Genomic DNA, 104,843 nt, shown 5'->3' with positions numbered 1-104,843 from the left:
GCTGCGTGGGGCCCTGACACAAAAATGCATTTTCAACACAAAAGTGATTTCAGGTCATAATAACATTTTTACTTCGATCATCTTATTTTTTGTCTTTCGAAGCCAAAGTCACACGCCTCCCGCCACGTCCTCACTTAGCATACAGCAAAGCACTCTGGGATAATGTAGGGTCTATTGAACACATTAAAAGATTAAATACATTAAAAAATCTCAAGGTTTCGAATGTATCTTAACGGTACTCCCACACGTGAGTGTCACGTAAATTCATCAATAGTAACTGCATCTTCTGTTTCCCAATGTGTTGCATTGAATGTAGCCATGTTTAGGGTGGTTCGAGACTCTCCTGCATTATGAACCATATGTATATATATATATATACACTACTATTTCTACTTCTACTGGAAGCTCATTCCACACAGTTACCACTCTCTGAGTAAAGAAATACCCCCTAGTGTTACCCTTAAACTTTTGTCTCTTAACTCTCAAATCATGTCCTCTTGTTTTAATCTCCCCTACTCTAAGTGGAAAAAGCCTATCCTCGTCAACTCTATCTATCTCCCTCATAATTTTAAATACCTCTATCAAGTCCCCACTCAAACCTCTATGGTCCAAAGAATAAAGACGTAACTTGTTCAACCTTTCCGTGTAAATTAGGTGCTGAAACCCAGGTAACATTCTAGTAAATATTCTCTGTTCTCTGTCTATTTTCTTGATATCTTTCCTATAATTCGGAGACCAGAACTGTACACAATGCTCCAAATTCGGCCTTACTAATGCATTGCACAATTTTAACATTACTCAATGCTCTGATTTATAAAGGCCAGCATACCAACAGCTTTCTTCACCACCCGATCCACATGAGATTCCACCTTCAGCGAACTATGCACCATTATTCCTTGGTTCTACTGCATTCCTCAATGTCCTGCCATTTATCATTTATGTCCTATTTGGATTATTCCTACCCAAATATAGGATCTCACACTTATCAGCATTAAACTCCATCTGCCATCGTTCAGCCCACTCTTCTAACTGACCGAAATCTCTCCGCAAGCTTTGAAGCAAGCTTTCCACAACGCCATCTACCTTATTATCATCTACAAGAAATTTTATGGGGCGGATTCCTACTTTAGTTTCAGCAAGGGGTCCAGCTGCACCATCCAACCATGTGGTGAACGCACATGTAACTTGGAGACCCCCTGGGTAACTCTGGATTCAAGTCGTGGCTTTTCATCAGCACCATGGGCATTATATTATAGGTAACACAGTTGACCTTCTTGGGGCAATAGACCATCGTTACATGCTGACAAGTCCCAACCCACCTGGGTTGTGGGCAATCAATGTCAAAATAAACTTCATGTCCAGAATTGCATCACTTCTTTGTGGATCCAGTATTCATAACAGGGCGAACGTAGATATTCCAACCACGTCGTTGACTACCCAGCCATTAGGTGGCGTTGTTGAGCTCATCCTGATCGGCCACCCCCACCCCCTTCTCCCTTCATTCTGCCACTGCAAACTTTGTTCTGTTATCGGGTCGTTTTCGAACCCTGTTTCCCCTTATCCTCCTCAGTACCTTTCTCCCTCACTCCCTTTCCCTCATTCGCATCATCCTTCTGAGAGCCCATGCTTCACCATGTGTGGGATTTTAATGGATCAATCATTTCACACACCCTTCTGCTTTCCTCGGTACTGCGCGATACCAAGTTTCTCGGCCAGTTCCTACTCTGTCACGGCGTCAAATTCTGCGTATCCAAAGTAGGACCCAAGACACTCTAGAAAACTGGCCACAACCTTGTCACAAATACAGAAGTTTCCTTACCTTTCCACCGGCTGCAGTTATGCAAAACCTCACTGTCACCTCTATTAGTCCAGCAGCTTCTAATGGTGCCTTCTGAACATCACCCCATGTCCCCTGGGAGGGTGCCTGTTCCTCCGGCAGGGCTGAAGGGAAAGCTAAAGTTAGACAGAGAAGGGTTAGCTTCCCTTCCTCCGTTTCATATAAACCGTGAGTTATCCTGTCTGCTGGATGCACTGGGAAAGTTTCCGAGAATCATCTCATTCACCACTCCAGCACTCAATTGGGCCACGTCAAAGGGTCAGAATACCGTGTCACACAAGCCCCACACCCCCGGCTCTGGTGTGTCCTGCAGTCCCTCCATTACTACAGGTACCATTGGGACAATGGGTGTTGAAGGTTCCACCCACTCTCGGAAAAACCTGCTGGGAGGCGGGCCACTTCCCCAGTAATCCTGGCTTTGACACTGTTAGTCCCGGAGTGCAGGGACAAAGGATGGCGGACGTGGCTGTTCCTCATGGAGATCGACTGTAGTGGGTTCCCGTTACGGCCAGCATGGAGGCTACTGTCTGTGCTGGGCTTTGATGAAAAGAACAACAAGGAAGCAGGATGGGGGAGGGAGCAGAAAGAGCCCCATACTGGGTACGGAGCTGGAGAGAGGGGTTGAGCTCGAGGTCAGGAACAGATGGGAGGAATGGACAGGAAAGGAGTGGAGGGTTATGGGCTGAGTGCGGGTAGGTGGGACTAGGTGAGATTAAGGGTTCGGCACGGACTAGGAGGGCCAAGATGGCCTGTTTCCGTGCTGTGATTGTTATATGGTTATATGGGCAGTGACTTGGCCCTGACTTCTGATCCACCAGCTGGACAGTGTAGAGGTTAAGGGTTGAAACACTCTATGAAATTTGGACACTACCTGATCATATCTGACCCACGTCAAAGGCTACGATTACCTCATCAGCGTCTCTTCATACGTTAAATCACCCCAATCTGCATCACCATCATCGTCAGTCCTCGCAGATATCACTCCTCTCCGAGCTGAGAGTTCACTTTGCAGATTTTCCATCTGCTTTAAACACTTGCGATCAGCGCAGCCTTTCCTCTCATCTGCCGATTTCTTCATGACATTCACAACAGCCGTAAATCCCGACCCTGACTTTTCCTTTCTCTAATTCTGTATCCGCCTGTTTATACTCCTCTTCAGTTTTCTCATTTTCTCTTGTTAACGCTTCACACTGAGCCTGAAACTGACTTACGTGGATCAAATTCACCTGATGCTGCTCCGTCAGAATTTCTAACTCTTCCCTACACTTACACAATTCCTCCGCCAGTTTCAGTTTTTTCTCCCTTCACTTCAATTGGATCATCCAACAAACATCACATTACAATATTTTTAATCCCCTGTAATTTCTTTAATTTATTTTCACTAACTACTTTTCACAATTCTTCCTCCACAGTCCCGGACCCTTGGCTGTCAAACTTTTCTAACCACTCCTCATTATCTGACCAGTTCCTTCATAATTAACCATGAAAGTAATCTCTGAAATCCTCTGAATCCTTGGGTTCTGCCTGTCCTTTCCCTTTCACATTTTAATATCCTAACCTACTGTGTGGTTCAACTCGTCACCAGGGTCCCAGACCACTTTTCTTTCTTTTCGAGTTCACCCAGGGCGCGAAAATATGTTCACCGTTCATCAACTGAGATCAGTTTGGAAACTCACCAGGCAACTCGTAATTAATCACAGCTCGCATTTTATTTTTCCTACACAAACAACAAAATAACTACGTTGACCCCAGGCTAACAACTTAAAACATGAATTCCACTGCTCCCTCTGTACTAATACACACCCTGACCACTTCTCAAATTCACAACATTGCAACAGGGGATCCCATTGTATCCAAATGATCGATCATTTCTCCTCCAGCCCCTTCCTTGGGGGTTCTTCCTTGTGATAGTTAGTCTCAGGAGTTATCACACCTTTGCATTTGAAACTCTTTACTTGTTTTGAAACAAGCATGATTTGAAACATTTGAAACAACTCTTATCAGTTCAGAGGACGCATCTCATTCTTGTTGGCTGAAGTCCATCAGGCTGATGACTAACAGATTTCCATTGGATGTAGTCCAAGGGCTACACAACATCATGCCAAAGGTAATTTATTTTGTTCTCCTCCACTATGGTTTCAAACAGACAAACTGTGTCGCTCAGACGCTCAGCAGAAATATCGAGATTCCTTCTGCAGAACTGCCACTGTACGTAATACACACCTTATCTCAGAGTGACTTCAGGTTCAGAGATAACGAGATTCCTTCTGCAGACCTGCCACTGTACATAATCCATACCTTATCTCAGAGAGACTTCAGGTTCAGAGATAAAGAGATTACTTCTGAAAACCTGACAGTGTACATAATAGACAGTTTATGTGAGAGTGATTTCAGGCTTACAATGGGAATACCAGTAACTTCTTGTGTAAAGTTGATCTGATCAGGTTATCCCATAGCAATCAGTTCACAAAATGGGGGTTACAGAGCAGCTTCACAAAATGGCAGCCTCTATTCCTTCGACCTCATGACAAAAACACAGACAATTGATCACTCTACTTCCACTGTCATTGACCCATTCACGTTCGATGTTTTCTTGCATATGTTAATTCATTCAGACAGTGGTGTATTTTGGTGCAGAGCAGTCAGGATGGGATGCTCCTCCAGTCAGATGTGGGAACTCTGGACATCCGACAGTTTTCAGATGACTATTTACAGGAAGTGCACCCAATTACAGCGCCGGACTGACTGGTTCAGGGAGTTGGATGTACTCAGGGTCATTCGGGAGCCTGAAGATACTATCAATGAAACATCTGAAGAGATGGCCACACCCAGAGTACAAGCTTCGGACAGGAGAAGCGTGACCACCAGCAGAGGTAAGGGTCATTAGGAAGACAGTGCAGGGCTGTCCTGTGGGCATTCTCCTCAGCAGAACACCTTGTTGGATACTGCTGAGTGGGTGGCGAGTTGATCCGTTGGGGCATGAAAGTAACAGAAAGGCCGGCAGCACTGCCCACTCTGAAGCTTAATAGGGAAGTGTACATTTTGGCCTTGTGACAGTTATAAGAGATGATATTCTGGGGAGAGAAAGGAGAAATTAGAACTGATTTCTGCGTCACAGATCCAAACCATTAAACTCCAGTCCCATTAAACGTGAACATTAGCCGAGGATTACCTCCCACGCCCAGTGAACAAAGTGCAGAACTGGGTTTGATAAACAGCAGCAGTAATTGCCGAGTTCGGCATCAACATTCACTTTTGAACTTGATTCAGCAACTGTGATGGTGAAATATCCAGCCTGTAGCCTGTCGCCTGTTTAAACAGTTTCCCCAGTGTGAACTCGGTAGTGCGTCACAAGGTGGGATGACTGAGAGAATCTCTTCCCACATTGGGAGCAGGAGAATGGCCTCTCCCCAGTGTGGACTCGTCGGTGTGTCTGTAAGTCGGATGACTGACTGAATCTCTTTCCACAATCAGAACAGGCGTATGGTCTCTCCCCAGTGTGAATACGCTGATGTATCATCAGTTGAGATGACTGAATAAATCCCCTTCCACAGTCTGAGCAGGTGAACGGTCTCTCCCCAGTGTGGACTCGTTGATGCACCTTCAGTTGATATGACCGAATAAACCCTTTCCCACAGTCTGAGCAGATGAACAGCCTCTCCCCAGTGTGAATTCGCTGATGTGTCTTCAGTTCAACTGACCGAGTAAATGCCTTCCCACAGTCTGAGCAGGTGAACGGCCTCTCTCCAGTATGAACTCGCTGGTGAGCCTGTTGCCTGGATGAGTCAGTGAATTTCTTCCCACAGTCTGAGCAGGTGAACGGCCTCTCCCCAGTGTGAATTCTCTGATGCACCTTCAGTACAGATGAATGAGTGAATCCTTTCCCACAGTCTGAGCAGGTGAATGGCCTCTCCCCAGTGTGAATTCGCTGATGTTCCTTCAGTACAGAAGACTGAGTGAATCCTTTCCCACAGACTGAGCAGGTGAACGGCCTCTCCCCATTGTGAACTCGCTGATGTACCTTCAGTTGAGATGACCGAATAAACCCTTTCCCACAGTCTGAACAGGTGAATGGCCTCTCCCCAGTGTGAGTTCGCTGATGTATCTTCAGTTCAGATGACCAAGTGAATCCCTTCCCACAAGTCCGAGCAGGCGAATGGCTTCTCCCCAGTGTGAAGTGACTGGTGTCTCCGCAGTTGCGATGACTGAGTGAATCCCTTCCCACAGTCTGAGCAGGTGAACGGCTTCTCACCAGTGTGAACTCGCTGGTGTGTCAGTAGGCTGGATGACCGAGGGAATCCCTTCCCACAATCAGCGCAGGTGAACGACATCTTATCAGTGTGAACTCGCTGTTGTGCATGCAGGTGAGATGAGTGAGTGAAGAGTGAATCCCTTCCCACAGTTCTTTGTCAATTCATAAATCAAATATCAGATGTAGTAAACCCCTTGCACAATCAATGTAGTTGAAGAACTGATCTCCAGTGAACAAATGCTGGTGTGTTCTCAGCTCCCCGGTTCCAGTGGATTTCAGTGAGTTACAACAGAAAACTTCATTTCAGACACAAAGCACTTTTCCAGCTGTGATGACAAAATTCTTCATCTCCAAGGATCAACAGTGATACATTGTTAAATATCTAGTAACTCCTTAAATATCTGGGCAGAGACAGCAAACTGACATGTTGTTCTGCTTAAAATTCCCGTACACAATTTTTGTCATTTCTAACCTGTAAAAAAGATTTACAAAAGACATCAATAAATGAAAGTCATCATTCAGAGAAGTGTATGGTCATCCACTTTGTTAGAGGCAATAGAGAGGAAATAATGTTGAAGAGTAGGAGAATATAAAAGCAAAGATGTATTGTTGAGTATTTATAAAATGTGGCCTCACTTGGACTGTTGAGAGCAGATTCAGGCCCCTTAAGTAGAACAGATGTACTTACATTGCAGAGCGTTCAAAGGAAATTTACAAAAATATTTCAGGATTTATAGGGCTTGTCTGATGAAGAACATTTGATGGCTCGGGGCCTCTACTCACTGGAGTTCAGAATAATGAAATCTATCGAACATTGAAAAGTCTCTATAGAGTGGATGTGGAGAGTTTGTTGACAAGAGTGGGGGAGTCGAAAACCAGAGGACGCAGCATCAAAATCGAGCTTTGTTCTTTCAGAATGGAGATGAGGAGGAATTTCTTTAACCGGAGCGTGGTGACTCTGTGGGATTTGCTGCTATGAGTTGCTCTGGAGGCCAAGTAATTGGGTCTATTTTCGGGAAGAGGGTGATGGATTCTTGATTAGTCAGGGCAGGAAGGGATATGGGGAGAAGGCAGGAGAGTGCGGCTGAGATGGAAATGGATCAGCTGTAATGAAATGGTGGAGCAGACTCGATGGGCCAAACGACCTCATTCTGCTCCTGTATCTGATTAATTTTCACAGCCGATATATTATGAAATAATTTTAATCTCCTTTCTGAACTCTAACATCACACTGTTACAGCGAGGATCAACCCAAGTTGGGGGAAAAATTCTCCTTCCAACTGCTCATGACGCCGGCAACTGGTCTGTCCATCTAATTCCCCAACAGTTTTCCTGTGTGTGAGAATGGGAATTTCAATCTGTGACTTAGCTTAGGCTGATTCCTTCCATTAGTATTATTCTCTGTCCCATATTATTCCGAGCTGCGCAGTAACTGAAATGTTCCCACACAGACAGCCTTTGCTGCTGCACAGCTGGTGTTTTGTTGATGCCGTGCTGTTTTCATGATGTTTAAACATTTAACTTTCAGACAAATACTCGGTCCATACGTTCTGAGAAAAATAAATTAGAGAAAACATTGGTATTATTTCAAGTTCTGGTCATGTACGACAGCACTACAAAGAGCATGTGATGTTACATGGCAAACCCTGGAGAGTTTCAAATTACTCTGCCCCTCCGCACAGGTGATTGATGGTGGAGAGCCCATCAGAGGCAATGCCAATGAACATGATGGGGAGGGCAGTCCTTGTTCTCATTGGAGTGTGGCATATTTGTGATGAGAACGCTACAGGTCACTTGTTACCCAGGCCAAAGGTAATTGGTATCATTATGTACCCAAAGCGAATGGTACTAAACAAGTTCTCACAGGTAGAAAGGTCCAGATCAAGATGGAACAAAGGTGATTCCCACAAGGACTAAAGCTGTCCATCGTGCGCACGCGCGAAACTCACCGCGACCTTACGCATGCGCATGTGATCGTCTGGTCACGGACGGCGATTTCTGGAACTAACAGGAGAAAGTCTGCAAATGCTGGAAATCCAAAGCGACTCACACAAAACGCTGCAGGAACTCAGCACTTCAGGCAGCATCTATAGAAAATTATAAACAGACGGCGTTTTTTGGCAGAAAGCCTTCTGCAGGGCAGAGAAGCACGGGGGAAGGTGCCAGAAGAGAAATGTGGTGGGGGAGGGGAAGAGGCGAGCTGGAATTTGATGCCGGGTGGGTGGGGAAGGTCAAGAAAGGGTGGGCTGGAGAATAAAGAATCTGATAGGAGGGGAGAGTGGACCAGAGAGAGGGCGTGAGGAGGGTCCCGGGAGGAGTGTAGGAAGGTGAGAAGTACAAGGTCAGAGTGGGGCATAGAGGAGGGTGACGGTAATTTGTTCTCCTGAGTGGAAATCGATGTTCATGCCATCAGATTGGAGGGTACCCAGACAGAATATAATGTGTTGCTCCTCCACGGGGAGAGGAGCTCATCTTGGCACAAGAGGAGTCCACGGATCGACACGGCGGAACAGGACTGGGAATGAAGAATTAAAATGCTTGCTGACTGGTAAGTCAGACTTGTGGAGGATGGTGCGAAGTTGCTCCTAATTGATGACTGCACCCGCAGGGTGGCGGAGCAACAACTTATATTCTGCCTTGGTACGAGTGCACCAGTCTTGTCTGTTTGAATCCAGAGCCCAAGAAAAGCTCTCTTTCGTGTCTCAGTGGTCTTTGACCCCCTGAAGAACTGTTTCTGAGTGACAGCTAAGATCCACCTGCAATTCCTCGGCCCACTTTCCCAACTGGTCTCGATCCCACTGTAACCTTAGACAACCCTCACTTTCTCCACACACCGGTTTAGGTGACATCCACAACCTCACTAATTGTTTGATCTGCATTCTCCAAATAATTAACATACATCATTGTCCAGTTGTAAGCGGATGAATTTACTTTCTCTTTCATCTCCCAGGGGGACGAGACTGCCTGGATCCGGGGTGGGGGGGGGGTGGGATGCAGGGAAACACGGGCTTTCAGTGTCTGAGCCGGTGAGGAAGCCGTAAGTGGCCAGCCCACAAGACAAGACAGCAGATCCCCTTGGCAATCAAACCGACCCTCATCAGGCCTTTCACTCCGTGTCCAATCCCCCTCTCAGTGCGAACTCAATCGCCACTGCGACTCCTTCAATGGGGCGACTGAGTCGTGCAGACGGTGTGAAACCACCTCATTTGCGTCGGGACCATTTCCATTCCACCCATACCCAGGCAAAGGAGCTGGTTTTAAATTTGTTTTTACATTGGTTTATTTCTGATTTTAAAAGTTGTCATTTCTGTGTACTGATGTCTGTTTGTCATCCTGAGCAGTTCTGCCTGAAGTTGTTTGGCCTGATTGTTTCTTGGTGAAATTTGACAATGGCGTCTCCCCGGGTTTGGACCTTCATGTCCGTAACCCAACAGGAACCGTCCCTGCTCCCACTCCAGGCTCAGCTGAGAGTGACTGTACTGGCACTGGAGACGGCCCAGTTCCTGACCTCCCAGACTGCACCGTCGGGTAAACCCCGTTACGACTGATACCAGGACATCCCAGAATAAAGGACGAGCCCTTGTCTGGCATCTGCTGGCTCTGACATATCTCTACCCACCCGTACAAGTACAACACTAACACCCCCCGCCCCCAGCGCCGACACCTACCGTCAGTGGGTCCATCACCAGGGACACACATCATGTTCTCTGGCGGCAACAAACCAGCCCGAAGACCCCGGTCTCCGGTTGGCAGCAGCTCATTTGAGGGACCCGCCATTTGGGCTCCACCTCATTCGGGGGCAGACGTTGTGGGTGGGTGAAGCTCATTTCACACTCCTGTGACCCTCTGAGTGAAGAGGTATCCCCTCATGTGCCCCATAAACTCCCCATCTTTCACCCCTAACCCCCTGTCAAGTATCTCTCTGCTGAGACTCACAGAACACAATCCCAACACTGAGTGTTTCTTCATCAAGCAGCTTTATTCTTTATTACCTGCCGGGGGTAAGTTCACCTCCATTCTCACCAGGGATGGGAGGGGACTTCAAACACAGCGTTTACAAAATATTCCTTCTGTCCCCTCATTTCGGTCACATGGAAGAGTAAAATAATCATAATCTGATTATTATTACTCTAATGGTTATTCCATAATGTAAAACCGTATTCTCTCATCCAGATTCCAAAAATGGCTTCCTGAGGGATTATCATTGCGGAAATGTACAATGTAAACCAGTATCCCACCATCGTCCCAGAGTCCCAAATGGCCACCGGCTTCCTGAGGGGTTATCATTGTGGAACTGTTCAATGTAAATCAGTATCCCACCATCGTCCCAGAGTCCCAAATGGCCAGTGGCTTCCTGAGGGGTTATCATTGTGGAACTGTACAATGTAAACCAGTATCCCACCATCGTCCCAGAGTCCCAAATGGCCACTGACTTACTGAGGGGTTATCATTGTGGAACTGCTCTCCCACTTCTCTCATTCTATCTGCTGCCTCTCAAATATAATCCATCAGGTGAGTTACATTTTCAGATTTGTCTGGTGTGTTGGTGCAACACTCTTGTCCAATTAAAGCACACACATCCCAATTTTTATCTAATATAAAGTCTCGGGTGGCTGGAAAACGATGCTGGAGAGGCAGTGATGGGAAACAAAGAAATGGTAGACAGACTGAATAAGTGTGTTGTGTCTGTCTTCACAGAGGAAGACACCAGCAGAATGGTGGGACTTCCGGGTGTCAGGAGCCAGAAGTGTGCAAAGTTACCAGAACCAGAGTGAAGGTTCTTGAGGAACTGGAAGGCCAAGTTAGATAAGTCACGTGACCCAGATGGTGTACACCCCAGCTTTCTGAAAGAGGTGGCTAAAAAGATTGTGGCCCCATTAGTAATGAACATTCAGGAATCACAATGTTCCAGAATGGTTCCTCAAGAATGTAATATTGCCAATGTCACACCACTTTTCAAGAAGGGAGAGAGGCAGAAGAAAGGAAACTATAGGCCAGTTAGTCTGTCCGCAGTGATTGGGAAGATGTTGGAGTCGATTATTAATGATGAGCTCTGAGAGTACCGTGTCACAAGATAAAATAGACCACAGTCAGCATGGTTTCCTGAAGGGAAAACCTTGCCTGACCAACCTGTAGAAATTATTTTAAGAAATAACAAGCAGGACAGACAAAGGAGAATCGATTGATGTTGTTCACCTGGATTTTCAGACGGCTTCTGACATGATGCCACACACGAAACTGCTTTAACAACCCACGAGCCCATGGTATTACCGGAAAGATTCCAGCATGGACAAAGCCGTGGCTGACTGAGAGGAAGCAAAGAGTGGGTGTAAAGGGAGCCTTTTGATGAGTGGGTTCCACAGTCGTCAGTGTTGGGACTGATACTATTTCTGTTAAATGTCACTGATGTGCATGATGAAATTGATGACCTTGCTGCAAAGTTTACAGGTACTATGAAGATGGTTGAGGGTCAGGTCGTTTTGAGGAAATAGAGAGACTATGGAAGGTCATCAACAGATGAGGAGAATGGGCGAAGAAGTGGGAGATGGAATTCAGTGTCAGCAAAGGGTATCAGCATGCACTTTGGTAGAAGAAATGAAAGGGCTGACTATTTTCCAAATACTTCCTAAAGGTCAATTTGCAAATTGAGTCTGTGGTGAAGAAGGCAAATGTAATGTCAGAATTCATTTCAAGAGGAATTGAATATAAACGCAGGGATGTAATGTTGAAATTTTTGTAAGCACTGGTGAGGCCTCACTGGGAGTACTGTGAGCAGTTTTGGACTCATCTGAGAAAAAGATGTGCTGAAACTGGAGAGTATCCAAAAGAGGTTCACGTAAATGATTCCCAAATTAAATATGTTGTCATATGAGGAGTATTTGATGGCTCTGGGCCTGTGTTGAGTGGAATTCAAAAGAATGAGAGCAGACCTAATTGAAATATATCAAATAGTGAAAGGATTTTAAAGTGAATACGGAGAGGATGTTTCCTATTTTGGGACAGTCTAAGACCAAAGGACACAGCCTCAGAATAGAGGGGTGTCTTTAGAATGGAGATGAGGGGGAATTTCTTTAGCCAGAGAGTAATGAATCTATGGATTCTATGGATAGTGAATCATAGGCAGCTGTGGAGGCCAAATCTTCATGTACATTTAAGGCAGAGGTTGATAGTTTCTTGACTGGTCAGGGCATGATGGGCTACCAGAAGAAGGCAGGGGATTGGGGCCAAGAGGGAAATTGGATCCGCTAAAATGAAATGGCGGAGAAGACTCGATGGGCCAAATGGCCTAGTTCTGCTCCTATATCTGATGGTCTTATGGCAATCATCAGCAAGAGCCAGGAGCTAATTATTGACTTCAGGAGGAGGAACCAGGAGATCTGTGAGCCTGTCCTCATCAGAGATCAAAGGCGGAGAGGGTCAGCAACCTTAAATTCCTCAGTGGCATCACTTTCCAGGATGTGTCTTGAGCCCAGCATGGAAGTGTAATTACGAAGAAAGCACAGCAACATCTCCATTTCCTTAGAAGCTTGCAAAGATTCAGCATGACATCTACAACCTTGACTAACTTCTGCAGGTGTGTGTGGAGAATATGTTCAGTGGTTGCATCATGGCCTGGTATGGAAACACCAAAGCCCTTGAAAGGAAAATCCTGCAGAAAGTAGTGGATACGGCCCAGTACATCACGGGTAAAACCCTCCCCACCACTGCGCACATTTCTCTGGTGTGCTGTCATAGGAAAGCTACAACTATCATCAAGGAACCCACCATGTGAAACATGATCTCTTCTCACTGATGCCATCAGGAAGAAAGTGCAGGAGTCTCTGGACCCACACCACCAGGTTCAGGAACTGTTATCACCCTTCAAACATCAAGTTCTTCAAACAGAGGAGATAATCTTACTCAAATTCAATTGCTCCATCACTGAACTGTTCCTATAACCCATGGACACATTCACAGATTCTTCATCACCTGTTCATGGTAATTATTTATTACTTTTTTTTTTCTTTTGTATTTGCACAGTTTGTTGTCTTTTGCACATTGTATTTTGTCTACAATGTTGGGTTCGGGCTTTCATTGATTCAATCATGATTCTTTGAGTTACTGAGTTTGTCCGAAAAAAAAATATCTCAGGATTGAACATGGTGACATGCGTAAAAATCGATAATAAACTTACTTTGTAAATTTTGAATTCTACATTTAAATTACTCTCTCAAACACACATGTGCTTTGTAATTTCTAAAGGTTCAGCATCGACTGGCTAAATGATTTGGCTCTGATCAGAATGATCGTCCCATCACAATGACCCCTCTTCTGAGGTACCCCAGCTACAGGAAAGATTCCTGAATCAAACTGGGATCACTGTTTCAAGCGTGTACGCACACACACAGACACACAGCTGTGATGAAGAGCTTTGAGGGGGTTGGTCCTGACTGGAATCAACTCCTGTCTGTGCATGGACCTGGACCCACTGCAATTTGCCGATCACCACAATCTGTCTACAGCAAATGCAATCTCACAGGCTCTCTTCTCAGCCTTAGATCACCCGGACAAAAGCAATGCACAAGTCAGGCTGCTGATTACAGCTCAGCGTTCAACACAATCAGACCCTCAATTGTAATCAACAAGCTCCAAAACCTGGGCCTCTGCACCTCCTTCTGCAACTGGATCCTCACCAGGAGACCCCAGTCTGTGTGGATCAGAAATAACATCTCCTCCTTGCTGACAATCAATACCGGCACAACTCAACAATGCGTGCTCAGCCCACTGCTCTACTCTCTCTGCACCACGTCTGTGTGTCTAGACTCATCTACAAACTTGCTGACAACCCAACTATTGTTGGTGGAATTTCAGATGGTGACGAGGAGGAGTACAGGAGTGAGATAGATCAGCAAGTTGAGTGGTGTCACAGCAACAACCTTGCACTCAGCATCATGAAGACAAAGAATTGATTGTGGATTCAGGAATGGGAAGTCAAGGGAGCACACACCAGTCCTCATTGTGGGATCAGAAGTGAAAAGTGTGAGCAGTTTCCATTTCCTGCATGTCATCATCTCTGAGGAACCATCCTGGGCCCAACATATTGATGCAGTTACAATGAAGGCACAACATCCGCTATATTTCATTCGGAGATTGAGGGGAATCGGTCTGTCACTAAAGACACTTGCAAATTTCTACAGATGTACTGTGGAGAGCATTCTAACTGGTTGCATCACTGCCTGGTGTGGAGAGGCCACTGCACCGGATTGGAAAATCCTGCAGAAAGTTGTAAACTCAGCCAGCTCCTTCATGGGCACCACAGCATCCAGGACACATTCAAAAGATGAGGCCACAAAAAGGTGGCATCCATCATTACGGACCCCCATCACCCAGGACATGCCTTCGGCTCATTGCTACAGGACCGTGAAGAGACACTCAATGTCTCAGGAACAGCTTCTTCCCTCCACCGTCAGATTTCTAAAAGGACAATGAACTCTCGAATACTTCCTCAGTATTTTCCCTCACGTTTGCCACTACATTTCAAATTTAATTTTATAAATACTTGTTCTAATTTATAGTTTTTATTACTATGTATTGCAATGTACTGCAGACACAAAGGAACAAATTTCACCACATATGCGGATGATATTAAACCTGATTCTGATACACCAACACACACAGCTGGGCTCAGAATACAACACTCCCACATTCCTCCCTTTGTGACACCCTGCTTGCTCCATGGCCCCCGGTATGAAGCTCAAACTGTTGCAACACCTGCCCTTTAAATTCATGGCTGAGGCTGTGTTGTGTCTGTTCACTGTTTGAGTTCGATATTAAATGAAGAGCATTGAATGGGAAGTAAGGTTTGAATAGAAGAATAACGATCTCCTCTGAAGGTATATGGGGTCCTGGTGAGAGCGTACATGGAACACTGCACAGGTCTGGTCTCCCTCCCGGAGTCAGCTTGTGGGATGAAGGGAATGAAGGGATTTCCCAGATTGATTTAGGAGGTGAGGTAGTGTCCTTGGAGAGATTATACTAACCGGGCCTGTCTCAGAATTAGAGAAATAAAAGGCCGTCTGACTGAGACAGACAGAGTCTCACAGGGTATTGACAGTGTTGAGGGAGAAATGATGTTTCCTTTGGCTGTGGTGAGGAATGGGGGTCACAGAATCCGAGTACACCTCAGCACGACTGAAATGAGGAGGAATTTCCTCATCCAGAGGGCAGTGAAACTTTGGAATTTTCTCCACAAGGTTTCTAAATTTGAAGGTCAAATTTTAGGGCTCTGCGATGCTGGGAACGTTGCGTGAAAGTGGCGCTGAGGTCAAAGATCAGGCATGTTCTGTGTGAAAGGCGGAAAAGAAGGAAAGTCTGTTTATTTGTTCCTAAAGTCCGAGTTTACCTTTGCGCCTGGTTCTCCCTTGACCTTCAGCCTGTCCTTTTGCACAGGGGAGCGCTCACACACCGGAGTTCCATCGGCAGCCGCTGCGGGCCAGCTCCCGGATCCCAGCAGCAGGAGATAGGACCGGGAGGAAACTCCGGACAACAGGCCCCGATCCACGGCGGGTAAAGACCGGGCACCCCCTGTGTGATTGAAACATCTCACGGTGTCTCCGCCCGAATCTTCACCTCCACCATCGGAAGGATTCAAAACTCCGGCCGCTGTTGCAGCCTTTACCCGGGGATCTGCTCCCAATCTCGGGTCTCTCACCGGGTCCACTCGTTCCCGGTTCCAAACTTCGGTCCGCCCAGCATCCCACCCACTGACACTCCTCAGCCAATGGAGGCAAGAGTCTCTCAGGGGTGTTCTCTGATTGGCTGTGAGTGTGTCCGAGGACGGGCTGCTGCCGGTTGCTGGATATGTCAGTCAAGGTTTGATATCAGAAACAAAACAAGTTCCCAAAGGCTCAAAGTTCAAAGTAAAATTAGTAAACCCAGATAAGACATTTTCAAAACAGAAAGTAAAATCCACATTAATATAATGATCTATAAATTGACAAACATCAACCCAAAATGTTTTAACATATTCACAATCCCAAAACAGATGAAAAAAATCCTCTGGTTATAAACCACAAAAATAACAGTTAGTTTCAATATCAGAATTAACCCGTCAGATAAACACTATTTGGATAATATCTATGCATAGTTTTAAATAAGCCCCAAATACTCCTCCACCTCAGATTACCCAAGCGACTGTTCCAAAAACTAACAGTGTACATATAAGTCACCACATACAACACCTACAAACATACAGAGCAAAGCTACAGAACGGTAACTATATCTGGATCACTGAAAGATCAGCCAGAGTGCAGAAGACAACAAACTTCGCCAATGCAAATAAACAACGAGAACATGAAATAACGGCAGCGGCTGCCGATAGATGTCCGGTGCTCTCAGCACTCCCTGTTCAACCTGACAGGACAAGAAATAGTGAGGCGCAAAGGTAAACTCGTGTTTCAGAAAATAAGAAATAGAGAAGGTGTGGCCATTCGGCCCCTTGCGCCTCTTCTGCCCTTCACTCAGAACATGCTTGACTTTTGACCTCAGCACCACTTTCCTGCAACTTCCCATCACCGCTGAGCCCCAGGATATGTCCATTCAATTCCGAAACCTTGTGGAGATAATTGCAGTGATTCACTGCACTCTGGGTGAGGAAATTACTCCTCATCTCAGCCCTGCTGAATTGTTCTCGGATTTTGAGTCTGTGCCCGCTGGTTCCACACCTTATGGGAAACATCATTCCAGCCCTTCCGCTGTAAATATCCTGTGAGATTGTATTTCTCTAATTCTGAGACAGGAATGCGATCTGTCTCTGTCAAACCACCTCCTATTTCACTCATTTTGAGACAGTCCCAGTACGATGATTTGTTGTGGGAGCCTCTCGATGGACAGCAGGTGAGTGCAGTTGTCCTGTGTTGTTCCACACCCTGATGGTTGAGGGGTAGTAACTGTTCCTGACCCTGGTGGGGCGAGTCCTGAGGCTCTTGTACCTTCTACCTGATCACAGCAGTGAGAAAAGAGCCTGCCTGTGTGGTGAGCCTGATCACAGCTGCCTGTATCACCGTCCCCTCTGACCTGTCCTATCCGGGACCAAAGAGATCGTGGAGAGTAAATGTGGTACTCTGTCGAGTATCACTGTGATCCGTCCCCTCGGGCCTGTCCTATCCGGGACCAAAGGGATTGTGGAGAATAAATGTGGTACTCTGTCGAGTATCACTGTGATCCGTCCCCTCGGGCCTGTCCTATCCGGGACCAAAGGTATTGTGGAGAGTAAATGTGGAACTCTGTCGAGTATCAGTGTGACAAGTGTCCTCTTCATCTGCACCATACGCACGATCCTGTTACCCGTTCTGGGTTATTCGTCAGGACCCGAACTCCATCTCCTCTCTACCGGATCTCTGTGCTCACTCTCACTTTTCCCCAGTCCCGTTAAAGAGTCAATTGTGCTCCATATTCATCAGAATTTATGTCACCCGGGGCCAGGTCTGACATGGCGAATTGAGATTAGTTAACTTACAGGAGTGGGCAGGCTTGGGTCTGAGAAGGTTTAGAAAAGTCTGCACTGCCAGCAGGACACACTGATCTGTCCAGGGGTTTGCCGGCATTGGAATCTCACGTATCCTTAAAACGAGCTATAAAGTATGCAAGGGATTCTCCTTTTTTCTGTAGTTATCGGGTAAATTCACCAAAATCCGCTTCCAGTCGTGCTGTCATTCAAATGGGTTCCCTTACCTCAGCGACCCACCGTGCCAGGGCTTGTATTACATCAGCCCCACTGGTGGCTTCCGGTCACCTTCGGGCGTCTGCCTGGGAAAGGGGAACCCACTCCCTGTCCCTGCCCGAGAGTTTCCATATACAACCCTGAGGAGTGGCACAAGTCCCCTGACAGGGTCAGGAAAGGGGAACCCACTCCCTGTCCCTGCCCGAGAGGTTCCATATATAACCCTGAGGAGTGGCAGAGGACCCCGGGCAGGGTCTGGAAAGGGGAACCCACTCCCTGTCCCTGTCCGAGAGGTTCCATATATAACCCTGTGGAGTGGCACAAGTCCCCGGGCAGGGTCTGGAAAGGGGAACCCACTCTCTGTCCCCGTCCGAGAGGTTCCATATATAACCCTGAGGAGTGGCACAAGTCCCCGGGCAGGGTCTGGAAAGGGGAACCCACTCCCTGTCCCTGTCCGAGAGGTTCCAGATATACCCTGAGGAGTGGCACAAGTCCCCGGGCAGGGTCTGGAAAGGGGAACCCACTCCCTGTCCCTGTCTGAGAGGTTCCATATATAACCCTGAGGAGTGGTACAAGTCCCCGGGCAGGGTCTGGAAAGGGGAACCCATTCCATGTCCCTGACCGAGAGGTTCTATATATAACCCTGAGCAGTAACACAAGTCCCCGGGCAGGGTCTGGAAAGGGGAACCCGCTCCCTGTCCCTGTCCGAGAGGTTCCATATACAACCCTGAGGAGTGGCACAAGTCCCCGGGCAGGGTCCGGAAAGGGGAACCCACTCCCTGTCCCTGCCCGAGAGTTTCCATATACAACCCTGAGGAGTGCAGGCAAGTCCCCGGGCAGGGTCTGGAAAGGGGAACCCACTCCCTGTCCCTGTCCGAGAGGTTCCATATATAACCCTGAGGAGTGGCACAAGTCCCCGGGCAGGGTCTGGAAAGGGGAACCCACTCCCTGTCCCTGTCCGAGAAGTTCCATATATAACCCTGAGTAGTGGCACAAGTCCCCGGGCAGGGTCCAGAAAGGGAAACCCACTTCCTGTCCCTGTCCGAGAGGTTCCATATATAACCCTGAGGAGTGGCACAAGTCCCCGGGCAGGGTCTGGAAAGGGGAACCCACTCCGTGTCCCTGTCCGAGAAGTTCCATATATAACCCTGAGTAGTGGCACAAGTCCCCGGGCAGGGTCCGGAAAGGGAAACCCACTTCCTGTCCCTGTCCGACAGTTTCCATATATAACCCTGAGGAGTGGCACAAGACCCCGGGCAGGGTCTGGAAAGGGGAACCCATTCCCTGTCACTGCCCGAGAGTTTCCATATACAACCCTGAGGAGTGGCACAAGTCCCCTGACAGGGTCTGGAAAGGGGAACCCACTCCCTGTCCCTGTCTGAGAGGTTCCATATCTCACCCTGAGGAGTGTTACAAGTCCCCGGGCAGGGTCTGGAAAGGGGAACCCATTCCCTGTCCCTGTCCGAGAGGTTCCATACATAACCCTGAGGAGTGGCACAAGTCCCCGGGCAGGGTCTGGAAAGGGGAACCCACTCCCTGTCCCTGTCCGAGAGGTTCCATACATAACCCTGAGGAGTGGCACAAGTCCCCGGGCAGGGTCTGGAAAGGGGAACCCACTCCCTGTCCCTGTCCGAGAGGTTCTATATATAACCCTGAGCAGTAACACAAGTCCCCGTGCAGGGTCTGCAAAGGGGAACCCACTCCCTGTCCCTGTCCGAGAGGTTCCATATATAACCCTGAGGAGTGGTACAAGTCCCCGGGCGGGGTCTGGAAGGGAGAACTAACTCCCTGTCCCTGCCCGAGTGGTTCTATATGTAACCCTGAGGAGTGCAGGCAAGTCCCCGGTCAGGGTCTGGAAAGGGGAACCCACTCCCTTTTTCAATGAATTCAGGTAATGCCCCTGGTCCGGACGGTTATACTGCCGAATTTTTAAAATCCTTTTCTTCTGTACTTGGTCCTTGGCTTTGTAAAAATTTTAAAGATGCGTTAACTGTAGGTAAATAACCACAAACTTTTTATGATGCCTCCATTTCTCCAATTCTTCAAAAAGATAAAGACCCCACTGAATGTGAATCCTATCGGCCAATATCCTTGCTGAATACGGATTCTAAGATTTTTCCTAAAATTCTTGCCACCAGATTAGAAAATGCATTACCTCAAATTATCTCGGAAGATCAGACCAGATTTATTAAAAACTGTTATTCATCTTTTAACATTAGAAAATTTATTAATATAATTTATAGTTCTTCATCTAAAATACCAGAATGTCATTTTTTTAGATGCTGAAAAAGCGTTTGATAGAGTTGAATGGCTATATTCGTTTTATACATTGCAGAATTTTAATTTTAGCTTGAAATTTATATCATGGATTAATGTATTATAAACCTTTGGCTTTGTTTCTTACCAATAATCAAAGACCTCCTTTTTTTCAGTTGTCCCGTGGGACCAGGCAAGGTTGCCCTTTAAGTCCTCTATTATTTGACATTGCTTTGGAACCTTTAGCCGTTGCCATTCGTGAATCACCTAATATTTTTGGTATTACCCGTGGGTAAGGGACTTATAATTTATTATTATATGCTGATGATTTGTTACTATACATATCTGACCCTGAGAGATCTATTCCTGCTGTTTCATCCTTGCTTGCTCAGTTTAGTAGCTATTCTGGCTACAAACTGAATTTTAATAAGTGTGAATTATTTCCATTAATTATGCAAGTTCCAATTTATAAACACTTACTGTTTTAAGTTGTCACAGATCATTTTACTTATTTGGGTATTAAAATTACCAAGAAACATAAGGGTTTATTTAAAGTTAATTTTTTACCTTTAATTGATCAAATCAAGCAACTTGTTACCAGGTGGTCCCCATTATCTCTGTCATTGGTCAAATTAATACTATCAAGATGATATTATTACCCAAATTTTTATATTTATTCCAAGCATTACCAATTTTTATTCCTAAATCTTTTTTTGATATTATTGACTCCAAAATATCCTCGTATGTATGGCAGAATATAAATCCTAGATTAAGTAAAAAATATTTACAAAGCCTAAGAAGGAAGGTGGTTTTGCTTTGCTAAACCTGAGATTTTACAATTGGGCAGTTAATATTCAATATTTAATATTTTGGACACAAGAATTGGTCGTAGTACCTTGCCCACAATGGGTAAATTTGGAGTGTAAATCTGTACAAGACTTCTCATTGTTTTCTATTTTAGGATCTTCGCTTCCTTTTGCTTTATCTAAACCAAATAAACAAATAGCTAATCCTATAGCTAAACATATATTAAGAATATGGTTTCAGTTTCATAAATTCTTTGGCTTGAATAATCAAGCCCTATTATATCTAAATTCTTTTTCCAGCCCTCTTTTATGGACTAAGCCTTTGTGTTATGGAAAACAAAAGCTACAACATGTTTTCGTGATCTATTTTTAGATAACAGTTTTATGTCCTTTGAACAGCTATCCAGACTAAAACTCTTTTTTTTTCAGATACCAGCAAGTTAGAAATTTCTTGAATGTGAGTATTTTCTGCAATTATGTCCAATGGATATTATAGAAAAAATTCTGGCTCTGAATCCTTGCCAGAAGGGTTAAGTAGCCATCATTTATCATATGATCATGAAAATACAGCCAGGAGTATCAGAAATAATTAAGAAGGAATGGGAAAAAGAACTTCACTCTCTTATACCCACAGTGCAGTGGGAGAAAATTTTACAATTAGTCAACTCTTCTTCTATTTGTGCTAAACATGCCTAATACAATTTAAGGTTGTTCATAGGGGTCACATGTCCAAGGATAAACTCGCTCAATTTTATTCTTATGTTAATCCAACCAGTGACAGTTGTCAGTCTGAAGTCACTTCATTGACCCACATGTTCTGGTCTTGCCCCTATTTTCAAAATTACTGGAAAGATATTTTTGGTATTATTTCAACAGTTCTGAATATCAAATTGCAACCGCATCCTATTACTGCAATTTTAGGTTTACCAATGGTGGATAATAGTCGTTTATCCCCCCCCCCCAGCTTGGCGGATAATTGCATTTGTTACATTAATGGCGAGAAGATCTATCCTACTGAATTGGAAATAAATTAGTCCTCCAACTATATTTCAGTGGTTTTCTCAAACTATTTCTTGTTTGAGTTTAGAAAAAATTACAAGTGTTGTCTTTGACCCTTCAGTTAAATATGAAGAAACTTGGAGACCATTTATTCAACATTTTCATATAAGCTAAACTGACTTTTCCTAAACCTTACTTTTAATATCCTTAATTATTTGGATGGAGGTGCGGAGTTATTGACGCTACTGTGTATAATTGATATAATGCAATGGCCCATGTCGGTTAGGATTTTTTCCTTTTTTTTGGGGGGGGGAGGGTTCCTTATTTTATCCATTTTTTGTAACCACTATGAGTTTGGGAGGTTAATATCATGTATTTATATTTATACCTTAACCTATTATGTATTCTCAAGCTCATGTATTCATGTTTCATTTATGTCTGTTTAAAATCAATAAAAAGATTTAAAAAGAAAGGACTACTCTGAGGAAAAGGTGGAATAGGCGCAACGGGCCGAGTGGCCTGCTCCTGTTTCCTTTTTCTAAAGTCCGAGTTTACCTTTGCGCCTGGTTCTCCCTTGACCTTCAGCCTGTCCTTTTGCACAGGGGAGCGCTCACACACCGGAGCTCCATCGGCAGCCGCTGCGGGCCAGTTCCCGGATCCCAGCAGCAGGAGACAGGACCGGGAGGAAACTCCGGACAACAGGCCCCGATCCACGGCGGGGAAAGGTCTGTGTGGCTGAAACATCTCACGGAATCTCCGCCCGAATCTTCACCTCCGCCATCGGAAGGGTTCAAAACTCCGGCCGCTGTTGCAGCCTTTACCCGGGGAGCTGCTCCCAATCTCGGGTCTCTCACCGGGTCCACTCGTTCCCGGTTCCAAACTTCGGTCCGCCCACTGACACTCCTCAGCCAATGGAGGCAAGAGTCTCCCAGTGGTGTTCGCTGATTGGCTGTGAGTGTGTCCGAGGGCGGACTGCTGCCGGGAACTGGAGATGTCAGTCACCGTTTGTTCTCAGACTCATAGCAAGTTCCCCGAGGCTCAAAGTTCAAAGTAAATTTTATAATTACTTTTTAATATTTTAAATTTTTATTGAACACAAAGACAGAAACACTAAACATATGCTAACAAAGCCAGGGAATCACATAAAAGCAGCAACGAATATATAACCATTAACTTTAAATATACAAATAAACAAGGAAATCCGCTCTAAATACTGTTGGACAGAAGGGACTGTATCTAAGAGGAGTCACAAAACAAGAACGTTTACAGAGATAACACAAAATATTGACAGATTTGTACAGTCTTTACAGGTTTCTGGTTAAGGGAAGTGTTCAGAGTATAAACGTATAGTTTGAAGTCTGAGGTAAAAATCTAAATGAAGGTTTCTTATTGCTGTGTTTGCATTTATGGATACAAAATTTGCTGTAAATTAACAAAAGATTTATGATAGAGAAATGATCCCTGTGAGATTTGGTATTACTAGTAAACCCAATAAGACATTTTCAAAACAAAAAGTAAAATCCACATTAATAAATTAATCTATAAATTGACAAACATCAAACCAAAATGTTTTAACATATTCACAATCCCAAAACAGATGAAATAAATCCTCTGGATATCAACCACAAAAAGAACAGTTAGTCTCAATATCAGAATTAACCCTTGTCAAATAAACATTATTTGGATAATATCTATGTATAATTTAAAATAAGCCCCAAATACTCCTCCACCTCAGATTCCCCAAGTGACGATTCCAAAAACTAACAGAGTACATATAAGTCGCCACAAACAACTCCTGCAAACATGCAGAGCAAAGCTACAGAATGGTAACTATATCTGGATCACTGAAAGATCAACCAGAGTGCAGAAGACAACAAACTTCGCCAATGCAAGTAAACAATGAGAACATGAAATAACCGCAGCGGCTGCCGATAGATGTCCGGTGCTCTCAGCTCTCCCTGTTCAATCTGACAGGACAAGAAACAGTGAGGCACAAAGGTAACCGAGTGTTTCAGAAAACAAGAAATCGAGAAGGCGTGGCCATTCGGCCCTTGCGCTACCACTGTCCTTCAACTCAGAACATGCTTGACTTTTGACCTCAGCACCACTTTCCTGCAACTTTCCATCACCGCTGAGCCCCAGGATATGTCTATTCAATTTCGAAACCTTGTGGAGATAATTGCAATGATTCACTGCACTCTGGGTGAGGACATTTCTCCTAACCTCAGTCCTGCTCAGTTCTCCTCGTATTCTGAGTTTGTGAGTGCTGGTTCCACACCTTCTGGGAAACATCATTCCAGCACATCCACTTTAAATATCTTGTGAGATTATATTTCTCTAATTCTGAGACAGGAATACAATCTGTCTCAGTTAAACCACCTCTTGTTTCACTCATTTTGAGACAGTCCCAGTACGATCATTTGTTGTGGGAGCAACTCTATGGACATCAAGTGAGTGCAGTTATCCTGTGTTGTTCCACAGCCTGATGGTTGAGGGGTAGTAACTGTTCCTGACCCTGGTGGGGCGAGTCCTGAGGCTCTTGTACCTTCTACCTGATTACAGCAGTGAGAAAAGAGCCTGCCTGTATGGTGAGCCTGATCACAGCCGCCTGTATCACCGTCCCCTCTGGCCTGTCCTATCCGGGACCAAAGGGATTGTGGAGAGTAAATGTGGTACTCTGTCGAGTATCACTGTGATCCGTCCCCTCTGGCCTGCACTATCCGGGACCAAAGGGATTGTGGACAGTAAATGTGGTACTCTGTCGAGTATCACTGTGATCTGTCCCCTCTGGCCTGCCCTATCCGGGATCGAAGGAATTGTGGATAGTAAATGTGGTACACTATCGAGTATCACTGTCACCCAGAATCACTTCCTGCCCCTTATTATTCTTGTCTGTGATTCCAGTGCGACAGTCTCCGGCCTAATGTCCCCTCTTTCTACAAACTCCTTTTCTGTCCTTAGCCAAGTGTCCTCTTCATCTGCACCGTCCGCACGATCCTGCCACCCGTTCTGGGTTCTTCGTCGGGACCCGAACTCCATCTCCTCACTACCGGTTCTCTGTGCACACTCTCGCTTTTCCACAGTCCCTTTAAAGAGTCAATTGCGCTCCCTATTCATCAGAATTTATGTCACCCGGGGCCAGGTCTGACACAGCGAATTGAGATTAGTTTACTTAATGGAGTGGGCAGGCTTGGGCCTGAGACAGTTTAAAAAAGTCTGCACTGCCAGCTGGACACACTGATCTGTCCAGGGATTTGCCGGCATTGGACTCTCACGTATCCTTAAAACGAGCTATAAAGTACGCAAGGGATTCTCCTTTTCTCTGCAGTTATCAGATAAATTCTCAAAATCCGCATGCAGTCGGGCTGTCATTCAAATGGGTTCCCTTACCTCAGTGACCCACCGTGCCAGGGCCTGTATTACATCAGCCCCTCTGGTGGCTCCCGGTCACCATCGAGCGTCTGCCTGTGAAAGGGGAACCCACTCCCTGTCCGTGTCCGAGAAGTTCCATATATAACCCTGAGGAGTGGCACAAGTCCCCGGGCAGGGTCTGGAAAGGGGAACCCACTCCCGTTTTCAATGAATTCAGGTAAAGCCCCTCGTCCAGACGGTTATACTGCTGAATATTTTTAAATTCTTTTCTTCTATACTCGCTCCTTGGCTTTGTAAAATTTTTAAAGATGCGTTAACTGTAGGTAAATAACCACAATCTTTTTATGATGCCTCCATTAATCCAATTGTTAAAAAAGATAAAGACCCCTCTGAATTTGCATCCTATTGGCCAATATCCTTGCTGAATACGGATTCTAAGATTTTTACCAAAATTTTGGCCACTACATGAGAAAATGTATTATCTCAAATTATCTCTGAAGATCAGACCGGATTTATTAAAATCTGTTATACATCTTTTAACATTAGAAAATAAATTAAAATAATTTATACTTCTTCATCTAAAATACTAGAATGTCATTTCTTTAGGTGCTGAAAAAGCGTTTGATAGATTTGAATGGCTATATTTAGTTAATACATTGCAGAATTTTAATTTTAGCTTGAAATTTATATCATGGATTAAATTAATGTATTATAAACCTTTGGCTTCACTTCTTACCAATAATCAAAGATCTCCTTTTTTTCAGTTGTCCCGTGGTACGAGGCAAGGCTGCCCTTTAAGTGCTCTATTATTTGACATTGCTTTGGAACCTTTAGCCATTGCCATTCGTGAATCACCTAATATTTTTGGTATTACCCGTGGGTAAGGGACTTATAAGATATTATTATATGCTAATCATTTGCTACTATACATGTCTGACCCTGAGAGATCTATTCCTGCTGTTTCATCCTTGCTTGCTCAGTTTAGTAGCTTTTCTGGCTACAAACTGAATTTTAATAAGTGTGAATTATTTCCATTAAATATGCAAGTTCCAATTTATAAACACTTACTGTTTTAAGTTGTCACAGATCATTTTACTTATTTGGGTATTAAAATTACCAAGAAACATAAGGGTTTATTTAAAGTTAATTTTTTACCTTTAATTGAACAAATCAAGCAACTCGTTACCAGGTGGTCCCCATTATCTCCGTAATTGGTTGGTTGAATTAATACTATCAAGATAATAGTATTACCCAAATTTTTATATTTATTCCAAGCATTAACAATTTTTATTCCTAAATCTTCTTTTGATATTATTGACTCCAAAATACCCTCGTATGTCTGGCAGAATAAAAATCCTAGATTAAGTAAAATATATTTACAGAAGCCTAAGAAGGAAGGTGGTTTTGCTTTGCCAAACCTGAGATTTTACTATTGGACAGTTAATATTCAATATTTAATATTTTGGACACGAGAATTGGTTGTAGTACCTTGCCCACAATGGGTAAATTTGGAGTGTAAATCTGTACAAGACTTCTCATTGTTTTCTATTTTAGGATCTTTGCCTCCTTTTGCTTTATCTAAACCAAATAAACAAATAACTAATCCTGTAGTTAAACATACACTAAGAATATGGTTTCAATTTCGTAAATTCTTCAGCTTGAATAAGTTTATCTTATCAACCCCTATTATATCTAACTTTTTGTCCAGCCCTCTTTTATGGACTAAGCCTTTGTGTTATGGAAAACAAAACGTATAACATGTTTTCGTGATCTATTTTTAGATAACAGTTTTATGTCCTTTGAACAGCTATCCAGCCTAAAACTCATTTTTTTTTTTAGATACTTGCAAGTTAGCAATTTCTTGAATGTTAGTCTTTTCTGAAATTATGTCCAATGGACATTACAGAAAAAAATTCTGGCTCTGAATCCTTGTCAGAAGGGTTTAGTAGCTATTATTTATAATATGATCATGAAAATACAGCCAGGAGTATCAGAAACAATTAAGAAGGAATGGGAAAAAGAACTTCATAGTCTTATACCCACAGGGCAGTGGGAGAACATTTTACAATTAATCAATTCTTCTTTTATTTGTGCTAAACATGCCTAATACAATTTCAGGTTGTTCATAGGGCTCACATGTCCAAGGATAAACTCGCTCGATTTTATTCTTATGTTAATCCAGCCTGTCACAGATGTCATTCTGAAGTCGCTTTATTGACCCACATGTTCTGGTCTTGCCCCTGTTTGCAAAATTATTGGAAAGATATTTTTGGTATTATTTCAACAGTTCTGAATATCAAATTTGCAACCACATCCTATTACTGCAATTTTCGGTTTACCAATGGTGGATAATAGTCGTTTATCACCTCCCCCCCAGCCCGGCAGATGATTGCATTTGTTACATTAATGGCTAGAAGTTCTATCCTATTGAATTGGAAAGAAATTAATCCTCCAACTATATTTCAGTGGTTTTCTCAAACTATTTCTTGTTCAAGTTTAGAAAAAAATTACAAGTGTTGTCTTTGACCCTTCAGTTAAATATGAAGAAACTTGGAGACCATTTATTCAACATTTTCATATAAACTAAACTGACTTTTCCTGAACCTGACTTTTATTGTCCTTAATTATTTGGGTGGAGGTGCGGAGTTATTGACGCTACTGTGTATAATCGATATAATGCAATGGCCCATGTCGGTTAGGATTCTTTTTCATTTTTTTCCTCTTTTTTTGTAACCACTATGAGTTTGGGAGGTTATTATCATCTATTTCTATTTATACCTTAACCTATTAATTACGTACTCTCAAGCTCTTTGTATTCGTGTTTCATTTATGTTTGTTTAAACTCAAAAAAAAGATTTAAAAATAAAGGACTATTCTGAGGAAAGGGTGGAATAGGCGCAACGGGCCGAATGGCCAGACATGCTCCTGTTCGTTATTTTCTAAAGCACGAGTTTACCTTTGCCCCTTGTTCTCCCTTGGTTTTCAGCCGTTCGGATTGCACAGGGGAGCGGTGAGAGCTCCGGAGATCCACCGGCAGCCGCTGCGGGGCAGCTCCCGTCTCCCAGCAGGAAGGGACGGGTCTGGGAGACAACTCCAGACAACAGGCCCCGATCCTCGACGGGGAAAGGCCGGGCGCCCTCCGTGTAGCTGAAACATCTCACGGAATCTCCGCCGGTCGCTTCAGCTCTGCCTTCGAAAGGATTCACGACCCGCCGGTGGTGCAGCCGAAACCCGAGGCGCAGCTCCCGGTCTCCGGCCCACTCGGTCCCGGTCCAAACAGCGTCCCGCCCACTGACACCCCTCAGCCAATGAGAGCATCCCTCTACCAGCGGTGATCGCTGATTGGCTGTGTATGTGTGAGAACGGGCTGCTGCTGGGAGCTGGAGATGTCAGTCACAGTTTGTCCCCAGAATTAAAGGAAAATCCCCGAAACTCAAATTTCAAAGTAAATTTTATTATCAGAGTACAGATAAATCACCACATTCAACCCCGAGAAGCATTTTCCTGCGGACGTACTTAGAAAAAGTATAGAATAGTAACCATAACAGAAGCAGGCAGTGAAAGATCAGCCAGAGTGCTGAAGGTAACAAACTGTGCAAAAACAGAGAAACACCGATAAAATAACGAGAGCATGAAATAACCGCAGCGGCTGCTGATGGATCTCCGGAGCTCTCACCGCTCCCCTGTGCAATCCGACAGGCGGAAGGCCAAGGGAGAACAAGGCGCAAAGGTAAATTCGTGATTTAGAAAATAAGAAACAGGAGCAGGCGTTGCCACTCGGCCCGTTGCACTGTTCTGCCCCTCACTCAGAACATGTTGAACTTTGACCTCAGCGCCACTTTCCTGAAACGTTCCCAACATCGCCGAGCTCCTAAATATGTCCGTTTACTTTAGGAAACTTGTGGAGAAAACTCCAAATATTCACTGCACTGTGTTGGGGAAATTTCTCCTCATCTCAGTCCTGCTGAGGTGGCCTCGGATTTTGAGTCTGCGATCCCTGGTTCCACTGCCCAGCCAGGAAAAACATCATTCCTGCCCCTACCCTGTAAATACCCCATGAGACTGTGTCTGTCTCAGTCGGGAAGCTTCTCCATGTGAACCTTGTGTTAATGAAATTGGTGACAGTTCTTTCAGACCAGCAGCTTTGACCACAAGAACACCAGACAGTGGTCAGCACGGAATGTCCTGCAGTTACTGCAGGAGAAGGACTGGATGGACACAGTGGAGTGGTTCCCTGAGCAGACAGTCCAGACCATCTGGCAGAATGCCTCATCACCAGATCTCTCCAACGGGCAGCACGATTACTGCTGTCCTGATGAAGGGTCTCGGCCCGAAACGTCGACAGTGCTTCTCCCTACAGATGCTGCCTGGCCTGCTGTGTTCCACCAGCATTGTGTGTGTTGTGTGATTCCCCGAGTCTGCAGCGCGCGTAGTGGACAATCCCGGTACTGCAGGGGATCAGCAGCTCCCCGAAAGTGAAAGCATTCTGAATCAGGAAGTGCCGGAGTTAACATGGCTTCGAAAGGAGAGACCGAGAGTTTGAGCGAGGAGGTAATTTGCCCCGTCTGCCTGGATTTCTTCACCGATCCGGTTATACTGGAGTGTGGACACAACTTCTGTCGCTCTTGTATCACACGGTATTGGGAAAGGGAGCAGAGAAACTCCTGCCCGGAATGTAGAGAGGAGTTTGCTGACCGCACCCTCAGGGTGAATCGGGCCTTAGCAAATCTGACACAAAAAGTTCGGAATCTAAGCCTGAATCCGAAAGGGAAGGAAAGTAAACGTCACTGCGAGGAACATGAGGAAGAATTGAAGCTGTTTTGTGAAACGGACAAGACACTGATCTGTCTGATCTGTAGAGACGCGCAGGAGCACAGAGAGCACCGCTTCAGGCCGATTAAAGAAGCTGTTAAAATCTACAAGGTAAAAACTAACGTTAACTTAACATATTTCCTTTGTCCTTTGCTACACCTGACTCCTAACCTCCTCCCTCGTCACCATTCAGGGCCGCAAACAGCCCAGTTCCATGGTCGATTGTCCTCTCGTATTAGATTCCTACTTCTCCAGCCCTTTACCTCTTCCACCTGTCCCCTCCCAGTTTCTCACTTCATCACCCTCCCCCACGTCCCCCTCACGCTATCTCACCCGTCACCTGTCAGCTGGTTCTCATCCCCAACCATTTTATTCTGGCTCCTGTCACATTCCTTCCCAGTCCTAATGAAGGGTCTCATCCCGAAACACCGACTGTTTATTTCCCCTGAATAGATGATGCCTGACTCACTGAGTTCCTCCGGCATTTTGTGTGATAATCGGGTTTGATCACCTGTTTATTTTGATGCATCTTTGTTTCTATTTCCTTCACTCTCTGACTTCCAGGATCAGCTAAAATCTTCCTTAGACTCTCTCACAAAAAAGGAATCAGACTTCCAGGAAAAGGAGCAGCAACAGAAAGAGAAGATTTCCGGAGTTCAGGTGAGGCTTCCTGAGCGGAATTTCTGATTTTACTGTCGAGTTTTGCTCCCTTTAATGCAGAATAGCCGAGTGTCGCAGCTCCAGTGACCTGGGTTCGATCCTGACCTCTGCTGCTGTCTGTGTGGAGTTTGCATGCTCCCCCTGTGACCACGAAAGATTCCGACACGTCCCAAGGACATGCCGAATGAATGGCTAATTACCGTTAACCCTGTGAAGGTGGGGAGGGTGTGTGTGAATCAGATGGGAGTTTATGGGTCAATAAGTGAGAGTAGGTTTCAGGAAAACGTGAGGGAATGGTGTTGACGGGAATGCTCTCAGAATTAGCATAGACTCTAATAGACCGAACTTAACGACAAAAGGAAACAGAGCACAGCAATGCAGTATATTAATCTTCACCTTTCCTTCGACAGGAACAGTCACACAGCCTTCAGTCCCACATCACATCCCAGTTTGCTGAACTGCGCCAGATTATCACTGAGAAAGAGCAGAGCTTACTCAGGGATCTCAGGGAAGAAGAGAAGAGGATTCTCAACCCAATGGAGAAAAATCTTCTAACACTTCAAGAGAATATAAGGAGTATTCAGGAGGAAATCACTAAGTTAAAGGAACAGATGGATCAGAAAGATGGTGTGATATTTCTCAAGGTGAGGGATTATATTTCAATTTGTTTCTGTCAAAGGGCACGAAATAAACAGTGGTATATTTGAAATAAACACAGCACAGCGGCCAATTCTAACAAATCAATTGCCGCTGCTGGCGACCTCACACAAGCTGTTATACCTGCATGATGCACCCTCCCATCACTCCAATAATGACATTTCAAAATGTCCACGATATGCTTTCAGTCCTTCATTAGCAAAATATAATCTTGAAGCGATGAAACTTCAGGGTAATTCATTGTAAAGTAAGCTGCAACACAGCGGTCAAGAACAGAATGACATCCACCCGTCCCCAGCTCAAAACTGTGCAGAACAAAGTACAGATACGGAACTTTTTCCCTTCGCTTTTACCACGTCCCCACTCACGTGACGAGTTACCATAATAAACACGTAACACAGAATACAATGCAGACAGAAAACAGACGTGTTGCTCCTACACACAGCATTTACAAATGGCAGTAAACTGTTTCTCACCAGACCATTGATGTAACTATTCAGGGTTGTTGTTGTCCCATAATAATATTATTAAGGGATTGGACACGCTGGAGGCAGGAAGCATGTTCCCGCTGATGGGTGAGTCCAGAACTAGAGGCCACAGTTTAAGAATAAGGGGTAACCCATTTAGAACAGTGATGCAGAAAAACTTTTTCACGCAGAGAGTGGTGGATACGTGGAATACTCTGCCCCAGAAGGCAGTGGAGGCCAAGTCTCTGGATGCTTTCAAGAGAGAGTTAGATAGAGCTCTTATAGATAGCGGGGTCAAGGGATATGGGGAGAGGGCAGGTACGAGGTACTGATTGTGTATGATCAGCCATGATCACAGTGAATGGCCGTGCTGGCTAGAAGGGCCGAATGGCCTACTGCTGCACCTATTGTCTATTGTCCCAAAACTAGACTTCCACAACTTCTGTACATCCCAGGACAGAATGCAAATCTCTCTGAAATTATTTACTCCGATCATAACACAGAGCTGCTGACTGTTTCCTTAAATACCGCATTAAATATCCTCCAAAACTCCCATTAACACCCGGTTCCAGTCACAGGCTGTGAGTGTGTCTGATGCAGTGGGTGTGAGGGTCTCTCTGTCAATCAGTGAGAACAAAGAATTTGACCCACACATCAGACTTATCTCCTGTATCCGGTTTCCGTCAGATTATGGAAACTTTCACTGTCTCTTTATTTTTTGGATACATTTCACATGGGATTATATCCCATTCTCTATCATAAACAGGCCATTAGGTCCATCTTCTATCAGTATCCCTGCTTCACAAGCCCCCTGCCACCTACTCACCGCACCCAGCAACAGTGCCCCGAACTCCCTAGTCCCTCAACTGTTTATCCAGCCTCCCCATTACAGTCAGTCTCTGCTGTTCCATTTCATCCACTCCTGTGACAGCGAGTTTCACATCCTCCTCACTAAATTTCTTGTGGAATTTGTTAAAATCCATCTGGAATTACATCTCCCCACGAGTCTCCCCATAAATAGAGGTACTTCCTCCACCTGCACACAATCACATACATCACTGATCTTAAATTCCTCCATCCTATCACACTGACGTCATATCCAGATAATAATGCACAGCCTGTCCTGTCCTCCCTGTAAGTTTCTTCCTCTCAGTAATGGTCTGACATTCATAAACTTTCCCTGTCATTTACCCCATGGTTCTGTATTGTCCGTGTGTCTGAGTGATTGTGGGAGTGGGAATTTTCAACACCTTGTAATGATTTGGATGAAATTCAGGATGTGGACAGTAAGTCCAAGTCTAATCAGATTTGTGTTTTATTTATTTCAGGAGGAAGCTCGTCGGAACAGAAGGTAGGACAGGCTCTTTACTGAAACCCTGAATGGATTTGAAAATAGTTCAGAATAGCAATTTATAACCAGCAGTTTAATATTTACAGGATTAATGACGATGTCCAGGAATTGTCAGTGACAGATGAGACCCTACCGGTTGAAAAATTCGATCACCTCTATTTGTTGAACACAGTGCTGAGAGAAATGCTTGATGCTATTAATCGAGGTAAAACTTACAAAGATTCATTTCTCCTTGTTTATGAAGATCAATTTACTTCCAATTTGAGGCAAAGATTGTCTATAATACTGGGGTGCAGGGGAACTGAAGTTTATTCCACATCAACCCCACTGACTGGGAGGCATCACTGTCACATGGTCAGCTGGAGATGTCAGACCCCTGGACACACCAGCACAGGGTCACAATACAACCAATACACGGGACTGGCAGATGAACCACTGTGTTCCAATCCCAGGCGAATGCACTAACACACCAGTACATAAGTTTGGATCTAACCAGAGGAACTGGGAATTTAATACTGACAATAATATTGTAGGGAATAAAAATGAGTATCAGTGTGGTGACCGGGATTGTCAGGAAAATACACAAGTCCTTCATGTGCCCTGTGAGTGCAGACCCTGACTGACACAGGTCTTCCCCCTTCCGGATCAGCAACTCTCACTGTTGTTAGAGGCCGAAGAGGGGAGTGGTCGTGATCGGGGACTGAATCACCAGGGGAACAGACAGGAGAATCTATTGATGTGAACGGGACACCCGAATGGTATGTTGCCTCCTGGGTGCCAGGGTCAGGGATGCCTCGAATCGTGTCCGCAGCATTTTAGAGAGGGAGGCCAAAGAGCCAGATATCTTGGTAAATTTATGACAATGACATTGGAAGTAAAAGCAAAGAGGTCCTGAAAATAGAATTTGGAGAGCTTGGTAGAAAGCTCAGAAGCAGTACCCCCAGTGTTGTAATTTCTGGATTGCTGCCTGTGCCACGTACTGGTGAGGGTAGAAACAGGATAATCTGACAGATAAACATGGCTGAGAAGATGGTGCTGGGGACAGGGATTCAGGTTCTTGGATCATCGGGATCTGTTCTGGTGGAGGAACGAACTGCTCAAAAGGGATAGGTCGCACCTCGACCCGAGGGAGAACAATATTCTCACAGAGAGGTTTGATAGAGCTGTTGGGGAGGGTCTGAACTAATTTGTTGGGGGGGAGGTCGGGAACTGGAGTGAAGGGATAGGACTGATGGTAAAATGCAAAGATAGCGTGCAGTCAGACTGTCAGATATGGCGGACAGATGCGAGGACAAAACGTCAGCCAGCAGGGTGAGTGTCAGTGCATTAGAGATGCAGATTTAAAAAGGGTAGCAGATACAGTACACAAAGTGTTATATCTCAATGCATGGAGTATGAGAAATAAGGTGGATGATCTTGTTGCACTATTACCGATTGTCAGGTGTGATATTGTGGCCATTACAGAATCATGGTTGTAGTTGGGATCTGAATGTCCAAGGTTACACAATGTATCGGTGGTGTAGGAAGGTCGGGTGAGGGGGTGGTGTGGCTCTGCTGGCAAATCAGCAGCTAGATGTGACATAGGATTGGAAGATGTTGAATCCTTGTGGGTTGAGGTAAGGAACTGCAAAAGTAAAAATGACACTGACACCAGTCATATACAGGCCTCCCAACAGTCAGTGGGTTGAGGCCCACAGATTACAACTGGAAATAGAAAAGGCTGATGAAAAGGACAATGTTATGATAATCATGGGAGATTTCAACATGCAGGTCAATTGGGGAAATCAGGTTGGTAAAGGATTTCAAGAGAGTGAGTTTGTTGAATGCAATGTGATGGCTTTCTAGAGCAGTTTGTCGTTGAGCCTACTCGGGGAACAGCTCTGCTGGATTGGGTGTTATGTATTGAACCAGAGGTGAGTAGTTAAAAGAAACCTTAGGAGGCAGAGCTCACAACATGACTGAGTTCAACTTGAAATCTGATAAGGAGACAGTAAAGTCTGACTTTGTAGTATTTCAGAGGAGTAAAAGAAATTACAGTGGTCTGAGAGAGGAGTTGGCCAAAGCAAATTGGAAGGAGATGCTGCCAGGGATGAGAGCAGAGCAGAAATGGTGTCAGTTTCTGGGAAAATGAGGATAGATGTACTCCAAAAATAAATAAATACTCAAATGGCGAAATAGTACAACCATGGCTGACAAGTTAATGTAAAGGCAAAGGAGAGTGCATACAACTAAACAAAAATTATTCGGAAGAGAGAGGATTGGGAAGCTTTTAAATATCTACAGAGAGGAACTAAAAGGTGGGAAAAAATAAACAAGAAATTGATTTGAATTGAACTGGCCTGGTTGAAGAAGCTGTCCCGGAGCCTGTTGCTCCCGGCTTTTATGCTGCGGTACCGTATCCCGGATGGCAGCAACTGGTACAGTTTGTGGTTGGAGTGACTCTGGTATCCAATGATCCTTCTGGCCCTTTTTACACACCTATCTTTGGAAAACAAGATAGCAAACAATATCAAATTATTTTTCAAGTATTGTAAAAAAAATAAAACAGAGATGAGAGTGGATATAGGACAGCTAGAAAATGAGGCTGGATGCATAATAACAGAGGATAAAGAGATGGCAGATAAGCCAAATATTTTGCACCAGTATTCACCGTGGAAGACACCAGCACTGTGCCCGGTGTTGAAGAGTGCGAGGGAAGAGAAGTGAGTGCAGTTACTGTTACAAGGGACAAGCTGCTCAAAAAGCTGAAAGCCCCAAAGATACATAAGTCACCCAGACCAGATGAACTGCACCCCAGTGTTCTGAAAGAGGTCGCAGTAGAAATTATGGAGGCATTCCAAATGATCTTTCAAAATCACTGGACCCTGGCATGGTGCCAGAGGACTGGAAAATGGCAAATGTCACTTGACTCTTTAAGTAAGGAGGAAGGCAGCAGAAAGGAAATTATTGACCAGTTTGCCTCACCTCTGTGGTTGGGAAGAAATTGGAGTCAGTTGTTAAGTATGAGGCTATGGAATACTTGGTGACACTGGACAAGATAGGACAAGTCAGCATGGCTTCGTTAGGGAATATTCTGCCTGACAAACCTGTTGGGATTCTTTGAGGAGATTACAAGCAGGATCGATAAAGGGGATGCAGTGGATGTTGTATACTTGGAATCTCGGAAGGCCTTTGACAAAGTGCCACGCATGAAGGTGGTAACCAGGTTAAGAGGCCATGGTATTACAGAAAAGTTACAGGCATGGTTAGAACATTGGCTGATTGGTAGGAAACAGCGAATGGGAGTAAACGGAACCTTTCCTGGTTGGCTGCCAGTGACTCGTGTTCCTCAGGGACACAGGTGTTAGGACACCTTCATTTTATGCTGTATATCAAGATTTAGCTGATGGAATAGACAATAAGATATAGGAGCAGAAATAGGCCATTCGGCCCATTGAGTTTGCTCCAATATTCAGTCATGGGAAGACCCAATTCTTCCGGACATCCCCACTCCCCTGCTTTCACCCCATACCATTTGATGCCCTGGCTAAATGAGAACCGGTACATCTCTGCCTTAAATATGCCTTGGCCTCCACAGCCACATGTCGCAACAAATTCCACAGATTCTCCACACACACTGACTAAAGTAATTTCTCCGCATCTCAGTTCTAAAAGGACGTCCTTCAATCATGAAGTCATACCCTCTTGTCCTAGAGTAAATGGCTTTGTTTCCAGGCTTTGCAGATGATACGAAGATTGGCGGAGGGGCCGGTAGTGTTGAGGAAACAGTTAGGCTGGACAAGGACTTGGATGAGGAGAATGGGAAAGAAATTGGCAAATTATATACAATGTTGGAAAATACATGGTCCTGCACTTTGGTCGTAGAAATAATGTGCAGATTTTTTTTTCAAATGGGGAGAAAATCAAAAAATCTGAGCCGAAATTGGATTCAGCAGTCATTCTGCAGAACTCCCTAAAGGTTAACTTGAAGGTAGAGTCACTGGTGAGGAAGGCAAATCCAATGTTAGCATTGAATTCAATCGGTTTAAATAGCATTCATTTCAAGAGCAGGGATGTGATGCTGAGGATTTATAAGGCACTGCTGAAGACTCACCTTGAGTATTGTGAACAATTTTGGGCTCCTCGTCTAAGAAAAGATGTGCTGGCATTGCAGAAGGTTCATTTCATAAGGATGATTCCAGGAATGAAAGGGTTATCATACGAGGAACGTTTGATAGCTCTGTGTCTGCACTCGCTGGAATTTAGAAAGATGAGGGGGAATCTCATTGAAACCTTTCAAATGTTGAAATTCCTAGAAACCTTTCGAATGTTGAAAGTCTCAGACAGAGTAGATGTGGAAGGGATGTTTCCCATGGTGGTGGAGTTTAGGACAAGAGGGCACAGCCTCAAGACAGAGGGGGAATCTATTTAAAACATGCGGAGAAATTTGTGCCAGCAGCTAGTGAATTTGTGGAACCTGTTGGGTGTATTTAAGGCAGAGCTTGATAGGTTCTAGATTGGACACAGCATCAAAGGTTACGGGGAGAAGACCAAGTAGTGGGGCTGAGGAGGGAAAAAAAGGATCATCAATTATTGAATGGCGGAGCAGACTCGATAGGAAAATGGCCTAATTCTGCTCCTATGTTTTATGGTGATCAGACCACTTCATTGAAGCATTGTGAGAATCAGCTCGGACACACCAACAAGCATTGACATGAGTCAAGATTTCATCTCGGGAGAAGCACACACAGCATAACCGGCCTGGCAAAGCTCCCTCACACACATACACAGGAAGGACTGGCAGATTGTAGTCAGAGCCTCAGCAATGTACATTGTTATTTCCCTCAGTAACCTGGAAACCAGTCTCTTCAGAGACAGTAATTTATTCATTTAAACAACTCAATCACGTGTGACACATTGTCAACACACACCAGACATGTGATGACACACTGTAACATACAAATTCTTCAATGTGCACACTATCCTTCAATGTGTATACACACCACACGGATATTTACCACAATCAACACACACACACACACACACACACACACACACACACACACACACACACACACACACACACACACACACACACAGATATACTATTAGAGTGTGACACACGGCCACAGTTATAGGCACAAATTCCCATTTAGGATTGAAATCTGCCGTCCTTACCCAGTCTGTCTGTTCTGTGTCACTGAGCTGCCCTCTGACGTGACGTCACATCAACACTTCACAGACAGACTCCAGGGTGAGATTCCTCAGGAGGATGATCTGGGAGGGTTTGATGGATGTTGAACTCACGGCCCACTTCATCAATCTGCAAGACTAAGATGTCTTCTTGAGCATGGCCCATTTGTGTGTTTGCCCCCCCCCCCCCATCCCTCTAACCATTCCCCATCTGTGTATTTATTTTAAAATATGTTATTTTTTACCTGTTTCTACAGCGTCTGAGGGCAAATTCCGTTCAACAACCTCCCTCTCTCTGAGAATGTTACCCGATTTCCCATCTCACTTTCCATCTGAGGCCTCTGGTTCTGTACTCCCATTTCTTGGAAAAAGAACGTTATTTAAGCTCCTTAGAATTATTTACCTTGATAAGGGGTCACACCTGAACATCCTACACTACAGCTGAATAGCCCAAGCTTACCCACTCTCTGATTTTAACCCAAGCCCCCAGTCCTGGTAACATCCTCCTGAAGCCTCCTGTCCAGTGTAATGACATCCTCCCCATATTCGGGAACCGGAAAAGCAGACAATACTCCAAGTATGGTCTGACATCGACATCAAAGGCCTTGCTGAATTTCATGTGGACAGTGTGGAATAAGCTGATGAATACACGACTGAAGGTGTTTTTTTAGATTGGGACAAGAAGGGCGGCGTGGGAGCTAAATTCTGAAGGAAGACAGTGTAAAAAAAAAACTTTGTGTACAAGAACGGCGAGACTGCACAGGACAGCGCGGAGAGTTTAAAAAGATGACCACCCTATACAGCGGGCAGCGGAGTGGGTGGCAGCAGAGTGTAGGGCTTTGGCTCAACGGGCTTAGGCGGTAACGGGAAGAGCTGAGAGCGAGGAACCGACTCTTTTTCTCCCCTTGGCAAATCGGCCTGGACGGACGGGGGAACAGCAGGGCACATTAGTTAACCGTTTAAAAAGTCCGTGTGCTTGGTGAAGTAAGTGGGTGAGTAGACCCATCTTTCTTTGTGTCATTCCTGTAGAATTAGGTAGCATGTCTGCAGGGTCTGTGCTTTGTTCAGGGTGTCAGATGTGGGAATCCTGGGAGACCTCCAGCCTCCCTGATAGCCACATCTGCACCAGGTGAACCGAGATTCAGCTCCTCGGAGACCGTGTTAGGGATCTGGAGCTGCAGCTTGATGACCTACTGCTTATTAGAGAAAATGAAGAGGTGATAGACAGGAGCTACAGGGCGGTAGTTATCCCTAGGCTACAGGGGTCAGAAAACTGGGTGACTGTCAGGAGAGGGAAGGGAAATGCCCAGATAGTGGAGAGCACCCCTGTGGCTGCCCCCCTCAGCAACAAGTATATCGTTTTGGACGCTGTTGAGGGGGGTGACCTGACAGGGGACGGCTACGGTGACCGGGTCTCTGGCACTGAGCCTGGCGCTGTTGTGCAGGAGGGAAGGAGGGAGAAGAGGAATGCGGTAGTCATAGGGGATTCCATAGTCAGTGGAACAGACAGGAGATTCTGTGCGCCTGGCAGAGATACCCACATGGTGTGCTGCCTCCCAGGTGCCAGGGTACAGGATGTCTCGGATCGGGTCCAGAATATCCTGAAGGGAGAGGGCGAGCAGCCAGCTGTCTTGGTACATGTTGGTACCAATGACATAGAGAGGAAAAGGGAGGAGGTCCTGAAGAGAGATTTCCGGGAGTTAGGAAGGAAGCAGGGAAGCAGGACCTCCAGGGTAGTAATCTCAGGATTGCCACCTGTGCCACGTGCTAGCGAGGGCAAGAATAGTAGGATCAGGCTGATGAATGTGTGGCTGAGAGACTGGTGCAGGGGGCAGGGCTTCAGATTCTTGGATCATTGGGATCTCTTCTGGGGGAAGTATTACCTGTTCAAAAAGGACGGGTTACACCTGAACCCGAAGGGGATCAATATCATCGCAGGAATGTTTAATAGAGCTGTTAGGGAGGGTTTAAACTAATTTGGCAGGAAGGTGGTAAACCGGAATGATAGAGTGGAGGAGAGGGAATCTATAAATCTAAGATAGTGAGCAGTAAAGATGTCAGGAAGGACAGGCAGGTGATGGGGCAAATTTGCAGCCACTGGGATGAGTTGCAGTGCAATCAAAGCAAAACTGACCAAATACTGGACTTAAGGTGTTATACTTAAATACACACAGCATAAGGCATAAGGTGGATGATCGTGTCGTACAGCTACAGATTGGCAGGTATAATTTTGTGGCCATCACTGAGACGTGGCTAAAGGATGCATGGCTGTGAGAGCTGAACGTCCAAGGATACACGGTGTATCGGAAGGATAGGCAGGTAGGCAGAGGGGGTGGCGTGGCTTTATTGGTATGAAATGATATTAAATCATTAGAAAGAGGTGACATAGGATCGGAAGTGCAGAATCTTTCTGGGTTGAGCCAAGAAATCGCCGGGGTAAAAGGACCCTGATGGCAGTTATCTACAGGCCTCCTAACAGCTGCAGTGATGTGGATTACAAATTACAACAGAAAATAGAAAAGGCTTGCCAGAAGGGCAGTGTTATGATAATTGTGGGGATTTTAACATGCGAGTGGATTGGGAAAATCAGGTCGACACTGGATCTCAAGAGAGAGAATTTGTAGAATGTCTACGAGATGGCTTTTCAGAACAGCTTGTTGTTGAGCCCACTAGGGGATCAGAGATACTGGATTGGATATTGTGTAATGACCCAGAGGAGATTAAAGAGATTGAGGTGAAGGAACCGTTAGGAGGCAGTGATCGTAACATGATTGAGTTCACTGTGAAATTTGAGAAAGAGAAGCCGAAATCCGATGTGTCGGTATTGCAGTAGAGTAAAGGAAATTACAGTGGCACGAGAGAGGAACTGGCCAAATTTGACTTGAAAGGGACATTAGGGGGAAGGACGGCCTAGCAGCAGTGGCTGGAGTTTATGTGAGGAGTGAGGAATGTGCAAGACAGATATATTCCAAAAAAGAAGAATTTTTCAAATGGAAAAAGAGAAGTCAAAGCCAAAGTAAAAGCAAAGGAGAGGGCATTCAAAGAAGCAAAAATTAGTGGGAAGACAGAGGATTGGGAAGTTTTTAAAAGCTTACAAAAGGAAACTAAGAAGGCCATTAAGAGGGAAAAGATGAACTATGAAAGGAAGCTTGCAAATTATATCAAAGAAGATACGAAAAGCTTTGTCAAGTATATAAAGAATAAAAAACGGGTGAGAGTGGATATTAGACAGATAGAAAATGATGCTGGAGAAATTGTAATGGGAGATAAGGAGATGGCTGAGGAACTGAACGAGTATTTGCATCAGTCCTCACTGAGGAAGACATCAGCAGTATACCGGACACTCAAGGGTGTCAGGGAAGAGAAGTGTGCGCAGTCACAATTACGACAGAGAAAGTACTCAGGACGCTGAATAGTCTCAGGGTAGATAAATCTCCAGGACCAGACGGAATGCACACTTGTGTTTTGAAGGAAGTAGCTGTGGAGATCGCGGAGGCATTAGCAATGATCTTTCAAAAGTCAATAGATTCTGGCATGGTTCCGGAGGAGTGGAAGATTGTACATGCCACTCTGGTATTTAAGAAAGGGGCAAGGAAGCAAAAAGTAAATTATAGACCTGTTAGATTGAGAAATGGTTGTAAAGTTTCTGGAGTCAATTGTCAAGGATGAGGTTACGGAGTACCTGGACGCATATGACAAGATAGGCCAAACTCAGCATGGTTTCCTTAAAGGAAAATCCTGCCTGACAAACCCATTGAAATTATTTGAGGAGATTACAAGTAGGCTAGACAAGGGAGATGCACTGGATGTTGTGTATTTGGATTTTCAGAAGGCTTTTGACAAGGTGCCACACATGAGGCTGCTAAACAAGATAAGAGCCCATGGAATTATGGGAAATTTACATTTGTGGATAGAGCGTTGGCTGATTGGCAGGAAACAGAGAGTGGGAATAAAGGATCCCATTCTGGTTGTCTGCCAGTTACCAGTGGTGTTCCACAGGGGTCCATGTTGGGGCCACTTCTTTTTACATTGTATATCAACGATTTGGATTATGGAATAGATGGCTTTGTGGCTAAGTTTGCTGATGATACAAAGATAGGTACAGGGGACGGTAGTGCTGAGGAAACAGAGAGTCTGCAGAGAGACTTGGATAGATTGGGAGAATGGTCAAAGAAGTGGCAAATGAAATACAATGTTTAAAAGTGTATGGTCATGCACGTTGGTAGAAGAAATAAACGGGCTGACTATTATTGAAATGGAGAGAGAATTCAAAATTCTGAGATGCAATTGTACTTGGAAGTGCTCGTGCAGGATACCCTTAAGGTTAACCTCCAGGTTGAGTCGGTGGTGAAGAAGGTGAATGCAATATTGGCATTCATTTCTAGAGGAATAGAAAATAAGAGCAGGGATGTGATGTTGAGGCACTATAAGGAACTGGTAAGACCTCACTTGGAATACTGTGTGCAGTTTTGGGCTCCTTATTTACGAAAGGATGTTCTGACATTGGAGAGGGTTCAGAGAAGATTCACGAGAATGATTCCTGGAATAAGAGTGTTAACATGTGAGGAATGTTTGACCGCTCTTGGACTGTACTCCGTGGAGTTTAGAATGAGGGGGAACCTCACAGAAGCATTTCGGATGTTAAAAGGCATGGACAGAGTGGATGTGGCAAAGTTGTTTCCCATGGTGGGGGAGTCTAGTACGAGAGCATGACTTAAGGATTGAAGGGCGCCCATTCAGAACGGAGATGCAAAGAAATTTTTTTAGCCAGAGGGTGGGGAATCTCTGAATTTCTTGCAGCAGTGGAAGCCAAGTCATTGGGTGTATTTAAGACAGAGATTGATAGGTATGTGAGTAGACAGGTCATGGTGAGAGGGTGGGAGAGTAGGACTAAATGAGAGAATGGGAAAATGGATCAGCTCATGATAAAATAACTTCTGCTTTAAAAATCAAACACAAGAAAATCTACAGATGCTGGTAATCCAAGCTGCACAGGTCCTGATGAATGGTCTCGCCAGATCTCTCTGACACCTGTCTGGAGAGAGTTGATGTTGGGAGGATGTGGGTGGGTCGAGAACGGTAAGCACAGCCTCCGACTATAGGGATGTCCATTTAGGACAGAGATGAGGAGGAATTCCTTTATCCACAGGATAGTGAATCTGCCACAGGCAGCTTTGGAGTCCAAAAAATGGAGTATATTTAAAGCAGAGTAACACACACAAATTGTTGGGTGAACAGCAGGCCGGTAAGTTTCTATGGAAACGAGTAAACAGTCTCGGGTTCAGACTGAAATAATTCCTCAATACCTGTGTTGCTTAAGGGTTCCTGCAAATTCATCCCCAGTCCTAATGAGGGGCTGTGGGGGATGGGGTTGTGGGAAAGGGGACAAAGTCATCCTCATCTGCCATCTTTGCCCCCTCCAGCTTCTCATTACGTCTACACACACAGTTCACCCACAGGGTTTCCACCCCTCCCCCTCCTGGTCCAATCTGCCATTCATCTCTCCCCCACTGGTTCCCATTGTCACCTCCTTTACTGTCTCAAACCATCACACTGCCCCCTTCACACTCACAGATGAAATTCTCTGCTTCTCCCCCCAGTCTCTGTCACCCTGGATGTGGAAACGGCGAGTCCGTGGCTCGAGGTGTCTGAGGATCGGAAGAGTGTGAGACGGACCCGGACCTGGAGAGATCTCCCTGACACCGGGAAGAGATTCACACACTGGGCTTGTGTGCTGGGATCGGAGGGATTCACATCGGGGAGACATTACTGGGAGGTGGAGGTGACGGGGAATCGGTTCTGGTGTCTGGGAGTCGCCGCAGAGTCTGTGAAGAGGAAGGGACCGGTCAGACTGAGTCCGGAGACCGGATTCTGGGTCATCGGGCGGGTTGGTGACGTGTTACAGCGGTTTGGTGACGTGTTACAGCGGTTTGGTGACGTGTTACATCGGGATTGTGACGTCTCCGGTCGCCCCTCCCCCGGGTCCCGTCTCCCTGCCGGTCCCATCCCCGGGAGGGTGGGAGTTTATCTCAGTTACGAGTCCGGGACAGTTTCATTTTACAACGAGGAGACCAAGTCCCATCTCCACACCTTCACTGGGAATAAATTCACGGGGAAACTTTATCCTTTCTTCCGGACCTGGGGTGTGAACCAGTGGCTGAGAATCTGCTCCGGTTCCGCTCCGGGTCTGTAAACGGGTCGGGTCCCGGGACCGGCGTCAGGAGTAAAGTCCCTGTAAATATAAATGTGCGGAGAGTGCAGCTAAATACGTGGCTAAGGGGATGGTGCAGGAGGGAGGGCTTCATGTTTCTGGACAATTGGGCTTTGTTCCCGGGAAGGTGGGGCCTGTTCCGACGGGACGGTTTGCCCCTAAACTGGAGGGGGGGGGGCAATAACATTCTTGCGGGTAGATTTGCCAGTGCTGCTCCGGGGAATTTAATCCAGATTTGCAGAGGGAGGGGAACCAGAGTGTCAGAGCAGATAGTGAGGTGCAGGAGGATAAGGAACATGAGAGGACTGCATGTATAAACGGAAATGAAAAAAAAGCAGATGATATACATATTCTCAGGTACATCTATTTCAATGCACGGAGTATTGTCGGTAAAACAGATGAGTTTAGGGCTTGGGTTGACACGTGGGATAACGACATTACTGCTATCAGTGAGGGGCAGAACTGGCAGCTTAATGTTCTGGTAAAATTGGAGAACGGCCAATTTTGTGGAAATGAAAAAGGATCTAGGAAGAGTGGATTGGGATAAGTTTTTTTTCTGGCAAGGATGTGTTCAGTAAGTTCACAGGCATAAGAAATTAAATAGAGATTGGGTTGGAAATGTTATAGCAACTTCATTTAATTCAAAATCGAGAGGAGTTGCAATTTCGGTTAATAAATCTTTACCAATTAAAATACAAAATGTAATAATTGATTCTGTGGGGAGATACGAGATTATACATTGTCAAATTTTTTCAGAATTATGGAATTTTATGAACATTTATGCACCAAATGAAAATGATGCAAAATTCATACAAGAAGATTTTTTGAACTTGGCTGACGCAAATGATAAAATATTAATAAGCAGAGATTTTAATTTTTGTTTAGATCCAGTTTTGGAAAGGTCAACTACAGTTGTTACAAAATTAAAAGAAATAAAACTAACTTTATCAAAGAGATTATTCATTTTATTCAAATAGACATAAAGCTTAGATGGAGATTTAATACAATTTTATTAAAACGTCAAGATTTTTGTGATTTTATGAAAAAACAGATTCAATTTTTTTTGGATACAAATTTACATTCAGTTGAGGGTAAAATTGTATTATAGGAAGCGATGAAAGCATATTTAAGGGGTCAGATTATAAGTTATACATCTAAAATTAAGAAGGAAAATTGGGAAAAGATATAAAGTTAGAAAAAGAATCTCAAAGATATATGACAGAACAAAAACAAAGACAACTTGTTAATAAAAAACTACAATATAATATCGTACATATCGTACAGAAAAAGTAATTATGAGAACTAAACAGAAATATTACGAATTAGGTGAAAGATCACATAAAATTCTTGCTTGGCAGTTGAAAACAGAACAGGCTTTTAAAACAATAAATGCAATTAGAACAAGTGTAAATAAGGTTGCTGATAAACCTTTGGAAATTCATGAAACTTTATTTTTTTTTTATATACTGAACTATATCAATCAGAATCACAAAATAAGATTACTGAGATGGATAAATTTTTATCACAAATAACCCTTCCGAAATTTAATTTGGAAGAACAGAAAGGATTAGATATGCCCTTTACATTAAAAGAGGTTGAAGAAGCTGTAGGATCACTTGAGAGTAACAAATCCCCAGAAGAAGATGGTTTTCCTCCTGAATTTTATAAAAAAAATTAAAGATATATTAATTCCTCCCTCTATGGAATTAATATACCAAGTGGAAAGAATGCATAAACTCCCACAATCTTTTTTAACAGCGATCATAACTGTATTGCCAAAAAAAGAGATCCTCTAAAACCAACATCATATAGGCCTATTTCTTTGTTGAATACAGATTATAAGATAATAGCAAAAATTTTATCTAATAGAATATTTAAATATTTACCAAAATTAATGCATATGGATCAAACAGATTTTATTACAATCAATGGATAATCTAACCTGGTTACTTAGTATAATTCATCTGGCACAAAAAAGAGAGGAAATGAGTGTGGCATTTGCTTTGGATGCAGAAAAAGCATTTGATAGATTGGAATGGGATTTTTTTGTTTAAGGTATTGGAAAAATATGAGCGAGGAAAATCTTTTATACAATGGATTAAAACCTTAAATACTAATCCTCAAGCTGAAGTAGTTACAAATGCTCAGATTTCAACACCATTTTGCTTAACGAGGTCAACTGGACAAGGCTGCCCGTTATCACCTGCTTTATTTGTATTGGCAAAAGAACCATTAGCTGAATTAATTAGAACAGATTCAGATATTGGCGGTTTTAGAGTTAATCAAGAAGAATATAAAATTAATTTATTTGCTGATGATGTTTTGATTTATTTTACAAACCTATTACAATCTTTGCAAAGATTATCTTTTAAATTGGAAGAATACGGGAAAGTATCAGGGTATAAATTAAATTGGAATAAAAGTGAAATTTTACCCCTTACAAAAGGAAATTATAATCAATGTCGATTAGTAACTCAATTTCGATGGTCAATAAATGGGATAAAATATTTAGGTATCAGAGTTGACAATGATGTAAAAAATTTATATAAACAAAATTATTTGCCATGATTAAAAAAAAATAAAAGAGGATCTTGATAAATGGATGATGTTACCAATAACATTAATAGGTAGAGTTAATGCTGTAAAAATGAATATATTCCATAGATTGCAATATATATTCCAAACTTTACCAATACAATTACCGCAGAAGTTTTTTCAAGAACTAAATAAATATGTAAGGAAATTTCTTTGGAAAGGAAAGATGTCAAGAATATCATTGGAAAAATTGAGATGTAAATTTGATTTAGGAGGGTTACAACTTCCAAATTTTAACAATTATGATAAAGCAATTCAACTTAGATTTATTGCATCTTTTTTTGATGAAAAAAAAACCCGGCATGGATTAGAATAAAATTAGATAAGATAGGAGAAAACATACCAGAAGATTTTACATATAAATGGGAATCCAAATTGATACGGGAAAAAAAAAAGAATCTCCTATATTAAGACACTTGAATGATTTATGGAATAAGGTAAATATGGACGATAAGATAAAGAAATCTTTATTAGCAAAAATAAACTTTAATTCAAAATAGGCTTATTCCTTTTACAATGGATAATAAACTTTTACATAATTGGTTCCAAAAGGGGATTAAATATATACGTAATTGTTTTGAAGGAGGTATATTGATGTCGTTTGATCAATGAAAAAATAAATATAAAATATCAAACAACACTCTTTTCTCTTATTTTCAATTAAAGGACAATTACGAGAAAAGCTGGGTCAAACAATGTTGATGCCAAAAATAGTGAAATAGAAATATTAATTCAAAAAGGAAAAATTTAAAAAATTACATCTTGTATGTACAATTTGATTCAAAAACAGACTGAATCTGGAATTCATAAATCAAGACAAAAATGGGAAACTGATTTGAATGTTAAAATTGTTGGAAAAAGTTGGTCAAGATTATGTTCTGATAGTATGATAAATACAATAAATGTTCAAATTAGATTAATACAATATAATTTTTACATCAATTATATATAACACCACAGAAAATAAATAGATTAAATTCAAATATGTCTGACCAATGCTTTCGATGTAATCAAGAAATTGGTACTTTTTTACATTCTACTTGGTCTTGTTTTAAAATTCAACCATTTTCGATATATCTGACTTTTATTGGAACAAAGTACTGGAGTTCAACTCCCAAATAGTCCAATATTATTTTTATTAGGAGATATTGAAGGGACAATACCGAAAATTAAATTGAATATGTATCAGAAAAAAATTATAAATATTGATTGGCAGTAGCTAAAAAAGTTATCGCAATTACTTGGAAATCTGAGTTATATTTAACTATGGATTATTGGAATAATGAAATATATAGTTGTATTCCACGTGAAAAAATTACATATAATCTAAGAAATGAATATGATATATTTTTCAAAATTTGGCTCCCATACCTACAAAAGATAGGATTAAATATATAGGTCCTTTGAAGATAAAATTATAATGTAATTGGGGAAAGTAAGAATAAATATTAAAATTATTTTGAACTCCATGGAGCATGTGGGTATCCTCCAATATCGAGGCAATCTTTTTCTTCTTTATTTCTTTCTTTAGATAAGGGTTAAGGTGGGGATGGGGAGGAGGACTAATATTATTTTTCTTTTTCTTACTAATTTTTCATTACATTTATTCTTTGTAATTTTCTAAAAAATTAATAAATAAATAAAAAGAGCATCTCAGTAATCCAACAGCCCACTCACCTTTGCTACCCTTTATGTTATTTCCTTACGTTTAACACAATTATTACGTGCCTTTTCCAGCTCAAACTGTGAATTGATTTAAAGTCAGTCCCATAATTTAATAGCTTTTATTTGAAAACTATCTACCCTCGCAACGATTGTACTGAAGACTGCATTTGATTTTTCTTCAGCCTTGTACGCTTCACATTGAAATAGTATGTGTTTCGACGGTTTCATAATGACAAAATGTACACGACACAGAATGAAGTTTTCCAATTAGTTACAAGGCATAATTAAGCATAGTGTGGATATTTCTGTCATGTGAATATCATTCCTTCCCTTGTTTTAAGCCCTTCTTCTATAAACCCAACAGGTTTATGTATTCTGGAAAGGTGTCTGTCTTTACGTCCATTATCCTACGTCTTGCCGTAAGCCCCTAATTCTTAACACTACCAACCCTTTAGCTTCTAATTTGCTAAGTGGAAGGTCTATATCCACAGCTTAACATTTAACAGCTTTTGGTGCTAAACAGTCAACATCATCATTTCCCTCAACAGTGTGATATGCAGGCCCCATAATGTGCAGACATATAAATCAAACTTTATATATGAAATACCGTTTGTCAAGTTTCCAACAGTCAATCTGACCTACTGCCAGAATGACCTGTTTAAGACTCATCAAAACTGAAATGTATTCTGAGCAAATTATAAGGACCAATTTCCTCCATCCACTGTAAGCCTAAACTGTTGGCAAAGAATTCTGCTTTCTATGCTGATAAATGGCTATAAGTCATTTCTTTATCATTACCTGCTATTCAGGCACACAAAAACAGCCACACCAACATCCCCAATTAAATTATCTTTTGATTCATCTGTAAAAATGGTTACTGTATGATAATAACTTTCATTAATATACTGATGACCAACAGACTCTCAGGCAGAACCGAATCCGATCGTGTAAAAAGTAAAATCACCTGAAGTCAATGGAAAAAACAATGTGGGGTTACAGAGAACGCTACAGTGGGACATACTGTGTCATCAAATACACCCATATTCGCAGCATGGTAAGAACCCAGCCACCCAAAACAAAAAACACTCTTCTAGTGATGTTCCCAACCGTCCTCTAGCACAATTTTAACAGGATGATCATTTCCTTGACCCGCAAATTAATCCAGTATGTTGACATCAACTTGAACCTCTGTTACTTTGAGGGCAATTGTCCCATTGCAATCAGTAAAGCCAAAGCAGGAGACAACATTACCGCACCAGAACACAATTAAAAGTCTGTAATTGTATCACATACAAACACTTTTAATTTGAAGATGAAGGTGATCCACAAGCCACACAGACATAATCATGAACAGATCAAATTAAACAAATATAATTGGTCAACAAAGATTTTCATGTTGCACCCAAGAATACCCACATAGATGTCTGAGGAGATTTAAAGCTCCTTTATATTTATCAATTATTTTACTGACAGGTGCTTCCCCATCAGCTTATTATTCATCCACATACTGAGAAATCTTACCACTGACACTTCCTCGAGACATTAATCCCATAAGTTAAAATCAAGTGCAAGTCTATTAATGCTGTTTGTAAACCACGTAATGTGTTTTAACGACTGAAAGCTTACAATCCTCATCAATCTGCCCACTGTTTGATCTATTAATTGTAAATTGCAGTTAATACCTCAAATCCATAAAGCTAAGTCATCTGTATATTGTGATTTACCCAGGGAATCCCATTTTCCCATCTCACAGAAAATATCATTAATCATAATATTAAATAATGAAGGGCTACAAATACTGCCTTGTGGGATTCCATTCTCTATCTCATAGACACAAACATGCCGACCGTTACTTGGACAGTCCATACAAAAAAAAACTCAGAAAAAAATACAATGACCCCCTTACTCCTAATTTAATCAAAAGTCCTTTCTTCCATATCATTTCCCTTTTCAGTCTCAATACTGCTATTACAACATCTTTATTTAATTGTGCTTTCCGAATATCATCTTCCAAACCTAAAACTGAATCTAATGTCATTTCACACTTCCAAAATCCACTCTAATAAAACACTTTATCACCACTCTTTCCAAAATATAACTCAAGCGCTTGATTACCATACATTCCATAAGTTTACATAAATGAGACTTTCACGATATAGGCCCTTAACTAGAAGGATCAAATGGGGATCTACCAGGTTTTCAGGCACTACTATTTCCATTTTCCATGAGGAAAGTGGATGCACAATTCAAATATTTAATATTTTACAAATGCAAATTATATACAATTACAATTTCAAATATCACTCTTTCCTGGAGACACCTGACCTGCATTATTAATAGACTTCTTAAATTCATACAAAGAAATCTCTCCATCTGTGATACTATCATTGCTGCAGCAGACTTCCAACACATCAGGGTATTCACTGAAAAAACATATCCCTACATTGTTTAACTTCTTCACTTAAATTATCCTGATTATGAATCTCATCAAATGACCCAGCCAGTAACACAACCTTCCCTGTTTCAGTAACAATCATTTTGCCCTCAATAATCAACACAGGAATATTATGATCCCCACAAATCCCCCCATTTTCTAAATCATATCCCAAACAATTCCAAGTTTGATATCCCTTCCAATATTATCTCCATATAACCTCCAGTAAATCACCTCCTTCCTCACCACGGCCTTGGCCCTTTTATTGTTAATAATGTCACTCGGAGACTGATGCACCATCACATAAAAATTCACATTTCTCCCAATTTGCTTCCTGTCCCGTTATAAATCCAAATCCAAACTCATAAAGACAGGAAGGCTGACTGACGTTCACATAAACTAATCACCCTCCGAGTTCCCATTTGAGCGACAGGCACTGCAGCCAATGACAGCAGGCGTCAGTGTTAGGTCTGAGCTGCGATAGGCTGGAGGAAATCGGCCCATGACCAGCCCCTCCTCTTCCGCTCCGTCGCCATGGCGGAGATCAGCGAGTCGCTTCTGTCGGTGTCGCCGGCCTCGGCGCCCACAAGGACGGGTGTGATTCCCCTTCGCGCCTCGGTGGGTCTGTTTCGGTGGCGTCTGTGGTGGCTGACGAAACATGCTTTGTCAGAGAGCGAGGAACAATGACTACAACTCCCAGAAGGCCCCACTGATGACGTTGTGGTGTTGTTTAGGGGTAAGGTATAAAACCAAAATGGAGGAAAATGTAATGCATTACGTTTTCTGGACTGTGTCGTGCCTTCAATAAACAATTAAACTAAAAGAGAGATTCCAGCGAGAAATAGATAGAACATAGAACCCTTCGGCCCACAATGTTGTGCCGACCCTTAAACTCTGCCTCCCAATCTTAACTTCCTCCATATACCTGTCTAGTTGGCACTTAAACTTCACCAGTGTATCTGCCTCCACCACTGTCTCGGGCAGTGCATTCCACGCACCAACCACTCTCTGAGTATAAAATCTTCCCCCTTGAACTTCCCTCCCCTTACCTTAAAGCCATGTCCTCTTGTATTGAGAGTGGCGCCCTGGGGAAGAGGCGCTGGCTCTCCACTCTATCTATTCCCCTTAATATCAACTATACCTCTATCATTTCTCCTCTCATCAGCCTTCTGTCCAGAGAGTAAAGCCTTAGCTCCCTTAATCTCTGATCATAATCCATACTCTCTAAACCACACAGCATTCTGGTAAATCTCCTCTGTACCCTTCCACAACATTCTTATAGTGAGGTGACCAGAACTGGACAGAGTACTCCAAGTGTGGCCCAACCAGAGTTTTACAGAGCTGCATCATTACATCGCGACTCTTAAACTCTATCCCTCGACTTATAAACGTTAACACCCCATAAGCTTTCTCAACTACTTTGTCTACATGTAGCCCCAGATCCCTCTGCTCCTCCACACTTCCAAGTATCCTGCCATTTACTTTGTACTCTGCCTTGGAGTTTGTACTTCCAAAGTGTACCACCTCACACTTCTCCAGGTTGAACTCTATCTGCCTCTTCTCAGCCCACTTCTGCATCCTATCAATGTTTTTCTGCAATCTTTGACAATCCTCTTCTCTATCTGCAACATCACCAACCTTTGTGTCTTCTGCAAACTTGCCAACCCATCCTTCTACTCCCACATCCCGGTCGTTAATAAAAATCACAAAAATTAGGGATCCCAGAATTGAAACTTGTGGGACACCACTAGTCACAACCCTCCAATCCGAATGTACACCCTCCACCACAACTCTCTTTCTGCCGGCAAGCCAATACTGAATCTACCTGGTCAAACATTCCTGGGTCCCATACCTTCTGATTTTATGAATAAGCCTACCGTGTGGAACCTTGTCAAATGCATTACTAAAATCCATGTAGATCACATCCACTGCACTACCCTCATCTATATGCCTGGTCACTTCTTAAAAAATCTCCATCAGGCTTGTTAGACACGATCTGCCCTTCAGAAAGCCATGCTGACTGTCACTGATCAGACCATGGTTCTCTAAATGCCATCCACCTCTGCGTGTTTCCCATTCCCCAGTGTACTATGACAGGTATATGTAGCCTCAGGTCCCCCGGGCAGGAGGGGGCAAGAGAGCAAATGCTCCGGGGGCCCTGGCCTTCATCCTATGGGGGGGGGGGGAGAAGGTCTGTCACCCCTGTGGTGAGGCGCCTTGGTGGCTGAGGTGGGGCATTTCCTGTCTCAGGAAATCTCTGAGTTCTGCCCTCAGGCAGTTTCAGGTAAGGAAGGTGCAGAGGGTGGGTTGGTGTGGGCATAATCTGGCTGGGTGGGGCGGTCTGGGTGGTCTTGTTGCAGCTAGATTTGCCCCTGTAATGCAGAGAACGAAGTGAGATTGGGGAGAAAGACGGGGGAGTGGGGAGAGGAAAGAAGGGGGAGTGGGGCCTGTGAGAGAGAGGGAGAGAGGGCAATAGAAGGGAGTGTGGGGACCGGGAGAGAGACGGGGAGTGGATATGAAGAGACGGGGTAGTAAAAGAGAAAAGGGATTGTAGGGGGAAAGAGAGAGAGAGAGAGAAGGGAGAGTGTGGATTGAAAGAGGTAGAAGTCCGAGTGGGGAGATGAAGAGAGATGAGGAAGAATAGGGAATAAGTGACGAGTAAGGGCAAGTGTGTTGTGGAAGAGGGATTCCGGAGAAAGGGGAGTACAACAGTGTCACTCCACTCTTCAGGAAGCGAGAGAGGCAGAGGGAAGGAAACTGAAGGCCAGCTGGTCTGACCTCAGTGTTTGAGAAGATGTTGGATTCGATTATTAAAGATGATGTCTCAGTGCTCTTTGGGCAAATGATAAAAAGGGCCGTAGTCAGCATAGTTTCCTGACAAATCTGTTGAAATTCATTGAAGAAATAACAAGCGGGATCGACAAAAGACAATCGGTTGATGTTGTGTGTTTTGAATTTCAGGCCTTTAAAAAGGTGGCAGACATGAGGCTGTTTAACACGCTACGAGCCCATGGTATTACAGAAAGAGCCCAGCACAGATAAAGCAGTGGCTGATTGACAGGAGGCAGAATGTGTGAATAAATGGAGCGTTTTCTGTCTGGCTGCAGATGTCCAATGGCATTCCACAGGGGTCTGTGATGGGACCCATTCTTCTCTGCTATATGGCAATGACTTGGATGATGTATTTGATGGTTTTGCTGCAAAATCTGCAGAGGACATGAACAGAGATGGAGGGAAAGGTAGTTCTGAGGACGTAGAGAGGCCACAGAAGGAGCTAGACAGATTAGGATTGGAAACGGCAGATGGTATACAGAGCATTCATTTCATGAGGACTAAAAGGTAAAAGTAGGGACGAAATGTTGAAACATTAAAAAGCTCTGGTGAGGCCTCACTTGTAGTATTTTGAGCAGGTTTGAGCTGCTTGTCTTAGAAAGCATGTGCTGAATCTCGAGGGGGTTCAGAGGTGGGGCACGAAAATGGTTCCAGTATTGAACAGGTTGTCATATCACCATTGATGTCTCTGGGCCAGAATTCAGAAAAATAAGGGGTGAACTCGTTGAAGGAGGAGCCTTGATAGAGTGGATGTGGGCAGGGTTTTTCCTGTGATTGGTGGGTCTAAGACCGGATGAGACATGAGGGCATCCTGTTAGAACAGAAATGAGGAGGAGTTTCTTTAGCAAGAGTGGAGAATCTATGGGATTCTTTGCCACAGGCAGTGGTGGAGGCCGAGTCTCTCTGTACATTTACTACAGATGGTCATATATTACTGATTGTTCAGGGTGTTAAAGGATACGGGGAGAAGACAGGAGATTGGGTCTGTTGCGAAATTGGATCAACCAGGATGATATGCTGATATATTGAAACAGAGTGGATGGGCCGAATGTCCTAACCTGCTCCAGCACCTCATGGTCTTATGGACTTTCTGCCTTTTGAACACTTCTGTCTCTTTGGGATGTGTATATCCTGCGCTTTCTGAATTGCTTCCCGAAATTCCACCCATTGTTGCTTTGACGTTATCGGTGCCAAAGGTCTTTTCCAATCACTTTTGGCCAGCTCCTCTCTCAGGCCTCTGCAGTTTCCTTCATTCCACTGCAACACTGCATCTCCGTTGTGCTTCCCCTTCTCAAATTGCAAATTCAATCCCGGTTCATTGCATCACACCCTAACCAGAATAGCAGATCCCTTAGTGCAGTGGTCCCCAGCCACCAGGCCGCAATGCATGTTCTACTGGGCCGCGAGGAACCGAAATGATTTGGCGATAGTGGGTTTAACCACGAGCTGCTCTCTGAAGCCACCTCGCAGGCATTCTAGAAATTCTCCCCCGGGGCATCCAGCAGCAACCGGGCTTTCCCAATCTATTTGTGTACTGAAATCCCACATGACTATTGTAACGTTGACCCGCTGACTTGCATTTTCTATCTCCCGTTGTAGTTTGTAGACTACGTCCTTACTACTGTTTGGGGGTCTGCACATACCTTCCACCAGGATTTCTTTGCACTTGCAGTTCCTCAGCTCTCCCCACAGCGACTCAGCACCTTCCGACCCTATGCCAGCTCTTTCTGATGGTTTGATTTTGTTATGTTTACCAACAGGGCCACGCTGTCAGTGATGCCCACAACCTCATGTATGCCAGTCCGCAGCTCTTCCTCCACATCAGTTCGCACAATGCGCGCATTCAAATGTAATACCTTCAGTCCTGTGTTCAGCCTTTTAGATTCTGTGTGTCTTTTCCATCGCAACTCATCCTGTCGACTGCCAGGTTGCCCTATCAGCAGCCTTTCATTGCCAGCAGTCTCACAACATACTGTCTCTGTCTACAAACCAACGACCTCATCCTCGGCGGTAGCACATCGGTTCCCAAACCCCTTACCTAACTCACAAAATATCTTTTTTAGGGCCTGCTGACATTTTTAACTGTCATTGGTGCCAATATTTACCAACAAGTCTGGTTGCTCGCCCTCCCCCTTTAGAATGCCAGGGGCCTGATCGGAGTCATCCCTGTCCCTGGCACCTGGACACATCTCACCATCCGGGTGACTCTATCGCCAGCACAGAACCGCTGGTCGTTGGTTGACAACAGGAGGAACTCTAACCCTGTTACGGCGGAGGGAGGATCGGGTGAGAGTTAATGTTCTGGAAATGGAGGGGTTGTCTCATGGATCAGAGGGAATGAAAGGTTGGAGAGGCTTCAGTTGTTTGCTCTGTAGCGATGGGGGCTGAGGGGAGACCAGAGGCAGACTGACGCTGAGTAGAGATCTGAGAGAAGAGAACCAACATTGTTTGTTCACCAGGTGAATATCTCAATTACCAGAGGATGTGATTTCAAGGTGAGCGTGGGACAGTTCAAAGATGATGTTTACCTGTGTCCCGGTACTCTACTCTGCTCCACAGTCCTGTCCTCTTTCTCTCCCTTTCTCCCTCCCTCCCTCCCTCTCTCCCTCTCCCCCCTCTCTCTCTCTCTCTCTCTCTCTCTCTCTCTCTCTCTCTCTCTCTCTCTCTCTCTCTCTCTCTCTCTCTCTCTCTCTCTCTCTCTCTCTCTCTATGTATATATATATACATATACAATTCCTCAATTTCTCTGTCTCCTCTTATCCTCATCCGTACTCTTTTACACCCTCCCACTCTTTCCTCCAAACATTCTTCCCTACACAGTCACTAACCTGCATCTTTCCCTTATTGTCTCTTACTCCGTTTTTGCCTAACCTTTCGCTTGCCGATCTTTCTCCCCAATTCCCCCTTTCCTGTAGCTGGCTGTCTCCGCCACCCACCCGTCCAGACCAGCACCACTCCCCCACCCCGCACTGTGATGACGGTTTTACACACTCAGTGGATTACACATGTTGTATAATTTCTCATCGGTTGGAAAGATTCAATGTTCTCTCAGAAGATAAAGGCTTGTGGTTTCCAGGAGAGGCCTGTATGTTTCCGTTTAGTGTGCTACAGAACAGGCGGTGGAGGAGTGTGGAGAAGGGGGGAGAGAGAGGGTAAGTGAGGACGTAAGAGAGGGGGAAAAAGAGGGGAAAGGAGAGGGGTAGAGAGAAAAGGAAGAGAGAGAGGGAGAGAGAGCGAGAGAAAGAGAGAGAGGATAGGCACAAAGAATGAGAGAGGGGGGAGAGAGAAGAGGAGAGGTGAGGAGAGGACAGTTGCTTTCAATGAATCAAAGTACAGTGATAACCTTTGATTCGCAAGCCGCCCATAAAGATTAATTCTTCACCTCGTGACTGGGAGTGCGGGGTCGCGAAATGTGAGGGCCAATTAATTAACTTGTACTGAACTTGTTCACAGCTCTCTGCAATGTTTCCGGTGGTGGCCAGTGCTGTTGCCGTGACAACACGACTAGTTTCCGCACAGGATGTGTTCTGTAAAAACAGATGATGGTCGTCCAGGAGGCGCCGATTTTCTTCAGCCTCTGGAAGAAGCAGAGAGGCCGCTGAGCTTTCTTGGCGATAGTGTCCTTGTGGCTGGACAAGGACAGGCTGTTTGTGGTGTTCACTCTCAGGAGATTGGAGCTCTCAACCCCCTTATCCTCTGCCGTTGATGTAAACAGGAATGTCTGCATCGCCCCGGCTGACTTCCTGTTGTCAGTAACCAGCTCTATTGTGTTGGTGAAATGGAGGGGGTGGGGAGTGTTGATACCAGGTCACAAAGCTCTCCAGCTCCGACACGACACGCGGGTGGAGAAGGTTTACTGGAGTAAATTCCAACCGTGTGAAAACAGCACTGGCTCTGTGAACACGGGTGGAACTGTCCAGACGGACTGAAGGGTCTATTTCCGCGCTTTCCCCGAAACTCGTCCTTCTCTCTTACTTTTCTCACTCTCACCTTCCTCTCTTTCTCCTCTCTCATCCCAAACTCTACTATCCCTCCCCTTATTCTCCTCCATTACTCCCCACTCCCTCCGCCTTACACCACTCTCACACTGACCCCTCACCCTCTGCTTACTCCCTCCCTTCCTGAATCCTACATCACTCATATGAAACATATTCCTCCCGCGCCCTCCTCATCCAGCCGAAAGGCTTTATCTGCTGTCGCTTCCGCAGGACACGGATTTAATCAACTTCCGGTGACTCTGATTCACTGTCAAACCCTCAGCTGATTTACTGTCAAAGATAGAACAGGTAAAGAGCTCGGGGGAAGTTGAGAGGCAGCAGTTACTGGGAAGTTGGAGAAACAGGACTGAATGGAACCAGACAGGAGAGGAATTTCACTCTCACCCTTTCCATCTCCCTATACGTCTCCATCTCTCTCTCTCTCACTCTTTCTCTCTCTCTCTTTCTGTCGCCCTCCCTCTCTCTCACACTCTCTCTACTCGCTGTCGCTCTCTCTCACTCTCTCCACACCCTCTCTCTCCCCTCACTCTCTGTCTCCGTCTCTCACTCACTCACTCTCCCCATCTCATTCTCTCTACCTTTCTGTCTCTCTCCCTCTCTGTCTCTCCATCTCTCCCCCTCTCACTTTCTGTTCTCTCCCTCTCTTTCTCTCTCTCTCTCTCTCTCTCTGTCTCTCCCTCTCTCCCCACCATCTCTCTGTCTTCCTCTCTCTCTATCTCTCTCACTTTCTCCCCACCCTCTCTCTCTGCCTGTCTCTCTGACTCTCCTCTCTCTCTCTGTCTCTCGCTCTCCCTCTCTCCATCTCTCCCTCTGTCTCACTCTCTGTTCCTCTCTCCCTCTCTCTCTCTTTCTGTCTCTCTCCCTCTGTCCCTCTCTCTCTGTCTCACCCTCTCACTCTCTGCACCTCTCTCTTTCTCACTCTCTTACTCTCTCTCTGTCTCTCTCCTGCTCTCTCTCTCACTCCCTCTCTCTCTCTCACTCCTCACCCACTGTCTCTCCGCCCCCCTCTCTCGGTCTCACTCTCTCACCACACCCTCTCTCTCTGCCTCTCTCTCTGTCTCTGTCACTCTCTCTGTTTCCCACTTTTTTTCTCAGTCACTGTCTCTCTCACTCTGTTCCTCTCTCTCCCGCTCTCTTTCTGTCACTCTGTCTCTCCCTCCATTTCTCTCAGTCTCTGCCCACCCTCTCTCTCTGTCTGTCGCTCTCCCTCTCTCTCTCTTTTCCTCTCCCTCTGTCTGTCTCTGTCTCTCGCTCTCCCTCTCTTTCTCTTTCCATCTCTCCCTCTCTGTCTCTCCCTCTCTCTGTTCCTCTCTCTCTCCCTCTCTCTCACTCTGTTCTCTCTCTCCCCCGCTCTTGCTGTCCCTCAGTCTCTCTCACTCTTTCTCTCTCACTCTCTGTTTCTCTGTCTCTCTCCCTCTCTCTCACTCTCCTCTCTTCTGTCTCTCTCTCTCTGTTCCTCTCTGTCTGCCTCTCTCCCGCACTCTCTCTCTTGCTCTCCCTCTCTGTCTCTCTCACTGTTCCTCTCTCACTCTCAATTCCTCTCTCTCTTCCACTCCCTCTCCCACCCTCTCTCTCTCCCTCTCTGCCTCCCTCCCTCTCTGCCTCTCTCTCTCACTCTCTGTTTCTCTCTGCCTCTCTCCCCCTTCTGTCTCACTCTCTCTCCCCCTCTGTCTAGCTCCCTCTCTCTCTCTCACACACTCTCCCCACCCTCTCTCTCTCCCTCTCACTTCCCACCCTCCCTATCTCTCTCTCTCCCTCTCTTTCTCTCTCTCCCGCTGTCTTTCTCCCTCACTCTCTCCCACCCTCTCTCTCTGTCTGTTTCTCTCTCTCTCTCTGTTCCACTATCTCTCTCCCTCTCTCTCTTGCTCTCCCTCTCTCTCTCCCCCCTCTCCCTCCCTCTCTGTCTTTCTCTCTCACTGATACTCTCTGCCTCTCTCTTTCTATCTCTCTCTCACTCTCGGTCTATCTCCCTCTCTCTGTCTCTCACTCTCTCCCCACACTCTCTCTCTCTCTGCCTGCCTCTCCTTCTCTCCCTCTGTCTCTCTCCCCCAGTCTATCTCCCTCTCTCTCTCACACACAATCTCCCCACCCACTCTCTCTCCCTCTCACTCTCTCACTCCCTCTCTCTTTGTCTCTCCCCCTCTCCATCTCTCCCTCTGTCTCTCTCTCTCTCTCTCTCTCCCCCTCTCTGTCTCTCTCACTCGGTATCACTCTTTCTCTTTCTGTCTATCTTCCTCTCTCTCTCTCTCTCTCTCTCTCTCCCTCTCTCCCGCTGTCTTTCTCCCTCTCTCTCTCACTCTCTGCACGCCCTCTCTCTCTGTCTCTCTCTCCCTCTCCGCCCCTTTCTCTGTCTCACTCTCTCCCCACACCCTCCCTCTCTGTCTTGTCTCTCTCTATTCCTCTCTCTCTCCCTCTCTCCCCACCCACTCTCTCTCTCTGTCTCTCCCCCTCTCTCTCTCCCTCTCTGTTCTCTCTGTCTCCCTCTCTCTGCCTCTCTCTTTCTATCTCTCTCTCTCACTCGGTCTCTCTAACCCTCTGTCTATCTCCCTCTGTCTAACTCTCCCCACACTCGCTCTCTGCTTGTCTCTGTCTCTCCTTCTCTCTCTCTCTATCTCTCCCTCTCCAACCCTCTCTGTCTCTCTGTCTGTTCCTCTCTGCCTCGCTCCCCCTTTCTCTATCTCTCTCACTCTCTCTTTCTCTCTCCCTGTCTCTCTCACACTCTCCCCACTCTCTCTCCCCCTCACTCACTCTCTTCCCACACTCCCTCTTTCTCCCTTTCTCTCTGTCTCTCTCCCTCTCCATCTCTCCCTCTGTCTCTCTCTCACTCTCTATCCCTCTCTCTCTTTCTGTCTCTCTCCCTCTCTCTGTCTCTCCCACTCTTTCTGTCTCTCTCCCTCTCTCTGTCTCTTTCACTCTTGGTACCTCTCTTTCTCTTTCTGTCTCTCTTCCTCCCTCTCTGTCTCTCTCTCTCTCCCGCTGTCTTTCTCCCTCTCTCTGTCTCGCACTCTCTCCGCACCCTCTGTCTGCCTCTTGTCTCTCTCTGTTCCTCTCTCTCTCTCCCCCTCTCCCTCTCTCTCCCTCTCTCCCCACCCACTCTCTGTCTCTCTCCCCCTCTCTCTCTTCCTGTCTCCCTCCCTCTCTCTCTTGCTCCCTTCTCTCTCCCTCCCTCTCTCTTTCTCACTTCCTCTCTCTGCCTCTCTCCCCCCTCTCTCTCACTCTGTCTCTCTCCCCCGCTCTGTCTATCTCCCTCTCTCCCCACCCTCTCTCTCTGCCTCTCTCTGTCTCTTTCTCTCAGTCTCTGTCTCTCTCTCACTGTTCCTGTCTCTCCCTCCCCACCCTCTCGCTCTGCCTGCCTCTCTCTTTTCCTCTCCCTCTGCCTGTCTCTTGCTTTCCTTCTCTCTCTGTCTCTCTCCCTCCCTCTCTCTGTCTCCCTCTTTCTCTCACTCTCTCGCCACCCTCTCTCTCTGTCTATCTCTCTCTGTCTCTCTTTTCCTCTCCCTCTGTCTCTCTTGCCCTCCCTCTCTCTCTGTCTCTCTCCCTCTCTCTAGCCCTCTCCCTCTGCCTGTCTCTCTTGCTCCCTCTCTCTTTGTCTCTCTCTCTATCTCCCTCTCTCCCTTGCTCCCTCTCTCTCTCTCCCTCTGCCTGTCTCTGTCTCTTGCTCCCTCTCTCTCCCTCTCTCTGTCTTTCTCCCTCTGTCTCCCTCCCTCCCCCTCTCTCTTCCGCTCCCTCTGCCTTTGTATCCGTCTCTTGATCTCCCTCTGTCTCTCTCTCTCTCTCTCTCTCTCTCACTCTCTGTTCCTCTTTCTCCCTCTCTCTCCGTCTCTCTCACTCTCTCTATACATGTACAATTCCTCAACTTCTCTATCTCCTCTTTTCCTCTTCCGTATTCTTTTGCACCCTCCCAGTCTTTCCTCCAAACATTCTTCCCGACACAGTCACTAACCTGCATCTTACTGTTCTCTTACTTGTCTCTTACTCCGTTTATGCCTAACCTTTCGCTTGCCTCTCGTTTTCTCCCCAATACCCCCTTTCCTGTAGCTTGCTATCTCCACCACCCACCCGTCCAGACCAGCACCCCACCCCCACCCCGCACTGTGATGACGGTTTTACAAACTCAGTGGATTACAGATGTTGTATAATTTCTCGTCGGTTGGAAAGATTCAACGTTCTCTCAGAAGATAAAGGCTTGTGGTTTCCAGGAGAGGCCTGTTTGTTTCCGTTTAGTGTGCTACAGAACAGGCGGCGGAGGAGTGTGGAGAAGGGGGGAGAGAGAGGGTAAGTGAGGAGGTAAGAGAGGGGGAAGGAGAGGGGTAAAGGGACGTGAAAGAGAGGGGGAAGAGAGAGACGAGAGAGACAGAGAGAAAGAGACAGTGACAGGCATAGGGGGGGGGAGAGAAGAGGGGAGCAGAGATGAGCGTAAATTGGGACATTTGCTTTCAATTAATCAAGGTACAGTGATAACTTTTGATTCGCAGCCCGTCCATAGAGATCAATTCATCTTCTCGAGACTGGGAATTCGGGGTCGCGAAATATGAGTCGCTTTGGGCACCATGTGCAGGGGGGAAGCCCAGGGGCTGTCGGACCGCCGGATGATCCCCAATTCCTCCATTCTCTGGAACTCCTCCTTCGCCAGTCGGAGCTTGTCCGGGGGAAGCCGCCGAGCACGGGCATGGAGGGGTGGTCCCTGTGTCGGGATGTGGTGCTGTACGCCGTGCCTGGGCATGGCTGCCGTGAACTGCGGTGCCAGAACCGATGGGAACTCCGCCAGGACCCTGGTGAAGTCGTTGTCGGACAGCGAGATGGAGCCGAGGTGAGGGGCTGGCAACTGGGCCGCGCCCAGGGAGAACGTCTGAAAGGTCTCGGCGTGTACCAGTCTCTTCCTGGGCAGGTCAACCAGCAGGCCGTGAGCTCGCAAAAAATCCGCACCCAGAAGCGGTTGGGCTACGGCGGCCAGTGTGAAGTCCCACGTGAACTGGCTGGGGCCGAACAGTAGCTGCACCTGACGGGTGCCATAGGTCCTTACTGTGCTGCCATTCGCGGCCCTCAGGGGGGGACCCGGTGCCCTGCTGCGGGTGTCGTAACTCGTCGGAGGTAAAACGCTGATCTCAGCCCCAGTATCGACCAAAAACCGGCGTCCCGACCTTCTATCCCACACATACAGGAGGCTATCCCGATGGCCAGCCGCCGTAGCCATCAGCGGCGGCTGGCCCTGGCGTTTCCCGGGAACTTGCAGGGCGGGCGGCAACGGCGGGCTTCTGCGCCCCACCGCTGGTGGTAGAAGCACCAGTGGTCATTGGGCCGGGGGTTAGTGGGCTCTGCGGCCGGGCCTGGACTGGTTTGCTGCCGGGAGCGTGGCTGGGAGATCTGTGCGATGGACGCCCCGCTCACCTTTTTGGCGTTCCACAGCAAGTCCGCCCGGGCTGCCACCTTCCGGGGGTCACTGAAATCCGCGTCGGACAGCAGCAGGCGTATGTCCTCGGGCAGCTGCTCCAGGAATGCCTGCTCAAACATGAGGCCTGTGTGTCCCTCGGCCAGAGACAACATCTCATTCATTAAAGCCGATGGAGGTCTGTCGCCCAAGCCGTCCAGGTGCAGTAAACGGGCAGCCCGCTCGCGCCGTGAGAGTCCGAAAGTCCTGAGGAGCAGGGCTTTGAATTCCGTGTACTTGCCGTCTGCCGGGGGCGACTGTACGAACTCCGCGACCTGGGCAGCTGTGTCCTGGTCGAGGGAGCCCACCACGTAGTAGTAGCGGGTGTCTTCTGAGGTGATCCGGCGAACGTGGAATTGGGCTTCGGCTTGCTGGAACCATAGGTCCGGACGCTGTGTCCAGAAACCCGGCAGTTTCAACGAAACCGCATGAACAGAGGCGGCGTCGGTCATTTCTGGTTCAAAAATCGTTTGGACCGTCGGGGTCACCAATTGTAGCGGTGCGCTACAAGCAGCGCTAAAATTACGACACGGAGTCGGTAACTGCAGTCGAAGGAAAAACTTTATTCGAAAACTTCAGCCTCACTTTTAAGCCTCTGTCAACCGGCCCCCCATGGCGAAGAGGCTCCAAAGCTCTGTGCTCGCAAACCCCCGTAGGCTATCTAATTGTGAGTCGGTTTGGATACGCTAGGAAATGAGGCGCTACAAGGGGACAATTAATTAACTTAACGAATCATACAGACCATTTAATCACAACACTGCATTAGGGAGATTGTGAAGTTAGTGGCCCATCTCTCAGGAAGTCAGGATGTTTGACGTGTGTGGGGTCTTTGATAACGTGGACTGTTTTATTGAGGCAGAGAGATGTGTAAACAGTGTCCACAGTTTCCATGATGTACTGAACTTGTTCACAGCTCTCTGCAGTGTTTCCGGTGGTGGCCAGTGCTGTTGCCGTGACAACACGACTAGTTTCCGCACAGGATGTGTTCTTTAAAAATAGATTATTGTCGTCCAGGAGGCGCCGATTTTCTGCAGCCTCTGGAAGAAGCAGAGAGGCCGCTGAGCTTTCTTGGCGATAGTGTCCTTGTGGCTGAACAAGGACAGGCTGTCAGTGGTGTTCACTCTCAGGAGATTGGAGCTCTCAACCCCCTTATCCTCTGCCGTTGATGTAAACAGGAATGTCTGCATCGCCCCGGCTGACTTCCTGTTGTCAGTAACCAGCTCTACTGTGTTGGTGAAATGGAGGGGGTGGGGAGGAGAGAGACTAAAGGATGATGAGATAAGGGGAGAAGTAAGTGTGTAGAAGGAGGAGAGATAGAACAGATAATGAGCGGGGGAAGTTGAGAAGCAGGAGATACCGGGAGGATGGAGAAACAGGACTAAATGGAACCAGACAGGAGAGGAATTTCACTCTCACCCTCTACATCTCCCTCTCCCTATCCGTCCCCCTCCTCTCTCTTTCTCTGTCTCACTCTCTCCCTCTCACTCTCCCTCTCTCTCTCCTCTCCCCCTCTCTGTCTTCCTCTCACCCTCTCTCTCACACTCTCTCTCTTTCTCTCTCTCTGTCTGTCTGTCTCTCACTCTCCACACCCTCTCTTCCCTTCTCTCTGTCTCCCTCTCCCTCTATCTCAATCTCTCACTCCCTCTCTCTCTCCCTCTCTTTCTCTCTGTCTCTCCCTGTCTCTCTTTCCCTCTCTCGCTCACTCTCCCCACCCTCTCTCTGTCTCTCTCCCTCTCTCTCTCTCTGCCTGTCTCTCTCTTTCCCTCTGTCTGTCTCTCTCTCACTCTCTTTCTGTCTCTGTCTCTCTCCCTCATTCTGCCTCTCTCTCTGTCTCTCCCTCTCACTCTCTCCCCACCCTCTGACTGTCTCTCTCCCTCTGTTCCTCTCCCTGCCTGTCTCTCTCCATCTCTCCCTCTCTCTGTCTCTCTCTCTCACCCACTCTCTCTCTGTGCCTGTCTGTCTCTTTCCCTTTCTCCATCTCTCCCTCTATCTTTCTGCCTGTCTCTCTCTCTGTCTCTCACTCTCACTCTCCCTCCCTCTCACTCTCTCTCTTTCTCTCCCTCCCTCTCTCTCTTTCTCTCCCTCTCTTTGTCTCTCTCCCTCTCCTCTCTCTGTCTCTCTCTCTTCCTCTCTCTGTCTCTTTCTCTCTCAGTGTACTATAAAGGCATGGATGAAGGATATGCAGTCTGGGAGAAAGGCGGAGCTGGGTCACTGAACGAAGCCAATGCTGATACAATCAATACGAACAATCTATTAAACAAGTGTAAACAGAGCACAGAATCATTGATCTGTGAGGGGGGTGTAGAGGGGGAGATAGGGTGGGAGGGGGAGAGTGGGGGAGACTGGAGAGGGGTGGAGAAAGGGGAACAGGGAAGGGGGAGAGGGAGGGAAGAGAGTGAAAGAAAGGGAACGTGGGAAGAGAGGGTTCAAGAGTAGGAGAATGGGGTATACTGGGGAGGAAAGAGTGAAGCAGAGAGTTGGGAGAGAGTGGGAAGTGTGGGGAGAGAGTGTGGAAGAGGGGAGTAGAGTGTGTGAGAGAGGAGAGAGTTGAGAAAGTTGAGGAAGGGGAGGGAGAGAGAGAGAGAAGTGGTAAGCAGTGAAAGTGAGGTTTGTAGGCAAGAGAGTGGGGAGGGGGAGGGACAGAAATGTATGGGTAAGGAGTGGGAGGTGCCTCACCTCATCTTGCCTTGCTGACGGATGCTGCTTTTCCTTTTGCTAAGGCAGAGGTTGATGGACTTTCGATCGGTCAAGGCATGAAAGGATACGCAGTGAAGGCAAGAAAATGGGGCTGGGAGGAAAAATGGATTTACCCTGATGAAGCGGCAGAGCAGTTTTGATGGGCCAAATGGCCTAATTCTGCTTCTGTCTCTCATGGTCTTATGGTCCAAGAGCATCCTCTCCTTCAATGAGAGCAAGAGCAATGAGCTGGTTCTGGACTTTGGAGGAGGAAACAGGAACCCATGAGGCAATCCTCATCGGGGCTCAAAGGTGGAGACGTTCAGCAACTTTAAATTCCACAGTGTGAACATTTCAGAGGATCTGTCCCGAGCCCGGGACACAAGCGCAATTACAAGAAAGCAGAAACTGTCTGTCCTCAGTAGAATGGCCCAGCATATCATAGTGGATATGGCCCAGCACATCACGGGTAAAACTCTCCTCATAACTGAGCACATCTCTGTGGAGTGCTGTCGCAGGAAATCAGCATCCATCATCAAGGACCCCCACCACCCAGGCCATGCTCTCTTCTCAATGCTGCCATCAGGAAGAAGGTGCATGAGTCTCAGGAGCATCAACCCCAGGTTCAGGAACAGTTATTACAGTCAACCAACAGGCCCTTTCTTTTTACAATATTTTTATTCAGAAGAAAAAATAAGATTTACAGAGTGCAACACATAGATACATTTCAACATAACTTGTGTACATTCATATATTGTAATAAAATTGATCAAAATGTTATAGCATAACACATAAAGGTATACCACTCTGAATTCAAATATTTAAAGATAGGTCATACATCATAAAATAAATTTTGTGTGTATATATATATATCGATAATTAGAAAAAATGTATTCACAAGAAGAGAAGATAAAAATATACATAAAATTCTGTGCACTGTTAAACTTTATAAATTGGAAATGTACTTTAGGAAAGGCCCCCAAGTATCATAAAAAGATCATTTCGAATTTAAGACTGAGCAGCGGATCTTTTCTAAATTTAAATAAGACATAATATCACGTAGCCATTGAAGATGTGTAGACTCCTTCCATTTAAGCAAGATTGCTCTTCTTGTTAAAAGAGAGGTAAAAACTAAAACCTGTAGGTTAGGAGTATTTAAAGTTATATCTTCATTTGCAATAATAGCAAACAAGGCAGTAAGGCAGTAAGGGCCCTAAATTAGTCAAATTGGACCCTAAAATGTTGAGATAAGGTATGAAATACTTCCCGCCAAAACTTTTCAATTGTAGGGCAAAACCAAAACATATGAATTAAAGAGGCATCGGCAGAGTTGCATTTATTACGAAGTGGAGAAACATTCGGGTAAAAACTGGAGAGCTTCTGTTTAGAAACGTAAGCTCTATGAACCACTTTAAATTGTGTTAGAGAATGACGAGCACAGAAAGATGATTTATTAACCCGTTTAAGGATTTTATTCCATCTATCATCAGAAATCTGACAATTTAGGTCATCCTCCCAAGCTTTTTTTTAATTTTATCTAAAAAGTCCTAACTAGAATCAATCAACAAGTTATAGATACCGGTAATAGAACCATTAAGAAAATGTTTTAAATTTAAAAGATCGTCCAGTAGATTTTTATCAGGACCTATAGGAAAAGTAGCTAATTGGAAATGTAGAAAATCTCTAATTTGAAGGTATCTGTAAAAATGAGATTTTGGGAGTGCAAATTTATTTGGCAATTGGTCAGATGATGCAAGAGATCCTGTGATAAACAAGTCCCAAAAACATTTAATACCTAGTTCATCCCAATCCTTAAAGACTTTGTCAGTCATGGAAGGGATTAAAAAAATAATAATTAAGGAGAATGGGACTTGAGAATGAAAAATTTGCTAAACCAAAAAATTTTCTAAATTGTGACCAGATCCTTAGACTTTGCTATTCCCACAACCAATGGACACAATCAACAGCTCTTCATCTCAAGTTCTGGATGTTTCTTTCTGGGTTTTTTATTTGTTTTATTTCTTTTGTATTTGAATTTTGTTGTCTTTTGCACATGGTTGTTTTGTTTGTCCTGTTGGCGGCGATCTTTCATTTATCGTACAATTGTTCTTGAGTTTACTGAATTTACAATATAATCAAATCCCCGGATTATACATGTTGACATGCCTATACTTTGATTATAAAAGCAATACACAAGTCAGGCGGCTGATATCAGCTGAGCGTCCAACACAATCAGACCATCAATTGTAATCAAAAAGCTCCAAAACCTGGGTCTCTGTACCTCCTTCTGCAACTGGATCCTCACCGGGAGACCACAGTCTGTGCGGATCAGAAATAACATCTCCTCCTTGCTGACAATCAACACTGGCACACCTCAACGATACGGGCTCAGCCCACTGCTCTACTCTTTCTACACCCACGTCTGGGTGTCTGGGCTCATCTATAAACTTGCTGATGACACAACTATTGTTGGTGGAATTTCAGACGCTGATGAGGAGGAGTACAGGAGTGAGATAGATCAGCAAGTTGAGTCGTGTCACAGCAACAATCTTGCACTCAGCATCATGAAGACAAAGGAATTGATTGTGGATACAGGAAGGGGAAGTCTAGGGAACAAACACCAGTCCTCATCGTGGGATCAGAAGTGAAAAGGGTGAGCAGTTTCCATTTCCTGCCTGTCAACATCTCTGAGGACCTGTCCTGGGCCCAACATATTGATGCAGTTACAATGAAGGCACAACATCGGCTATATTTCATTCGGAGATTGAGGGGAATCGGTCTGTCACTAAAGACACTTGCAAATTTCTACAGATGTACTGTGGAGAGCATTCTAACCGGTTGCATCACTGCCTGGTGTGGAGAGGCCACTGCACAGGATCGGAAAATGCTGCAGAAAGTTGTAAACTCAGCCAGCTCCTTCATGGGCACTGGACTCCACAGCATCCAGGACACATTCAGATGATGTTGCCACAAAAACAGGGCATCCATCATTAAGGACCCCCATCAGCCAGGACATGCCTTTGTCTCATTGCTACCATCAAGGAGAATGTACAGGACCCTGGAGACACACTCACTGGTTCAGGAACAGCTTCTTCCCCACTGTCAGATTTCCGAATGGACAAAGAACCCATGAACACCCCGTCAGTATTTTCCCACTTGTTTTGCACTGCATTTTAAATATAATTTTACACATTCTAATTGTAATCTGTTGTTTTTATTACTAAATATTGCAATGTACTGCAGACACAAAGGAACAGATTTCACCACATATGCCGGTGATATTAAACCTGATTCTGATACACAAACACACACAGCGGGGCTCAGACATACAACACTCCCACATTCCTCCCTTTGTGACACCCTGCTTTCTCCGTGGCCCCCGGTATGAAGCTCAAATTGTTGCAACACCTGCCCTTTAAATTCAAGGCTGAGGCTGTGTTGTGTCTGTTCACTGTTTGAGTTCGATATTAAATGAAGAGCATTGAATGGGAAGGAAGGTCTGAATAGAAGAATAAAGATCTCCTCTGAAAGTATATGGGGTCCTGGTGAAAGGCCTAGGCAGTGTAGATATAGAAAGGATGTTTCCCATGGTGGGAGAGTCCAGGACAATAGGGCAGGGCCTCAGGATAGAGAGGAGTCCTTTCAAAACAGAGATGCAAATAAATTTCTTTAGCCAAAGGGTCGTGAATTTGTGGCCACATGAAGCTGTGGAGGCCAGTTCGTTGGGTGTATTTAATGCAGAGATTGACAGCTTCTTGTTTGGACATGCCATCAAAGATTACGGGGAGAAGGCCGGGATCTGGGGTTGAGGAGGAGATATAAAACAAGGGATCAGCCATGATTGATGGTGGAGTAGACTCGATGGGCCAGATGGCCTCATTCTGCTCTTCTGTCTCACGGTTCTTATGGTCTTATGGACTATTTTCTAAATGGGGAGAAATTTCTAAAACTGAGATGCAGAGGGATTTGGGAGTCCTTGTGCAGGTTAACTTCCCGAAGGTTAATTCCCCGAAGGTTAACTTTCAGGAGTCTGTGGTGAGGAAGGCATTTGCGATGTCACCATTCATTTGAAGAGGACAAGACTATAAATGCAAAGATGTAAGTTGAGTCTTTATAAAGCACTGGTGAGACCTCACTTGGGAGTATTGAGAGCAGTTTTGTGCCCCTTATCTTGGAAAGGGTGTGTTGAAACTGGAAATATTTCAAATGTGGTTCATGAAAATGATTCCAGGATTAAATGGCTTGTTATATGAAGATCGTTCGATGGCTCTGGGTCTGAATTCACTGGAATTCAGAAGAATGAGGGGTGACCTAATTGAAACCTATTGAATACTGAGAGAGCTTGATGGAGTGAATGTGGAGAAGGTGTTTCCTCTGGTGGGCATGTCTAAGGACACAGCCTCAGAATAGAAGGCTGTCCTTTTGAAAAAGAGATGAGGAGAATTCCTGTAGCAGGGAGAATTGAATCTGTGGAAATCTTTGCCTAAGGCAGCTTGTGAGGCCAATTCATTATGTATTGTTAAGACAGCGGTTGATTGATTCTTGATTGGTCAGGGCATGACGAGGATACGGGGGAAGACAGGCGATTGCTGCAGAGAGGAGAAATGGATCGGCCATGATGAAATGGCTGAGCAGATGTGATAGGGAATATGGTCTTATGATCTAATACACGAATAAACATCTCCTCTGAAGGTATATGGGGTCCTGTTGAGAGCCTGCATGGAACACTGTGCTCAGGTCTGGTCCCCGTCTCAGAGGCCGTCTGTCGGATAAAGGGAATGAAGAAGTTTCCCAAGTTGATTTTGGGTTGTGGTAGTGTCCTCAGAGAGAGTACAGTATTTGGGCCTGTCTCAAAACTAGAGAAATAAGAGGTGGTCTGACTGAAACAGACACAGACTCACAGGGTAGGGGCAGGAATCATGTTTTCGCCGGCGGGAGGGGGGGGGGGGTGTTGGCGGTGGAGATGTTGAACAAGGGTTGACAGACTCGAAATCAGAGGTCACCTTAGCAGGGCTGAGATCCGGCGAAATTTCCTCACCCAGACTGTAGTGCATACGTGGAATTTTCCTCCACAAGTTTTTTTTTAATTTAAAGTCAAATTTAGGGGCTCAGAGATGATGGGAACGTTGTTGGAAAGTGGCGCTGATGTCAAAGATCGGGTATTCTGAGGAAAGGGTAGAATAGGAGCAACGGGTCGAATGGCCTTGCACGCTCCTATTTCTTATTTTCAAAAGCACGAGTTTACCTTTGCGCCTTGTTCTCCCTTGGTTTTCAGCCGTTCGGATTGCACAGGGGAGCGGTGAGAGCTCCGGAGATCCATCGGCAGCCGCTGCTGGGCAACTCCCGTCTCCCAGCAGGAAGGGACGGGTCTGGGAGACAACTCCAGACAACAGGCCCCGATCCTCGGCGGGGAAAGGCCGGGCGCCTCCGTGTAGCTGAAACATCTCACGGAATCTCCGCCGGTCGCTTCAGCTCTGCCTTCGAAAGGATTCCCGACCCGCCGGTGGTGCAGCCGAAACCCGAGGCGCAGCTCCCGATCTCCGGCCTCACTCGGTTCCGGTCCCAAACTCCGGCCCGGCCGGGTGCTCAGCCTCCCGCCCACTGACACTCCTCAACCAATGAGCGCATCCTTCTCCCAGAGCTGGTCGCTGATTGGCTGTGTGTGTGTGTGAGGACGGGCTGCTGCTAGGAGCTGGAGATGTCAGTCACAGTTTGTTCTCAGAATCAAAGTACAGATTAAAATACAGGTAAAATACAAAGTAAAAATGTACAGATTAAAGTACAGGGAAGTCATCAGATTCAAACGATATACATGAACTGACAGACACTGTGACACCCTCCATCAGTTTTTGTGCGGATGCATGTGTACCCACAAAAACTTTCCGGACCTTCGCCAACAATAAGCCATGGTTTAGCCCCAAACTCAGATATCTTCGCTAAGCTAAGGAGGACGCCCACAGGAGTGGGTATAGGGCCCTGTACAGGCTGGCCAGAAATGCACTGACCAGAGAAATCAGAGTGGCCATGCGGCTCTACTCCGAAAAGTTGAGGAATAATTTCTCAGCTAACGACTCATTGTCGGTGTGGAGAGGCCTGCAGGAGGTCACTGGCTACAGGAGACGCACTGCCCCTCCCCCCCTACTGAGGTTAACAAAGCTTTGGCTGACGACCTTAATACCTTTTACTGTAGATTTGAGAGGGTCCATTTTACACCTGTCCCTCCCCCCTCTTCGGACTCTCTTCCTGCCTTCCCTCGACCATCACTCGATGGCACTCATCCCCCAATTACTGCAATCACCTCCCCACCATTTCTGCCCAGCCCCCCTAGATCACAGCTTAGAATCAGTGAAGGAGAAGTACGTCGACTGTTCCAGCGACATAAGACCCGAAAATCTCCAGGCCCAGATGGGGTCTCCCCCTCCTGTCTACGAGCCTGTGCTGATCAGCTGGCTCCCATCTTCACTCAGCTCTTTAACAGATCTCTGGAGCTGAGTGAGGTTCTGACTTGCTTCAAGCGCTCTGCCATCATCCCGGTCCCCAAGAATCCCACCATCACAGGACTGAACGACTACAGACCTGTCGCATTGACATCTGTGGTCATGAAATCCTTTGAACGCTTGGTGTTGAACCACCTGAAGACCCTCACCAGCAGCCTGCTGGATCCCCTGCAGTTTGCCTACCGGGCAAATAGGTCAGTAGACGATGCAGTCAACCTGGATTGCACTATATCCTGCAACATCTGGATCGTCCTGGGACTTATGCTCGGATGCTGTTTGTGGATTTCAGTTCGGCGTTTAACACCATCGTCCCTCATACCCTCTGCTCCAAATTGTCTCACCTCACTGTGCCACCTGACCTCTGCGATTGGATTTACAGCTTCCTGACCAACAGAAGTCAGCAGGTAAGGATGGGACAGGTCACCTCGGATACTCGAATCACCAACACCGGCGCCCCCCAGGGGTGTGTCTTCTCTCCCTCTACACCAATGACTGCACCTCTTCCAACCCCTATGAGAAGCTTTTGAAGTTTGCAGACGACACCACCGTCATCGGACTAATCCAGAACAGTAATGAGTCTGCATATCGACAGCAGGTGGACCAACTGGCGCTCTGGTGCGGTCGGAACAGTCTGGAGCTGAACACGCTCAAGCCAAAGGAGATGATAGTGGATTTCAGGAGATATCCCCCCGTTATGTCCCCCTCACAGTCCTCGGCAGCCCTGTGTCCACCGTGGAGAACTTCAGGTTCCTGGGAACCACCATCTCTCAGGATCTGAAGTGGGAGCAGTACATCAGCTCCATCCTGGGACAGCAGCGGATGTACTTCCTACGGCTCTTGAGGAAATATGGTCTGCCTCAGGAAATGCAGCTGCAGTTCTACACTGCAGTCATTGAGTCTGTCCTGTGCACCTCCATCACTGTGTGGTTTGGAGCCGCCACCAAGCAGGATAGAACCAGACTGCAGCGCACAGTGAGGACTGCCGAGCGCATCATTGGAGCCTCCCTGCCCTCTATTGTGGACCTGTACTCTTAAAGGTTGAAGAAGAGGGCGGGGAACATCATAAAGGACTCCTTCCATCCTGCGCACGGACTGTTTGAACTGCTTCCGTCTGGTAGGCGCTTCAGATCCCTCCAGACTAAGACTAATAGACACAGGAGAAGTTTTCTCCCTACTGCGGTCACTTTGCTGAACAGTTAACTGCCGGTTAACTGTCGACTAACTATTACTTGGATTGCACTACCTGTTTGTATAATCTATATTTTCATTTATATTTATCATCATTATTATTATGAGCAGAGAGACAACATCTGCCGGAAGTAAATTCCTTGTGTGTGCACAGGGACTTGGCGATTAAAGTCTGATTCTGATTCTGAGAAGCATTTTCCTGCAGACATACCTGGAAAAAGTATAGAATAGTAACCATAACAGAAGCAGGCAGTGAAAGATCAGCCAGAGTGCTGAAGGTAACACACTGTGCAAAAACAGAGAAACAGCGTTAAAATAACAACGGCATGAGATAACCGCAGCGGCTGCTGATGGATCTCCGGAGCTCTCACCGCTCCCCTGTGCAATCCGACAGGCTGAAGGCCAAGGGAGAACAAGGCGCAAAGGTCAACTCGTGATTTAGAAAATAAGAAACAGGATCAGGCGCTCCCATTCGGCCCGTTGCGCTGTTCTGCCCCTCACTCAGAACATGTCTGATCTTTGGCCTCAGCGCCACTTTCCTGCAACGTTCCGAAGTTTGCCGAGCCCCTAGATATGTCTGTTTAATTTAGAAAACTTGTGGAGAAAACTCCAAATATTCACTGCACTGTGTTGGGGACATTTCTCCTCATCTCAGTCCTGCTGAGGTGATCTCGGATTTTGAGTCTGTGATCCCTGGTTCAACTACCCAGCCAGGAGAAACATCATTCCTGCCCCTACCCTGTAAATACCCTGTGAGACTGTGTCTGTCTCAATCAGGAGGCTTCTCCATGTGAACCTTGTGTTAACGAAATTGGTGGCAGTTCTTTCAGACCAGCAGCTTTGACCACAAGAACACCAGACAGTTGTCAGCACGGAATGTCCTGCAGTTACTGCAGGAGAAGGACTGGATGGACACAGTGGAGAGGTTCCCTGAGCAGACAGCCCAGACCATCTGGCAGAATGCCTCATCACCAGATCTCACCAACAGGCACCAAGACCTCACCTGTCTGGAGACGAGAGGGTCCCTCCCAGTCTGATCCTTGCTGCATGCCCGGAGATCACTCCCACAGCGCGCTGCCCCGAGATTACTGCAGTGGAGACGAGAGGGCCCCTCCCAGTCTGATCCTTGCTGCATGCCCGGAGTCACTCCCACAGCGTGCTGCCCCGAGATTACTGCCGTGGAGACGAGAAGGCCCCTCCCAGTCTGATCCTTGCTGCATGCCCGGAGTCACTCCCACAGCGCGCTGCCCCGAGATTACTGCAGTGGAGACGAAACGGTCACTCACCTCTTTGTGGACAGTGGGCTGGCGAAAATCTGTGGAGAGAGATGCAAGGGCCTGTGCCACAGCAGCTGCGTGACAGAAGGCTCACTGATCTTCGGGCTGTTCCCAGGATCCAAAGAAAATCGGACAGCGAGTGCTGCTGGAAGATCATCAGCTCGGGGAAAGACACTCTAAACTTTTTGGCCTGCCATCACACCGAGATGTCCGGAGAGCAGGGGTTCCCAACCTGGGGTTCACGGTTACTGGTATTGGTCTTTGGCACAAAAAAAGTTTCGGAACTGCTTTCGTACAGGAATGCTGCCGACTGACACATTCCAGTCTATAGGGACACCATTGGATATACAGGGATTCTCTACACAGGACAGGGAGTGGCCGGGTTGGTTGAGGAATCCTCAAGGTTATTGTAGTAGTGAACCACCCCAGGGGGGCAGACGGCTTCTCCTTTCAGCGCAGGACTTCAATCGTCTTCCAGGGGAAGGTCCTTCCGACCGCAGGGATGGGGCCTTTTGAGATTCAGCTGACGTTTTTGTCGCTCTAGGTTGTTAATAGATGGGTTTGCAAGCCATATGGCCATCTCTCCTCCGCTCGTAGCCAGGCTTAGACAGACCATGTCCACTTTTTCTTATCTGTTGCACTTTTAATGTCTTTTTGATCCCACATTAACCAAAATTTCCACTGAACACATCCAGCATCAGAATCTGCAGCTCTCGTAGTGGACAATCGATGTACTACAATCGCAGGGGTTCAGCAGATCCCCGAAAGTGAAAGCATTCTGAATCAGGAAGTGTAGGGAGTTAACATGGCTTCGAAAAGAAAGGCCGAGAGTTGGACCGAGGAGGTATTTTGTTCCATCTGCCTGGATTTCTTCACCGTTCCGGTTATTCTGGAGTGTGGACACAACTTCTGTCGCTCTTGTATCACACAGTGTTGGGAAAGGGAGCAGAGAAACTCCTGCCCGGAATGTAGAGAGGTGATTGCTGACCGCACCCTCAGGGTGAATCGGGCCTTAGCAAATCTGGCTGAAAAAGCTCGAAATCTAAACCTGAATCGGAAAGGGAAGGAAAGTAAACTTCACTGCGAGGAACATGAGGAAGAACTGAAGCTGTTTTGTGAAACGGACAAGACACTGATCTGTGTGATCTGTGCAGTTGCGCAGAAACACAGAGAACACCGCTTCGTGACGATTAAAGAAGCTGTTAAAATCTACAAGGTAAAAGTAATTCGAATTTAATACTCTCCCCATCGTTTATTGTCCATGACACGAGCCTCCATAAACAACACATCATCCCCCACCGTTCGCCGTCTCCAATGGGATTCTACCACGATGCACATCTTTCCCTTCAAAAGCGCAGTCCCACCCTCCTCCACAACAACTCTCCGCTCTCTACGTAATTCCGTTACCCACTCGCTTCTCCCCACTGACTTATCTCCTGACACCGATACCTGCAAACGGGGCAAGTTCGACACCTGACTCCTAGCAACCCCTGCATCACCACTATTCATGGCCCCAAACAGCCCCCAAATCCCCCCTTTTCCTCCATGGTCGATTGTCCTCTCGCTCAGATTCCTTCTTCTCCAGCCCTTTATCTCTTCTACCCGTCCCCTCTCAGCTTCTCACTTCATCAAGTTCCCCCTCACGTTGTCTCACCCGTCACCTGTCAGCTGGTTCTCATCCCCAACCTTTTCTTTCTGGCTTCTGTCCCATTCCTTCCCAGTCCTAATGAAGGGTCTCATCCTGAAACACCGACTGGTTATTTCCCCTGAATAGATGCTGTCTGACTAACTGAGTTCCTCCGGCATTTTGTGTGATAATCGGGTTTGATCACCTGTTTCTTTTGATGCATCCTTGTTTCTATTTCCTTCACTCTCTGACTTCCAGGATCAGCTAAAATCTTCCTTAGACTCTCTCACAAAAAAGAAATCAGACTTCCAGGAAAAGGAGCAGCAACAGAGAGAGAAGATTTCCGGAGTTCGGGTGAGTCTTCCTGAGTGGAATTTCTGTTATTACTGTCGAGTTTTGCTCCATTTAGTGCAGAATAGACGAGTATCGCAGCTCCACTGACCTGGGTTCAATCCTGACCTCTGCTGCTGTCTGTGTGGAGTTTGCATGCTCTCCCTGTGGCCATGACAGTTTCAGACACATTCCAAGGACATGCCGGACGAACAGTTGAATACAATTAACCCTTTGAAGTTGAGGGTATGTGAATCAAGTGGGAGTTAATGGGTCAATGAGGGAGTATAGGTTTCAGGGAAACGTGAGGGAATGGGGTTGACAGGAATGTCTCAGAGGTAGTATGGACCCCAGTAGACCGAACAGTCACCGTCATATCAAAAGGAAATACTACACAGCAATGTAGTAAACTAATCTTCACCTTTTATTCGACAGGAACAGTCACACAGCCTTCAGTCCCACATCACATCCCAGTTTGCTGACCTGCACCAGATTATCACTGAGAAAGAGCAGAGCTTACTCAGGGATCTCAGGGAAGAAGAGAAGAGGATTCTTAACACAATGGAGCAAAATTTTCTTAAGATTCAAGAGAATATAAGGTTTATTCAGGAGGAAATCACTAAGTTAAAGGAACAGATGGATCGTAAAGACGGTGTGATATTTCTGAAGGTGAGGGAATATGTTTCAGTTTATATCTGTCAATTTGAACTAAATGAACAGTGGAAAATTTGAAATAAACACAGCACAGCGGCCAATTCTACCAAATCAATTGCCGCTGCTGGTGTCCTCACACAGAGTGTTCTCCTTGCATGACGAACCTCCAATCACTCCGTTAATGACATTCTAAAATGTCGGAGATAGATATTCGATCCTTCATCAGCAACGTATAATATTTAAGCAATGAATTTTCCGCATAATTAATCGTACATTAAACTGCAATTAATCGGTCAACAAAAAATATGGCATTTGTCAGTCCCAGGATCAAAACAGCCCAGAGCAAAGTACGAATACGTAACTTATTCCCTTCGCTTTTACCACGTCCCTACTCACGTGACTGGTTATTGTAATAAACACGTAACACAGAATACAATGCAGATAGAAAAAAGACGTGTTGCTCCTACACACAGCATTTACAAATGGCAGTAAACTGTTTCTCACCAGACAATTGATGCAACTATTCAGGGTTGTTGTTGTCCCAAAACTGGACTTCCACAACTTCTGTACATCCCAGGACAGAATGCAATCTTCTCTGGAATGATATACTGTGATCATAACACAGAGCTGGTGATTGTGTCCTTAATTACCACGTTAAATAACCTCTAAAACTCCCATTAACACCCAGTTCCGGTCATAGGCTCTGAGTGTGACTGGTGCGGTGGATGTGAGGTTCTCTCTGTCAATCAGTGAGGACAAAGAATGTGACCCACACATCAGACTTATCCTCCATATCTGGTTTCCATCAGATTACGGAAACTTTCACTGTCTCTACATTTTCAGATATGATTTACATGGGATTGTGTCTCATTCTCCGTCACAAGCAGGCCATTTGGTCCATCTCCTCTAATCAATTTCCCTTCTGCACAATCATCCTGCCACCTGCTCACCACAACCAGCAATACGTGTTTATCCTGCCTCTCCATTACATGCAATTTCTGCTGTTCCACTTTAACCACTCCTGTGGCACTGAGTTTCACATCCTCATCACTAAATTTCTTGTGGGATTTATTAAAAACCACCTGGCATTTTATCTTTGACTGAAGGTCTCCCCATAAATAGAAATATAGAAACAAAGAAAACCTACAGCACAATACAGTCTCTTTGGCCCACAATGCTGTGCCGAACATCTACTCACTTTACAAATTACCTCGAGTTAGCTATAGCTCTCTATTTTTTCTAAGCTCCATGTACATTTGTGGGAGTCTCTTGAAAGACAGTATCGCATCCGCCTCCACCTTCGTTGCCGACAGCTCATTCCACCCATTCCAAAACACTTACCCGACATCGCCTCCGTACTACTTCCAAGCACCTGTGTCCTCTCGTGTTCGCCATAATGAGGTACTTTTTCCACCTTCACGCAATGAAATTCAACACTTATCTTACATTGTTCCATTTTATCATTCTGACGCCTTATCCAGATGGTAATGCACAGCCTGTCCTGTCCTTCCTGTAAGTGTTGGTCTAATTTTGAGAAATATTCCCTGTAATTTTCCCCGTGGTTCTGTATTGTCCGTGTGTGTGAGTGACTGTTGGAGTGGAAATTTTTAACACCTTGTAATGATTTGGATGAAATTCAGGATATGGACAGTAAGTCCAAGTGCAATCAGATTTGTGTTTTATTTATTTCAGGAGGAAGCTCGTCGGAACAGAAGGTAGGACAGGATTTTTACTGAAACCCTGAATGGATTTGAAAATAGTTCAGAATTACAGTTTATCACCAGCAGTTTAATATTTACAGAATCAGTTACGATCTCCAGGAATTGTCAGTGACAGATGAGGCCCTACCGGTTGAAAAATTCGATCACCTCTATTTGTTGAACACAGTGTTGAGAGAAACGCTTGATGCTATTAATCGAGGTAAAACTTACAAAGTTTCATTTTCTCTTTGTTTATGAGACACAATTAAGATAATTTGAGGCAACGATTGGCTGTAATAATAGGCTGATAGGGGAAAGTTTATTCCAATCATCAGGGGAGCAGACAGGAGAATCTGTGGACGTGAATGGGACACCCGAATGGTATGTTGCCTCCTGGGTGCCATGGTGGGACGACTCGGATCGTGTCCGCAGCATTTCCGAGAGGAAGAGAAAACAGCCAGATATCTTGGTTCATATTGGTTCCAATTACATTGGTTCCATTACTCTGTGCCCTGTGAGTGCAGTGTCTGATTGACGCAGGTCTTACCCCTTTTTGATCGACATCTCTCACTGTTGTCAGAGGCAGAATAGGGGAGTGGTAGTGATCGGGAACTCAATCTTCATGAAGCAGACATGAACGGGACTCCTGAATGGTACGTTGCCTCCCAGGTGCCAGGGTCAGGGACTACTCAGATCGTACCTGTAGCATTTTAGAGAGGGAGGTAAAACAGCCAGATATCTTGTGTATTTTGCGACCGATTACATAGGAAGTAGAAGCAAAGAGGTCCTGAAAATAGAATTTGGTGAGCTTGGTAGAAAGCTCCGGGATTGTAATTTCTGGATTGCTGCCTGTGCCACGTGCTGGTGAGGGTAGAAACAGGATAATTTGGCAGATTAAAGATGGCTGAGAAGCTGATGCAAGGGTCAGGGTTTCAGGTTCTTGGATCAATGAGATCTCTTATGGAGGAGGAATGACCTGCTCGAAAGGGATGGGTTGCACCTGGACTTGAGGAAGACAATATTCTCAGAGAGGTTTGATGGAGCTGTTGGGGAGGGTTTAAACTAATTTAGAGGGGGTTGGGAACTGGAATGAAGGGTAAAATGCAAAAGATAGCATGCAGTGAGGCTGTCAGACATGACAGATATGAGGACAAAATTGCAGCCAGCAAGGTGAGTATGAGTGCTTTAGAGATGCAGAATTAAAAAGGGTAGCAGCTACAGTACAGAAAGTGTTATATCCCAATGCATGGAGTATGAAAAATAAGGTAGATAATCTTGTTGCACTATTTCCGATTGTCAGGTATGATGTTGTGGCCATCACGGAATCGTGGCTGAAGGATGGTTGTAGTTGTGATCTCAATGTCCAAGGTTACACAATGTACCGGTGGTACAGAAAGGTCGGGTGACGGGGCAATGTGGCTCTGCTGGTAAATCAGCAGCTGAATGTGACATAGGGTTGTAAGATGTTGAATCCTTGTGGGTTGAGGTAAGTAACTGCAAAAGTAAAAATGACACTGACACCAGTCATATACAGGCCTCCCAACAGTCAGTGGGTTGAGGCCCACAGATTACAATTGGAAATAGAAAAGGCTGATGAAAAGTACAATGTTATGATAATCATGGGAGATTTCAACATGCAGGTCAATTGGGAAAATCAGGTTGGTAAAGGATCTCAAGAGAGTGAGTTTGTTGAATGCAATGTGATGGCTTTCTAGATCAGTTTGTCGTTGAGCCTACTCGGGGAACAGCTCTACTGGATTGGGTGTTATGTATTGAACCAGAGGTGAGTAGTTAAAAGAAACCTTAGGAGGCAGAGCTCACAACATGATCGAGTTCAACTTGAAATCTGATAAGGAGACAGTAAAGCCTGACATTGTAGTATTTCAGAGGAGGAAAAGAAATTACAGTGGTCTGAGAGGGGTGTTGGCCAAAGCAAATTGGAAGGAGATGCTGGTAGGGATGAGAGCAGAGCAGAAATGGTGTCAGTTTCTGGGAAAATGAGAGAGGTGAGGGATAGATGTATTCCAAAATTAAATAAATACTCAAATGGTAAAATTGTAAAACCGTGGCTGACAAGGGAAGACAAGTTAATGAAAAGGCAAAAGAGAGGGCATACAACTAAACAAAAAATAGTAGGAAGACAGAGGATTGGGCAGCTTTTAAATATCTACTGAGAGGAACTAAAAGAATGATTGGGAGGGGAAAAATAAACAAGAAATTGGTTTGAATTTAATTGACTTTATTACTTACATCCTTCATATACATGAGGATTAAAAATCTTTACGTTATGTCTCCATCTAAATGTGCAATGAGCAATTTATAGTAATTTATGATTAATTATATGTATGACATGCTGGTCAATATAACATAGAAATACAGCTGTGTCCACATGAGTTAAGCAGCCTGCTGGCCTTGTTGAAGAAGCTGTCCCGGAGCCTGTTGCTCCTGGCTTTTATGCTGCGGTACTGTATACCGGATGGTAGCAACTGGTACAGTTTGTGGTTGTGGTGACTCTGGTCTCCAAAGATCCTTCAGGCCAGTTTTACACACCTGTCTTTGTAAAACAAGTTATCAAACAATATCAAATTGTTTTTCAAGTATTGTAGAAAAATGAAACAGAGGTGAGAGTGGATATAGGACCGCTAGAAAATGAGGCCGGATATATAATAACGCGGGATAAAGAGATGGCAGATAAACCAAATATTTTGCACCAATCTTCACCGTGGAAGACACTAGCACTGTGCCCGGTGTTGAAGAGTGCGAGGGAGGAGAAGTGAGTGCAGTTGCTGTTACACGGGAGAAGGTGCTCAATAGGCTGAAAGCCCGACCCGGACCAGATGAACTGCACCCTAGTGTTCTGAAAGAGGTCGCAGTAGAACTTATGGAGGCATTTCAAATGATCTTCCAAAAATCACTGGACCCTGGCATGGTGCCAGTGGACTGGAATATGGCAAATGTCACTTAACTCTTTAAGTAAGGAGGAAGGCAGCAGAAAGGAAATTAGTGACCAGTTAGCCTCACCTCTGTGGTTGGGAAGAAATTGGAGTCAATTGTTAAGTGTGAGGTTATGGAACACTTGGTGACACTGGACAAGATAGGAGAAGTCAGCATGGAATACCCTGCCTGACAAACCTGTTGGGATTCTTTGAGATTACTAGCAGGATCGATAAAGGGGATGCAATGGATGTTGTATATTTGGAATCTCAGAAGGCCTTTGACAAGGTGCCACACTTGAAAGTGGTAACCAGGTTAAGAGGCCATGGGATTACAGAAAAATTACAGGCATGGTCAGAACATTGGCTGATTGGTCGGAAACAGCGAATGAGAGTAAAGGGATCCTTTTCTGGTTGGCTGCCAGTGACTCGTGTTCCGCAGGGGTCAGTGTTAGGACACCTTCATTTTATGCTATATATCAAGATTTAGCTGATGGAACAGACCATAAGATATAGGAGCAGAAGTAGGCCATTCGGCCCATCGAGTATGCTCCACCATTCAATCATGGGCTGATCTTTTTATTCCGGTCATCCCCACTCCCCTGCTTTCACCCTATACCCTTTGATGCCCTGGCTAATCAAGAACCTATCTATATCTGCCATAAATATGACGGCCTTAACAGCCACTTGTGGCAACACATTCCATAGATTTTCCACACACTAACTAAAGTAATTTCTCCACATCTCAGTTCTAAAAGGACGTCCTTCAATCCTGAAGTCATACCCTCTTGTCCTAGAGTAGATGGCTTTGTGGTCGTCGAAATAATGTGCAGATTTTTTTTTCAGATGGGGAGAAAACCAAAAAAAAAAACAAAAACCCAAAAAGCTGACATGTAAATGGACTTAGCAGTCATTAAGGTAGTTTCTCCGCATCTCAGTTCTAAAAGGAAGAACTTCAATCTTGAAGTCATACCCTCTTGTTCTAGAATAGATGGCTTTGTTTCCAAGTTTGCAGATGATACAAAGATTGGTGGAGGGGCCGGTAGTGTTGAGGAAACAGTTAGGTTGCACAAGGACCTGAGTGGGGAGAATGGGAAAGAAAGTGGCAAATGATATACGATATTGGAAAATGCATGGTCATCCACTTTGGTCGTAGAAATAGTGTTCAAATTCTTTTTTCAAATGGGGAGAAAACCCAAAAAGCTGAGATGAAAATGGACTTAGCAGTCATTCTGGAGAACATCCTAAATGTTCATTTGCAGGTAGAGTCAGTGGTGAGGACGGCAAATCCAATGTTAGCATTCAGTTCAAGGGGTTTAGATCGCATTCAATTCAAGCGCAGGGATGTGGTGCTGAGGCTTTATAAGGCACTGGTATTGAGTATTCCCTTGAGTGTTGTGAAAAATTTTGGGCTCCTCTAAGAAAAGATGTGCTGGCATTTCAGAAGGTTCATTTCATAAGGATGATTCCAGGAATGAAAGGGTTATCATACGAGGAACGTTTGACAGCTCTGTGTCTGTACTCACTGGAATTTAGAAAAAAAAAGGGGGGGATCTCATTGAAACCTTTCGAATGTTGAAAGTCCTAGACAGAGTAGATGTGGAAAGGATGTTTCCCATGGTAGTGGAGTTTAGCACAAGAGGGCACAGCGTCAAGATGCAGTGACATCTATTTTAAACAAATATGAACAAATTTGAGCCAGCGGCTGGTGAATTTGTGGAACTTGTGTGTATTTAAGGCAGAGCTTGATAGGTTCTAGATTGGACACAGCATCAAAGGTTACGGGGAGAAGACCAGGGAGTGGGGCTGAGGAGGAAAAATAAGGATCAGCCATGATTGAATGGCGGAGCAGACTCGATAGGCAAATGCCCTAATTCTGCTCCTATGTCTTATGGTTATCTGACCACTATATTGAAGCATTGTGAGAATGAGCTCGGACACACCAACAAGCATTGACATGGGTCAAGATTTCATCTCGGGAGAAGCACACACAGCATAACCGGCCTGGCAAATCTCCTTCACACACACACACAGGAAGGACTGGCAGATTGTAGTCAGAGCCTCAGCAATGTTTTCCCTCAGTAACCTGGAAACCAATCTCTACAGAGACAGTCATTTATTCATTTAAACAACTCAATCACGTGTGACACATTGTCAACACACACCAGACATGTGATGACACACTGTAGCATACAAATTCCTCAATGGGCACACTCTCCTTCAATGTGTATACACACCACACGGATATTTACCACAATCAACACACACACACACGGATACACTATCAGAGTGTGACACACGGCCACAGAAATAGGCACAAATTCCCATTTAGGATTGACATCTGCCGTCCTTACCCAGTCTGTCTGTTCTCTGGCACTGAGCTGCCCTCTGACGTGACGTCACATCAACACTTCACAGACAGACTCCGGGGTGAGATTCCTCACGAGGATGATCTGGGAGGGTTTGATGGATGTTAAACCCACGGCCCACTTCATCAATGTGCGAGACTAAGATGTCTTCTTGAGTGTGGCCCATTTGTGTGTGTTTGCCTGCCCCCCATCCCTCTAACCATTTCCCATCTGTGTACCGGCCCAAATTTATTTTAAAATATTTTATTTTTACCTGTTACTACAGCGTTTGAGGGAAAATTCCATTTAACAACCTCCCTCTCTATGAGAATGTTACCCGGTAGACCACACAGAAAAATTTCCTGTCTCACATTCAGTCTGAGGCCTCTGGTTCTGTACTCCCATTACTTGGAAAAAGAAACTATTTAAGCTCCTTAAAATTATTTATCTTGATAAGGGGGCATATCTGAACATCCTACACTACATCTGAATAGCCCAAGCTTATCCACTCTCTGCTTATAACCCAAGCCCCCAGTCCTGGTAACATCCTCCTGAAGCCTCCTGTCCAGTGTAACGACATCCTCCCCATATTCGGGAACCGGAAATGCAGACAATGCTCCAAGTGTGGTCTATCATCGACATCAAAGGCCTTGCTGAATTTCATGTGGACAGTGTGGAATAGGCTGATGAATACACGACTGAAGGTGTTTTTTTAGATTGGAACAAGAAGTGCGGCGTGGGAGCTAAATTCTGAAGGAAGGCAGTTTTCTAAAATAAAAACTTTGCGTACAAGAACGGCGAGACTGCGCAGGACAGTGCGGAGAGTTTAAAAAGATGACCACTCTACACAGCGGGCAGCGGAGTGGGTGGCAGCAGTTTGGCTCAACGGGCTTAGGCGGTAACGGGAAGAGGCGAGAGTGAGGCACCGATTCTTTTTCTCCCCTTGGCAAATCGGCCCGATGGACGGGGGAACAGCAGGGCACATTAGCGAACGGTTTAAAAAGTCCGTGTGTTTGGCGAAGTTAGTGGGTGAGTAGACCCATCTTTCTTTCTTTCATTCCTGTAGAATTAGCTAGCATGTCTGCGGGTTAGTGCTTTGCTCAGGGTCTCAGATGTGGGAATCCTGGGAGACCTCCAGCCTCCCTGATAGCCACAAATACACCAGGTGAACCGAGATTCAGCTCCTCGGAGACCGTGTTAGGGATCTGGAACTGCAGCCTGATGACCTACTGCTTATTAGAGAAAATGAAGAGGTGATAGACGGGAGCTACAGGGAGGTAGTCATCCCTAGGCTACAGGGGTCAGAAAACTGGGTGACTGTCAGGAGAGGGAAGGGAAATGCCAGGGTAGTGGAGAGCACCACTGTGTCTGCCCCCCTCAGCAAGAAGTATATCGTTTTGGATGCTGTTGAGGTGGATGACCTGACAGGGGACGGCCACGGTGACCGGGTCTCTGGCACTGAGCCTGGCGCTGTTGTACAGGAGGGAAGGAGGGAGAAGAGGAATGCGGTAGTCATAGGGGATTCCATAGTCAGGGGAACAGACAGGAGATTCTGTGAGCCTGATAGAGATACCCGCATGGTGTGCTGCCTCCCAGGTGCCAGGGTACGGGGTGTCTGGGATCGGGTCTAGAATATCCTGAAGGGAGAGGGCGAGCAGCCAGCTGTCTTGGTACATGTTGGTACCAAGAGGAAAAGGGAGGAGGTCCTGAAGAGAGATTTCCGGGAGTTAGGAATGAAGCTGAGAAGCAGGACCTCCAGGGTAGTAATCTCAGGATTGCTGCCTGTGCCATGTGCTAGCGAGGGCAAGAATAGTAGGATCAGGCTGATGAATGCGTGGCTGAGAGACTGGTGCAGGGGCCAGGGTTTCAGATTCTTGGATAATTAGTATCTCTTCTGGGGGAAGTATTACCTGTTTAAAAAGGACGGGTTACACCTGAACCATAGCGGGAATGTTTAATAGAGCTGTTAGGGAGCTTTGGACAGAGGTCATGGAAACCGGAATGATAGAGTGGAGGAGGGAGAAAACAGAAATAAATCTATGAGACTGAGCAGTAAAGATGTCACGAAGCACAGGCAGGTGATGGGGCAAATTTGCAGCCACTGGGATGAGCTGCAGTGCAATCAAAACAAAAAGTACCAAATACTGGACTTAAGGTGTTATACTTAAATACACACAGCATAAGGAAGAAGGTGGATGATCTTGTCGTACAGCTACAGATTGGCAGGTATAATTTTGTGGCTATCACAGAGACGTGGCTAAAGGATGCATGTCTGTGAGAGCTGAACGTCCAAGGATACACGGTGTATCGGAAGGATAGGCAGGTAGGCAGAGGGGGTGACGTGGCTTTATTGGTAAGAAATGATATTAAATCATTAGAAAGAGATGACATAGGATCGGAAGGTGCAGAATCTTTATGGGTTGAGCTAAGAAATCGCGGGGTAAAAGGACCCTGATGGCAGTTATCTACCGGCCTCCTAACAGCTGCAGTGATGTGGACTACAAATTACAACAGGAAATAGAAAAGGCTTACCAGAAGGGCAGTGTTGTGATAATTGTGGGGATTTTAACATGCGAGTGGATTGGGAAAATCAGGTCGACACTGGATCTCAAGACAGAGAATTTGTAGAATGTCTACGAGATGGCTTTTCAGAACAGCTTGTTGTTGAGCCCACTAGGGGATCAGAGGTACTGGATTGGATATTGTGTAATGACCCAGAGGTGATTAGAGAGATTGAGGTGAAGGAACCGTTAGGAGGCAATGATCAGTTCACTGCGAAATTTGAGAAAGAGAAGCCGAAATCCGATGTGTCGGTATTTCAGAGGAGTAAAAGAAATTACAGTGGCCCGAGAGAGGAACTGGCCAAATTTGACTGGAAAGGGACACTAGCAGGAAGGACGGCAGAGCAGCAGTGCCTGGAGTTTATTCGAGAAGTCAGTAAGGTGCAAGACAGATTTATTCCAAAAATGAAGAAATTTTGGAATGGAAAAACGTTGCTACATGGCTGACAAGAGAAGTCAAAGCCAAAGTAAAAGCAGAGGAGAGGGCATTCAAGGAAACAAAAATTAGTGGGAAGACAGAGGATTGGGAAGTTTTTAAAAGCTTACAAAAGGAAACTAAGAAGGCCATTAAGAGCGAAAAGATGAACAATAAAAAAGAAGCTAGCAAATAATATCAAAGAAGATACTAAAAGCTTTTTCAAGTATATAAAGAATAAAAAAACGGGTGAGAGTGGATATAATACAGATAGAAAATGATGCTGGAGAAATTGTAATGGGAGATAAGGAGATGGCTAGGAAACTGAACGAGTATTTTCATCTGTCCTCACTGAGGAAGATATCAGCAGTATACCGGACACTCAAGGGTGTCAGGGATGAGAAGTGTGCGCAGTCAGAATTACGACAGAGAAAGTACTCAGGAAGCTGAATAGTCTCAGGGTAGATAAATCTCCAGGACCAGATGGAATGCACCCTTTAGTTTTGAATGCCACTCTGGTATTTAGGAAGGGGGCAAGGAAACAAAAAGTGAATTATAGACCTGTTAGCTTGAGAAATGGTTGGGAAGTTCTGGAGTCAATTGTCAAGGGTGAGGTTACGGAGTAAATGGAAACATATGACAAGATAGGCCAAACTCAGCATGGTTTCCTTAAAGGAAAATCCTGCCTGAGAAACCCATTGAAATTTTTTGTGGAAATTACAAGTAGGCTAGACAAGGGAGATGCAGTGGATGTTGTGTATTTGGATTTTCAGAAGGGCTTTGACCAGGTGCCACACATGAGGCTGCTAAACAAGATAAGAGCCCATGGAATTACAGGAAATTTACATATGTGGATAGAGCGTTGGCTGATTGGCAGGAAACAGACAGTGGGAATAAAGGATCCCAGTCTGGTTGTCTCCCAGTTACCAGTGGTGTTCCACAGGGGTCTTTGTTGGAGCCGCTTCTTTTTACGTTTTATGTCAACGATTTGGATTATGGAATAGATGGCTTTGTGGCTAAGTTTGCCGATGATACAAAGATAGGTGGAGTGGGCGGAAGTGCTGAGAAAACAGAGAATCTGCAGAGAGACTTGGATAGATTGGGAGAATGGTCAAAGAAGTGGCAAATAAAATACTATGTTGAAAAGTGTATTGTCATGCACTTTGGTCGAAGAAATAAACGGGCAGACTATTATTTAAAAGGAGAGAGAATTCAAAGTTCTGAGATGTGATATTGAGGCACTATAAGGAACTGGAAAGACCTCACTTGGAATACTGTGTGCAGGTTTGGGCTCCTTCTTTAAGAAAGGATGTTCTGACATTGGAGAGGGTTCAGAGAAGATACACTAGAATGATTCCGGGAATGAGAGGGTTAACATATGAGGAACATTTGATCACTCTTGGACTGTACTCCTTTAGAAGAATGAGGGAGAACCTCACAGAAACATTTCGAATGTTAAAAGGCGTGGACAGAGTGGATGTGGCACAGTTGTTTCCCATGGTGGGGCAGTCTAGTACAAGAGAACATGACTTAAGGATTGAAGGGCGCCCATTCAGAAGGGAGATGCGAAGAAATTTTTTAGCCAGAGTGTGGTGAATCTGTGAATTTCTTGTGGCAGTGGAGGCCAGGTCATTGGGTGTATTTAAGGCAGAGATTGATCAGTATCTGAGTAGCCAGGGCATCAAAGGTCATAGTGAGATGGTGGGAGAGTGGGACTAAATGGGAGAATGGATCAGCTCATGATAAAATGGCGAAGCAGATTCGAAGGGCCGAATAGCCGGATTCTGCTGCTTTGTCTTATGGTCATATTTGAATGCACCAGTATAAGGATCTTGTAGTACAGGTAGAGTTTGGCAGGTACAACCTTAGGCAGGTACGACTTTGGTTGAAGAAATAAAGACATAGACAATTCTGTAAACAGTGCCTATTTTCAAAAATCAGAGGTGCAAAAGGACATGGGTGTCCTTGTGCAGGATTCCCTGAAGGTTAACTTGCAGTTTGTGTCGGTGATAAGATTGGCAAACTCAATGTTTGCTTTCATTTCGAGAGGATTAGAGTACAAGAGCAAGGGTGTAATTCTGAGGTTTTATAAGGCATTGGTCAGACCACACTTAGAGTATTGTGAGCAGTTTTGGATCCCTTCTATCGGAAAACATGTACTGGCATTGGAGGGGGTGCAGAAGATTCACAGGAATGATTCTGGGAATGAAAGCGTTAACATATGAGGCGTGTTTGATGGTTCTGAGCCTGTACTCACGGGGGTTTAGCAGAATAGCTGATTTATTATCCCCATCAAACCTATTCTCCTGCCTCCTCCACATAAATTTTGAGACTCTGACTAATCAAGAAGTTTACTTATTAACTTCTTCTTTAAAAATCAAACAGGAGAAAATCTGCAGATGCTGGTAATCAAAGCTACACAGGTCCTGATGAAGGGTCTCGCCAGATCTCTCTGACACCTGTCTGGAGAGAGTTGATGTTGGGAGGATGTGGGTGGGTCGAGAACGGTAAGCACAGCCTCCGACTATAGGGGTGTCCATTTAGGACAGAGATGAGGAGGAATTCCTTTATCCACAGGATAGTGAACCTGCCACAGGCAGCTGTGGAGGCCAAATAATTAAGGAGATTTAAAGCAGAGTAACACACACAAATTGTCGGGGGAACAGCAGGCCGGGAAATTTCTATGGAAAAGAGTAAACGGTCGACGGTTCAGACTGAAACACTTCATCAGGACCTGTGTTGCTTAAGGGTTCCTGCAAATTCATCCCCTGTCCTAATGAGGGGCTGCGGGGGATGGGGTTGTGGGAAAGGGGACAAAGTCATCCTCATCTGCCATCTTTGCCCCCTCCAGCTTCTCATTACGTTTACACACACAGTTCACCCACAGGCTTTCCACCCCACCCCCTCCTGGTTCAATCTGCCATTCATCTCTCCGCTACTGGTTCCCATTATCACCTCCTTTAATGTCTCAAACCATCACACTCACAGATGAAAGTGAACATTGTATGACGGGCCTGTTCCTGTGCTGTACTGCTCGATGTTCTCTGTTCCCGGTTTTGAAGAATGAGAGGAGATCTCAGGGATCAACAGGCAGGAGTCAGGGAGTATGTTTCCCCTGTTTGAGGAGTCAAGGGCCAGGGGTCTCTCTGCTCTCCGTCCAGCGTAAAAGCCTTGGCGAAACATTAGTTGTCCATCCGCTTTCGTCGGGTCAAACGACGGTGAAGGTTCTTGTCGGCCGCTCGACTGCGCCTGAGGCCCAGCGGCCTGTCCACCAGTCCCAGGTGACTGCTGCCCGAGTATCCTCCCCCCCCCCCGATCCCCGGGGCCGCGCTGTCCGAGTCTCCCCCCGATCCCCGGGACCGCGCTGTCCGAGTCTCCCCCCGATCCCCGGGGACTCTCTAATTCTCTGCTTCTCCCCCCAGTCTCTGTCACCCTGGATGTGGAAACGGCGAATCCGTGTCTCGAGGTGTCTGAGGATCGGAAGAGTGTGAGATGTACCGGGACCCGCAGGAATCTCCCTGACACCGGGAAGAGATTCACATACTGGGCTTGTGTGCTGGGATCGGAGGGATTCACATCGGGGAGACATTACTGGGAGGTGGAGGTGACGGGGAATCGGGTCTGGTGTCTGGGAGTCGCCGCAGAGTCTGTGGAGAGGAAGGGATGGTTCAGTCTGAGTCCGGAGACCGGATTCTGGGTCATCGGGCGGAATGGTGACGTGTTACATCGGGATTATGACGTGTTCCGTGTTCTCCCCTCCCCCGAGTCCCGTCTCGCTGCCGGTCCCATCCCCGGGAGGGTGGGAGTTTATCTCAGTTACGAGTCCGGGACAGTTTCATTTTACAACGCGGAGACCAAGTCCCATCTCCACACCTTCACTGGGAATCAATTCACCGGGAAACTTTATCCTCTCTTCCGGACTCGGGATGGAAAACAGTGCCTGAGAATCTGCTCCGGTTCCGCTCCGGGTCTGTAAACGGGTCGGGTCCCGGGACCGGCGTCAGGAGTAAAGTCCCTGTAAATATAAATGTGCGGAGAGTGCAGCTAAATACGTGGCTAAGGAGATTGTGCAGGAGGGAGGGCCTCGGCGCCCACAAGGACGGGTGTGATTCCCCTTCGTGCCTCGGTGGGTCTGTTTCGGCTACGTCTGTGGTGGCTGACGAAACATGCTTTGACAGGGAGCGAGCGAGGATCAATGACTACAACTCCCAGAAGGCCCCACTGATGACGTTGTGATGTTGTTTAGGGGTAAGGTATAAAAGCAAAATGGAGGAAAATGTAATGCATTACGTTTTCTCTACTGTGTCGTGCCTTCAAAGAGAGATTCCAGCGAGCAATAGATAGAACACAGAACAATACATCACAGTACAGGCCCTTCGGCCCACGATGTTGTGCCGACCCTTAAACTCTGCCTCCCTAAGCTTAAATTCCTCCAGTTACCTGTCTAGTAGACTCTTAAACTTCACTAGTGTGTCTGCCTCCACCACTGACTCGGGCAGTGCATTCCACGCACCAACCACTCTCCGAGTATAAAATCTTCCTCTCATATCCCCTTGAACTTCCCTCCCCTTACCTTAAAGCCGTGTCCTCTTGTATTGAGCAGTGGTGCCCTGGGGAAGAGGCGCTGGCTATTAATTCCCCTTAATATCAACTATACCTCTATCATTTCTCCTCTCATCCTCCTTCTCTCCAGAGAGTAAAGCCCTAGCTCCATTAATCTCTGATCATAATCTATACTCTCTGAACCAGACAGCATTCTGGTAAATCTCCTCTGTACCCTTTCCAGTGCATCCACAACCTTCTTATAGTGAGGTGATCAGAACTGGACAGAGTACTCCAAGTGTGGCCCAACCTGCGTTTTACAGAGCTGCATCATTACATAGCGACTCTTAAACTCTATCCCTCGACATGAAAGTTAACACCCCATAAGCTTTTTTATCTACTCTGCCTACCTGTGAGGCAACTTTCAGGGATCTGTGGACATGTAGCCCCAGATCCCTCTGCTCTTCCACACTTCCAAGTATCCTGCCATTTACTTTGTACTCTGCCTTGGAGTGTGTTCTTCCAAAGTGTACCATCTCATACTTCTCCAGGTTGAACTCTATCTGCCACTTCTCAGCCCACTCCTGCATCCTATCAATGTCTCTCTGCAATCCTTGACAATCCTCTGAACTATCCACAACACCACCAACCGTTGTGTCTTCTGCAAACTTGCTAACCCATCCTTCTACCCCCACACTCAGGTCGTTAATAAAAATCACGAAAAGTAGGGATCCCAGAATTGATCCTTGTGGGACACTATTAGTCACAACCCTTCAATCCGAATGTAAACCCTCCACCACAACTCTGCTTTCTGCAGGCAAGCCAATTCTGAATCCACCTGGTCAAACATCCCTGGTTCCAATGCCTTCTGACTTTATGAATAAGCTATGTCGATCACATCCACTGCACTACCCTCATCTATATGCCTGGTAACCTCTTAAAAGAACTCTATCTTAAAAGACTGTCCCTACTTCCCTTTTTGAACAATGGGACAACATTCGCCAACCTCCAATCCTCCTGTAACATTCCCATGGACAATGAGGACATAATGATCCTAGCCAGAGGCTCAGCAATCTAATTCCTCGCCTCGGATCCAGAACTGGAATGTGGCACAGCGAGAAGATGAAGAGATTCATTTCTGCAGGTCAAATTTGAACACAGAATATAATATTAATGGGAAGACTCTTGGCTGTGTGGAGTGTCAGAGATCTTGGGGTCCGAGTCCATGCGACACTCAAAGCTGCCGTGGAGGTTGGCAGTATTGTTAGGAAGGGTTCTGGTGTGATGGTCTTCATCAACCGAGGGATTGAGTTCAAGAGCTGTGAGGTGATGTTGAAGCTATATTTCTCCTAACCTGTACATAAGTAATTGTACCCCAACACGGCAGGGCTGTGGGCTTAGTTGGACTCCACTTGGGAGTCCTGTGTTCAGTTCTGGTGGCCTCACTACAGGAAGGATGTGGGTACTATAGAGAGTGTAGCGTAGATTCACAAGGATGTTGCTCTTGGATTGGAGAGCATGCCTTATGAGAATCGATTGAGTGAACTTGGCCTTTCCTTCTTGGAGCGACGGAGGATGAGAGGTGACCTGATAGAGGTGTATAAGATGATGAGAGGCTTTGACCATGTGGATAGCCAGAGGCATTTTCCTAGGCTTGAAGTAACTAACACGATGGGACGTAGTTTTAAGCTGCTTGGAAGTCGGTACCGAGGGAAAGTCAGGGGTAAGTTCCTTACTCAGAGAGTGGTGGATGCATGGAATGGGCTGCTGGCAATGGTGGTGGAGATGGATACAATAGGATATTTTAAGAGATTCTTAGATAGGTTCATGGAGCTTAGAAACTTAGAGGGATATACGATCAGGAAATCCAAGGCAGTCTCTAGAGTAGGTTACATGGTCGGTACAACATTGTGGGCTGAAGAGCCTGTAATGTGCTGTAGATTTCTGTGTTCTGTGTCAAAGACAGGCAGAGGGATTAGTTGAAATGGACTGGAGGACGGTATGGAAAGGTTGGGCCGAAGGGCCTGTGTTAGTGCCGTAAGGGAGGGGTTCTGTCCCAACCATCGACTCTGTTCCCCTCAACAGATGCTGCCTGACTTGACAACGTTCTTGAAAAGTTGTATTCAGTTCCGCTTAGCATTCTGTACAAAGGATGTTTTGTGCTGGAAGAGTGCAGAGGAGATTCATCATGATTGAGGGGGCTTGTGTTCATAAGTCCATAAGGCATAGGAACAGAATTAGGCCATTCAGCACATTGAGTCAGCCAACTTTCCATCATGGCTGATCCCAGATCGCACTCAATTCCAGATATCTGACCTCCCGCCATATCCTTTAATACCCTGACCGATCAGGAAACGATCAAATTCTGACTTGAATATACCCACACACTCGGCCTCTACCGCAGTCTGTGGCAGAGCATTCCACAGATCCAATACACCTTGGCTAATAAAAAAAAAGCTGCTTACCTCTGTTTGAAAAGGTGGCCCCTCAACTTTGTGGCTGTGCCCCACCACAGGAAATACCTTCTCCACATCCACCTTATCCAGTCCTTTCAACATTCGGTAGGTTTCAATGAGATGCCCCGCATTTTTCTGAGTTCCAGTGAGCACAGGGTCAAAGCTGCCAAGTGCTCCTCATATTTTAACCCCTTCATTCCCGAAATCATCTTTCTGAACCTCCTCTGGACTCTCTCCAATGACAACACATCCTGTCTGAGATGTGGGGCCCAACACTGTTGACAATACTCCAAGTGTGGCCTGAATGAGATTAGACATTGTTGATCTACAGGGGAATTCATAACTCCCAGATAGTGATTCCATTGTCAGGCAGTTACGTGGCAGTTGTATAAATCTCTAGTTTAACCACATCTGGAGAATTGCATTCGAATACAGGAATAATGCGGAGGTTTTGGATGGTGAGTGGAAGATGCTTAACAGGATGCTGCCTGGATAAAGTGAGACTGGACAATCTCGGGGAATTTTTTCCGGAGTGGCAGAAGCTGAGGGAAGTCTGACAGACGTTTACAGGAATGTGAGAGACACAGACAGAGTGGACAGCCGGGATTTTTTCTCTAAGGAGGAAATGTCCAATGCCAGTGGGCATGCACTTCAGGAGAAAGTGGGAACACATCCTCATTGGTCCTTTTTGCACTATTGAATAATTTTGTGATTTAGTGTAATTTTGTCTTTTCTCTGCATAGCTGCTGTTGAAAAAAACTATTAAAAAAGTCAACGATGTTAAAAACCTGACTCAGAATGGTTAAAGGAGATTTGCGTTTCAAGTTTTGTTTTTCATTCCCTTAGTGGTGGGTGTCTGGAGTGAATATCGGGTGGTGGTGGAGGCAGATGTGATAGAAGCTATAAGGAACCACGCGAATGTGAGGGGAATGGAGGGATGTGTTCCTTGTGTAGGCAGAAGGGATTGGTTTAGTAAGGCATGAAGTGACCAGTTCAATTGGTTCAGAACAACACAGTGAGCAGAAGGGTCTGTTCAAGGACAAGTACAGCAAGCAGAGCAGGTAAACTGGATAAAGTGATCCCACTCAGAGAACAGACTGTGACGTCAGTGGATATATGTCGTCACCACAGCTCTCTCACCAAAGATACTTCACTGCTGGATAAAATGAAGTTTGTGATGTTTATAACCAATGTGGTGAATTGTCCTGCTCAGACATCTTATCCTGCTGAGGAAATTAAAATTATTGTGAAAGCTGCAGAAAGGTGTCTCGGTGTATCTGGTGTTTTGTGGGAAGCTTTAAATGAAGTTTTGTTGGGTGGGGTATCTGTATCCCAGTCTACTTGTGAACATACATAATAGTATTAAAATATATCAAGGAAATGCAATAAATCTGATTTATAATGTTTAAGACTTTAAGAAGTTTATTTCTGATTTTCAGATTCTTCCAATGTTATATCTGTTCAGGAAACTTGCACATTTTAGGTTTTTATTCCTGTGCAGGATTATATTGTCGTTTGGCTTGACAGGTTAGTTGGTAGAGGGGTGGTGTTGCCAGATTTATAAGGAAAGGGGCCGGGTATAGAGTGGTGAATGGGAATAAAATGTATGACGCACTTGTAGTAGAAATTCTTGATTCAACAGGTATGTATATAATTTTCTTGTGTGAAAATATTAACTTTTTGAATCGTATTTGGAGGTTTGGCCATCCACTTTCCTCATGGAAAGTGGTTGTTGTCATAGTGTCCATTCTAAAACCTGCAACTCCCCGTCTGACCCTCCTTGTCATGAACGTCTCTTTTATGAAAACTTGTGGAATGTGTGGTAATCGAGAGTTTGCATTATATTTTTGATGGAAGTGTTGATCTCACGTTTTATCAGTCGGGAATTCGGAAAAGTTTCGAATCAGCTTTGTGTTTGGAAGATTATTTTAGGAAACACAGTTAAATAAAGATCAACGCGTACAAACAAGCTGGAGGAACTCAGCAGGTCAGGCAGCGTCCGTGGAAACGAGTCAACGTTTCGGGCCGAGGCCCTTCGCCAGGACTGAAGAAGGAGGGGGCAGGGGCCCTACAAGGAAGGAGGGTGAGGGTGGGAAGGAGAAGGCTTGTAGGTGCCAGGTGAAAAACTACTCAGACGAAAGATCGAGGGGTGGGGAGTGGAAGCAGGGAGGGGATAGGCAGGAAAGTGAAGAGGGAATGTTAAGGGGAAAGCACTATGGGTAGTAGAGGAAGGCAGAATCATAAGAGAGGTGGTAGGCAGCTGGAAGAGGAGGCAGAGTGAAAGTGGGATGGGGGAAGGGAGGGGGAGGGAATTACCGGAAGTTGGAGAATTTGGTGTTCATGCCAAGGGGCTGGAGACTATCCAGACGGTATATGGGTTTAGCCTCATCATGGCAGTAGGGAGGCCATGTATGGACATATCCGAAAGGGAATGTGAAGGAGAGTTGAAGTGGGTGGCGACCGGGAGATCCTGTCTGTCGTGGCGGACGGAGCGGAGGTGCTCGACGAAGCGATCCCCCAATCTGCCTCGGGTCTCGCCGATGTTGAGGAGGCCGCACCGGGAGCACCGGATGCAATAGATGACCCCAACAGACTCACAAGTGAAGAGTTGCCTCACCTGGAAGGACTGTCTGGGGCCCTGAATGGTGGTAAGAGAGGAGGTGTAGGGACAGGTGTAGCACTTACGCTTGCAGGGATAAGTACCCGGTGGGAGATCTGTGGGGAGGGACGTGTGGACCAGGCAGTGGCGGAGGGAACGATCCCTGCGAAAAGCAGAGAGGGGTAGAGAGGGAAAGATGTGCTTAGTGGTGGGGTCCTGTTGAAGGTTGCGGAGAATTATATGCTGGATCCGGAGGCTGGTGGGGTGGTAGGTGAGGACGTGGGGTGATGGGGTGAGGGCCGGAATGCATCCGGTGCTCCCGGTGTGGCCGTCCACACCGCAATGCCATTACCTCTGGAGTCAGTGGAGATTTGGATTGGTCCGGTGGTGTTTTGGAGGGGGAGGGTTAATGCTGCCAGCTCGGCAAGTTGTCTGGAACCCCCCTCCCTCTCTGTGGTAAATTTTGCCCGTGGCGGGATGAAGTGCTGACGCTGTCCACAATGGTCTCCCCCTTTACAGCGGCTTGAGCCGACTGTGAACCAGGCGTGCAGTTTGTCGTCGGGATGGAGGGAATCGAGGTGTTGACCCCAACACGCTGAGGAGGGTTGTACCTTGGGGATGTCCGGGGCAGGGTTCTGGGACTGGGGGAAAGCCATGACTTGTTCATGGAGGCAGCTGACCCCTTCAGGACCGGGTTCGGCCCGCTCCGCAATGTAGCTTCCACTGGACAATGGAGGACGGCCCTCTTTGTGGGAGGAATCAGGGGACGTGACCCATCGCATTATGGGGAGGTGGGAGCGGAGGACGACAGGGTCGGTGCCTGTTTGGTGTTCTGTGTCGATGAACGCCAGGTATCGGGCGAGTAGCTGGCGCTCGAAGGGCTGAAGCGCGCTATGCGGCGGGATTGCCTGGGAGGATGGTGTGCTGGGCACCTGTATCGACAAGTGCCATCCACCTCTGCGTGTTTCCCTTTCCCCAGTGCACTACGACAGGTATATGTGGCCTCAGGTCCCCCGGGTGGGAGAGGGCCAGAGAGCAAATGCCCCGGGGGCCCTGGCCTTCATCCTATGGGGGGGGGGGCGGAGAGGGTCTATCACCCCTGTGGTGAGGTGCCTTGGTGGCTGAGGTGGGGCATTTCCTGTCTCAGGAAATCTGAGTTCTGTCTTGAGGGCAGGCGAGGCAGCCAGGCACTCGCCTTGTCGTTGGCGGTACCGAACCGCCGGTTGGGTCAGCTGCTTGGAGAAGTCCCGGGTCTCCGTGGTCACGGAGTAACCGGGGTAGGTCTGGGCGGGTCCTCTCCATCTCCTCCCTCGCTGGGGTGAACCTGGGACGGCGTGGTGACGGGTCGGGCATGTTGGAGCTCGGGTGTGAAGGGGGAAGGGTGGTTATGGGCCCTAGGCTCCTCGGGCTCCCCTTCCCCGTTGCTATCCAGCCAGGTGTCCCCATCCCCCAGCCACGCGTCCAGCTTGTCGCCGCGCTGGACCAGGGTTCGAGTCTTCAGCGGGTCCGGCTCCCTCCCGCAGCATGCAGCAGTTGTGTGAGCCTGCAGGCGGCCTCGGTTCCCCCGACCCCGAGCTCCACGGCTCGGGTCTGGGCAGCTTGTGCTCCCTCCCGCAGCGTGCAGCAGTTGTGTGAGTCTGCAGGCGGCCTCAGTTCCCCCGACCCCGAGCTCCTCGGCTCGGGTCTGGGCAGCCTGTGCTACCTCCCGCAGCGTGCAGCAGTTGTGTGAGCCCGCAGGCGACCTCGGTTCCCCCGACCCCGAGCTCCTGGACTCGGGTCTAGTTCCCCCGACCCCGAGCTCCACGGCTCGGGTCTGGGCAGCTTGTGCTCCCTCCCGCAGCGTGCAGCAGTTGTGTGAGCCCGCAGGCGGCCTCGGTTCCCCCGACCCCGAGCTCCTCGGCTCGGGTCTGGGCAGCTTGTGCTCCCTCCCGCAGCGTGCAGCAGTTGTGTGAGTCTGCAGGCGGCCTCGGTCCCCCCGACCCCGAGCTCCTGGACTCGGGTCTGGGCAGCTTGTGCTCCCTCCCGCAGCGTGCAGCAGTTGTGTGAGCCTGCAGGCGGCCTCGGTTCCCCCGACCCCGAGCTCCTGGACTCGGGTCTAGGCAGCTTGTGCTCCCTCCCGCAGCGGGCAGCAGTTGTGTGAGCCTGCAGGCGGCCTCGGTTCCCCCGACCCCGAGCTCCTCGGCTCGGGTCTGGGCAGCTTGTGCTGCCTCCCGCAGCGTGCAGCAGTTGTGTGAGCCTGCAGGCGGCCTCGGTTCCCCCGACCCCGAGCTCCTCGGCTCGGGTCTGGGCAGCTTGTGCTCCCTCCCGCAGCGTGCAGCAGTTGTGTGAGCCTGCAGGCGGCCTCGGTTCCCCCGACCCCGAGCTTCTGGACTCGGGTCTGGGCAGCTTGTGCTCCCTCCCGCAGCGTGCAGCAGTTGTGTGAGCCTGCAGGCGGCCTCAGTTCCCCCGACCCCGAGCTCCTCGGCTCGGGTCTGGGCAGCTTGTGCTCCCTCCCGCAGCGGGCAGCAGTTGTGTGAGCCTGCAGGCCGCCTCGGTTCCCCCGACCCCGAGCTCCTGGACTCGGGTCTGGGCAGCTTGTGCTGCCTCCCGCAGCGTGCAGCAGTTGTGTGAGCCTGCAGGCCGCCTCGGTTCCCCCGACCCCGAGCTCCTCGGCTCGGGTCTGGGCAGCTTGTGCTCCCTCCCGCAGCGTGCAGCAGTTGTGTGAGCCTGCAGGCGGCCTCGGTTCCCCTGACCCCGAGCTCCTGGACTCGGGTCTGGGCAGCTTGTGCTCCCTCCCGCAGCGTGCAGCAGTTGTGTGAGCCTGCAGGCGGCCTCGGTTCCCCCGACCCCGAGCTCCACGGCTCGGGTCTGGGCAGCTTGTGCTCCCTCCCGCAGCGGGCAGCAGTTGTGTGAGCCTGCAGGCGGCCTCGGTTCCCCCGACCCCGAGCTCCTGGACTCGGGTCTGGGCAGCTTGTGCTCCCTCCCGCAGCGGGCAGCAGTTGTGTGAGCCTGCAGGCGGCCTCGGTTCCCCCGACCCCGAGCTCCTGGACTCGGGTCTGGGCAGCTTGTGCTCCCTCCCGCAGCGTGCAGCAGTTGTGTGAGCCTGCAGGCGGCCTCGGTTCCCCTGACCCCGAGCTCCTGGACTCGGGTCTGGGCAGCTTGTGCTCCCTCCCGCAGCGGGCAGCAGCGGTGCCGGAACTGTTCTGGCTCCTTGTCCTTCTGACCACATCAGTGCTGAATGTGGTCGGTAATCTTGACCTGGCGTCTCAGCAGGGACGCAAACAACCAGAAGGCACCCCTTTGACCCCCCTGGCTTTGGGAACCCTGATTCCTTAAGGAGGGAGACCACATGGTGGCCCAGCCTCTCGCCAAGGGGTCTAACTGCTCCGACCGGTTCACTGGTTTCCCGTGGTCTGCCAGCATGCTGGCCAGACTCTCAAACCCCTCCCTTTCATCGGTCCACCCGGGGATCCTATTCTGGATGCCTGCACTGGCTTTCTTCCCCTTGTTCCAGAACATTCTCCCCTGTGCTTCTGTGTCCAGCCAAGACCGATGAGATCCTGCTCGCAGCGCCGAATGTTGTGACGGAAAAGAGAGATTCTCCGGGTCTCACAGGCAAGAGCTCTGGACACACAGTTTTAATGATGAGTTTATTTACAAGGGGAGAAAAGCTTGGGAACAACACAAATGGCTACAATATTCGCACAAATGCTTAGAATAGAGGAGCGTGGGAAAAGTTGGGTCGGCCGTACAATACCCGAGAAAACGGTGTGGGGACAGAGTACAGGTACGCATACGTGCAAGGTAAAAGCAACTACGAAACTCGTCACACCTAGATCATGGGCAGGCACGGCTCTTTGCTAAAGGGACAATACTAAACGCTCCCACAGCCCTATTCAATGCACACCTTGTCTCCAGCGCTGTTCTGCAGTCTTCAGCCTGGAGTGAAACAGGGTGGCCCCTCGAGGATGACAAAGAGAGCGAGCCAAGCACATGTAGGGACTGTGTCAGAGAGAGAGAGATGGGAGAGTGAGGGACTTTGGGAGTGGGAGAATGTTGACAGGGTGGGAGGGGAGGGGAGCGAGCGAAGAGAATGTGGAGTTTGGGACGGTGAGATGGGAGAGATGATTGTGTGGGAGAGAAAAGGGAACGTCGGTATGTGACGGGGGAGTGGAAATTGGAAGACAGAAGGGAGAGAGGGGTCTGGGAAAGAAAGAAATGAGCATCGGCGCGGGTCGGGAAATGCGGAGAGTGGGCAGGGCAAGGAAGCGAGAAATCTGAGAGTGAGTGTGTGAGTGACAGAGGGACTAAGGCACGGACAGAAGGAAGGGAGAATTGGGAGAGCGAGCGAGAAGTGGTTGTAAACTGTGGGAGAGAGAGTGGAGAATGCGGAGCGGGTGGAGAAATGAGGGTGGTGTGTGGGTGAGAGAGAAGGAAGAGTGGGGAGTGGGTGACAGAGATGGGATGGGATGGCAGATAGAGACAGTCAATTAAGAGAGAGGGGAGAGACAGAGATAAGGGAGAGTGTGGAGTGGGGAAAGGGAATTTATATTGTTGATTGGGAAAAGCAAGAATGAATCTGGTAGTGAGAGATGGGAAAGGCGTCTGTGAGACACAGAAGGGAAAGTAGAGGAGGGAGATGGGAGTGGATAATAGAGAACCGAAGGAGCAGTGTGGACTGGGAGAGAGAAAAAGGATAGAGTGACAGAAAGGGAAAGGAGTGGATAAGGAAAGGGAGAGTGGGGAGAAAGGGAAGGGAGAGAGGGGAGAAGGAAAGGGAGAGTGGGGGGAATGGGGAGAAAGGGAAGGGAGAGTTGGAGAAAGGGGAGGGAGGGTGGGGAGTAGGGAAGTTAGAGTGGGAGAAAGGGAAGGGAGAGTGGGAAGAAGGGAAGTTAGAGTGGGAGAAAGGGAAGGGAGAGTGGGGAGAATGGAAGTGTAGAGAGTGTGAAAGAGAGATGGGAGATTAATGAGTAGACCAAATTGAGGGAGAGTGGGAAGAGTGAGAGAAATTGGACAGTTGCTTATGAGAAAGAAAAGCGAGTGCGTGTAGTGGGGGACAGAGTCAGGAGAGTGGAGAGTGGGAACGTAGGGATTGGGGACAGATAATGGAGAGAGAGAGAATGAAGTGTGAGGAGTAGGAAAGAGACGTAGAGTGAGAGCGGTTGGGCAGTGGGAGAGAGGGAAGGCAGCGTGGGAAGGGCGTGAGAGAGAAGCAAACTTTTGTGGTTTGAGAGAAAGAGGGGAGAGTGAGAAGTGAGAGAGAGGGAGCGTGTGTAGTGGGAGAGAAGAAAGGATTGGGAGTGGGAAAAGTGGGGATTGGGAAAGTGAGATGGGAGAATGGGGAGTGGCAGAGAATGAAGTCAGAGTGGGGAGAAGAAGAGAGATAAGGAAGAATAGGGAATAACTGAAGAGTAAGGACCAGTGTGTTGTGGAAGAGGGATTCCGGAGAAAGGGGAGTACAACAGTGTCACTCCACTCTTCAGGAAGCAAGAGAGGCAGAGGGAGGGAAACTAAAGGCCAGTTGGTCTGACCTCAGTGTTTGGGAAGATATTGGATTCGATTATTAAAGATGATGTTTCAGGGAACTTTGGACAAATGATAGAAAGGGCCGGAGTCAGCATAGTTTCCTGACAAATCTGTTGAAATTCATTGAAGAAATAACAAGCGGGATAGACAAAGGACAATCGGTTGATGTTGTGTACTTTGAATTTCAGGCCTTTGAAAAGGTGGCAGACATGAGGCTGTTTAACAAGCTACGAGCCCATGGTATTACAGAAAGAGCCCAGCACATATAAAGCAGTGGCTGATTGACAGGAGGCAGAACGTGTGAATAAATGGAGCGTTTTCTGTCTGGCTGCAGATGTCCAATGGCATTCCACGGGGTCTGTGATGGGACCGATTATTCTCTGCTAAATGGCGATGACTTGGATGATGTATTTGATGGCTTTGTTGCAAAATCTGCAGAGGACATGAACAGAGATGGAGGGAAAGGTAGTTCTGAGGACGTAGAGAGGCCACAGAAGGAGCTAGACAGATTAGGACTGGAAATGGCAGATGGAATACAGAGTCGGGAAATGTATGGTCATGAACTTTGGTAAAAGAAATGACTGGTTGGACGGGGAGAAAGTTTTTTTAATAATAACGAGGTACAGAGGAAACTGGGAATCCTTGTGCTGAATTCCCTAAAGATAAATTTGTAGGTTGAGACCGATGAGGAAGACAAATCTAATGTCAGCATTCATTTCATGAGGACTGAAAGGTAAAAGCAAGGACGAAATGTTGGAACTTTAAAAAGCTCTGGTGAGGCCTCACTTGTATTTTGAGCAGGTTTGAGCTCCTTGTCTTAGAAAGGATGTGCTGAATCTCGAGGGGGTTCAGAGGAGGGGCACGAAAATGGTTCCAGTATTGAACAGGTTGTCATATCACCATTGATGTCTCTGGGCCAGAATTCAGAAAAATAAGGGGTGAACTCGTTGAAGGAGGAGCCTTGATAGAGTGGATGTGGGCAGGGTTTTTCCTGTGATTGGTGGGTCTAAGACCGGATGACCCAAAACAGCCATCCTGTTAGAACGGAAATGAGGAGGAGTTTCTTTAGCCACAGTAGAGAATCAATGGGATTCTTTGCCACAGGCAACGGTGGAGGCCGAGTCTCTCTGTACATTTACTACAGAAGGTCATATATTACTGATTGTTCAGGGTGTGAAAGGATACGGGGAGAAGACAGGAGATTGGGTCTGCGACGAAATTGGATAAACCAGGATGATATGGTGATATGTTAAAGCAAAGTCCATGGGCCGAATGTCCTCATCTGCTCCTGCACCTTATGGTCTTATGGACTATCTGCCTTTTGAACACTTCTGTCTCTTTGGGATGTGTATATCCTGCGCTTTCTGAAGTGCTTCCCGAAATTCCACCCCGTCTTGCTTTGACATTATCGGTGCCAAAGGTCTTTTCCAATCACTTTTGGCCAGCTCCTCTCTCACACCTCTGCAGTTTCCTTCATTTCACTGCAACACTGCATCTACGTTGTGCTTCCCCTTCTCAAATTGCAAATTCAATCCCGGTTCATTGCATCACACCCTATCCAGAACAGCAGATCCCTTAGTGCAGTGGTCCCCAGCCACCAGGCCGCAAAACATGCTGTACCGGGCCGCGAGGGAACGATATGATTTGGCAATAGTGGGGTTAACCACGAGCTGCTCTCTGAAGCCACCTCGCAGGCATTCTAGAAATCCTCCCTCGGGGCATCCAGCACCAACCGGGTTTTCCCAATCTATTTGTGAACTGAAATCCCACATGACTATTGTAACGTTGACCTGCTGACTTGCATTTTCTGTTTCCCGTTGTGGTTTGTAGACTACGTCCTTACTGCTGTTTGGGGGTCTGCACATACCTTCCACCAGGATTTCTTTGCACTTGCAGTTCCTCAGCTCTCCCCACAGCGACTCAGCACCTTCCGCCCCTATGCCGGCTCTTTCTGATGGTTTGATTTTGTTATGTTTACCAACAGGGCCACGCTGTCAGTGATGCCCACAACCTCATGTATGCCAGTCTGT

The 104,843-nt window shown here is 46.3% G+C and overlaps 2 protein-coding genes across 2 annotated transcripts; both read left to right on the top strand.

Annotated features, from left to right (window-relative positions):
* The first annotated feature begins 31,265 nt into the window (after window positions 1-31,265).
* Window positions 31,266-48,755, top strand: LOC132386850 (E3 ubiquitin-protein ligase TRIM39-like). Its single transcript, XM_059959195.1, has 4 exons — window positions 31,266-31,339; window positions 33,148-33,170; window positions 33,257-33,375; window positions 43,943-48,755. The coding sequence occupies exons 1-4, from the start codon at window positions 31,307-31,309 to the stop codon at window positions 44,533-44,535; spliced, it is 768 nt and encodes a 255-aa protein (XP_059815178.1). The 5' UTR covers window positions 31,266-31,306; the 3' UTR covers window positions 44,536-48,755.
* A 28,356-nt stretch (window positions 48,756-77,111) lies between these two features.
* LOC132386849 (E3 ubiquitin-protein ligase TRIM39-like) lies at window positions 77,112-95,494 on the top strand. Its single transcript, XM_059959194.1, has 5 exons — window positions 77,112-77,124; window positions 77,536-77,769; window positions 79,447-79,469; window positions 79,556-79,674; window positions 91,134-95,494. The coding sequence occupies exons 2-5, from the start codon at window positions 77,662-77,664 to the stop codon at window positions 91,685-91,687; spliced, it is 804 nt and encodes a 267-aa protein (XP_059815177.1). The 5' UTR covers window positions 77,112-77,124; window positions 77,536-77,661; the 3' UTR covers window positions 91,688-95,494.
* The last annotated feature ends 9,349 nt before the right edge of the window (window positions 95,495-104,843 follow it).

Source organism: Hypanus sabinus, unplaced genomic scaffold, assembly GCF_030144855.1.
Source record: "Hypanus sabinus isolate sHypSab1 unplaced genomic scaffold, sHypSab1.hap1 scaffold_1349, whole genome shotgun sequence".
NCBI lineage: Eukaryota > Metazoa > Chordata > Chondrichthyes > Myliobatiformes > Dasyatidae > Hypanus > Hypanus sabinus.
Note: the sequence above shows the minus strand (reverse complement) of the source record. Positions and strands in the feature narration are given on the sequence as shown.

Excerpts from the sequence above, each read along its gene's own strand:
- LOC132386850 (XM_059959195.1), top strand. The coding sequence starts at position 31,307 with ATGGATCAGAAAGATGGTGTGATATTTCTCAAG. Across the intron at positions 31,340-33,147 it reads ATGGTGTGATATTTCTCAAG|GAGGAAGCTCGTCGGAACAG; the intron begins GTGAGGGATTAT and ends TATTTATTTCAG. Across the intron at positions 33,376-43,942 it reads GCTTGATGCTATTAATCGAG|TCTCTGTCACCCTGGATGTG; the intron begins GTAAAACTTACA and ends TTCTCCCCCCAG.
- LOC132386849 (XM_059959194.1), top strand. The coding sequence starts at position 77,662 with ATGGAGCAAAATTTTCTTAAGATTCAAGAGAATATAAGGTTTATTCAG. Across the intron at positions 79,470-79,555 it reads GAAGCTCGTCGGAACAGAAG|AATCAGTTACGATCTCCAGG; the intron begins GTAGGACAGGAT and ends TAATATTTACAG. Across the intron at positions 79,675-91,133 it reads GCTTGATGCTATTAATCGAG|TCTCTGTCACCCTGGATGTG; the intron begins GTAAAACTTACA and ends TTCTCCCCCCAG.